We start from the raw sequence: 122,433 nt of genomic DNA on the forward strand, positions 1-122,433 counted from the left end.
CATTGCAAAATTATCAACAAATTTTAAAGAAAAAATCTCCCATAGAGTTGAATGTATAAAAACGCTTTCCTTTTTTTTTTGGAATAAAGATTGAAAAAAAGGTCAGAATTGTTTTTTTTTTCTTTAGTTGAAAATAAGTGCTGCCTGCTCACCTAGAAAAACATTACCCTCTCCTGAAACAAGAAGTCTAGCTACGCGCCTGAATCAAATCGAAAGGTGTGACAACATTAATGGAATTATTCAAGCCCCCTACTTCGCGGCAACCTTCAGGAATTTAATTAATAAATACGTATGTTCAATTTCACGAAAAGTTCCAGCACTGCGTTCAAAGCTTTGAGACATCAAATTGTGAAATGTTACCCATAATTCTCAGGGTCAAGAAATAAGTTGAGAGGTCCGACCCATATACACTCTTAAATACCTCTAGCAATGGGAGCAGTTTCAAAACAAAAAACAGCAAATATCCTTCGGTATACACGTGCATGTGATTTTATGAATTGGTAGGGAGGGCGTTTGTAGTCACGTGTTATGACGTCGTACTAAATCTCATCTGAACTGGGGGGGGGGTGGGCATCTTGAAGGGTTTTCTAACCAGATAGTTCTCGTGTTAAATATTGCTTCGATTTAAGAAGTACTGCAAGTTGAAAGGTTTCTCAATACAATGCCAAAATCAGTGCACATGCGCGTATTGTCTTTTCCGGGTCATGCAAAGTGCAAGACAACAGCGATGACTTCCTGCAGCGATTGTAAATATTATTCTGTAACGCATTGCATTCTAAATGATTCCTGTTCAACTCATAGAAATATTGATAACAAATTGGCCTCACTTATACGTATTTTGGTCTATATAGTGATGGCTTAATGGCAATGGCCCATCTACAAATTGAGAAAGTTCTTTTTTCAGTTTAAGGGCAGAAGACAACCATGCATATTATCTAATCAGTTTTGACGTTTTGAAGGAAGTGACCACTAAAATTGAGTCTCGCCATCAGAGGAACTCACCAACGGTCTTCTATATAAAACAAACACTAACAAAATAACACGATGTATATACACCTATTACCACTGGTCACTAGCCCACCTGTGGCAAAACTACAGATGTGCGTCATGCCGGTGGACGGCGAAGTAAGGACAATTTAATTTAATAAACAATTCAGTTTTACGAATAAACCAAACATATTCGACTGTGCTAGAACTATAAACCGAGCGAGGCTAAGTTATGTGTCCTTACATGATGTGTTTCTAAGGACAGAAGTGTATATCCTTCAACACCTCTCACACACTCATCCCCCCCCCCCGCCCCCTCCCCACCCACCCCACCCCTAATCATCCCAAATAGAAGAGTGGGACTCTTCAATTAGTACAAACTTTCTGGCGGCGTACATATAGGAAGTTTTCGGCACTTCCTGTTTGCCTTAAGGAACTTTATATTTAAACTCCACTGCAAGAAATTTTTTGATTAGTTTTCATTCAATGAATGATACCCACAGATAAAGGTATGACACCTTAAGTCGTAGAATATGTAAGATTTTAATTGAAAATTAATGAACCGCAAAAAAAAAACTGCACCGTGGAAGAAGACAAAATTCAGCTTGTTCCGTGAGCTGTAATCCTTAATCGCACAGTGCCTCCCAACCAATTATTTTGAAAACAGTTTGTCAGAAGAGATGTCCCAAAGGAAGTTATATGTTACACACTCTTTTGATTAAGTATCGCGAGTTGTTAACCACACCGCTAGTAACTAGACAAGCCACGACAAAATTAATTTCCTTTATTTGGTGTGATAGGAGATCCATTTCATCATGCGTTTTATATGTCTACCCCACACACACACACGCCTATCCCCTAAGTATAGCAGCATTGCCCAACATTATTCAGCCGTTAGGTACTATTAGCATGTAAAATCAATGTAAGGATATATATGTAAGTGTTATTTCAATATCCCATGATGCCTGAGAGGAAGCTCTCATCCGCCTTCAGACTAAAAAGAACGGAGTTGAATATTAATAACATAATATTTAAGACATATAACAAAAAAATGTTTTACAACCCCACACCCAAAAACTAAAAATAGTTACAAGCACAACCTTGCGTTAAGACCTAGGTAAAGACCAAATTTATAGCCTAATAAATGCAAAGTGTCACATCTGAATTTCAGATGGTGCCCTCGGGACCCCTAAGTTTCAACATCCCATGCAAGGACCACATCCGGTCCATTTTAAAGTCCTGAACGCGCCCCTGATTTGTTTATACTGTACAATTTGCACAAGTACGCCTTGCATACGAAAATAAGTCTCTTGGGCTTTTCTTGGAAAAGAGTTACCCTCGTGTTACATTTGATGAATTTACTAGCTACATTTTGCTACAACAGATCTCTTTCTAGCCTAGCCATGAGGTGGGGTGTAATGACTTGTTTCGATGCAGATCTTTTGCTATAAGCATATATGCGATTGATTTTGAGTGCCGTCCGGCGGCTTCTACTCCTATGGGAGTATAGGTGCTGTATGCCAATAGGAAAATTGTTATCGGCTGTTTAGATACAGTTATTTATGAACCTATTACCGATTCAGTGAAATACGATAACATCGAATTATATTCAAAAATCACTAAACTCGGTATGCTATTTAACTATACTGTATAGGCTATACTTAATGGAATAGTCTATATATACGCATGCTAAATTATTTCATAACTTGTTTTCTGACGCCAGTTGTATCCAATTTCGACCGGACTGAAACACTGATGATAATCACATCACGCTTTTGTTAGGACAGCTTTTCAATAATTGAACAACCTCCGTGTATAGACGAAAATCGGTTCTTCTCTCTGATTGAATACTGGGTCATATCTCATCAAAGGTTAAATTAGAACTACTGACCGTCAAGTTTATACCCACACGAGTCAGTTTCAGGAATTGTTTTTTTGTGTCATATAAACAAATCAAGCTTAGGCCTAGTAGCCTAACAAAACAACTGGATCATCGACAGCTCAAATCAAAGAGCTAGATATTAGCAACTAATCTAATTGGATACTTGCTAACAAGTCACTCATTCATCTGCATTGTACCCTTTTCAAAGACTGGTAAAACCCCGTGAATCCTAGTACATAGTAGGACCAGTGAAACGCCTTTGTGAGCTCTTAGAGCGTCAATAGGGCTTCGGATGTCAATTACCCCTTTGTGTCCCTTTTTTTTTTTTTTTTTTTGATTGGAATGAAAATGACAGGCAATGATGAGCAACGGACCTACTGGCAACAAATTGAATTGTCACAAAAACCTGTTATATATCGTAGTAAAGAAAAAAGGGGGAGCTGGGATATTAACTTTTGGCAATATGTAAGATTATATGCAACCCTGGTTGACCTATTTTGTGGACCATAAAATCAAGCCATGGAATTTTGCTATGACCCAGAAAAAAAAAAGGTGATGTGGTTTTAAATGGTCTGAAAAAAATCTTCACAGATCAATATACACTCTTGACTTTTTCAAAGTTGCTTCTATGATAAAGCAGTAGTTTTGAAACAAATAAAAATATTCCTTGAAAGGCAAAAAAGCATTGAAGGAGTTTGCTTATAACATACCGATATTTGTGTATTTTGACCTTCTATCTTCCTTGGACAATTTTCAACCTTTGCACACTAGCTTATAGTTTGATATTATAATAGGCCTAATTGTATGTAGCACGTCACAATACGAGAAAAAATGTACTAAATATGTATGTTTTAATTAGTATACAAATATAGTATTTATTCCTTACATAGTGATATGTTTCATTTATCCATTAAGTAGCCATGGTGGTATGTCTTCATTGGTAAATATGGTAATCATAACTTAGATGGTGACACTTGACCACAACGTTGTATTTTGGTTTCATTGGTAAATTTATTAAGTTTCATGTTGGTTGCTGTCATAGGTTTATAAGTAATTATAACTTTCATTGTCATATAAGTAAAATAACCATGCACAACTTGCATGGTAGTATGCTTACATTGGTGAATATAGTAACCATAACTTACATGGTGATATGCTTTCGTTGATATAAGTGAAATAACCATCCACAAAAGCCATGTAAATAAGTTTCATTTTCAATATTTCGAATCAGATGAGTTGTGTGTTACATGTGTTACACTTGTTTTACTGTGCAAATGAACAAAGAAATATTGCATGGCTATATAAAGAACTGTATATTCGAACAATGAACTCAGGGTTAAATGGTCACTATTAGAGTTCGAATCACGTTTTAGGCAAAATACTCTTTTCCATCGTTTATATAACTAGTTATCATCGGGCGGATATTTTAATCGTTTACATGTCGTACAGTTTTATGTCTGTTAAGAAGAAGGATATAATTGTAAACCTCAACATAACACGGTACTTTTTAAATGCATTTATCACTTTGAAAGTATTTTAGCAAAATACGTACGTACAAAGAAAATATACGTACATGTAGCTGCAAATATTCTCCGTGATATATATGGCAGATAATTTCATATCTTTAAATCGCGCGAATTGCATTACTTTGTTACACATTCCTCTAACCGTAAATTAGGAAGATATTGTTCTACATATAGGCCTACATATATTCAAATATGATTCAACATAATTTCTCAACTTTGTTAGAGAACAAAATGTGATGTTCAATCTTTCAACTTATATAACCGGTATGTTTAAACGTTACACGTATATATTAGAAGATTCTTAAGAGGAATTTTTAAATGTCCACATATATTTGTGAATCAACTTTTGAGCATAAATCCTTATGGGGAGACATCAATTGGATTCCCACAGGGTATGCACTTCCTCAATTAGACGACTTCCGAAAACATTACAAATTCTCACACCTCATCGGATGACTATACATTGTAAAACCTATATTACTTCTTATTTTGCCAAGCTTACTTTACGATACGAGTATGTGGTAAACCGAGTTCATAATTAGTTATCAGAAAGTTCAATTCCCTCGTCAAGTATAAGTCTATGCCCTTTTTTGTCATCAACCAAAGACTTTTACAAGAGCAACTTTTTTGAAGAAATAAAAAAAGAGATAGCAGTGATAAGCACTAATACGGCCTACATCACTGTATTGTGCAATTACGATCAGTATATATATACTGGCGACAATCATTTAATGTGCAATAAGTATAATTCATGGTCAAAATATTATATCCAAACATGTCAGACGAATATTTACCTTACAAGTTACAAATCAAGATTACGACTTCGCATGGCTGGTTGATCTATACAATTACCCCAGCCATGAGTTAATCATGGAATCGTGTATATCTCGAGGTTACTGTTAGCATAGCCCAACTTGTAATTTTTATATATCGGTTTATAAAGTAGGGCTCTTTCTATGGTATATATATACATATATATATATATATATATATATATATATTGCATACCAACGTTAACTTTGTGAATGTGGCTTATAATAATCTAACATTGAGTGTGTTTGATTGCATGCGTAGATATAATGGCTGGAATTAATCTTACTGTTTCGTATTATAAAGACAACGTGTCTCCATTACTGACATTTTTATGTATGTAATGTCAATCTAGAATCATTTTACATCAGACACATGTATCAACCGTACTTTGTTTAATACTTCCATTGTTTAACCATTATGTAAATGAACTTTGCTTTATCCCTAAAATAGAATATTCATGTGTGTGTAAGTGGCGTCGAGTTGCTCTCATTGACTGCTGGGCTGATTTGGGCAAAGTTTAGAAATTATACCAGCTGCGTTGATAAGGTAGGCTTGTCTTACAACCTTTGCCCATGTAGTACACATGTTTTCAAACACCAGAGGATACTTTTACTACAACGTACAAGATGTGTAATTAATTACTGAATAAATATTGGCATATAAAGAGTGAGGATCTCAAAAATGAGATAATTAGAAGGTGAATTACAGTGTGCATCATCCAATGTTGACAACATGAAGACTATATTTAATAATCACTTAAGAAATAAACAGATAAACCTATATACACGAGCAGGTGTGACAAGTAATTATTTCGCAATTTTAAGTCACATCGTTTTCAGATTTAAAATTTTTACTCATGGTTCGCAGTAAGGAAAGTTTGCTGCTTTTATATAATACAATGCTTCTAACGACACGAAGAATCGGAAACTAAATAAAATAATGTTGGAATCATAATGCATGTTTAAATCTATCGATAAAAAAAATCTTCAGTAATGTTAAGTCAACTTCGATGGACTGTTAAATAGAGACAAAAATCTGATGGTTTTACATATTCTATAACGGCTTATAACAATTGCAAAGTCTGAGGTAGCTTTATATTTCATTACCCCTACCCCCCCCCCCCCTTCTGACCCTTCTTCCATTATACATCCAGCGGTACTCTCGCGGAAAAAGAAATGTTTAGCCTTATTGTATGTTCACTTTAGGTAGGAGTCATTTAATTGTATTACTTTGAATTTCCCCAATGTCTCGAAATAATGTAACAAAATAAAATCTCCCATAAATATTTTCAGAAAACTTTTTTTTTTAAATTATAAATTTTCAGTATCCTAACATACGGAGGAATTAAAGTGCATATGTGTCCTTTTATGCATTTGCTTAATTTGAGAGATTGTATATCATTCCATATGAGTTGACATCCTATAATCATTAATCCTTCTCTTTCTTTCATTGCTAATCTTACCCGCCCCTCCCCCTCCAACAGATTACGCAACTTATAAAGCAACTGGTGTGTTTTAATATACAATAATATAATTTTAAAGCACTATGTACATATATATGTAGCTTTGGTTAATATGGCTATACATGTTTTCAATTAAAGACATATATAGTTGCAAAAGATGCGATCGTCGAAATACTTACCACACGGTGAGCATATCTGAATCGACTGAGGATATTATTAATTTTTTATGCCAATAAATATTTAAAACCATATTTATGCACAGAGAATATACATTAATGATGTACTGGATCCCTTTTCAATCATCTCAAGGCAAAGGATTATATAATATTATTATTCATATCTGTTTTCAAATTTTCCTGCTTTGGGAAATATTTGACTCCCCCCCCCCCCTGTAATAAGCCGACAGCAAGTTTTGCAACAAGTTCATTTATTTATAGAGGCAACCATATAATTACTAAGATATTAAGTAATTAAATCATGACCTGCAATTAGGCTATTCTTTTCAAGGTCATAAGTGATAGCTGTCATGAGTGGACATTCAGTTAACAGTGTTGTCTAAAAATTGAGGGGAATAATTTTAAAAAAATTGAAAAATCTGAGGCATTCATTTCCAAATTAACAAATTCATGACTCGTACTGTGGGGTTTAATCATGTATAGGATTTTAAAGGAAGATACACATGGCATATGCATGACACAATTGCCGAGCAGAGTGGCCTTAAATAGACCAAAGTTATCGCTGGAGTTGTAACGTTTTGTTCGGTTTGGGGAATCAAATGCAAAGTTTGTACATACCAGAGTTCAAAAACAAACTCACCAAGTACTTTAATTTTAATGAGATCAGTCCAATATATACGTCTACTTATTTTATCACTCGGATGGTTCTAAGTTTAGCATATATCATCAGCCATAAACGGGATTTGTTCAGGTAAAACATCATGTATATACCATTAATGAATTGATAAGCGTGGATTAAAATCAATATGAAAAAAAAGCACAAATTTAAAAAGGAATGTTACCTGTTTCATAAAAGCTGCGTACGGTGTTGGCTAGTAGTGCTCCCGTCCCGTGTACCTCCACTGACCCGTTCTTGGAAAGTTCATGGAAGAGCTCAAGCATGAATGTTGGAGTGACAGAAATTGGGTCATCAGAACCGCTCGGCATTGTTTTAAGTCCGAATGAAGTAAGTAAGTGCCTGGCGGTAACATCTTCTTCTTCTACAACGGGTTCATCCGGCTGAGACCTAGTCAAAATGTCCAGCCCATCTGCCGCAAAATCCCGGACGTTATCGTCCTGTTCCGGCTGTGCAATCGGCGGCATACAAATGGAAATTGGCAAAGTTAATAGGAACATATAAACAGTGCACCACATTGTCAAACTTTTGCAGTTTAATGTATTTCTTGTACGGCAGCATATACGTATAGCGTAACTACTACTATGCCAGTATTCCACTGTGGCCATTTTGAGTTTTAAGATATAATATGAAAGAAGAAAAATATCCACACGTTTTCATACACTCGTTATACTGGACATACATATATCTATATATAAATATATATATACATATGCAATACCCCCAAATCGGTCAATAGGATAAACAATAAACACTGACACGCGACTTGAAGTTTCGTTAACGACACGTTGAGTTCACGAAATACCAAATTCGATGATTTATTCTCTCTGTTTCCTATCGATTGAATTAAAATGTCAAAGTTTAAAAAAAATCTTCAAATTGGATGAAATCTTCGGTTTCCAGTTTCCATAACAATCCCCCAAAAAACCTTTAAAAATGCTGTCTAAAAGTCGCTCCTTTATGGAAGAACTGCAGCTTGTAAATAAGGCGCCCCATGTCTGTGCATATTCACTTTGTACTACCGCCTGCTCACCCTGGCGTGTCATGTCATTGTTGTTTTCACCAAGTGACTATATGTATACGGGGTCTCCAAGCCATGGTATTTCAAAGCTAACAATGCATGCTCCGGTGGAAAGGAGGGGCCAATGGCGATGCCTATATATATATATATATATATATATATATGCTTGTAGGTCGGAAATGCGAGTCACATACCAAATAAAGTTTTTTCATTGCCGATGGCATTTTTTAACTCCTTTCAAGAAATAACTGTCTGGAAGCATTTTTCTATCAATAATGAATAAGGTATAGACACAGAATTTCATATACTTGCCTTTTTTGACTCATCAGGAAGTCATGACGTAGAATCTGCAGTGAGTTTTGTTTTCCTTCTTTAAATTAAATTTAATTAATTCATAATCAAAGAAAACTTGATACTTTCCATTTAATGGCTGCATGTTAAATGTCTCGATAGATAGGCCCGTATGATGTGAACGGTTTTCGTTCAAAGGTTACGGTATACATTGGCACATGTAGATAAACAGATTAATAAAGCCTACAATCGGGATGAGTCTATAAGACTTAACTATAATATCAGATAAGTAACAACTTCCGCCAACACTGAGCTGAATTATACACTTGCAAAGATTCACGGCGGCATGTTACTAAAATGGGGTTAATTAACAGTCTGGGTGAGCCCTGCATGTTCAATGTTACAGGCATGTTACATTACATGCAAATATGTTAGCACTGCCCACGTTTTTTTTTACATAAGATTTATTTGTAAAAATAATTTGAATTACATAATTTATTTCTACGCGAATAATGAAACATTCAACTACAAACTATATCAAAACGAAACCATAAGAAAGTATAAGAAACCGTCTAATAATGAATTGCATTATGTTCACTTAACAAAACACCTCTTGGTGGCAACTGCCGTTAAAAGGGACATTGCGGTGGCAAACAATGTGGCATGGCACTTATCATAAAGGAATCAATATTCCATACTTTTAGTTGAAAACCTTATCTTAATATCTTTTCTCAAACTCGAAATCTATTCAATTGCATGTAACACATCTTGAACAGCTAAATCCTCTCACACTTTAGGAAGTGGTCTGTGACGTCATCATGACTTTATATTGTAATAAACATTCATCTGTTAAAAATATTCTTGCTAATTTATCCTTGAAATGCGATAATTTGAGATAACCGCTCAGCTGTCAATGTTCTCCGTATATAGATATTCATCAAAATAAATTTGTTTGTAGATATAATTTCCCCTTTTATTCAAAATAAATTATCTAATTATTATAAAGAAAAACAGCAACATTTAAAGTTCCATTGTCACGAGGCCACCATACACTCTACTGTTGCCAGATGCATTAATGAAATATCACCAAATTTGAAGAAAAATATAAATATATATGAAACGTTATGAGATTGTAGTCTTTACTTTAAGACAAACATCTCTCTTGGAAAGACCACATTCAGGATATCTCTATTACAATTTCAAATGGTGTTGGAATTATAAATCGCTTTCTCTACCTCTTACCTATTTCTCATTTTGCTTCACAACACTCTGATTTTACCATATATATACCTATCGTATTGTAATATTATATGGGGCAGTATACATAACATTCTGGATCCTCTTCATCCTCCAACCAAAAATAAAATGGGCCATTCGTTCTGTTTTTAATAACGATTATATTCATCATTCAACTCCCCATTTTGTCAAATTTAATACCCTTTCAGTTAATGATATCAATCGCTATCACACTGTGTTTTTGTTTATACTTTCAACTGGTTAATTACAAGCTACTCCTCCTTCCATAGATAATAGTTTCTTAAATTCTAGGCTGTTTCAAAGATGAATTATATTTTCCTTACAGAAACATGTATGTATGTATGTAATTTTAGATCCTCCTGCAAGCAGGAACTCGCGAAGAAGCCATCATTGGCTTATCAAAGCCGCAAGCTGACCGAAGTCAGTCTCTTAGATTCATATTTAACGTCCATGATTATGAATTCTCAATTGTCGACAACTCTGTAACTGGACGACATATACATTAATCTTGGAGTGACTCGAACCGGGACCTTATGATTGAAAGGCATCGGCGTTAACCACTGAGCTAACACTCATGTACGTAATGATATGTATTCGTATGCTACCCGTACAATCATTTCACGATTTCACGCTTTAGACTCACTTCCTACCAACACAGTGTCCGTTTCCAAGGGCCTAAACTCTAGAATTCACTCCCCGATAATGTTATCAAATGTCTCTCAAGTATTACTTTTAATGGTGCCTTTAATCATCATATTATTACCAAACATCTCTGACTAATAGTTTCTTGGTAATTCTGTTTTAGCCCTTTCACTTTAAATAGCTTCCTTCGTATTAATATTTCTCTCTAACTCTCGTTTTATTCTTTCATATTTAGACGTATTTGTATTTTGTAGAGTAGTGTTCACGTTTAAAAGCTACTCCAAGCTTCGTGTGGACACTCCTTGGTCTCTTTCTCTTTAAAGTTATGTGTATTATTATGTTGTTTATTTCAAAAGTTACTGAAATAAAGTTCTTTGAATGAAAAAAGAATACATGAAGATGCAGAAAACATCGGCTACTGGAATACCCCTTTAAGCTTTATATGTTGGATGTTGCATCCAATTTTGCATTAAAATCATATCTACATCGATATCATCTTTCTTTTTTTTACCTCGGATTACATAATTCTATATTTGAAATCATATTTGTATCTGTAACTCAATTTACTTTCAATTCTTTCTCCTGATCTGAAAGGCATTTTGATGCCGTTAAACACTCCAGACTTAACGTAAGACCATTACATTATAATATATGAATGTCTGAACTGCTAAACATTATTTATCTCTCTTGAAAAAAAACAATACCTACAAATCGAGTTGTCGTTTATGAGAAAGGATCACACATTGGGCTTTTTTTGGTCAAAGTTATCCAATTTAGTTTAAACTTTATAACGGGGCCATTATCGGTCATTGATACATCTATAAGATTGATTCATTCAGGTCATTATAATCAAGTTAACAAACACCGTTTTAATGAAGCTTTCCTGTAAGCTTTGTAATGAAGTGTATACTTCGACTTGCTTCATAGGAACTTGATGATCAAGAAAACCGCAAACCTCTTAACAGTATTAAGCTCTGTTGTGTCAACTTTGTAATTAAGTCATTACAGGAATGGTCCCTTTAGTTATACGGTTGACGCCAAGGAGCCCCCCACTTCAAGTCTGGGTTTTGTCTGCGTGTGTCTGTCTTTTTGTCAGCTTACATTTTGGAAACTTGTTTCAACGCGATAATAAAGACCCTTTAAAGAGTTCATACAAATTGACGCATTGTAAAAAAAGATCGCGGTCGATAAATGTATTGTACACAGATAGTTCAAATCCAGATCAGAGATATAGAACTTCGCTAACAATCTACTTTAATTGGCGACGGATAAATGATTGATTTTAACCTATATACTCCTCTTCGTTTCTCTACGTTTCATTTCATTTCATTACAACTTCCTCCTTGTCCTTTTTAGAATAGACCTATACGTAGTTACAAATATATAGTCAATATATACAAACAGGTCTTCCACAACAGAAGCTTTTACAAGTATGTATTGTGATTAGGATACCAATTAGCAGTTTGCCAATTGGTCCGAAGTGATGCTTTCAGGAGATAACCCATTTCACAACCAAATTTAAGTGCAAACAATATCACATGACAATGATTTAACAAAGCGCCCGAAAACTGAGTACATAAGAGATGATTATACAGGAACAATAAAAAGAGGAGGAGAAGGAGGAGAAGGAGGAGAAGGAGGAGAAGGATGAGAAGGAGGAGAAGGAGGAGAAGGAGGAGAAGGATGGGAAGGAGGAGAAGGAGGAGAAGGAGGAGAAGGAGGAGAAGGAGGAGAAGGATGGGAAGGAGGAGAAGGAGGAGAAGGAGGAGAAGGAGGAGAAGGAGGAGAAGGAGGAGAAGGAGGAGAAGGAGGAGAAGGAGGAGAAGGAGGAGAAGGAGGAGAAGGAGGAGAAGGAGGAGAAGGAGGAGAAGGATGGGAAGGAGGAGAAGGAGGAGAAGGAGGAGAAGGAGGAGAAGGAGGAGAAGGAGGAGGAGGAGGAGGAGGAGGAGGAGGAGGAGGAGGAGGAGAAGTAGAAATGAGGAATTATATAATATATATATACTTTTATCACTATATTGTGTTACACCCATAGCTTCAGTGTTTCTATAGTATAATTGAGTATAACGTTAACACATCTCAATTCACCCTTCATCATAAGAAGACGGCTTTGGATTGTCCAAATAATGTGCGGCTCCTAATGTGGGCCCTGCATTTATCCGGCACTGCTCTCGTGGTATAGGTTTACAGTCATTCTGGTCTAGTTGTGTGTAGCAAGTCACGAATAGTGACGAGGTGTTTGACATGCTTACCGTACTATATGACAGTTTCCGTTATTAAATAAACAGGAGACAATGGTTAGAGGATGTTATCAATAAAGTTATCAATCGTTGGCTTACTTGCAATCAACTTTATAAGACTTTGTCATAAAGTATTAAAGAAATTTGTTTTCACAGTCCATTTGTCTGAAAAAAATGAGGCTGTTATTTATGAATTAAGAGATATACCGTTTCAAGTTGTGGTTTTTAATTGCAAAGTTCCATCATATTTATCACATCTGAAGTATCGTAATACGATGACACTTACGCCAGTCTTATGCTCACGGACACACACACACACAGATCCACACATACGCACACAAGCAAGTATACTTACAATTGCTTTCTTAAAAGTGTAGTCAAGTAGCATATTCTATTTGCATAAACAGTTTTTTCAATGAGAGATTATGACGTCATTGTGTGTGTGTGTGTGTGTTTACTCTTTACAGTGACGGCAAAAATGATCCACATGTATCCGTCTTTCACACAATGTTTACTGACTATATAGAAATGGACATGAAAACGTGTTACCTCACTTTGAAAGAGGCCGATTTTTAAAACATGTGTCATGGTTGGTTTTCATTTATTTGTTGTTTATCTTCGTTTATCTTTGCCAGTTTTGCTAGTAAATCGCTTCACAAAAAGTAAAGGAATATTAACAAAAGTATGATGGCTTTGTTTGCATTTTATATATCAAAGATTACACTTCTGTATCAAAATACTTAGCAACGATCATGCTGAAAATTATCTATAGAACTCAAAATACGGATATGTTCTTTCACGTTATAGTTTCAAGTAACAAAGACTTATTTTTTCCACTTAATGTTTAATATTACAATTCATTCGATATTCATTGTGACATATGACCTAGATTCAAATCACCGTAATGTATCTTCAAATGTTTTAATTTTAGTATATTTCCCATTTGATCATATACAGTAGTTGTACTCATCTTCCCCTGTTCGTCGTGGTATCGGTAACTTCGTTCTTTGCATGTTATTAGTATACTGATACGCTCTATACAGTGGAACCATACAGACATCTAAAACTAGGAACCTTTTAAGCAGATATTCAAATCGCCAGCATACATACATACATACATACATACACTCATACATACATATAAATTGAATCATCGTCACAATCCCCTCTTTTGTCTTTAAGGTTATTATTAAATCTCTTTCACCAAAGATTTTGAACGGATGGAAGATCTAGGGAAATTTTGGTGTACAGTGCGACGGTTTGGCTATGCTATTGCAGCTTTGAACATATATACATTGAAAGGCTACTTCCTTCTTCATTGTAACAATCTCAAATTGCTGAATCGGGGTAACGCTGCAGTCATACCGAGGTAAATATGGTTATACAGTTGCGAGAAATCTATAGTATAACAGCCTGTTACGTCACAGTTATTTCCTAACTTACGATTTCGTAATTGCTCCCAACCAGGATGTCCTGTTATGCAAATTACAGGCTTGACAAGTCAATAAACAACAAACAACAAAACAAGAAACGCAAGAAGAAACAACAGAAGGGAAAACAAAGAATTAAATAAAAGGCAGGATATGAAACTAGTACAGTATATCATTTCCTAGAATTTGACCTTCTGTGACCTCTGAAAGTTCAAGTGATCCAAGGATAGGTGCCTATAGTTATGGTTTGGTTACTTTTTGTTGTCCTCGTTCTCAAAAATCTGTGATGATTTTGGACATAATCTAAGTCTTAATATCACATGGCTTAAACCAAAAGGAGACTAATATGAGTGTTATATATTATAAAACTTTTATTGTTCATCTTCTTTTCGAGATATTCAGCTTTAAAATATTCTCAATCCCTTGAATGCTCCTTTAAGACTGACTTGTCGATGACGTCAGCTTCTCAAAACACGTCTAAATGTTCATCTTAATGGAATGTTTTGTAACTTATATTTATTCACTCAAAACATATTCTGTTAACTTTATATAAACCAAAAAGCACATCTGGATGACACTCAACACCATTAGTACTTGACAAATTTCTAAAGCTTTGCAAACATGTTACACGAGGCTAAAAAAGTATTGTTTTCATGTTGAGCGTGTGTGTTGCATGAGGAACAGACCAAATGGTTCCGTGAAAGACTAAGTACGGTAGCCCAGCCACTTCACTTGATGAGCCTAATATGTTTAATTGGTTATTTCTATAAACTATAAATATGTTTAATATGTTATTTCTCTAAAATATCAATATGGAGATACAGAAATACATCCTTGACTATAATAACAGTGATTTTTAACAGTCTCTAATAATATATCGAAATTAATTTTGTACCTAACGTCATCCTTTAAACTAGTACAATTTATAATATTTTATAATTCAATCAGTTATCAGTCGAAAAATAACTATTATTTGAATATTTTCAAATAAACATCTCAACAGACAGACGGCAAACAAAGGCACATACAAATATGCAAACACGCAAATTGATAGACCAATTACTAGAGTATATCGGCATGTTAAAGAACATACGGTAGCCTAGAAGTGACAGATGTAATATATAGAACAGAAATTGTGGCAGTTTTAACCATAGGAGCATATGCTGTAATCCAAAGAGGATACACGTTTACATAGCAAACAAATGAAGTAAGGTATATAATTCTATCCGATATGTTGATGTGAGTTACTCACATTTGTTACAGCAACTAATATTTTTTTTAATAACATGCTATTACGTAATGTTCATCATTCAAAAAACGAACAAGGGAGACGTATAAACGTACTAAGCTAATCCACGAGTATCCTACATGATATTGTGATGTAATAACCGTGAATAATTCCAACAAAATAGAAACTATATAAAATACCAATTTTACAGTTTCCGTTTGTGTGTTGTACCTAATTCTCCTTATAACTTACATTTTGGTATTTTCTACATCTTTCGATACTATATTACTCCCACTTCGTCCGGAACTGAATCTTATGACGTCAGGAATCCCGGTATGTAGTATCCTCAGGGTAAGTTGGGCGACTCTTTATACATTTTTCCATGAAAGTACCAGTCCGTGAGGTACCAGTAACAATGCTTGGGTATGCATGAGTATGTTACACAGTAGAAAGCGGATACTGAGATACGCGTTGGTGGTAACCGGACTTGTTTTTAGTTGAATTCATGAATGGCGTTAAACTACCCAAAGATTCTTGACATATTTGGTCACATTGTGTGCCACAGTGTATCACCATAAAACAATTATTTGTCAATATTCTTTGTTACAAGTGAATACATCATTTATACAAAAGAAAAAAAAAAAAGCTAAATCATTTAAGGTGGTGCTTAAAAAGAAATGATGTCATATACCATTGTCTCCCTATACCACGATTCGTAGGTGTTTGTGCCTCAGTCTATAGTTAGGGTATTGTATTGAAATTTGAACTTCGCTCTATTGGTGAACTTGAACGGGTTGAACAACCGATCAAAGATAATTGCAATTTTTTTTTTAATCATCCCGCGAATGAACTTGTTACCTAAATACCAAGTGTTTATTGTCTGATTACAGTTAACGCATTTGTAAATTCGACAACTGAACTTGTTTTTCAAGTAACTTTGCCTATAGTTACTTTCTGCGGTTGTTAAAGTTAACCAGTTAAATGGGTGAAATCTTTTGAATCGCTTTAATATTAGCAATTAATTTTTCTTTGTTGCTCGATATTTTCCAGCATGTACCACATTACATATTTCATTTCTTAGTCAATATATTGTGTTAAAATACTGTTTCTGATTTTAACGTCCTTATTAAATTGTATATAGGTCACTAATTAACTGTTACGAGAGACCTGATTTCTCTGCCAATTGTGAGTGTATATATTATAAGTATGGGCCTAAATATATTAAAGTACATAATTTGTAAATTTAATTGTAAAATAGCAACAAATTAAAATACCATTTGCAGTCAATGTTCATCACAAAATACACACTTAAAAGTCATGCTAAAGGTCTTAAAACTAAGAATGAAGAGAACTACCTGCTGTACAAAGAAAGTTTTTGCGTAATTATGATTTTTTAAGAAAAACTCTGTTTTCTCATGCATGTTTAAGTGATGGAATCTTGAACAAGCAGGTAATATATAATCATTCATTCATTCGTTCATTCGTTCATTCGTTCATTCGTTCGTTCGTTCGTTCGTTCATTCGTTCACTCACTCACACACTCATTCGCTCATGCACTCATTCATTCATTCATGCATTCACTCATTCAAGCATTCTTGCATTCGTTCATTCCGGCACTCACTCACCCACTAATTCATTCACTCACTCATTCATTCACTCATTTATTAATTCACTCATACACTCATTCACTCATTCATTCATTCATTCATTCATTCATTCACTCACTCACTCATTCATTCATTCATTCATGCATTCATTCATTCACGCATGCATGCATGCATGCATTCGTTCATTCATTCATTCACTCACTCACCCACCCAGCCACTCATTCATTCATTCACTCATTCATTCATTTACTATTCATTCATTCACTCACTCACCCACTCGTTCATACATTCATATATTCATTCATTGACGCATTCATTCACTCACTCACTCACCCACTCATTCAACCACTCATTCCTTTCTTCCTCAGTCATAGTTGATGAATATCTAATCTTACAAATAAACTGACTTCTTTCCATGTTTTCTTTCTACCTTTCAAACAAATGAGAGCCGCATGACGTCATTAATTTCGATAAGTTATAAGACTAGCAGTTAATGATCAACGGTCATATATATATCGAGTCACATCAGCTTGCCGAGTTGGAAAAGGTGTTTGTATCAAAGTGTACCCCACAGAAGTCATGTATTTATCGAAATATGTTTGGGTTTGGTCAAATAATAAGACATCCTTTTGTCTTGGCCTGATGTTGTTTATGTCATTCTAAGATTGCTAACGAGAAGTTAACGAGAAGTTAACTATTTCACTGCGCCCTGACATTTGTTTCGCGGAGACTCTGTTTAACATTCAATTGGCCAGTGTACGATTATATTGTGTAGAAATACTTGATAGATACATAAAACAAGAATTGAGATTTAGGCTTAAGGCCATACTGAATAATATATTTTTTTTTTACCATTACCAAATTACAATCAGTTGATTTCATTTAAATCGTTAACGTGGGAAGGGTCTCGCTAGATATACGGTTACTATAACCTCTTGTCCGTGAACTTGGGCTCATGAAAGGGTTCCACGGTCGTAGGACAAAAAATTACTGAGGCGTGGATAGGAAGTTGGTATATTTTGACATAATTTCTATGTTACTAATGTCCGATCGGACATATGTTCTTGGTAAGTAGTGTCCTGCCGGACATTAAGTACAGGGAGATAAAATTTACTGTTACATTGTACGTTAGTCATGTTAGGATGTTAGTCACGTGGAAACTAAAGTGATAACCGAGCTACAAATGTTAATATCCTTGACTTAAATCATTTTGAAATGGAACGTAGGCACCCAAAATTGGATAAAGGGCTACATGATCACAGGATGAGGTTAAGCTGGAAGAAACCTACAGAATCAAATTCTTGGATCATTTGAAATTGAGCCTACCCCCCCCCCCTCCCCCCCTCCCCACTCACTCAAATCGCGTATTGTTTAACTTCAAGCAAATCTTTCGAATAATACATGGTGTGGGAGAATGTTTTACGGCTAATATTTTATGGCGTATCTTCATGAGCTTAAAATGGTTCGATCCCTCGTACATTTACAAAGGATTCAACTAAATCAGCTGTTTTGGATAAAAGATGGGTGATACCAAACTCTCATGATGATGTATTTCATTGTCTTGACCCTTGAAGTTGTTTTATTTCAAATAATGAAACAAAAGTTTAATATTTTGAACTTTAACCAGTTGGCTTTTGTGCACGTGATTAATTCTAGCTTGTATTAATTACTGTATGTGTGACGAAATTTTGAAAACCGAATGGAATAATTAATTGTTTGCTCATGTTTGAACATCGTCTTGTAAAAGATATCTGTATATAGGAGGGGGTCTTTCTTGATCAATTATATCCTCGGAGTTGAAAGCTATTCGGTATGTTTGGTAAAATCGCCAACTATACTAACAACGAAGTATGTATGCATAGGCGTACGGGACCATTTCTGTTTGGGGGGGGCAGATTTTTTTGTGCCCGAAAGTTCCCGTAACACTATCTAAGCGGAGCGCCACCATCGGTTGGCGCGTAGCGTACACGAAAATTTTTGGCACACAATGCCTCTCAGATTGCCGGAAACGGCACTTCTGAGGCCTTGCAAGTTGCATCTAAACATTCTTTATTTTATAATCTCACGTTTTAAAAATTTACACTTCCCCAAAAATTTGGTAAATTAGAAGAAGAAAAAATGGTAGCATCACTTTGAAGGGGAAAAATGGGACAGTATATTTTTAAGCTCCTATTTAGTTACCTTATTTATTATTTTAACACAGTACTCAGCTACCTCCAGAAAAACATACATTGTTCAAAGACACGTAGGCGGGATAATGTCGCTGTGTCGGGTGAGACTGCAATTTGTCTCACAAAAAGTATAAAATATAACAAAGAATATGATAAACCTGTACCTCTAGGTTTGTAGGCACTCCCCCCAATCCAAGAAAAGAAAATGTTTCTTATATACACTCATGTCGGAGATGTCCAGGCAAGGGCGGCGGAAGCACTTTTAATCTTGGGGGCACCGACATCAAAGGGCACTTTGCAGAAATTTGATTGGACTGATGCAGCCTGATATTTAGTACCCTTTATAGCTCTTATTGTATTATCTTATTTGTGTATACACATCACTCCATCAACGCCCGCCCCCCCCCCCCAAAGGAAAATATTCATACTAGCACTGCAATATCCAATGCGCAAATTGGGAAACAAGGAACAAGTTTTCTTTTGAGACAAAATGAGGTGAAATCATGCTAGTTGCTAATGTAGGAATCTTCTGAATTAGAGTTTTTTTCTTGTTAATATCTAAAACAATTTTTTTTCCATTCGAAATAGCTTTGAGTTTGACCCACAGAAATTCATTAAAAGTCACGGGCTTAGCCAGGATTTGCAAAGTTGTATGCACGACTATCTGAGCGGAGCACCACTATCAGTTGGCGCGGAGCGTACTAGAAAATTTTTGGTTTTACAAACCCCTCAGATGGCCGGAAACGGCCCTTCCCGAGTGTTCATTCTGGTTCCCTGGCCTCTTGCTAACTTGAGGCACCTCAATTTTTATGTAGAAAAAAGGCACATTTTTAACCTGAGGAAAAGTGGGGGGCACGTGCCCCCTGTGCCCCCCCGGTTCCGCTGCCCTTGGTCCAGGTATACAATTGACTAGTTAGAAAAAAAATTGATCGTCAAAAAGCGTGGTAGCCCAGATGAACTGCGCTTACGGTGGTGTTACACGGAAATATTCGGGCATCATGATGCTAAATATAAAAAATCATGGAATTGTCGGGCAAAAATTAAAAAAAAAAGATTCGGGCAAGCTACTGCATATTTATTTATATATTCCAAAGGCCAAGAAATTCGGGCAAAAGTCCTGAAAAATTCGGGCAGCCTTAGAGGAGAAAAAATATATATATATATATATATATATATATTTTTCTCCTCTTAGGCCGCCCGAATTTTTCAGGACTTTTGCCCGAATTTCTTGTCCTCTGGAAATTTGGGGTGGGGGGCAGTCTGCCCCCCTGCCCCCCGCCTCGTACGCCTATGTATGTATGTATATGTGTTTGTATGTATATGTAGGTATGCTTATATAAGTATGTATGTTATCTTGCACTTTGCTCTCATTTGGTGTACCTTCATTTACGTGCCAAAAAAAAAATCTCTCCCGTGACAACTGTTTTTACGTTATCTTGTCTGTTTAGTCAGTATATAAGCCAGCTGCTCTTGGTTCTAAGATTCGACTATCAGGACCAGTAGATTCTGATTGTTGATCAGCTATCATGATTTTATGAGTATGTTTGACCTTGCCCTCATAACCTGCTGCATCTCATGAGTTTTATTGCTGCAGCATTATTCATCACAATTGACCTCAACAAGTTTGATCAACTCTTTTGGTCTTTTTAATCACCTTTCACTTTTCTTTGTACTTTATGAACCTTTGTTCCCAGATGATTTTCGCTCTCCTTATTAGCCCTCAAGTGGTATTGGATGTCGAATTGATTGTTGGACCCCGGCTCAGCCACACCTTCTAAACCACAAACTTGTAGTACCAGGTGTTCGCGTGGATGTATGATAAACAAGTTATGTATCGTAACATATTATTAGATGTACGCGTGCAAATTTGATACATCACAAGACTTTATTAGCCAAGTCTACAGTAATTAACGACTTGATTCGCTTCTACATTAAAAATGAAACCAATTCTAACAAACAAAAACAAACTAACAAACTAACTAACAAACTAACAAAAAAAAAACTAACAAACTAACAAACTAAAAAACAAAACAAAAAATAAGGGAAATATTTGAATTTGCCGTGAATTTACGTAATTTACGTGAATTATTTGTTGCTGTCGTCTGCGATGTGCCCAAGATATAATTATTATACCAAAACTTGCTATAAATTAAATAATTAAGGTATCAATGAGTATTTGTACCGTATGTTCTTATTTTCACCGGGAAGGCCGGTGGCACGGGGATGGCCCCAGTCTATTTTTTTTCTTCAGATTTTCATGCGGGCATGGTGCCGTCAAGGATGAAGCCATAAGATATATGTTCCAAAGCAACATTGACGTAAATGCTCTGGGGGTAAATTTAAAAATACATCGAAACGTTTGGCCAGGCTTTCACACTTTCTTAATCAAAGATACATATCATAACGATAGTACCACAATTCCCGCGTTCGTTAAAGGTCATATTCCCATATATCATTACATGGTTCTTTAACACTTCCGTAGTTGAATCGACTCGCTATACACCTTGACGTGAATTTATATGCAACTCAAAATGATTTAAATATGTAGCACAAAAGTGAAAGGTGTGAGTAGTTTTGTTTAAACTAAATAATCACAACAACTTTCTATCCATGGAGCCGATGAGGTGACCTACCTAGGTGCGTCCACCCTTGACCAAACTTGTACTGGCAATAATAAGTAGCTGTAATATCGATCAGGGAAGTACGTGGTTTCAATTGTAGGATCGATAACTCATGATCGAATACTTTTGATGGACGTAAAGTATCACTCTCAATATTATTTGTTCGGAAATGTGATAGCTTCTCAAGTATTTTCCTCTTCTGATAGTTAGTTGACCAACAAAAGACCAACATTAGCAAAGCAATTACGTGTGAAAGATCGCTTAAGGCTTGTAACCTCAGGCGTTAGCTGTAACCAGACCGTCGCTTCCAATCACAGGTAGGCCTATGCCCAACAAAGGTCACGACGGATGGTGTTGTAGTAGTCATTACAAAATATGAAATCCTTCGATTACTATGAAATACTCAACGGCCAGAGAGCAGTAAAGAGTCTAAACTTAAGTAGGGGGGGGGGTGAAGGGGGAGCAGAGATATGTTGCTGGGAAGGAGAGTGGTGCAAGAATATCATAATATGAAGTTGTATTATTGATTTCAGTTCATCAGTTCCTTGGGAAGACCTAATGTACTCACGTCCCTCACTGCGGCGGGCCACTTAATTGTCCCGTTAAAGGTCTTTGTTATGATCGACGGAGTTGGAAACTGTACTTAGCAGAGGGACATCTCCTACTACTGAACATGAAATAATCTTGTACACTACTATAAAATATTCTGTTTAAAATACTTTTAAAATACGTGTAAGTATTCACAGATTGCCAGGCCTGACGAGGACTGGGAGGGGGGGGGGGTGAGCAATAGGCATACAGCTCCATGGCCCGGGTCAATAATGGGCCCTGCTGCTCTGGGATATATGGTACTATAAAAACACTGTATTATCTTTTTCCTGATACAGTAAAGGAACTTTGAAGACGGATGACTTAAAGAAATGGGTCGGGTGACATAATTGTCTGCAGTATACCGATTTCTGTATTAGTGTATGCAGCCCGGTGGTGGTTATTTACCTCACCTTTTAGTCTAGTGTGGGTGACCTTAAATGCTTACGGTCACACTAGTATAATTACCACTTGTTTACCAAGAAAGCCTACTTTGGAGATTGCTGCCTAATATGGTCATGTGGTCATCATTATCATTATTCATCACAGTGGGGCTATATAGGTTCAATCTGCGTACCAGTGAAGGAGGGTGCACAGATATGTGCTTTTCTTTACAAAATATAGTATCGCCTACTTGTGTAGGCTGCAATTAACATATATTATTGTCGTTTTGCTTCAAAGACTAACAATTATACCGTGCAATTGTGTGTCTAAATTTTTTTTCATTCGAGGTGCGATGAATAATCCAAAGCTTGTTTTATTTCTATTTTGAGTGCATCTTGCGGCAAGTATGTGAATATTATGCAGAAAATCGTAGTCACAGATGTCACATAATACAGAGGTTCGGTTCGAATTTCGGGCAAAAATCTTCAAATCCAAATCTACAAATTCTACTTAACCTCTCAAGTTCGTCTAAGAGTCAGATTTCATAGGGTCATATCAATAATTAAAACTTGTAAATAAATGGAAATTTGACGTTCAAAGTGTTGGTAAATACAAAACACCCCCCCCCCCTCTCACCAAGGCAGAAACATATAGATCCAAGCAGGGTATTTTGATATACATAAACTGATACCAGTTTACATCAGAGGTTTTACAATGTGCAGCAATTGTTCCATTCGTGACATATAACTTTGACCAGTGCAGGCACTAGGCCGGTAGGAGCGGTGCTTACTCACGGGGCCCTGACCCCAAGGCGGGCCCGGTGTCAATGACAGGAAAATATGCCCACCAATCGGCTGAGCAAAAGTTTAAATATCAGAAGATTTTATTGGTTTGCTCTATAAATACTGCTAATAAATACTATTCAGTAATGTTCCACACCGGATACCATCAAATGGGAACTGAAACGAAATTCTGTCCTCAACAGAGGAAGCCTGACAGTGCCATAACTTGCAATTGTCGAGGTGGCAAAATAAATTCTCACTGAACTTCAAACGATGGTTGGGCTTAAGGAGGGGGGGGGGGGGCGTGGACTCTCCTTTAGCTTTGACTAGACTAATTTCGGCATAAATGTGATATATTCCGTGCGAGTATCCTACTATGGTGACGTCATTTGTAAGTTTACGTAAAACGATTAAGGCTCAAGACTGTTAAATATACTCTCTCACTTCTTCAAAGTTAAAAATGCGTTTTACAGACAGACTCATAACGTTTTCTCTTTTCGAGACATGTTATTGTCTTATTTAACATCTACTCAATGAACTGTGCCTTGGGCTTTATCCCACTGTATCCCTCACTCTCGTCAGGCCTGTATACATCCCACTCCCCTGATTCACGCCCTCACCCAACCCCTCTACCCCATCAAATTGATTTCCGCAATGACACCCCCTCTTTATCAATATAGTAAATTTCGGTATCCTTTGTTACCCAGACACATTCAGTAACTTTGTCCACCAATGATAATCTACTGCAATCTCTCCTCCTTTACAGTTACGATCTTTTATGATCGTCAGATAAAACAATATAAATATAATTTTTCTTTGCTATACAGATGAGACGGAAATATTTTCTTTCAACTAACCTTTGACCATGGTTCATTGGACTTTTTTTCACCCTTTTCTTTCCTTTTCTGGTTTTAATTTTAATTATCTCAGACAGCTATTTATAACCGGAAAGAACCCATAACAGATATCTCGTTATTTAAGGGTGCATGGTATGTCAAACAACGCCCTATCTCTATATATTAATAATGGATATTGTTCAGCAATAAAGAGATGTTACATTGCTATCTTGACAAACATCACCAAATTGTTTTATAGTCACATAGTATTATCTAAAGTTGAACATAAACTCGTCTTATGTAAACATAAAATGACAGCAATTGGTTCATGTTATCGCCTAAAGCAACTTTATTATGAAGATAAAAAATATGACAGGTGATATAATTGCTTCGAGACAAAGAAAACACTGTTGACGTTAATGTATACTTCTATATATGATCTGAGATGAACAGATGGATATATGCACGTCCAGGGGCCTTAAACTTTGTGTAAGTCAAAAGGGTTGGTGCATGCTACTATATCATAAAACGGGATGTAGTTTCGGACGACAACGTGTTTAAACAAAGCTGCGTAATTAACTAACCGACTAATTAGTCGAAACACGGTACTTACTAATTTATCAATTCGAAGTTGTTTCTGAAGTAGGTGATTAAACTGCGTTGAAATTCGCTTATGTAAACAAATTGTCAGAAGTGCTATTGCTGTTTGTTTATGGTATATCATATCTCGACAATATCAAACAGGATGGCGCTGAAAGAAGACAATTTTAATATATCGTGTTTCCCAATTCTACCGTGAGTGGGTTGGGTGAGGGTCAGAGGTTAAAGGGTAAATATTGACTGAGAATGAGATTGAGCAGAAATGCGCTTATTTTCAACCGCATTTATTACTGTCCATACCATGGTGATACTGTACCAAGGCATTTTTTTTTTTTAAAATAAAATAAAGTTACGATTGTAAGAATTGTTCGAAGACAATCCATGAAAATAGTCCAAACTGATTAAAGTGTTTACGCGTATATGCCTTTGTCTCGTAACCCCCTCATCCTCACCCCCCCCCCCCCGAATCACAAACTGCATTTAAACACGTCTCCTACGATATAAAATCGAAAATGCAAACGGTCCAGCGAACAAAAATATTGCATCTGGACCAACTCTTACCCAGGAGTCTCCTCCCCATACAGCCATCATCTCCAACGACTCAATATCTTAGGTTTAAACTTGATAGGTCAAAACACGAATACAAATGTTACTGAATTATGTGATTTATTCTTAACTTGTATAGTTATTGGTTAGGCGTTATTACATCTTTTCAAACAGAAACATCAAGGAATTTTAATATTACACTTATGAAACATTAAAAACTTGAAATCCAGCTGGCGGTAAGTATCATGTAAAAGTCATACAATGTGGTGACTTTATCAGTTACTGACCAGATGCTCGGTTCCGGATTTCCGGGCAAATGTCTTCTTGCTGTCCCACCCTTCCCACCCCTCCAAGAACTTTGACGCCCTCTTTGACCATCGATACGCCTTCAGATTTCATACGCATAGGATGGCACATGATATGTAACTATATGAATAAACAGAGTTCATATAGTAACATTAATGTTTATGTACGTATAAGTTCCCTTTCATAAAGAAGGAAATATATAGGCGCTAAATACCGGTATATTTTATTGCCTCAGTTCGTTTTGCACCTCGAAGAATCCCCTCTGGATTTGCCGTATCTATCGTTTCATACCAATCTCCTCAATAGTATAAGACCATCAACGCATCGTGACAGAGTTATATACGCAATTTGCTTTCAAGAATCCAGAGGAACATTGTATTGTCAAACAACAGATGAAAACACATATATTCCTGCGACATCTCTGGGCACGCAAGGAAAGTTACGTAATACTATGAAACATGCATGCTCACATATATAGCAATCGGGAATTTCATCAGGAAAAGTGTCTACCTGCTAAGAACAGTATTGCCGCTAGGATCAGAGAAACCGAAGACGTAGCCAGCTTGAGCTGTTGGGGGCCCCCAACGCGCTAAATGTGGCACATGTTTCAGGGTCCCATGTGCCTTCGGTAAGATCACTGAGCCGGTCGTAATTTATGCCTTAGTCCGCCCTCTGAGTGCTTTCCCGGGCAAGTATTTCTAGTTTAAATATCGAACAATCTCTTTTAATAGACTTGGCATTCTATTATAACATAACATTACATAATAACATAACATATTTTCCCCTTCATTTTTTTTTCTTTTACAAGGGTTACAGATTTTCGTACATCCAGACATAGCTGGACATTGATCTCACAGCTAAATATATCTCTTTTGTCGAGACGTGGTATATAGACAATTGTCTGGTTAATAGATATCTACAAGGCAATTTCATCATGTTTGTATTAGCAGTGGTTTTGTCTACGTCAAAGACTGTCAATGTATTCATCGCCTTCTTCGAACTTGATTTAAAGTCGTCAGGCTTATTATAATTAATAGGCACCCATGCATATTTAAAAAACAAACCAAGTGATATAGCGTTCATATTGGAGACACCCTGAAGAAAATGGTATTCACTCGTGTCAGACGATAGTCAGGAACAAATAATACTAAAGGAACTGAATGTTTGTTATTTGATAAACAGTACAGACAATAGCATCAAACGAATGCCGCTCTTTTAATAAAGCTAGTTTTCGCATAAAGTAAAGTACCACATAAGCACTCTGACATGAATTTCACAACCGTTTGAATCACGGCACAAAGAAATGAAAAATAAAAAATAAAAATAAAAAAACAGAAAAAATGCCTCATTCGTTATGCTATAGGGAGTGATAATGTATTGCAACGGTTCGTTTCGATCTATTGATCACCGATATTACATACGCAGCAAATTAACATCGAAAATTCTTCAAAAATTCTATTTTTCACAAAAAACTCAAACGGCAGGGGAAACTCCTCCCCTAATAACCCCTCCCCTAGCCTACACCCGTCAAACACAGGTGCATGCGCACCTGCTTCACTTTTTAGTTAGCCTATACCCTATTCTGAAGAAATATGCAGATAAATGTGTGCATGTTACCTTGTACTGCCAAAATATTTGGAGTGATTTAACGATGCGATATATATATATATACAATAACATATATATATATATACAAATACAATTATTAGAAATGTTTCATGACCTCATAGTGATTCATATAAGAGTAATGCCTGACGTCATTCTCCCTATACACGTGAAATGCCCCACCCCCTCCCAACTACGTTACTAGTTTCATTTAACCCAGTGACCCTTCCACATCTGGAAATTGAAATTTAAGGTTTGGTAACCTTGAATTGAAAAGAAGAACTTATCAGGGTTTGTAATATCTAAGAATTACAAGCCGTCGTCCCTGTGACGCTATAATAATTACGGTTTGTCACTCTTTATTATATTCCAACTATTTGTTGCCACTTGGACAATTTTTTACCACATAGGATTATATTCCATTCACGCATTTTCAGTGGGTTCATATATCACAGTTTAATGACCTAAATGGTATTTGTGCTCTGGTACTTTTTTTGTGAAGAGGAATTCTAGTTAAATTATATTTATGAAAAGGTTGTTATTAACACACTCGTTGTCCCTGCATACGCAGCTCTTAGAGACCTACAACTAATTTTTAAAGCGGTTTATACCGCCTACATCGTATAGATTTGTCACGGCATATATTGACTAATAAGTCAATTGTCGAGATACACATGTACTGAAAGCATGATAATTAATAGATAGCCTTGTTTAAACTTCATATCTGTCTCAAAAATACAACTGAGGATAGTAGATTATATCGTAGATAATAATTTATCAAATATTTTATGAAATATTGCTCAAAACAATTGTAAAATAGATGCAAACATGACAGTAATATTTACAGCATATTTTGTAGTAAATAAAACTTGCAAACCTTGAAATTATTTGTGATGAAATTAATTGACTTATGTAAGCTTTAAATTCTCCCTTCAACCACATCAAGCTCAAATTATTCATTACATGACTTAAAAGGTATATACATAAATATAGACATAAATATAGAATTTATATAGCTACTGATGAACAAGGAGTTACCTCGGGATTTATTAGGAATATATATATATATATATATATATATATATATATATATATATATATATATATATATGTAATGACGGCTAGATATCACTTTAAACGTGATGCGGCGCCATTCTGACTTGAACACTGACTGAGATATAGAGGGGCTTTTGTTTTTAGTCTACTGTTTACCGTGTGGCCATTTTGTGACAATTGTAGCATGCTAGGAATCCTTCATTTACACTTCTGACAAATATAGGTCTATTTTGAGACATTAATTTCAACCCTGATGCCGCATTGGGTTATCTTTCCGAACTAAGAAGCTGTCGCTATTACTTTACCCATACTGAGGTAACCAAGTTGCACACAACCGTAACCTAAAGACGGAAAAGTTAATGTCAACAATTGGTGAAGTTTCATAAAACATGTAACTTCCAACTTCTGGGTGTTTCATCCGGTTACGTGGGTAGGTGTATATATTTATACATATACACAATATATTCACTTAGACAAAAGCTTCGGCGTCTTGAATGAATCTTTTTCTGTTTACTTAGTAGTATGTAAACGCCCTGTCTTAAATTGTACATAATGTGGGTAAGATTCACCCATGAACTTGTAGTTAGAAAACGGGGTCACAACTACAGGAAAATTACAAAGCAAAAGGTCATAACGAGCTACAATAGACCTGCCATATAAGCAAAATGCAAGTTATGTTCTGCGTTGTAGGTAAATTTGTTCCTTTTTTCGAAGCTGACCAAGTTAAATATTTACTGATTAAGGTTTCCAAGAAACAGCTTGATTCATAGTTAACGTTTCCAGTTTGCCCTACTTACATGTAATTAATAAGTTAAATATATGAAATAGCGTCTGTGATGGGGTTTGGGTGTGGTTTGGGGAGGGCGTTTCGGATCGATTTAGATTCAATAATTAATCGCAGTTTAATATATAGGCCTAAGCTTCATTTGGTGAAAAATAATCTAGGACTTGTCCTCGTTTGTGACGTTCACAAGGTGGGAGGGGGTTCCCTCCTTTATAGTCAGACAGTCGGTAAATTTGTAACATTCAGTCGGGGAAGAATTAGATCACTCCACCGCGCCCAGGACGCCACTTGTCGGGGATCCAGGAGGTGTGAGACGATACACCGCCCTATTAACTTAGACACCCCTCTTTTATAAAATCCTGGATCCACCTCTGGCCCTTCCGTGAAAGGTTCCAGCCCTTAGCGAAATCAATCGAGAGAAATCATCGTCCCACCCTCCTACCCCCCCCCCCCACCTAGAATCTGAATGAGTCAATGATCCTATGCGAGAAACTGTCATTGGTGAGGAAATCATCAGATGCCGATTTCTCTTACATACAACCATTTGGTCCAATGGGTGCACGAGAGATCTATATTTGCCAATTTAATCGACATATGTCAATTTTATGACTTATGGCACGCTTAACGAACCATAAAAGTACTCCATAAACCATCTACTGAGAGCTATCACTGCCGAATAGGCTTTCCGTTTCACCCAGGATTTTTTTTAAGGCCGTGGCTATTCTTACAACTAGTCGTAACAATTATTTATAAACTATTCTTACAACATCGGCGAATTCAAGCGCAGTAAAGTAAATAAAGCAACTGCGCATGTAGTAGGGGTAACACTAACCCTAACCCTAAACTTAACCCTAACCGGAAATTATGGTTACTCCTAGTCGTAAAAATAGTACTCCTTGTCGTAAAAATAGCCACGTTAAAGCAACTGCGCATGCGTATTTATAAATTATTCTTACAACTAGTTGTAAGAATAGCCACTTTGTTTTTTTAAACGCAAGTGTTCAAGTAAGTCGTATATTAGTTGCTTACTACCACTTCCAAAATAAACAAAGGCATTGACAGTTGCAATTAATTTACGTCCAAAATACTACGAGACTGTAGGAAGTGGTACAGTTAGTGTGTAAAAATCACCATATTGGTACTAATTTAGAATCCGTACTAATTACTTAAGATATATTTTTGGTGTTATGTATGTTTATCTTCGCACTTTCTGTGTGAGAACGTCAGGAATGTATTCGCGGAACTAGGCCATATGCTAAACACTTAGCCATTTTTGGTTTGGCGGAGTCGTAAGTTAAACTTACAGAAGCCCTAGGACCACCCAAAAGATTAGGCCTAGGCCTACAGTATGTACACTTACAAATACTGTATTATCAACATCAAGTTTGCTTTAAATTTTCCTTACTTGAAGATGGTAGACGCATAGGCGTACGGGACCATTTCAGTTTGGGGGGGCAGAACTTTTTGTGCCCGAAAGTTCCCGTGACACTATCTAAGCGGAGCGCCACCATCGGTTGGCGCGTAGCGTACAAGAAAAATTTGGGCACACAATGCCTCTCAGATTGCCGGATACGGCACTTCTGAGGCCTTGCAAGTTGCATCTAAACATTCTTTATTTTATAATCTCACGTTTTAGAAATTTACACTTCCCCAAAAATTTGGTATATTAGAAGAAGAAAAACTGGTAACATCACTTTGAAGGGGAAAAATGGGACAGTATATCCATGAAAAAGAAAATGTTTCTTCCATATACACTCATGTTGGGGATGTCCAGGTCACGGGCGGCGGAAGCACTTTTAATCTGGGGGGCACCTACATCAAAGGGCACTTTGCAGAAATTCGATTGGACTGATGCAGCCCTATATTTAGTACCCTTTATAACTCTTATTGTATTATCTTACTTGTGTATACACATCACTCCATCAACGCCCCCCCCCCCCCCTATGCATACTAGCACTGCAATATCCAATACGCAAATTGGGAAACAAGGAACAAGTTTTCTCTTGAGACAAAATGAGGTGAAATCATGCTAGTTGCTAATGTAGGAATCTTCCGAATTAGACTGTTTTTTTTTCTTGTTAATATCTTAACAAATTTTCCATTCGGAATAGTTTTAAGTTTAAAGTTGTATGCACGACTATCTGAGCGGAGCGCCACCATCGGTTGGCGCGGAGCGTACTACAAAAATTATTGGTTTTACAAACCCCTCAGATGGCCGGAAACGGCCCTTCCCGAGTGTTCATTATGGTTCCCTGGCCTCTTGCTAACTTGAGGCACCTCAATTTTTATATAGAAAAAAGGCACATTTTTAACCTGAGGAAAAGTGGGGGGGCACGTGCCCCTGTGCTCCCCGGTTCCGCCGCCCTTGGTCCAGGTAAACAATTGACTAGTTAGAAAAAAAAATTGATCTTGCAAAAAGCGTGGTAGCCCAGATGAACTGCGCTTACAGTGGTGTTACAGGGAAATATTCGGGCATAATGATGCTGAATAAAGAAAATCATGGAATTGTCTGGCAAAAATTTGAAAAAGATTCGGGCAAGCTACTGCATATTTATATTCCAGATGACAAGAAATTCGGGCAAAAGTCCTGAAAAATTCGGGCAGCCTAAAAAAAAAAAAAAAAAAATATATATATATATATTTTTTTTCTCCTCTTAGGCTGCCCGAATTTTTCAGGACTTTTGCCCGAATTTCTTGTCCTCTGGAAATTTGGGGGGGCAGTCTGCCCCCCTGCCCCCCCGCCTCGTACGCCTATGGGTAGACGTGTTGAACGACAGGTGCTGTCAATGAAAATTTTATGATTTACTAAGCCTTATGTCAATTTCCTCATGGTGCAAAATGTCAGAAGACAAATTGAAAGAGAACATATAAATATTGGGGTATTATGCAGGTCCTGCTTAACTCCACTTGCAAAAATATTAGGCCTGTCAAAGTATAAGAAACTTAAGTTACTTAGTAGCAAGAATCTTAATCAGAGCAGTTGTTCAACATGATGTGTAGAAGTGACCAAAACATCTAAAATTGGCAGTAATTTAACAAAAACAAGGATAGAGTAATTTAAGGCTTCATAATTGCCAAGGATACAGCAGGCAACCTAAACTTTTTGCAGCGAAGCAGAGTAACATATTTCATGAGATTGGATCCATTTCAGGTAGGCCTATGATGTGATCAATTGTACATTGCGTAGCTACAGAACAATAAACATTTTGAGATCAGTACATTTCTGAGGAACTATACAGCTATATGAAAAACTCATACAGTTGAGTGATTTGGATTTTTCCTTGATAGACATCGTTGATCAAATCAGTTTGTCAATTATGAGCCAACCATGCTGTATAACATATCATGCAGTATATGAACACTGTGCATGTATCCAAGCTGTAAATATATAGGAACCCATACCTCAGCAACATATAACTGCATCTGTTATACTCACATATATCCAACAATATTTATGGTTTGAAATGGTATGGTGATCCCTGATTCTGATGAATTACAAGGTTAAATGAAATACTTAAGCCTGTGTTAATATAACACAAGATCCTGGGAGTAGATAACAATTAATTGAGCTCCTAGAAATCTTTCACAGCTATTTCCCATAAATTATGTGATTTTCCTTATATTTTTGTTGTTATGATGGAAAATCAAAGTAATGATATAAAATGGAATGCACCCTAGCTACCTACAGTTTTCACTGTTATCTACAATGTTTATTAACATGATTTTAATTGTCTAAATATCTCTAACTTTGCTTGATTTTCAGGTACCAAGTAACCTTCACCCCACAAGCAAAAGTTTGAGAGGAACTTGTAAACTTCCTCTCAGAAAAATTTGTCTTAAGCAGCACCCCCCCCCCCCCCAACAAAAAAAATGTTAGCAATTATACCTGACTATGGTGATTCTGACTCAGAGAACAGTGATGATTCAGAAACTGAGGCAAAAGGACAAGATGGTGATGATTCTAGTCATATGACATCAAAGGACTGTCCCAGGTTAGACGTTTGTCTTCCTCTAGAGAAGAAAGGAGATCTGTCTCTTAGCAAGGCTGATAGTAACTTGAAGAAATCACCAGAAAGGGAGAGGATGGATGCTCAATCTACATCATCATTACCACCTCTCAAACCAGAACAAGCATCTGTCATTGTGAGTTCAATGCCATCTTGTTTCAATTCATCTTTAATCTTGTTCTAGCTTTGTTCCTTATTTGGTCATGTATTTTCAGGACTATATATGTAAGTGCTATTCACTTTCTGTTAGATATAGTGGTCAAGTGTATACTCAACATTGCCAAATATTATCTATTTAACTCTTTTAGTTTGAACCATGAAGTTTCATGACCACCATTATGAATTGTGTGTAGTACAATATACCTGAAACCACTAGAACCATGTCATGTAGGAATGTAGGACAAGGCTTTAAGAAAGCTATAGAAGTGAAGGAAAGTAATGAATTTAGTGCAACAATTCAAAAACTTGTCACAATATACAATGTAGATTCTTACAGCTGAAGATTAATTATATCATATTAAAATTCTCATCAATTGCACAGAACAGATTGATAATAAGCCTGTTCTCTGGTAAACATAAATTTATATGAGTTGCATCAAAGAAGTGATAATCTCTTTAGGACACAGGTTAATACTGGAGACAACATCAATCTAGTGATACATTTCTGAGTAAAGCCTGCGTTCAATCAAAGTGGACACATATCCAACCATCATCTTAAGTTTATATGACAGAGGTCTTTGTAAAGAAAAACAAAACCCATGCAAACAGCTAAGAAATTTCATGTTCCAGTGGGGAGATATCGTAATATATCATTTCTGTGAGCCGTCAGTTACTCATTGTGCAATTATATGGAATCATAGAGTCATAGCAGCCAACAGGATCTGAAACCAATTTTACTATCTCCTTGTTTTTTTTTCATATTTGCAAGGTAGAATGTTAACAATTTATACACTGAAAACCAGTGCCATCATAAGGCCATATTAAGAAGTTAAATATGTTGGAATGAGTGTGCATAATTTGCAAAACCCAGATCTCCATTACAGAAAACAAACTCTGTAATAAATAAGGAAATACATAATACATTGAAGCACATGGGGATCAATAGTACACATTTATGAATAGTAAACTAATGTTCATTAGGGGAACCATCAGAGTACATCGTTGTAGTAAGTTCAAATATAGCACATAATGAAAGATTGAACCATGGCTCATACAAGTTGCTGGTCAAAACAGTTGGATTTAAAATCAACAGAGATTTTCCTTAGCATCGAGGGGTCAAATCGACTTTCCACTTTCGAAACACAAATAATACTGACCAGCGTAATACTGATGTACACTGTTGTATGATACACATTTATATCATTTGGAGTGTTGATATATATAAGACATTTATATAGCGCCATAACTAAAACGTTATTCTAGGAAAAAATTAAAACAAACAAATGAACAAAAACAAGCAACATGACAGAAAATAGAAAAGAGGATTACTTAAAGGCCTCATATGTCATGCCAACAGATAACTGTCTAATATTTATAGAGAATTCAGTGTTGATGCATTGCACTGGTTGCTGAGCTGCATTATTCAGTTGACAGGTTGTTTTGGGGTGCTATATTAAATTGAACAAACCCTTTATTAATGCTGGACATAGATTATTACTGTAGCATTGTAGATAAAAAATATTTGTCTTCATACTTTAACATTTTTGTCAATCACACTAGCTACAGGTTTTACTTTGATTCAGTTAACAGCTGTATGTGTTTGTGCTCTTACTTGATAAAGGATCACCTAAGGGTCTCCTTTATTTGTGCATTTGACATGACACTTATGGAAGTTGATCTGCTAGATTTTCATGTTTGGTATACATGTTTGAATGCTGTTTTGCTATGCTCTGAGTATCTATGCTTAGACAGGTCAATTGTAAAATGCATATAAAGATAAATGTTTAAAAAAAAAAAAATTTGAAGATGCATTTTATTTTTTGATTTCAGTTTTAACTGTTGCTACAGTACTTGGTACTACATTTTGAATGCACGATAATCTTCATCCAGTCAAATTAGACAGTATGCAGTCTTAAAATAATTCTTATTACTGAAACTTGTTCATTAAATTTTGTCAGAGATATCTAGCTCTGAAGAGGAGAAAAGATGAAGAACTGAAGGCCCTGGAAGAGGCAGATGAATTTGAGAGAAGACGAGAAAGTACGAAAAGAAAGAAAAAGAGAGGTAGAAAACAACTTGAAGTGCAACATAAATTAGCTATCGACACACTTAATATAAGACATCAGAAATGATCACAATAATACCAAAGTATATCAACTATAGCAGGCTAGTATGTGTGAATATTCATATCTCAGAAAGAGGTTATATCATCAAGGCCTTGTATGTAGTTAAACATTAGAACTCTTTCCAAAACACCAGAGGGATATGCTGGTGGCAGATGATATGTCAGTCATATGGAGGAGGAAATTATTGTACACTGTTAGTTGACAGATCCATCTCGATACCTTGTCCCTAACTCTACATGTGGTTACTTGAAGATAAACTACTCTTTTGTTTTTGTAGCAGATGAAACCCTTGGTTACTCCAGGAAGTGGGATCAAATTAGATGGTCTGAGATGTCATTACTATATAACAGATGTTCCACATGTTTCCAATTGGAATGTTATTGATTTATCCATAAAATGTGATATATTTAGAATGTTTGTTTTGTAGCTGTCAATATTCTCTAAATCTTAGAATTTCATCAATATCCATCTTTATGTAAAAAAAAAAATTATCCCCCCCCTTATCAATAACAAAGCATTATAGAAATCTATTTCAGCCTACCAGCTGTCAATGGTCAGTAGCATGTACATGATTGATCATATTTTTTTTAATGAAAAGTTTACTTTTGATGTTTGCCCAGGTCAAAGGTCAGGAGATTTACGTGCAAGGGAGAGCTCATCTGGAAGTAGTACAGATCCGTCAGATGGTATGAAGATTCTTTCATCTTACATCGGGATCAATGACCACCTACAGGGATCCAAAGTAGATCATGGTGACCTTGCACCTAAGGTAATTTCATATCATATATTGAGATCAATAACATTGATCTTTAACTAGTTGGCAATGTAGGCCTACTACTAACTAATGTCACCAAATACAGGAATAACCAACGATTGAGTACAGGAATAGCTAGCCTAGTGTATCACAGGGACCTCACACCCTGGAAGTTAATGTCACATCATACGTTGGGTTCAGTGAGCACATAACCTTAACTAGTGGGCAGTGAAGGCCCACTACTAGTGTCACCAAGTATATGAATGACTGATCACTTAATTAGTACAGGCTCATGAGAGGATCATTCGAACACACCTAAGGTAATGTGATTGCTTGCACGCTGATCACTGACCATTGAAACTTTACTAGTGGACATTGAGGGCCAAGCACTGTCTATAAATGTCAACAATACTATAAGAACAGATGACTACCCACAAATGTCATCTAAAGGTGTGAATGTGATATTTTGATCAATAACCACTAAAATGTTATCTAGAAACATTGAGCAAAACTACCCCCAAACTGTGCTGTAAGATATGGCATCTGTTCTATGACTTTGCCTTCAGTTAAAGTAAGTCACAAAAATGGGTCACAAATATTTTTCGGTGGGTCGCAGGGTCTTCCCACAAGTGGGATAATGTATCTGCAGCATGCTTATGGAGATCCATTAAGTTATTTTAGTCCATGTATTGTATGTATTTAAGATCCTCCTGCAAGCAGGAACTCGCGAAGAAGCCTCATTGGCTTATCAAAGCCGCAAGCTGGTCGAAGTCAGTCTCTTAGATTCATATTTAACGTCCATGATTATGAATTGTCAATTGTCAACAACTCTGTAACTGGATGACATACATTAATCTTGGAGTGACGCAAACCGGGGACCTTATGATTGGAAGGCTCCGGCGTTAACCACTGAGCTAACACTCCTATGGATAGTCCAAGCTAGCTTTCATGCCTTCTAGTACAGACCTTGTGGGTCTCAAAACTTAAAAGTGGTAAAATATATGCAACCTGGACTGATATAGCAGTGTTTTGTTAACGGTCTACCACATATCAGAATGAACACTGTACCCAATAAGCTACACATTCAAAGACCTTTCACATTGTTTCAACCAGATGTATCTCTCCGTGGTATCCATGGTAACAACTTGTTTTTCCATTATTCATTTTTAGACTAAGGCAAGCAAACAGTCTGACTGATTTCAACAATTCTTAGAAATCATTTGAGCATAATAAATTCCTTCCTGTTCTTTTAGCCCTTGGTAATAACATTTCTTTTGAGGTACAGATTTACCTTAATTATGGTAGATTGCCCACATTCATCTCTTTAACTTCCTCGCCTTTCTTTCTTTCTGGTGGTTAAAAATCTTTGTTCGATCTGTTGGGATGATAGATGACAGCTTAATTACATATATAAGAGAAATACACTCAAAAGTCATACTTATTTGAAGTTGATCAGTTGCCCTAGTTCAGCTCTCTGTCTATAGAAAGGATTTCAGTCTTGTATGCTGAAAACTCTTGGTCTTTGGAATGTATCATAGGACACAAAATGTAAAACTTAAATTGCAAAGGAAAATTTACAAAGTGTTTTGATCGTTATTTCTGGATCGGAGCAACATGGAGGAATTAAGACCTGTATACATTGGAACTTTAACATTTCCCAGAGGTGAGAAAATTGCCAAAAAATTAAGTATCTTTTATATTCAGTTTGTCCAGTCTTTTATTATATCAGCATTTTTCCTTTCCACAGGTATTTTGTGTTGTATAAAAATTGGAATATTTAAATTTCAAACAGGCAATTGCTGAAAGTATGTTCCAATATTCAAAGCAAAAAGATGAATTAACAGAGTATTTTTGTATTCAATGGAAAGTACTTTCAGGACAGTGGGAGAAAGTGTTGCAGTTTGAAATTTTACCTGTCCATGAAAGCACTATTGGATATCATATCTTCTGATATAGGGTTCCATATCCTCTGATACATGGTTTCATATCCTATGATACATGGTTTCATGTCATATGATACATGGTTTCATATCCTCTGATACATGGTTTTATGTCCTCTGATACATGGTTTCATATCCTATGATACATGGTTTTATGTCCTCTGATACATGGTTTCATGACATATGATACTGGGTCTCATTTCCTATGATACATGGTTGGCATGTCCTCTGATACATGGTCTCATGTCCTCTGATACATGGTTTCATGTCATATGATACATGGGCTCATGTCCTCTGATACATGGTTTCATGTCCTCTGATACATGGTCTCATGTCCTCTGATACATGGTTTCATGTCCTCTGATACATGGTTTCATATCCTATGATACATGGTTTCATGTCCTCTGATACATGGTTTCATATCCTATGATACATGGTTTCATGTCCTCTGATACATGGTTTCATGTCATATGAGACATGGTTTCATGTCATATGATACACGGTCCCTTGACCTCTGATACATGGTTTCATGTCCTCTGATACACGGTCCCTTGACCTCTGATACATGGTTTCATGTCCTCTGATACATGGTTTCATGTCCTCTGATACAGTGTTTCATATCCCTCTGATACATGGTTTCATATCCTATGGTACATGGTCTCATGTCCTCTGATACATGGTTTCATGTCCTCTGATACATGGTCTCATGTCCTCTGATACAGGGTTTCATGTCATATGATACATGGTCTCATGTCCTCTGATACATGGTCTCATGTCCTCTGATACAGGGTTTCATGTCATATGATACATGGTTTCATGTCATATGATACATGGTCTCATGTCCTCTGATACATGGTTTCATGTCCTCTGATACATGGTTTCATGTCATATGATACATGGTCTCATGTCCTCTGATACATGGTTTCATGTCCTCTGATACATGGTTTCATGTCATATGATACATGGTCTCATGTCCTCTGATACATGGTCTCATGTCCTCTGATACAGGTAAAATAATAGCCCGGCAAGCAGAGCCCATGCAGGGGCTTAGTACATTAATACATTTCACCTCACAAATCTGGCGATAACTGAAGTAATGTACCATTCCATCTTATCTCTGTTTGTACAATGTGATGATTGGTTTCGTGTACGTCACACAACAATTTAATGAAATATAACATTTTAAAACTAAATAGGTGTAAAACATTGAAGAAATATGTAAAAAATATGTAAAATATGTAAACATATTAAATTTGATCTGTATATGAGCTGTCACTTTGTTGTACAACAGTAAAGGTAGATGTTCTAATCCTGCACCGTCTAGAGGAAAATATTATGTTACTCTGCTGGAAAAATATTACTTTATACTCTGGAAAAGTCTTGAATTACTTTATAGTGAAACCAAGGATGGGGTGTATTCTATCGCTGTGCAGTTTTGAGTTTGTTTCGATACTTCATATTCTCCTCATCACACCCTGTCCTTCAAGGGGAAGGGGCTAATTATCTCTTGAAATTCAATCTGATACAAATATCATACAGAGTTAACATGAAGCACCATGTCACTATCATTTACAATGTCTGCTATTAAAAATGCCAGGGAGTGCAGAGCTGCAAATTTCTAACCGGATTATATTTTCATTTTCCAGTCAGGGCTGGAGAAAGAGATTGATGAAGCTGTTGCCGCTGGAGATGTTGATAAGGCTGAAGAGTTGAGTAACTATCTAGCCTCAAGGAACTTTGCTGTCCGAGTATCAGAAGCTGCAAATGCGAGGGATTATGCAAAGCGGAAGAAGGTGAGATTATACCCTGGTGTGTTCTTGCATCTCCATGTGGGAAATTCAAAGATTGCTTCAAGGATAAAGCAGCTCGATAAAGCAACTTATACAAAGAACAACAGGATTTCATTGGCTAACAGCTTCAGATGCTCTAGCCCTCCCCCCCCCCCCCATACTTCCTGGCTATATAGATGCTCTAGCATCCCCACTTCCCCCTCCTACCCATACGTTAATCTTTTTCTGTTGGCTTTTATGTAACTTGCTATGCACAGCTTCATTGATAAATAACTTCCAAGGTCCCTCACAATATTGACTCACAGTAATGAGGGATCCTGTCTTTAGCAATCATCAATGTTACTGATGGAGGTCTCTCTCCTTAAATGTCTAGAATGAATAATCAAATCAGAGGCCTTGTGACATTTTATTAAAGGCAAACTGTGTAGGTCTAGTTGCATGAAGAATAAGTTCCCAAGGTAATTGAAGTTGCTGTGTGCACCTTAACTTACGAGTAGAGAAAATGATGCTTTGTGGTAGTTTCTGTTTTGATTTGAGCTTTTTTGCAGACCACTATTTTGCTAAAGTCTGATGATGTTTAAGCCTCGCACAAAAGAAAGAAAAGATTATTGAAGTATTTGTTCGGTCAAATAGAAGTTAAACTTGACCACTCGCAAGCAAAGCAAAATGTTTTGTGTTTGGTGTTGTTAATTTCAAATGTTTCCTTTTCCCTTTTACCACTTTACTGAGGATAGATTCCTAATAGTTTACTCCATCCAGCAAATAGCAAGAGCAATAAGTCTGAAAAGAATCTTTCAAACCATTCATCTCTTTATTATGAACACGATTCATTTCAGTTTAATACTCTGTATATTTGTCCTGGTTGTCGGGACACGGGAAGGGATTCTTTCGTATCTTCTTATAAATTTCACCCAGTGGTTCGTGACCATTCTTGTCGATCTCTCGTGGCTGAAGCAGACAATTTGTAACAAATTCCTTGCTGATAGACAATCTGTTCATAATGTTGGCGTATCCCCTGAAATCAGCTGACTGTATCAGCTGCAGCTTTAATGCTGCATTGGACAATTACGAGAGATTAATGAATTCACCCATGTGAAGGCAAACTAAAAATCAGTATACCAAGAAATGGCATAAAATACGAATATGAGGCTTTCTGTACCTCTCAATAACTGCACAACAATAGAAAGAGCAGAGACCCTTTGCTATGGTGATGCAGAGTGCATTCTGACTTAATTATTCACGCATGATTCTGATGATTTTAACCGAGAAAGACAGCTTCCAACTAATTCAGAATTAACAGAGCATGTATTGTAATCTTCTTAAAGTTAGTGGGTCTATTGGTGATTGTTAAGTACAGAAAGAAAAGGAGAGAGGGGTTTAAACGGTAGATTATTATAACAGTGTTTATTTAAGGAGCTAAGAGCTCTTTGTTGCCTTTTGCATGCAGACTAGTACCATAGAGACAAAATATTTACAGCTGGTTGATGTTTCCAAGGTTTTTAATTCCCTGGGAAGAAGGCAGAAGTAAAAAACCCTGGAAATGATGAGCAGAGAATTAAACAAATTTCCCAAAAAATATTTAAGTATGTGATGAGGAGGATTCTTAGAGATACTGAATGTTGATGAAAAGCATCTGGGTGACAACATTTTGATGATCAAATCAGTTTCATTTATTATACAAGTTACTAATTAACCTCTGTAAACTTGGTGACAATCTTGCAGTGTGCTCAAATTGGCATTTCAACTTGTGCAGTTCGGTATATAAAACATGTGTTATAAGAGGGGAATCAAAGTGTGTAAATCAGTTCCACACATGAAACTTGCAACAAATGTTTCCAAAAATGTCTAATATAATTAGGATCAAACATTTATATAGTTTTAGTGATCAACTCATAGTGCAGCCATCTATGTACTGCTGGTGATTCATTGCTGACAGTACTAAGACTCATAGCAACAGGTAATTAAGTTTCGTGATACTTGCTAGGAAATATATGACAAGTGCCCTCTCTTGATCTTTGTTTGCCGTTGGGGAGCCCCATTGCAATTTTTCTCTGTGTAAAGCTTTGCACTTTTGGCAAAATTACTGATCAATATCTATTCAACACTAATAATTCCCATTTCAATGAATTTTTATTGAAGTTTAATTTCAAATAAACTGATGAAGAAAACAAACTTGACAAAGTACAATCTTCTTTTTGTAAAATTAAAAAACTCTCGTAAAGAAAATAGTTATGTAATGAAACCCTCGAAGTACTCAAAAATTAAATAATTTCATTTAAAGAAAAATGGCAGGGAAACTTCCTTACATGGATTTAAGTCTTAGTTTGAGCAGGACGTAGCAAGCAAAGTAAAATTGTCAAAAGTTGGTAGAGGTGAAGTACAATTCAAATTTTAATTTACCAATGGAGTGAAGTATACTGGTTAAACTGTTTCGAATAATTCTAAATCTTTAACAAGGTTTGGTTTAGATAGTTTCAGTATAGGATTAGTTTCTTTAAAATTACATGATAAAGCAAAGCTTTATTTTTTTAAATAATAATTAGACTTAACAGATAAAGCAAAGCTTTTTTTTTATTAAAATAATAACTAGACTTAACAGAAGCTTGGGGCAGTACAGATAATAAAGAAGGACCCTGTCCTAATAAAGATACATATTTTTCTGTTTTATTGAATAACTATTATCTTTTTTTCACCGAAAGCTATCCCTGACTGAACTTATATTGCCTCATGTAAAGACAGTGTGAAATGAACCTTATCATGCTGACCTTGCAGAAAGTTACAGATGTAACTAAAAGAGCTAAATATCAGAAAATTCCTTAACCTTGTCCTTTTGGTATATGGGTTTCCTTGGAATAAGACCCAATAAACTAATTGCTTTGTTTGATAATGGTTAATAGTCTATACTTTTCCCTATGATCCTTTGAGCAGTTATAATCTTTTTTTTTGCTTAAACATATTTGTTTTATAAAGTTGCAGATAATTTTTTTTATGACATGAGTTTCTTGCTTCCAAGAAACTGGAAACTGCAGCCGATGTAGAAGTTTACTAAGATTAAGGTTTATGTAAAAGCTATATGCTATTAGACAATGGAATGCAGGTTAAAAAATGTTAGCTTACATCAACAAAAGTAAAAAAAAAAATGAAGAAGGCACTGACTTTTTTATAAACTTTCTATTTTCACTTCTTACTTATTAAGGTCGAAGAGGATCAGCGATTGGCAAGGAAGCAATTAAAAAAAGCCAAGCTTGCCTGGGGATTTGAAGTGAAACACCGATGGGAAATGAAGGGTAATATGTGAGGCTCCCCAGTGGAACCTCTTCTAATCCAACGTGGCAGAGGAGTTAGTACCAGGGCGTCCTAGTGAAATGTTGCATATTGGGCAACTGTCGGCATTTATGACCGTTGTACAGACCTCCATTCAACCAGCTGTAAATTGGGTTTATGCATGTGGCAATGAACTGAATTGAATCCCTCTGAAATGATGTTGAAATCTGATAGAGGAGGTGGCGATAGCTGTCGGTTACAACACAATGCCCCTCTATGGAACGCCTTCTTTTATTGTGAATTTCAAAAACTCAAGAAGAACAGCCTCTGCAAGGACATAAAAGGTCATATGATTGGACATATAAACTGGAAAAAATGGTGACTGGATTTCCATGGACAGTCTCTGGCTTTCATTTGCCGTCCGTCCCTAGATTAAAAGTGTTTCCGGAAATGTCCCCAGATTTTATAAACTTGCCCAGGGGTATCTCCAAATTTGTAAAAAAGGGCCCAACATTATTTCCACTTGTTCTGTCGCCCTCCTATTCATAGAGACGGCTTGAACCTAAGCTTTGATAGTTTACAACCACAAACGTAAAGTTCATTCATCGCTCACAGCTTAAGGCAACCTAGATCATTGCATAGTTTCATAGTGTGTAATTCACATGAAAAGTGTCATGTTGCACTAAGTGAGTATAATAAGACTTCCAGGTACCTTCAGGTTTTTTCTGACATTGGATTTTTATCTTGAACAAAATTGTTTCTGGATCAGGTGTTCTAAACTTGGGCATTTGACTATTATCCTTGACACATAGAATTGGCGAAACACTTGAAATGCTACTCCTCCCTTTCAGCATACAAAGTAGGTTCAATTGGGGGTGGGGGAGGGGGGGTCAAATGCAACATTTTCCTGGATTTCCTGGAAAAAATATGTCCACTTAATTGTAGAAGATTCCATGCAAAAATGTATACTTTTTTCTTGTGGTCAGTGCAATAAGCTGCTTAATGGTAAATAATGCAGTTAATTTTTGACCTCATGTTATTGACCAAGAAACCTCCAGAAACAAAACAATGTATTCTATGAATGCAAAGTTGGTTTGAGTCACTGAGAATGTTGTTAAGAGTACTCTTTGCAGTAAGCAGTAATAATATGTCAGAGTGCAGCTCTTGTTGTTTTCCAAACTTTTAAAGAGGTTTACAACTAAGTACAGAATTTTAATTAATAAATAAACATTGGATGAATTTTAATGGGCCTTTGGCCACCACCATGCACCACCATGGTCTGTTGAGACGGTTGTGGTGTTTTTTGCCAAAATGTGTTTTCTCATCCAATACTGCAATTAGATAACACACTTCACATTAAAGTAATCTGTTTCTTCAAAGTCATGAAATAAAAAATAAAATAAAGAAATAACTTTCAAAAACTGACCAATTTGTTGTGTTCATATTATTTTCAGTTAACAGTTTTTATTAATTCATTTTACTTTGGTGGGAGTGGTTGGGGAAACTAACATGAAGTCTTAGTTATAGGTCAATACAACACCAATGGACTGTGATATATAACACAAGAAGAAAATAAATGCAATGATATGGTTGTATAATTGTAACTGATATAATGCCAACAAATAGCTCAAAGAAAGAAAAAAATTAATACCCTTGAAATAACCCTATAAATTCCCAAATGGTGCTTACACTTATAGAATTTATTGAGATCTCGTAGAACACTTACTTATAACAGTAAGATGTTGAGATCCTATAAAACAATTTGTATTCACCATTCACCAACATACAAGAAATCATGAATAAGCAAATTCCATGGTTACAATAATAGCTGTACCTTGCAAAACCAAAAGAATGTCAAGGCAGTTAACAACATGATAAATATGAAAACAGGCATCATCTCTTGGATTGATCTGTTGCTATAAATGTAAGATTATTACAGATTAAAGAAAAGAGTTGATTTACTTCGCTTCCATTTTCAAATCTCAAACGATATTTGCGACTGATTTTAAAGTGCAACGTTTTTGTTTCCAAGGTGATATACAGTGGAAGAGGGACTCTTCAAACACTCTAATGATGACGATTCAAACACACACAACTTTACCGTTTAAGGTCGTGTGTATTTCAATATTGATGAAAGTGTCAACAAAACAGTTGAGTGATCAAACTCCAGTGCAAGAAATAAAAAATTAAAAAGTATAAAAATATGTATTCCTTACAATGTATGTAAAAACTCTTCCCTTCTCTACCAAATTGCAAATTGGTAAAATACTAAACATTAATGTAATGTTTATAATGGTAAGGTACTAAAGTTATGATGCATATTATAATCAAGAAATCATAGGAAATCAAAAAGATCAGAATTCAGCACCAGAAAGCCAAAATGCTTCATATTTACTTGCCCTATTTTACAGTATCTGAGTACATTTCATCTGAATTGTGCACAGACAGTGTAAATACTGAATATAATGGATCACATACCAAGTGAAAAGTTCATCTATTCACCACGTTTTTTTTAGTTAATACCCTGTTTACATTGATTATAAAGACTTTTTAACCAATATTGACAGGTCTCAAAAAACCCTTTTCCTTTCAAGAAGTAGAATATGGATCATGTATCAGTATGGTGCATTCAAATGCAAAGCATGGTATTCATGAAAGCTTTACCCTTGCAGGTACGGTGTTTAAAACTGACTGTTGAATGACCTATGACCTCTGCAGAAAACAATATGGTTCTTGTAATTGACAAGGTGAATCCACATAATAAGTATGAAGATCATGCAAGTTTTATTTTGTATGTTATTGTGATTACAAGGTTTTCAGACTGACCTCCAAATGACCTTTGACCACCATAGAAAACAATAGGGTTTTTCTTCTCAATAATGTGGATCCATTTAGCAAGTATGACGTTCATACAAATTTTAATTTTTGAATTATAGTGTTTACAAGGTATTCACACCTTGACCTCAGTTGACTCTCAAATGACCTTTTGTCTTCACAGAAATGTGGATGCATCACAGCGCAATGACTGCTTTTGCTCCAGCAATAAATAAAAACTTAAAAGAAATTGGGGGAAAATAGCACACAATATGATGGGAAAGAAGATATCATAAAGACTACATGAAATGATAAACTTATCAATCCAGAATCAAAAGAACTACATAGTCATAAGGTTTCTTGTTATCGACCTCTGATCCTAAAAATATTTGCAAACTGGGAGCAAGTTGTGGCAGAAATACTGTACTCAAATTGGCTAAATAAGTTTGTTATCACAACAATTACATGAAATGATAATATTATCAACTTAGAATCATATGAAATCATAAGAACTAGGTTTCCTATTATTGACTTTTGATTCTTATAGTATTTTCAAACTGAAAGCAAGATGTGGCACAAGTACTGTACTACTGTAGTCAAATTGGCTGAACAAATGAGTTTTTACCAAATCCTTAAATTAGAGAAAGAAACATTAACATTTTCAGTTACGTGTGATGTACTTTAAGTTCATGAATTCATTAATGAGCCAGCCCCACTTTAGAGCACAACCATCAATTTTCTTGTTTTTGAAATTTTGTTTGCATGTAAAAGTATTCCTCTACAAGTAGTAACATACAATATTCTACTCTGGGCCAGGGTTAGCACTAGGATGTTAAAAAAGGGGAGAGGTTAATTCCCCCAAGTCAATTAATTTTTTGGGAGGGATCTTCAAATTTTGGAAGGATTTAATTTTTTTTTTAATTCTGGGGGGAAGGGGGTACTTCATGATGATAGTAGTTAGATGCACGTACATATGCCCGTACCGAGATTTAGCGCACATATAGTACATACAGTGCAGTACACATAATCGACCAATACAACATGATGTAGTGCAGCACTAACAAAGAAAGAGTTTTCTTTTTGGAAAGATTTGACCAATCACATCACTTCTTACAAACATCAACAAAACTTTATAATATCCAGCTTGTTATTGGCAAGTTTTGTAACTACAGTGATGGTGCAGGTTGCAGGACATACAAGGAATTGTTGCGTGGAACTATTCGCCCCCCCCCCACCCCAAGAGAAAATATGTTTGCGGCACATCTCTTAATGCAAACACTGCTCCAGGCATCAAATATTGTCTAAATGCAAAGCATGCTAACATTGCTTAAAGTTTTCAAAACACTTTTACAGTAGAGAAACCCTGCAAGTTATTCTCAGACATAAAACATCACCTGAGTAGCTTAGTAAAATTGTCGTAAAAAAAAATGAAAGATATGGGACCGTTCTTGGTCCTTTTAGTTCATTTAAAATTGAAGCAGTTTAAGCATGATAAAATTAAGTATACATATATTCATTTCAAGCTGAATTCAATTCTTATTGTAACTTTTCAGAACACTGAGATGTATAAAATGTAAATATATTGATCAATATGATCCACAACAAAAAGAATAGCAAGAAGAAGCAGATAGAGACCGTGACAAAGAACGAAGAAAAAACGTAGAAATTCACAGCTGATATGTAGACCCACAAAGAGAGCAAGAAAATTGTTGAGAACTTGAAAACAACGATAGTCAAAACTTGAAGACCTTGTATCCCAGATAAACTTGATATTCTTAATCATGTTGGCAAGGAGTGGTCCACCTATTTGGTTCTCTGGTAGTACATGTACCACTTTTAAGCCACCCTTATTAGTCTGTGGACTGACTGTAGCACTTTCTAACAACTGAAGCATTTTGAAATATAGCGTGAAACATTTTATTTTTTACCTACAGGAACAGTTTGTAATAAAGTTATATAGCTGATCTTTATTTTCTATTTCTGTTAGTTTTTTGCCTAATTTTATTGCCTTAGAGAGCTTTAACCCGTGGGGGTATTAACCTTTGACATTTGTTTGTTAAACGGTCAGTGGGATAAAGTCAAGTTCTCATGCTGATTTATGATATTTTCATTGGTGATTTTTAGGTAATGAAGGAATAGTGTCAGCAGTTAGAGTTTTCAACAATCATTAGTTTCCTGATTCAAATGCTCATCGGGAAACATATTCTCTTGATTTTTCAATGGTTTCAAATAAAGCTTTGTTAAACCTTAGCAGCACCTCAGTGGTGATGAATGAGGTGCCTTCACATTTCTCAGTATTTTTTAATTGGTCAGATGCCGAGCTTTAATTTGTCTCTTGGATTGGGACTTTTAAGTGGCATTCTCAATCGCATTCCTGCCAGTAATGAGCGCGACAATTATACCACAAAGCCTAGTAAAAGGTGACAACAATTATTCTTACTGGTACTGTTTCTATATTTGGTATTGACATAGCAAACAATATACCAAAATGCACTAGAACAGTATGTACAAATCAATATCATCTCTTCTGCAGTATCATAATATGATAGCATGAACACAATACAAGCAATAGCATCAACACTATGCAGATGATAGCATCAACACAATGTAAATGATAGCATCAACATAATGCAGTTGATAGCATTAATGCAATTTGGCAAAAGTGTCAACACAATGTGTATTACCACCAAGTCACACTGGGTGATAGCACCAAATATAATGCTGAGTGATTCCACCATGAGTGATAACATCCATATGCAGGTGGCAATAGCATCAACATACAGTAGCAATAGCATCAACACATAATATAGCATCAACACACAGTAGCTATAGCATCAAGATAGCTAAGAAAACTTGGAAAGCCTTTGAAAATATTGAACTATTAATCACATTTCTTTAACTTCTAGCAAAGGAACACTTTTTTCTGCAGAATCTTCTAATGCCCAGGTCCTAGTTCCTTTAGATAGCCGTGAATCTGACATTGTCCGGTGAAATTTTGGCGAGGATTTATGTCTCAGCGGTAGATGACATTCTGGATGGGTGAGTTCTGGGTAATACTGGTAGTAGCTGATGGTAGCACAAAAGATCCCTAGGATTGACCCCACTGAGACATCTATAGCAACAACAATGAGAAGAAGAAGAATACAATAATAAATGAAAAGAGTAAATAGCAACAGACTACATACAAGTATCTTCTCCATGAAAGTAAATCATTTATAAAATCACAAAATTATCAGAGTTACATGATGGGAATGTGATTTTCTTCCTCATCTGACTTGCATGGATACTATGGAAGGCTGTAATGTTCAAATGAATATTATGTTGTGGTTATAAGAGGTACATTCTGGTGGCAGACAATGGAAAACTTAATATTGAAGAGATACAAAAATATCTTCTCCCTAACATGATGTATGCTAGATTGAATGTAAGCTATCATGACTAGCTAAACTCTCTTTTACCTCTCTTCATCTAAATACAACTCTTTTGTACAAATATGATTTTTCTCTGTGGATAAATGATTGAAATATTATCAAGATAAAAACAAAGATATTTTGACCTTTAACTTGCCCTGATGACATCATTCAATCTGCTGTTGCCAGATGCTTATCACAAAATATTATTCAATTTTTTTAAATTTCCTGTCTTTGCCATACAAAATGCTATAAGGATGTGGTTTTATCAGTTTTAGTCACCAGAAGACCATTTAATGAAATGACAAAGTTATAGCTGGCTCTCTCGTTTATTCCCTTTTTACCTTCAGTCTTATTCCACTTGTTTGAACTATTTCATAACACTAGGCAAGATGCCCACCAAAGATAAAAATGAAGATACCATTGAATAAAAAAACCCAACAATATGATATTTGGTCAATTTTAAAAATATTAATCAAGAGGTTAAAGTCATTATCAATGAAGTAACTGCACCTAAGGATCATTATCATTTCATAATGTCTGTGATATTCTACAGATCAATTCAAATATGCCTGATTGCAGCAAATTGTTGTGATATGTTATTTAATCAAATATTAACTTTTCTCTTAACTGATACTTCATTTATAACCTTCTTTAACACAATAAAGAAAGCCTACCTTGCCAGTGATGGTGATAATCCATGGTTCTAGATATGGCACATAATAGGGCAAAGAATAACGGGAAACCTGCAAGAAGGAGCCGAAGTGAATGACCCCTGTGTCGACTTTCAAAGATGTGTAGTTTACCAGCCAGGTACAGAGACAGAAATGTATATGAAGCAAAGATAACTGGAGAGAGAACAAAATGAAAAATTAAAATATCTACAAACAACAACAAAACACCAAAAAGATAATATATACATAGATACATACATATATATATATATATATCTATATATATATCTATATATATATATATCTATATATATATCTATATATATATATATCTATATATATATATATATATATCTATATATATATATATATATATATATATATATATCATTGCCATAAACATTTAGTGAAAGATTCTGACCAGGAAAGCTGATAATATTATTTTATAACAATTTAATCCATCCAATCAGATATTTATGTCAATTTATACTAACTGTGCAATATAATAGTCTATACAACTAAGCAATATAAAGCACTTCTTCTTATCCTTGTGGCTAAAAATTAGATGGTCATTTTCCTGATGAGACAGGCAGCTTTAGTTCCATTTCCTATATATGCAAAGAAGATTAAGTTTATCTGCTGTGATGTTGTAGTGGTATTTAAAGCATTATTTGTTCGTGATTCTCTTTTAAAATAATGTCGTCCCTTTCTCAAGACCTTAATGCAACTTTCCTATGTCGATTTATATTTGTAAGGTGTTTTTAACACTACTGTGCAAAGTGCTGAGGCAAGAAAATATTGGGGGTCAAAACTGAAATTAATATTTCACAGTCCTTAACAGTCAGTTGGTGAAGAAAAGATGGGAGGGTGTGTCTCAGTGTAATCATTTGTAATCTTTAATATCCAAGAAATTCCTTGGAAGATTTGATAAATAGTTGCTTGGTTTGGGAGATATCCAAGTTGAAATGCCATGTCCGGAGGGCTGTCATTTCTGTTAATGCGTGATGTCATAGTGCCTATACTATCTGAAATCATCGACAAATTCTTTGTTCTCTTTTCATATTTTTTTTGCAAATTCGAAATATTGGCAGATGTTGACACCTGATTTTTTTGCCATCTTTAGGTGACATTTAAAGTTTCAATATGTCACATTCAGCACACTTGCAACACCATCTCCAGTACAGAAAATAAACATTGGGATAATGAAGGAAAACTTGATTATGTCATATTTTAGACTTGCTCAAAATCTTCAGCTTTGTGTATGAAGAAACATTAAATCTGATGATGTGTGATATCTCCAAATGAAAAAAGATGTTTTGATTGTCATGGAAACAACACAAAAATAACGTAGTAAACTATCTACTCAAGTTTACTGGTATTTTAGGGATATTCTTGCAAAGTCATAGTGATATGCGGGTTTATTAATTTTTCATAAACTGAGATAATGGTTTAATAGGTACAGCAAATATGACAACTCCAAATATTGGAGAACCCGTTGCTGAGACTTGTAACCAGCAAATCTACGACGTATTCAACAGACCAGCTTCAAATTGATTTGTTGTTGGTTGTGCTGTGTTCTATTTTCTGATTAACCTGCTTCTGTGCACCTTACCTTGTGTTATCAAACAATAGCTGTTTACGCTCCACCAAATAACCATGAGCAGTTCTAACATAATCTCAAACACAAATTTCACACACAAATGGTGACAAAGGTTGGGTTTTCACTGGAGGATATATTGCATAGCATAGTAGATTGTGATTCGGCTGGTATGCAACCCTTGTTACTGACAGAAATGTACATATAGCTGGTATTAACCAAAACAAGATCATCTTTGTGAAAGTAGATTTCACTGAGATAGAGATATCAGTAGACCTTTTCCACCGTATACAGAATACAGAATCTATAGTTTGCTGTTTGTCTATGCATGCTGGAATAAACCTGGTAAACTTTGACTATACGTTATACAGAATCTACAGTTTGCTGTTTGTCTATACACATGACTTCTTGGTATATGTTTCATGGTTACCTTCTATCATAATTACCATCATTTGCACATTGTATTATATAGTGACCAAAGACATACAGAAATTACAGGAAAAAACATTCAGATACCAAACCTCCAGTATGCGACTGTGTAAAGTATATATACCTCCAGTATGAAACTAACTATAATTATAACTTCCATCCTGTAACTAGTGATAATTATGGTACAAGTTTACCCATTTCAGAATGTTTCAAAGTTGGAACCAATATAAATCTGACCTTTAAAGTATACACAATATTTCAGACAAGTATATACATATACATACATGATGAATGCCCACTGGGGAAACTCTTCTGCCCTTCATAAATAACCTCTTCAATTCCATTGCATGAGGTAGCTGCAGTAATAATAGTTGGCACTTTGGGCACACCGTTGGGAAAACATCTCTCTAGAAAGTCCGGTCTTGGTCTGCGAAGAAAAGACAAGGATTTACTTGATGATCAACTGGTGGTATATACAGGAATAACTTTTCAGTCCAAGTTCCCACCACTTGACTTAGCTAGAGATACAGTACATAATTTGGGACACATTAACACGCACTGAGACGCAGACACAACAGACATCAAATCAAGGAAACGAGGACATGTGTAGTCATGGTGACAAATGTAGAGCGAAGAAAAGCAAGGGATGAAAGGTGACCTATGACCTAAAGACTACTGTACAAGTGCTGTTGCTAATGCTCCACAATGGGCTGTGGGATACCTAGTTGAGTACAAATTACAGACTATCAGTATTGGAGATCTAGTTATAAATTTTCAAGAGAACTTTCCTGGAGGTTTGAACTATCCCAATCATTCTGAGATATTGGAGAGAGTACGAATAGACAATGAAATGTGTCAGTGTTATGATGAAAAAGCTTTCAGGGTGGCAATGAAATGACTGTTAAAATTTGAGAATGAGTGAGTGATTATTGTATCTTCTGACACATGTAGTGGCTATACTGATGGCACTTTAAAGCTACAGTTTGGACTGAATTGACCACAATCTAGTGGTAGCATATTCTCACCATAAAGAAAAGAAAAGGTACCTAAATACATAATCTGTTAAGTTTAGCAACTTAAGAAAAGGAAGAGTGAATAACGACACTTTTGCAATGAACCTGTGGAAGGGAACGATTTCTGCTTGGGATTAAACTGTGAATAACAAGTTATAAGGAAGAACAGCCGCATTGCTTTAAAACCATGTGTGGATCAGCTACCAATATTGAGCAGTATCCAGTTGTGTACAAATATTAGGTGACTCGGTCAGAATTACGAACAGTTACAACCTATTACAAACATAAAATCATCTACATTCCCTCCTCCAGCCTGGAGGAAACGTTGAGGAAAGAACAAAAGGAAGGAATGGTGAAATAAAAGCACATTACGATCTTCTCTGCCTATAGTATATACCAAATTTGTCTACACACAGGAAAGTAGTGTTGGCCATTTGAGCACTTGTTCTTACAATCATATGGTGGCTGGTCAATTAATTAGGTGCACTCAAGGATGAAACCTAATGGCAGTACTTGGGGTAGTTTATGCTATCAAGTTACAAATTATACATGCTCGAGTGAATTTGAGGACTTGGCAGGCTTGACCATCATGTACAGCAACACTGAAAGCGACTAAATCATAAAGGAGTCTTTCATAGGGATAATAAGTAAACTTAACTGAGTTACCAAAGCAAAATATACATGTTAAACTTCCGTTTTGCAATATCTGCTTGAAATGGACCAAGCTCTCTATGGGATGAGAGGTTTCCCTGTGAAGTCCTCTAATAGACATCAAGAGTAGGCAGTCTCATGCTTAGAACTATGTAATCAAACACCTAAATATCATCAGGAACATTGAAGACAAAATGGTGATAAATAGTATTCATAACGTTAGAAAAATGTGAGAGAGTCAAGTGCCGTACAGCTTACCTGCCGACTAACAGCTTCATAGCATTAGTGAGGGCACAATTTATACCAAAACCCAAAGAGAGAGCTGTAAAATAAATGAGAAAAAAAAATGGAAACTTTAGATGCTAGAGGTAAGTGGTTATTAGTTCTGGTTTATCTGCTTTAAGAAATTTGCATAAACAGAAGAAAGTCAGATAGCTAAAGGAGCCAAACTTAGGTCAAAGTTTGAGAAAAACCCTTTTAATAATTGTTGAGAGTTACATGAAATTGTGAAATATTTTTTAGAAAATGGCCAATTTTTCCAGCATTTGACACACCTATTTTTTTATTTGTTTTTTCACAACATATATACAACAAATGAAGAGAATACAGAGAGTTATGGAATGTGAAAGGAAGTGTATCAAGAAACCCTTGTGTGCTTATCTAGTGATACACTCCCTGTACATAGAGTACACAATTGGCTTACCAAAAAGAATTAAGAAAAGAACTATCAACAATGATGAAGATGATTTGATAAATGGAAAAATACTTTACCAAGGGTGGCTTGTTTCGCATCAACTAGATGACGTTTTAAACCAGATGTAATAATTATGACAGCCATTGGTACCACTGAAACCAAGACCTATAAGGATAAAACAAGAAGAAAAATTATATAAGTTGAACAATGCATTAACTTGACTTAAAATGGTGATGAACGAGGAGATAATATTGAATCGTAATCGAACACAAAACTCTTGCAAGTGATAAACGACTCAAATCTCCATCAGCCAAATCCAGATTCAGAAGGCAAAAGAGCAATAAGACACCGATGTGTCTTTCCTTCGATCGAAACAAACACTTTTGACACTCACAAGCCTGATCACAGATTGCAGTGTGATTGCGACGAAGATTGAGTGACCTCTGACCTATTTTAGTGGCTTCTTTGGGGTGTGTCATAACTGGCATGTCCATAACAATAAGGTACATCATTAATGGTTTAATTCTGGCATGTGTTTTTCCTCTCCTTCTTGAGGCAAGGGAAGATGATTATTGTACGTGTTATAGATGTCTACCACATTAAGATTTCAGATGATGGTGGGACATCTTTCTTTCACTGTTCTTTTGGAGAATTTTCTTTTGGAGGCTCCAATGAAGCAGCTACTTCTTTACAAAAGCTTTTCGATGACATTGATATTATTATTTAATAATGGCATGGTGTCTCTCCCCTCACATCTGTTTTGGGGAGGGGGTTTAACATTATTATTGCTGTGCCATTATCATATAGCTATATTACAGTAGGGTTATTATGCTGGAGACTTTGATTGGATGTTTGTTCCTGTAACAGCTCTACAAGGGGTATATTTGTGTCTCACAGGATTAAACTGATCATGGTTTAGTGTCTCCTAAACAGTTTGGTGAATACAAGATGTGATGGTCAGAAAATAAGAAAGAAAATAATCATAATCACAGAGAAAACAAAACACTTGTCACTCACATACAGTGAATTTGTAGATACATAGGAATCTGTACGAGGGTTGTTGTAGAGCCACCATTCTTCTGGTTGAATGATTCTTTGAAATGGTTTCATTTTATCTGTAAACCTTCAATGAGAAGCAGAAAATATTTTATAGTCATATTTTTTTTATTCAAAACTCTCATGTACCATTCTTTGCTAATATCCCAAGAAGAACCATTCCCCCAAATTATGGGACACACAATCTAACAGTGCGTGAAAGAAAAAGTATTGGTTGATGGCGAGATATTTCCAGACGTCGTTAATTTTATCCAAATTTAGACCTGATTGCTGCATCCTAGCTATTAAAACACTTAACCTAGCTTGTCATTAACTTTGACATAATCTCCCATCTATGTAAAATATGGATTCATCTTCAAAATATTGCAAAACAGTTTCAAACATGATTCAGGCTATTCTTACATTGAAGTTGCTGGTGTGTATACATATACAGCGGGTCACAGGAGATGGATGTAATGAACGAAATATTTGTATAATGTGTACAATGATTGACGGAATGCGTACAATTATTACAATGATTGGTATAATGTAAACAATTATCAGGATAATGTGCAAAATGAATATGAATGCATAATGAGTACAAATATCAACAAATTGAGTACAATGATTGGTATATGAATACAATTAAGGGTATAATGAGCGAAATGTATCATGAGCACAGGTATTCTATTGTACTGAACAATGGCTTGTATGACTCATTAAATCAAAATATTCCTTACACAAATGCTACAAACAGCAGTATCCTTAAGAGGATTTCCACAGCCATGGAATCAAGGAAGGAAGACTTTCCAAAGGCCATGTTTTGATATCTTGGGTAACTTTCCTCTTCAATGTATCATCCACTATCCAGATTTATCTTGCTCCTGTTATACAAAAAGAAATAAAGATAAAAAAACCCCCATAATCATAGATATATCACCATAATTATACAGAAGGCCAGTTTACTTCTGTGGATTAAATTCAAATTCAAAGTTATTATAGTTCTCATCTTTTGGGTCTATGTAATGTTCCTTGTCTTAAAATCATGAAAATAAAACTGTGCATGGTTTTGTGAACCATACCTGCTTTTTTGCATAGTTTTAATTTTTTCTTTTGACAGTCCCATTAGTCTCCATAAGAGGTTCACAGTAAATTTTGTAAAGTAACATCAACACTTATATGACAGTAGTTATCTCACTGGCCCACCACCATCCAATGTAAACTGTAGGAATGCTGCTCTTTGAGAATGATATATCGGTAATTTTAGCTTTTTATGTCATATGTATATTGTTCGGATACATTAAAAATGTGTATTAGTTTGCCCTCTTAGCGGTCCCTGGAAATTCTCAGAATCAGCTCGCATTCCAAGGACTCTCCAGAATGAGCCCGAAGTTTCTAGAACTTTAACTGCACTGTGTATTAGTAAATCACTCCTGCGGAGATCATGCATGAAACATCCAGACCGTGTGCTTCTTCTATCTATAGAAATCGTTCAACGAGAGAATGCCAGAAATATCCAGAACAAAGGTGAACTGGTATATAGATGCTTGGATCTTCACACAAGCAAGAGAGAGATTAACATAAACCTACAGGAGACTGTCATATTCCTTTTCCTTTACTGTGAAGGTGACTTAAGGAGAATTACATTTGATTGAAACCAAAAAATGACACTACTTTTCCATTTTTGTCTACCTGAGTACTTGAGTTATTTGCATGCTTTTCCTGTTGCTAGTCCGTAACAATATGGTTTGATATACCATACCCGTTCTAAACTCCACAATGTTCCAGTCTGCTGCACATATTGATAGACCAAATATCCATGACAATACCACTTGTATTTGGTATCAGTTTCTCTTTCCAGACAATCACATATTTCAAATTCTCACAAACTTACATTTTCAAGTACATCTACAGTAAAGTTGGTACTGTATACTTGTCACATTCTATTTCACAATGAACTGGTTGGTCAACTTTTACACTGACCAATGAAAAAACTTATCATCGAAGGACTAATATATAAATCTGAGAACAAAATGCAGAGTAAGTTACAAGACACATATTGGTCCAACTCACATCTCTGGTCATTCGTTACAAATTACTGACATACAAATTTGTGTTAGATAAATACGTAAATTTTATTCTGAAAGAATATTACACAGTAATTTGTGGCACAGAACAAATCAACTCAAGTCACTTGTTTACTCTTCACTGTTGTGTTGTTCACTCATGCAAGTAGGACAGCTGTTCAATTTGAAATTATGTTAATTCTGATCAAGCCACATGATCATTCAACTGCCAATCAACAAATGATATCACCGGCCAGCAAGGGGAATAATACATTGTTTAAATTTTGAAGACTGAACTTCATCCTTTATGAGGTACCATATGTGTGGTTTCTGGATAAATTATTCCCTGTGGCAGAACTGTGGTTTTCTAAGCTTATTGTATATATACAGACTAATACAGTATACAATGACTGGAGTTTTAAAGAAAGCTAAAACAACTTGTGGGTTTAGTATTTACAAATTGTGTGGCAGTTTTTTGTAATTAATGATTTCATTTCTCACAAAATAATGAAATAGAGTATTCTTCCATGCACAAAGACTCTGTCAGTTATCGTTGCATTTGCATGCTGGATAAATCATTCCCTGACCATTGCATGAATGACATGATAGGTTTCTGTTGTCCATGTTATGTAAGGATTAAGTGATCTATGACCTGTGACAGCTTTGAGTACTCCAAATGAAGGCAATTAAGTAGTTAAACTGTTGTCGATTTACTCTCTGAATTTGTGGATAAGGAAATAGGGAACAGCATTATCTTATGTATTTCTCTTTTCGGTACACACGTAATAATACACATCTATATACAGATACAACACATGCTCCGTGATCACATATGGCAATTACAGCAATGCTTGTATCAAACAAAAACAACATAGAAACACATACAAATTACCTACTGTAGTGATGCAATTTTCACATCGCCTGAATGGCGTTGAGCAACGTTTTGTCAATGTTTGGATCGCTAACGCTATGCCCATCCTGCTACAATTGGTTAATTTAGGATTAGCCTAGAAGTTAGGCTACGGTCTAGGACTAACTAAGTTAGGGTATAGCTACCCATTTCAAGCTGTCCTAATCCCAGCAATCAAACCACAGTAAAATATTAATTACTTTATTAAAGGCAAGAAAAAACAATTGTGAGATCAGCATAATTATAACTTTTCAGCCATCCACAGAAAAAAATGATGGCAAGTAATTTTGTACTGTAATGTTTATTGTCGATTCGTGAAACCCATCCACATAGCGGTCTACTTAGCTAATAATTCACAGGGTTGAAACCTTAGCCTACCAGTACCACAAAGTAAGCTACTCCTAACGTTGCATGCAATTTTTTATTGTTGACATTAACCTTAAGTACAAAAATATGAGGTGAGAACTGCCTGTGTATTTCACCAGTAATTTTTGGCTTTTCGGAATAGGCCTGCAGGCTGGTGTCCCGTCTGGTCGCAATCGGCAACTTCCACAGGGTACCCCAGGCTCAGATTTTGCTGCAACGACAAGACAGATGTATACATTTCTGTGTATAAATAATATTTCTGTGCTACATACCTGCAATGAGCTCATTTTGAAATTCGCAACAAAATCAAACCGTAACTCGTAAGTGAGAAATGTCATCCAATTTCAGTGACCAGCCCACCATGTTCTCGTCGTTCAGTTGAGCAGAAGAGAGAAGTCTTAAATATTAAGGAAGGTTTTGAATGGGTAAATGTCCAGTGATATTTAACTAAGTTTCATGCGAAGATTAATTTTACAATAGGTGACATCGGAGTCGTTCCTAGTCAGTTACTGTTGTAACCTGTTATGCGAGATACGCACGACAGAGGTACATGATAAGAAAGGCAAAACAATCTCATGTTTACCTCAGTCAATGGTATGTCACCAGCGATGTTTGGTAACCAGATTTACTAAACTGTTGACGAATAAAGTCATCTTTACAGTAGGCTAATAGTTTGGTCGTTCAGACCAACCATTTGATTAGTGTAGAGGCTAATAGTAATACTAATGGGGATATTAAATTTATTTTGTCGATTTGTGAAGCTAGTTAATAGGCAGTTATTACCTCAAGTAGTAAAATGGTAAACTTCATAGCTTTTCAACATTTTCTCTCATCCAAAACATTTATAGATCTTGGGCCTATAGGTATCATCCAAAGGCTATCTGCCATCTGGCTTAAAAGTATTGTCCAAGATTAAAATCTAATTTATGAAAGTAAAAAAATTGAAGGCAACTACCTACTGTAGAACTTGTTTCATATAAATCAGGTCAAAATGATCTTTCCATGTTAAAGGCATTGAAGACTCGCCCCAAGCCGTGTGCGGCCATCTGAAAAAGTAAACTTTCTATTGCTTGCAAGTGACGTTTTGTTTGTGTCACCACAAAATGCAGACAGAAATGAACCCGTAATACCTTGTTATCTTTGGCTGGACCTGAGATGTCCATCGTTATATCGTTTATACACTGTGCTGTGAGTATTGACCGCAGCTGTATGTACTGACTGTACACTAGTGTCTAATTACCGATGGTAGCAAGCTGTGTGTGTATTTTCTGGGATCGATGGTGGTGTCTAACACTTCTGTTACACCTCATTCGAAATAAGGTCAGATTACCGGCATTAGACGTTGTCTTTGCGCGAGTCTTCACACCCTTTAAATACAGAATTATAGTTTGTAGTTGTATACAATCACGTTTTATGTTTAAGCTGTTTCTAGTACAAATGGAAGGCCAAACAGGTAAAATTGAAATTAGTCTGAGCCTTTTAACAAATTTGATGATATTTCCTAGTCGTCTTACATTGAGTGACTAATTGCATAGATGTTAAATAACAGAGTACAGCAGCTCAAAAGGTTTTGTAGACCAGGGCATTCTTATCCTAAGGGATCAGAGCTGAGAGCAACTATACAGTAGTAGAAGACACCCAAAGCCAAGAAAGTGACCTACAACAACAGGTCAAGAAGTATACTTAATTATCTCTGTATTAAGCTTTTATACATGTACAGTGCCATTTCTTTTTGTAGTTGCTTGAGATATTACAGTGGTTATAAAATGACTTCAACTGGAATAAGTCAGAAGGAGTTGGATGAGTATACATCTGGACTACAAGAGATTGGAGAGCAAGCTGTCTGGTCTCTTTCTTCCTGCAAACCTGGCTTTGGGATTAAACAATTACGAGACAATAGCACAGGTGAATTTACATGAGATAACAGTAAAGAACTTAAAAAATTATTTGGTTTGTTCAGAGCTAGTTCCTACAGTATCATTGTAAGTAAATTTAGTTAGTAGAACTACATTGCAACTCTGCATTATGCAAGCAGATAGACAAAGTGCTAGTTCCTCAAGTATCATTGTAATAGTGAATGAATGAATGCTAGAATTCATATCAAATTAGAACGCCATGTAAACAATATAGACTTTTCTGGCTCACTCCACTCACTTCTTGGACAAATTTAACTCACTCGCTATTGGAATTTTGAGCAAATTATATGGCAAGTAATCACTTTCTGGTTTTATTTTTAACGTTGAAACTCTCCAGATGTTTTGTATAGAATCAAATTTATGCAGCCAGCTACTTTAAGCAGTGAGAAATTAATTATGTTGCTTTTTGTATATTCTAGATACTTACTGGCAATCAGATGGGACTCAGCCTCATCTAGTTAACATCCAATTCAGAAGGAAGACCACAATCAACTGCATCGCTATCTACGCCGACTTCAAATCGGACGAAAGTTATACCCCAAACAAGGTCTCCATACGAGCAGGTAACAATTTCCATGACCTGCAGGAAATCGAAACAAGGGAAATAGGGGAACCATGCGGCTGGATCTGCATAGACTTGAAAAATTCCAACGGCAGTACTTTACGGACATTCATGCTGCAGGTTGCTGCCTTGTCTAACCATCAGAATGGCAGAGACACTCACATGCGACAGATTAAAGTGTTTGGCAAAAGGAAAGAACAGTTCTCTGTTACGAAAATGCCAACTTTCACTTCCAAAGAGTTTTCTGTTTTCAGCTCCGTCAGATAATACAACACCCAACAAACTCAACGGATGGTGGATGTCCAGTCCAAGGATGTCACAATAAGACTTGAAAGATGTTAACCACCAATGAAAGGCTCAAATTCAGGACTCTTTATATGGAAGATGGAATCATGCCTCACTGCTAAAGTGAAAAGTCTAAAAAACAGTGTCTTGATGATCTTGAATGGTGCAGGTTATGATTGCAAGGCAAATGTTACAAAGCAATCTTGAATTGACTTGTGAATGACTGAATATGTAAATATACTGCTGTAAAGATTTTTACCTCACCTATGATATTTGGTATGACTGGGTCAGTTCTGCTCGACATCTTAAAGATATGGCTTTCATCATAAGGAAGGTGCAGAGTGGAAACTGTTGTACAGTCGTTATACCACAAGTGGGTAGCCTGAAGCCCAGACTCATGTGGCCCACAAAGTTTTCAAAACCCTACTGATGAGGCCAGTGGCACCCTTAGTTATCCGAGTGATGGTTTCATTAAACCATAAATCAACTGAAACAGTGGTTGTGTGTAGACTCTGTAGAGGAAACCTTTGGAAGGTTTGGACTTTCCTGTGCTAGGAGATTAACATATATATATATATATATATAGATATATATATATATATATATATAAATATATATATATATATATATATATATATATATATATATATATATATATATCCATTCTTGCCACAGGAGTTGGAACATCCTTAAGTGTTGTGGCCTGTAGATTGGATACAAAACTTTACTGTGGTTCAGGTTGCTAACATCAAATTTGTCCCCACCACTGACTTATATTGTAAACAAGTTTATGTCTAGTTGTAATATGAAAATCAAGGGTACATTTTCAAGATTTACAAATATTATCATGTACTATATTAATGGTTTTCAGCTATTTTTGAGATGTCAGGACAAAGTAAGACAAACATGCTCACATCTGAGGTGATGTGTACCAACTCCTGAAATTTTTTATTGCTTTATCTGTTGGGGATGGTTACTAACCTGCTGGAATATGAAACAGTCTCAGGATGTGTGCCTGTTTTGAATCTGTAGTAATGCTCTGATTATTCCTGGGGTAGATATATCTTCATGACTTGAATAACCAGATACTGTATTGTCAAATCAATGTTTATAAACATTACATGATAAAGTTTCAATGAAAGTGACCATATAGAGATGCTGTTTGCTCGTAAGCAAACTGAAAAACATGACATGAAAAGAAAATATCATCTTTTTGTTAAATTTATTTCAGCACATTTTAATTTACCTGCACCGTTTCAAATACTTGCAGCTTTATCTACACAACTTTAACATTACCTCAAGTCCAGACTACTTAGAATCATAAATTCAAAAACCAAATGAAAAACATGTCCTTTGTTCTCCTCCCCACAGCTTTCTTAGTTTTCAATAAGTAATTTCAAAGTGCAAACTTTTTTAACTTGATCATTTTAACAAACAACTAGAAACAATACACTCCGAGGAAGATATTTGTGCCATGTACAAGGTGCAAAACTGGTCAGTTCAAGGACGACTGAATCGCCTGTTCATCTACATGAAGTGTTGATAATACCTTATCCACATTAAATGTGCACCAGATGCTTTCAACAGTTTGTGCGTGTTTAAGAAGTATACAGGAATCATTCTATTGTGCTGGTAAGGTAATTATTATAAAGCAGAGGACCAAAAATGGTGAAAATTACTTTGAGCAAACAGATATTGATTATCAACTAGTGAACTTGGCCTCATAAAGTAAAATAAACATAACAAATTCAACATTCCTGGTATGGAAGAAGCAAGCAGAACATGTTGTGAGAAGAAATACTTCAGTTAAATCCCAGTTTTGGACAACTTGTGCTTCATAAAAATCCTCCAGATGGGGAAGGTTTAAAATTTCTTGAAACAGCCTTTTACGGCCAAATTACATTTGAAGGCTGACGTTCACAAAAACATAAGTGTTTACCACTTGGCTGGAATGAGAAAATTTTACATAACTATATGCATCACCACCTCCCCCACCCCCAAGGAAAGGGAAAATCCAATCCTCGATAGATTTGTGTCCCATTTCTTCTGCTTCACAATTATTTATGCTTATTAATTTATACATTACGTACACAAGAATTAGAATGAGATTATTACAATGTAATACATTGGATACCATTGTACATAACAATAACAAACCATACACAAACAGATCAGTAACTGCTATTTACAGAACCTCAAACGACATGTTATAGAACTTGTTCTATTCATAGCGTAACAACGTTGTATATTTTCCCTCTCAATGCGTTTTAAGTGAACAAGAGCTAACTGTTCATATTCAAATTGTCCAATATTCCACAGCATACCCAGATGAAAGTACTACTTTCTTTCATTCCACTTCTATTATTGCAAGTCTTTGGAAGAAAAACATTTCCTTGTGCAAAGTCTACCTTGCTTGGATATAATATATATATAAACACGACAGGGAGTAATTTTCCTTAGTGATAAATTTATATTTTCACTCCCACTTGAGAAAGTAAAAAGTAGTGTTGTAAATAAGCAGTGACTTGTGCAGTAACAAACAAGCAGTAAAAAGCAGTGTTGTAAACAAGCGAGGTGATTCAAACAGGTCTGTAACTTTTTTCCCCTTGATTTAATACAGTACTTCAGGTCGGGTAAAATCACTGACTACAACACGACTACCATAATAAAATGTAGTGATTTGTTACATTTCTGGTAAAAAGCACCTGGTCATTTAATAACAACATCATGAAAACAACCAAAACTAACCTTCATGCATCCAGAGTTACAGCTGCAGTTATCGATAGGAATTAAACAGCTCTGAAATTGCAAATGGATCAAGTCACAATTTCATACTTCATTGATGATGTAACTTTGAAAGTTTCTCAACGTCTTCAAGACGTATAACACCATGTACAACCAATCGAGTAATAAACAAAAATATTTGTGAGTTTCCTTACAAATTTTCAGAAGCCCTTCCAAAGAAGACTGACAGCCATGATCCAGTTACACTGTAAGATCATGTAGCCTTGGGAGCTATTGGCTGGGCCTCCGATTATGCTAGAGTGTTAAATATAGGCCACACATAATCAACATGAACCACCATTTTTGAAGTATGTACACTCACTTCAGGCATTTCCTCAACTAAATGACCACTCTTCAAAGTCTTAAGAATACTCTGAGAGATCACCCCTTCCTGGAAACCTTTATTGTAGCAAGCTTCCATTGGGTCCAGTGCGGATGACATTTGGAATTTACCATACCTCAAGCAAGATGGAAGCAAATGTGCTCATTTATTAAACTACCTACAAACTCCAGAGAAAGGTAAGGGACAAGAGAGGTGGCCATCACTAACTAGTCAAAGCAGTTGTCTTTGGTTAGGCTTGAAGACAGTTTTAAAGCTTGTTTGAAAAGTTCTTGTAATATCTATGACATTACAAGTTCAGTGGGATCCTACCTTGAATTGGACTTTAACAAATCCTGTGTTTCTCCATTTTTGATTTGATGACATTTCTCCATCAAGTGGGTATAAACTAAGCATCAACCTCATACACCAAGAGCCTCAAGCTATTGCTTGTTGGATTACCAGAATCTATCCCTCTGACCCTATCCCCACCTCAACTCCCCCCCCCCAATCACCCTATCTTAAGTAAAATCAAATATGCTATTAGGGTTACCAATCTAACAAAGAAGATAATGAGATAAGTGTCTAAGGCAACCATATTGCCCGTTTGACACAAAACATAAATGGCATGAAACTGACAATATTGCAGTTTTTGGCAAAGCTGCTAATATACTGAAAAACATTCATAAAGCATCGTACCCAGGAACTAAACCATCAACATTGCTTCAACAACATAAATCAAATAAAAAAAACACTACTAAAAGTGAAGAAAACAAATAAATAAGACTAACATAATGCCAGCATTGTTTACTATGACACAAACAATAAATATCATATTGGTTAAGTTTGTACCAGCATTGCACCTTACAACCCACTGCACAGAGACATCCAGTTGGTCACTACTAGTTGACAAAACTATGAGTTTAGCTGACTCTCGCAGTTGAAAATGGGGGTGTTCAGTTCCTCCATACCTCCTGGATACAAACCTGAATATCAATTCTTCCATTTGTAAAAGTCTCCATATTTTTGACAACAAAGTTGTCTTTTTGCGAAAGCAATGTATATACCCTGCTCTAAATTATGTTCGCTGAGAGACTAACAAAGTAATTTCTCTGCTCTGTTTCCAAACTCACTATCAAATTGCGGAGTACCCATCAAACTAAGGTCAGATTTGCAACCAGGAAACTAATGGCGAAGACTGACAATATATAATTTGTAACAACAGTAAAAATAAGAAGGGTTACTTCAGCTTCCAAGAATCACTCTTCTAGGCATACACCACGTTGATGATGCCAAACAAGAACACAGACTACTTCATTGATGGAATCTCAAAAAAAAAAAAAAAAAAAAAAAATTAAATATAAACCAAACCACACACATTATGATTATTTTCCTAAATGGACAATGCATGGATGGCCATCGAGAAATCAAACTTTTCATTTTCTCAGTTTAATCACAAATGATATTATTGTGACATAACAACAGACATCAATACTTAGTACTATGTTACCTCAACGAAAACATGAAGGAAACTACAAAGTCTTTGGAACCAGGGGATCACACACTAAATGTTACTTTTCTATTAAGGTAGTGTTTCATTCATTTGAAACTCTTGCAACTTTCTGATGAAGATATTTTCCCAAATGCCCACACATATGACAATATACTAAGTATTATAACTGACAAAATTAACTTTAAGATGAAGTCGTTGTTCCTTCTCCTTCTTCTTCTGCCTCTACTTCAGCGTGCAACGGTAATTTCTGATGGAGATACGTTTTACCTCCAACTTGGGAGAAATCCTGGACGCATTCTCCTGTCCCTTCCAGAATCCATTTTGTGGTCAAGAGACCTTCGACGCCGACAGGACCTCTGGCGTGAATTCGAGTAGTACTGATGCCGACTTCTGCACCTGTAGGTTGACCCGAACCAAATCAAGAAACCGGTTAAAAATAGCCGCTTCATTGAGGTTTAGTTTTTGTCAAAACTATTTATTCAAGGATAATCTAACAATTATAGAAGCTTGCATGTATTGCTGATATATTAAACTTCCATGACAAGAATGTGAGCAATAGATGCTGAATTAAAATTGAAGTAATTATGGCTGGAATGAGATGGTAAAGAATAAACCCTTTAAAAGCAGTGTTTCTTAACCTTTTCCCACTGCTCCCACCTATTAGCAATTGAAAACAAAACATTTGCACCTCTTTACCAGCTCTGTAAAATGGGGCTAATTCTTTCAGGAAATAAATTGTTTATGCCTGTAGCTTCGGACCCCCTGGAGTCCTACCTAACATCCCAGGAGGGTGCCTTAAATGGGATATGCTGGGGGCTGACAATGATTGCTCAACAAAATAACTGAAGTTTTCAAAATGGTGATATTTTGTGCATGCATCTGGCAACAACAAAGTGAGTGATGTAACCATGGCAATTGAGATAAATATGCCTTTGTTTCTTTACTTTATATAACATTTTCCCGCATTTAGAGGAAAGTAATATTTCTACAGAAAAGTTGCATTATTGATGGACTACACATTAACAGCTAAAACAACATTCCGAATATAATGTATCAGGGTTCAAGGATAAATGAATGAGAAGATTTTACTGGGAAAGTAAAGTGTTCTGAAGACCATCTACAGTAATGACACCACAGACTGCATACTGTGATCCACCTCCTTGAGGAAAGCATGGTTTAACCAGTCAGAATAGGTCACATGCAATCGACCATACCTCTCAAGTTAGGGACAAGATATCGAAATGGCATTTTCAAATAACGGTGTGGAATATCATTTCTTTACTATATGTGTGACATTATTTGCCGTGAGAATTTCAGTTCAAATTAATGGGGCAATCCCAGAATTACGACTGATTCTAGCCAGACCGTGTTTGGCTTACCGAGACCAAATCTGTACCCATCAGCAAACCTTGAGCTGGCATTATGGAAAACACAAGCACTGTCAACAGATTCCAGGAAATGGTTAGCAACTGATTCTGTTAAAAGGAAAAGGAAATTGTTCAATATGATCGTGTCACATGTTTTCAACACTGCAATAATACCAGGCAAACCTAACTACTGTAACCGTACCAACCTATAAACCGCAACAATCTTTTTAAGTCCCACACCTAGCCTAACAGCTTAAATGATCTCTCTCAATTCCCCTTGGTAGCCGGCAGTCTCATTATCATGACGAGGAAGTCTTTTTCCTATAGTTGATCACAGCCTCAAAGAATGGGCACATCAAAACTTTAAGGCCCAAATACTGATATTTACACAAGCTTGTATGTAAACACATACACTGTAACATTTCTAATTTGTCAAAACTTGTGTTACAAGATCATTCTTTCATGGATGGTTTCCTCTTCACCCAGCTATGAGGTAATAACTTCACAATGCTCTTTTAAATATGGGAGGGGTGGTTACTATAGCAACATTTTCACTGTAACACATCTTCCATTGTGTGATACTATACACACACTTATGGATGGATGTTTGTTTACACATGGGGTATAGGTCTCCCTCGATGAGGGTGTGTAATTGTCTGCTTGACTGACTAAGGTTCTTCCAAAGTCACTAATTGGGATGTATACCAAGTGTGATAACAAAACACATGCACCCAGTACATCCAAAATAACACTGTTTCAGAGTGACTATCATCAGACAGCAGCAAGAAAAAAATAAATGGATGGGCTATAAATGTCATAAGACTCCCATTCTGTGTTTGAATGGCCACAGTTATGACAATGTTTGGCATACCCACCCCCTGTTGTAACTACAGTATACTTAAGGCTATAAGAACAAACTGTTTGAACACTAACTTTAATCTTCTGTGACAATCACAGCTGGGTGTGGACTGTGGACTGCCACACTCACTTATGATTTATGATAAATGATATTGAGTGACATATCCACACCCTGTCATAAGTAGAGACTGCTTAAAGGGAATTAGAAAAGCATATTTTAAGACTAGCTTACCATCTTCTGTGACTATCACATCTGTGTGTGAGCTGCCATATTTATGGATGTGGTCAACAGCACTGTTCACTCCATCTACAACCTCTACAGCACACTCCAGTCCACTGTACTCAACCTTCAGAGATTTGGCCTCAGCTGGACCAAACTTCAAGGAACATGCCAACCTTGGGCCTGGATGAATTTTGACCTAACAAAATTAGAACAAGAATAGTCAAAATGGCAAGGTCACATTATTTGTAATTGATTGTAATGTCTTATAGTGTCCATCATTGCCTGAATTTTTATCAAAACTATTAAGATATATGCTGGAATTGTTTTACCAAAACTATTCAAATATATGCTGGGATAGTCTCCCAAACTTTGAAAAGACCATAATGAGCTGGAAAACTACATTGGATAGCTACCCAATGTGAAGTGTAAGTTAACAAGCCATTCTGATTCTCCCCCATACACATACACATGGGGCTGATCAACATCCTAAAGTAACTGTCTTCTTGGTCAATTATTATTTTAAGATTCTGTTAGTTTTTGAATAGCATTCAAGACTGGGTTAATCTATTCAACAACATAATCCCACATGAGTAAGACATCAATATGGAGAAAGTCAAGCAACAAAAAATTTCTGAAAGATTGCATCATCAAATACGATGGAAGCTTTAACAACTAAAATTTGTATAGAGGGTTAGATCATCACAACCTGTTATTACATATCCTGTATTTAACAATGTTGCACATAGCATGACACACAGCATTAATCAGACAACATACTTGGGGTGAATATTGCTTGGAATTATTTACCTTTTCGGCTCGTAACATATCCAAAAGTTCATCAAAGAGAGGGGTATCTTGAAGATTCTTGTGAATTAAGAGCGTCTCCATGGCATTGCATGCAGCAGGGTAGTCACATTTAGAATCACGCACTGTAAGATGAGTCCAATATAAAAACAATGAGTCTTGACACTCTGGTAGTCAAACTATTCAACTTGGTGACCCTAATTTTCATCATTGTTTGCTGGATGTTGTCTCCTGAGGATGGGAGTCTATCGGAAGGAGGCCTTTTTGTATGATTATGGGAGAGTAGTCCCAAAATGGTGTTACACTTAGCAACTTTTGAAGTACTTTATGTTCAAGTATTTCCCACATTTTTTGCCACAAGTATAAAAAAATTGTTGTTTCTTCTGAATTTTCCGGCTTTTTTTTTGACCTCCATAAATTTTGGCGACTCTGAACAGGGTTACACCCGAAAGTTTGCATATCAAGGTTTTAACAGACATTATAGGAGTAGGATATTCTACATTCGTCTTTCTCGAGAGGTTCAATATATAGGTTAACTTAAAGCCATAATCTTAATCTCCATCAGCACGCCAGGGAATGATAAATTTTTCTAAAAACCTGACAAAAAATCCTTCGACCTGCCGAACGGTTTTTGCAACCCACGTTTGGTTCACAGCACATAGTTTGCGGACCATCGCTTTGACATTTGAAAATGCGCTCTTTAACACCACTGCCATAACAGTTTACTTGCCTCGGGATTGAATAGGCTCTCGCAGTAGATTGGGGGAAATTTGAGCTGAGGAAGTGACTTTTCCATGCTCGTTCCCTTTGCTAGGCTTGGCGAATTGATTACGTAACACACAGGCTAATGTTCCAGACTAATAACCTTGAAAGGTGCAGAAGTGGCCAGTGGCGAATAATGAACGGCAGTCTTACTAAAGGGTGGATTTTAGAACGACATTTGTGGGTCAACATAGTGACTGATTACTGACTGATTGATAATCTCACCAATTTTAACCGCCATGTCTGGATCAGCCTTCTTGTCGATGTAAACATGGCAGATGCCATCAGCATGGCCTAGGACTGGGATGGCTTTGCTCTCCTTCTTGATCCGAGAGACCATTTCGTTGGATCCTCTAGGGATGACCAGGTCTATGAGTCCTTCCAATTGAAGTAAATCTCCAATCTGTTCTCTCGTGTTGATCTTTGATATCAAGAATTTAAAGAGTTACCATGACCACCAATCATTTCGTTTTAACTTTTTTACTCCCTTTTATCTCTCATTCAAAATCAAGCAAACAGTTTTGTATTTTTTTCCTTGGTGTATTTAACTTGAATGTTATCCCTAACTTTTGCACCTATTACAGGTATTTGTAGTAGATGGATAGATGTAGCAGAAAATATATTGAAAACTATGATAGTGTAAGAAACATGATTGTGAGTTGGAATAGTTCATTTGCCTGAGCATCCTCGCTACATTCCCCAACAAATAGATTAAATTTATGTAATAATCAGGCAACAATGTACTGTGTATAGAACGAAACATCTTAAAAATTATTCCTCTCAGAGCAGCTTTGCAATCTTTTGTGCCAGACGATATTGGTCGTACTCGTATCTATGTATTTCTGTGCCAACCACTTCCTATCTCACTCCATGAACAAAACAGCCAATTGACACTATAAATGTATGAGAGCAAACTAATGATTACTATAAACTTTGAGAACATTTTGTTATTTACCAATTGCACCGCATCCTTGGCACCGTGTAAATCAAGGGCTTCTTCTACTAGTGAATGGAGCACCTTGTTACTCTCTGTGGCTTCCTTTCCACCTTTCAGGAGGATACCGTTCGCGCTACTGATAGCCAGGGAGGCAACCTAAATGGGTAATAAAATAAATGTGTGGTATCAAGACAAAGATTCAACGTTAGATGGATGAAGACATTTTTATAATACACAGAAAACTTAAAAGGCTGACCGTATGCAGAATTTTAGCCTTGATATATCACAGTATATGCCACGAGAAAGGAAAAATTTCAGTGCTAGAGATGTTCTTATTTTCAAGATATTCAGCTTCCAAATATTAAAAACTCTCTGGTATGCTCCTTCAAGGCTAAATTGTTGATGATGTGCAGGCCTAAAATATTACTGTTAATCTATTGATTTTAAATCCATTGTTCTTTTTTTAAATTTTAACAACTGAATCACTGCATGTTCTTTTAAAGTTCATATGAGCAAAAGAACCCTGCATGGATATAATTCAATACCATGTGTCTTTACAAATTATATGTAACGCATTATAAAACTTATATTTGAGGCCACAACATTGTCATGATCTCCGATCCAGTTCTGTGTTGCATCCGAGGAAGTGACCTACAGGTCTGGATACAAAAATATTTTCAAACTCATTTGAAAAGGGAAAAATATGTTGGCTTCATCAATAAAAAACAGTACATTTTGAACAACATTGAAAAGAAATATTCAACTTGAACTATTTGGAGAAAAAAAACCGTCTTTTAGGGGGAATTCTTTACCTGAGGGAGACAGTCCGGACGAGATTCGAATATGACAATGAGGACGCCGATCGGAACCGTAATCTTCCGCAACACCATTCCCTCGGCAACCAACGTCCTACTTATTACTCTTCCAACTGTGTCACTAGAGGAAGCAGCAATCTGCTTCAGACCCTCTGCTAGACTCAACAACTTGTGTTCGTTTAATGATAACCTGGCTACCATTGGTGGAGCCATAGAAGCTGTTTGAATATAAAAGAAGAAAAATGAAGAGAATCAAAGAACAAGGACATTTTTGGCCAGAATGGGAATTTAGCAAGTGAATTCAAGAATACAAAGGCCTGTCTGCTCTACTTACTACGATAAATGGTTTAAAAAGGTTAAAGTTCAAGGTTTTCAGTCTTGTATTGATTGAGGCAAGGGCATTCTGACACAACTTTGTAACAGTTAACCCCTGGTCACTGGTAACTTGTCAAACCCACACACCCCCCAACTATGTACAATTCAAGCAGTTGTTTTCAATGGCACAACTTTGCTTTTGCTCTGTAAGGCTTAAACAGTCCAGACCTGTACAACATATGGACCGGGAGGCTTAAACAGTCCAGAACTGTACAACATATGGACTGTGAGGCTTAAACAGTCCAGACCTGTACAACATATGGACTCTGAGGCTTAAACAGTCCAAACCTGTACAACATATGGACTGTGAGGCTTAAATAGTCCAGACCTGTACAACATATGGACTGTGAGGCTTAAACAGTCCAAACCTGTACAAAATATGGACTATGAGGCTTACATAGTCCAGACCTGTACAGCATATGGACTGTGAGGCTTAAACAGTCCAAAAATGTACAACATATGGACTGTGAGGCTGAAGCAGTCCAGACCTATACAACATATGGACTGTGAGGCTGAAACAGTCCAGACCTATACAACATATGGACTGTGAGGCTTAAACAGTCCAGACCTACACAACATATGGTCAAATGTATGACATTGTCTCTGTTAAGCCTACCATCACATTGACATAAATGCTTCAATGGCGGAACACATCAATGTTCGAGATATTAAATTCCTTAAATTTGCTTTATACTCTAATTCTGTTGATTCTGCATGCTACTTCTGTTTGTAAAATGAATGGCAATGAGGATCACAGTGTAAAGACATACTCATTCGAGCTCTGTTCAAATCACGCTTGTTAGCAGTCAGGATCACTTCTTTCCTCTCAATGAGTAGATCTGCCAGACGATTAATTATTTCAGCTCTCTGTCGAGAAACAGGAAAAGAAAACACACAATGATAAATATTCTGCTTTTGTGATGTCATGATGAAGGTACCAACAACATAACAAAGCTCATAAACTTGTCAACATGCCAGTTCTCTGCATATGAGCAAATGAAGCTGAAGCAATAACAAATTATGAAAGATGCAGAGGAAATTACAACAGTACAAGTGGAGACTTTTTGTCTAATATTTTTGTATTTTACCTTTTCAGGAGTCAAACTTTGCAAAAGTCTACCACCATCTCTCGCTCTGGTAGCTTGGATGTCTGGAGCAAGGCCCGCAGGCTTTGTCTCGGTGAAAAACGTTCCCACATTGCGGCCGTTAACGATGTTTAGGACGACGTCATCTTTCTTCATGCCGTTAGCAATGACGACCGAACAGCCTCTCTCTAGGGTCCAGACCGCAGACTTAACCTGACACACAGTAAAATAAATATGTGTAACTTAGAAGGTTGAACATCTTTCATTTTTATGAACAATCTTTGAGATGGTTTTTAAATTCTGAAGAATTTTTTAAGGGAGTCTAGATAACTCTACTACCTTTAATTTAAATATGTCAATACAAGTATCATACCAAGGTTACACTGAGTTTTGTCTGATTATTTATTCATCAATTTCATGTAGTATAGCACATAGCTAGAGTAAAGGTTACTTGCCATACATTTCTATAAGTAATTTCCTTCATTTTGGTGATGCTAGGTATCACCGACCAGATGGTACGACTCCAGATTTAAAGTCATGTCACTAATACCATAACCTATACTGTTAAGTAAAGGATATTAGTCAAATTTGGTCATAAAAAATTCATTACACATCACCATCAGTTTTAAAACCTCACAACAAATGAGATCAATTTTAGGACTGAAGAAAAATAGACATGATCACTCCCTCGTCAGATATTTGCCAAATTAAATCCCAAATTTTCATCTACACGTCTAATCCCTTTTGAGAGCATGCTAATATTATTTCACCACTGCCAAGTATAATACCTTTGATTCCATGCCTCCGAGTCCGACCCTCGATTTGCCTCCAAATTTGATGCCAACAACGTCACCGGGATACATGACATCATGTAGCCGGGATCCTTCCTCCTCCGGTGGGCCGCTGTAAATACCATCCACATCAGACAAGAGGATGAGCAGGTCGGAGTTCACCTCGACGGCCAATCGAGCGGCAAGGCTATCGTTATCTTTGATGCTTATGACCTATCATATGGATAAATAATGTTAATATGATCACTTTAAAGCAAAAACGTTGATTTTCATATACAAAATAGTTCACCAAAGTAGAAATATGAATGAGGAAATACTTTAAAATACATCAACCACATGTCAGACATAATTATTTAAAATTAATCTATAAGTCTAACAATTAGAAAGAACTTATTCCCAAATATAGTTCTGCTTTAAATGAAAAAAAAAAAAAAAACACCAAACCAAATTTGTGTTTGGTATTTGAAAAGGTTGTCCAATACTGTAACTGTTAATTTTGTTGAAACAATAATCATGTAACTTAAAGGGAATAATAATGGCATTGCAATGAAAATTGACTTATGAATGTTACTTTTCAGGTTTTGCAGTTTTTATGTTCAAATGAAGTCATTTTCTATCTTTACATGATCTCCTTTAAAAATTCCTACATAAAGCTGCTCATATTATGCATCAGTACTAGTCTTAAAACTAGAGGTGCGTGTCAGTAAATAACATCATCATATTAGTCTATAATGAAAAATATCATCAGTTACAATGAGCGACTCTTTCCTTACAGATCTCAGGCTTCCAGACAAGCTACATTAGATTAACATCCGATACAATGGATACATAATTATGTTAAATGACCTCTGGAGAGCATAGATTTGTGATGATGGAATTAAAATGAGCGAGAAAACACTCAGTGGTCAGTTGGCTACCATGAACCACAATCTGAAGAAAAACAACAAAACAGATACACTGATACAAGAAATAGTGTATGTCTTAGCTACAACAAACTTCAATGTTAAAAGACTTTAATATGGTAGGCAGAGAAGTAGGCATGAATATGAGCTCCATGATAACAATGCACCAAATAAAAACTGACTTAGTGTTTTTGACTTTTTGACCCAACCAGTCATTGAACTTGAGTGTATCAAACTAGTTGCACTTAAAATCTTGATCTCCTGTGAAGTAAACAAAACCAATTTTACAAACTATATTCTGGCACATGTTCATGCAACGCTTCCCACCTATAGATCCCACAAAGAGTGTTTCCCTTCTGCTTCTTAAGCAATGTAGCTCTTTCATTTTAACCTTGCCTGAGGTGATGTTAACTTGAAGTCAACTAGAGCAAGTAATTATTGACGTTTGATAAGAAATTTGTACAATATGCTAGAGCCATCTTCGGGATCAATCACACAAAATATGGCAGTCTGATGTGTTTAATGCAGAGAAATTATTATTACTATTATTAAATCCTATAAAGGACAGGGTAGTTAAAAACCATTTCCTTCCCCAAATAAGCACCCAGTGATTCTTTAAATGTATTAAGCCAGCCATCATCATATTAGATCACATAAGAGTTTGTTCAAATGCATCAAAAAAACTAAAGAAAACTGCACTTATATCTTTTGTCATATTATATGCTTGTGAACAATGATCTTGTGTACAGTGGCAATGACACTAGGCTTCAACTGTAACCCTTAGCTAGTATAGCAGGACCCTTCTGACTTTTATATTCAACAGATCATTTGAATGACTTCATTTTCATTTTCTGTTTACACTCTTTTGGATTATATCACCATAATTGTCTCCTAACTTCAAGTTGTTAAGTCACAAACTAAGTTTTCTTAAATATTTATTATTAATTTGTTACAGTTATATTATGATGACAAAGACATTATCAATATTGCTTGCCTGCATGGAGTTTTTGTTGCAATACATGATGCATGAATGTGTAGGAGGTACGTTAAAGGTCTTTGCCTTACCCCAGGGCTCCTTACCCCATGGAGATCCATATCTGCCTCTGGGGGTGGAGCAATCACATCGTTGGCGTTCACAATTGGAATGATCTTCATCCGTAACAGTTCAGTTAGGGTAGCCCGCAGATTACTCCTAGTGTAATCGTGTTGGAAGTCTGCCTTGGTGACTAACACCTTGAGAGTTTCGAACAGGGAAGTGTCAAAGTTACATAGACAGTCAAGGCATTTTCAAATTGCTATCAACAGTGACGTTTACCACTGGCATTGCCAAAGGGCCAAATGTCTGTATGATATAATATATATCATATTCATATGTCCCTATAAAGGTTAACCATGAAACCAATTCTGGGAAAAATTCTCTTAATCCTACGTTCACCGTGCTTTGATGTGTTATCCACTGTCTATTTGCAGTACGATAATTGTAACTCTTTATGCTAGTGCTCGACAACAAATGGTAAGTGATAAATTGGAATGGAGCTTCACAGCTTAACCTCATTATTTCTACAAGGCTCTATTAGCTTCCCAGTAGGACACCAAAGCATGCAGCCAAAGAACACATGATAGTATACACACCAAAAAAGAAAAGACAGAAAAAGGTATTTTTGGTTACTTCTCGTAGCTATAAAATATTACTATATTGTTCAGGCTCATGTGGTATCTTTATCCTCTATATCCCTTTTGTGTTAGGTGACCCCAATGTAAAAACTGTCATCATCTTGGTGACATTCCATTTGGGGGATGTGGTGGTCTGATCTGGGGTCTATTGAGAGGAGGTATCCCCCCCCCCCCCCCGGATGAGAGATTTTATTTGATTCAGGGTACTAAATTCCAAAATGATGAACATCTTGCGACATAAGTATTTAATATTCACGATTGTCTCCCTTCTTGTCTTACTAACTTTTTGTGGCGACCATCAAACATGTTTTCGGGTCACCCCCCCCCCCCCTCCAGTTTGAATCCAGGGCTCTATGTGACATTGGACTAAAACAGTTTGAAACTATGAGGGTTTGTTTAAAGAAAGCCCCCAGCATTCCTGTCAAAGGGTGAAGAGTCACTTAAAATAGAGCATATGCTTATGAGACGGACTGACTGGTTGTTCATTAATTACCTGTGCAGTAGTCAAGCCATACTGGGAGAACATTGACTGGTACATGGACATAAGTCCACTCTGCCCTGCGGCTGCACAAGCTCTGGGATCCAGCAGAGACTGGAACTGTAATCAAAGGTCAGAAGTCTATTCATTAGTTCTGTAATAAGTAATATACAGCACTAGTAGCAGTTTGCCATCACTGACCCTATCACTTGCTCAGATATTTACCAATGGCAATAATTGCCACAGGTGCCATCATAATCATCTCAATCAAAAAACTGTGACTTGTCGATGCTAAATCAAAAGTGTCCAGAAAGAACAAAAAGTGTCATCTTCCTGTTTTCTGTTATTCCTGTAGTTTCCTAACACTTTGGATAAAGTACCATGGTTTCCTTTCAAAAACTAGAAAAATTGCTGTGGGACTCTGCCGTTTCAAAATCCAAGACCTGTCGATCCTTCATTTTAGTCCTGGAGCTATGTTAAAGTGCCAAAGGAGCTGGATACACCAACTCTACTTGAAATGAGAATGGCACTGTAAAATGTTTGTGATTTATTATTTTTTTCCATCCATGCAAAACTTTGTCCCATGCACATGCAATATTTTAACAGTGATATCTCAATGTGGTCAATTTCAATATCTCTGCATGAAGTTTGTAATGTTTTCTTAAGGTTTATTTTTATCCACTTGTATCTATTCAATTGCAACTACCTACAATACTAATAGCCATTAACACTGGAGCTTACATCCGATATACCTAAATTTCTGTCTGATTGTGTACTTAAATATGCGCTGGCACCAACATCTGATATATATAAACTTCTGACTGATTGTGTACTTAAATATGTACTAGGGCCAACATCTGATAAACATCAACTTCTGTCTGATTGTGTACTTAAATATGCCGGCAAGTACCTCTTTGAGAACAACTACCCGAAAAAGCAATTTCAAGAATCACAAATATTTGCATCTGGCATGCACACTCTATTACATTTTGTCATTGTCATTACAGTACATATCTTAACCAGTATTTTTACTGCTATTTGTGATTAAATATTGAACTTCAAACATTTCCACTGGGAATGAAAATTAAAGAGGGCAAAATTGCACAACATTATTAATTTAACACAAAGATGATATATGCTTCACACTTATTACTAAAATTGAAATAGTAAATTAATGAGGACTTTCTAAAACTACACTCAATGTACATTCAAAATTCATTGTCAGAAATTAGGGGTTGCCAATAAAAGTTTTCAGTAAAGAAACATGTTCTGTTGAGGGCAATTAGAAAGAAACAGAATGATAACAAGCTCATTGATTCTTTGCTAATTTTTTCTGGGAACATTAACTGTAAACTGCACACTAGGCTCTTATACCTAAAGTACTACAGACTCTTCTGAATTTACGATATGCACTCAATCCACCTAGTAACATAAAACTTTAAATTGGTAAGATTTATCACTGCAGCCCATTAACCCACTTTCCCATCACTGTCCACTGCCTTATTACTCAGAGTCTACAAGTTTGTAGCCTTACAAACTGTAATAAAAGACATTTCTTCATTTGCTCAGATATAGAAGGGATTTAACAACTTTTGAAGTTCCAGTAATCATATTCAAGTATTCTTCCTTTCATAGTGTTTCATTAAAAGTGTTTCATAATTTGCAATCCTGATTTAAATTATGACCTAATTTCATTCTTTATGGTAAAATTTTAATGGACACGAAGTGGTCTTGAATTCCGACTCTAGATGTCTTGCTGACCTTATCCTAAACGTGGACACTGTGGCTGTTAATTTATACCAGGACTTACTCTTTCATTGGATGGAATAAGAGTTTCCCTCATACTCTGAGATAACATGACTTCTTGCTGTAGCCTCTGTTTGCCAAAGGCTACTGCACCACTTGTGACCACCAGCATCTGTCGGTCAGCCTGCTGCAGTTCGGACACCTATCAGAGAAAGACATGAGATCACCAACTTTAGCCAAGTATATGCAGTATTTACCAAGTGTTCTACGACCAACTGACTTACAACATACAGTATGTATGTACATTACATATAATATATCTATATAGGGAGTGGCTGGGTGAGCTGCCATTTTGTCACATATGTGATGACGATGATAAGACAATGAAGGAAACAACTAATGCCGTTGGTTTTACAAACAAGTTTCTTGCAAAGGCATTTCTATTGATCAAAATAATCCATGTAACGCATGAAGCGAACCATACTTAAAATAAAAGCACAGATGACTCTCTTTTTGATTTTTTAGATTTGACATCATTGTCCCAATTTTTAGTCTTGCATATGAAGAACATTGGAAACATTCTACCCTAAAAATGAATAAAAGTTTGGCTGGCTATATCAATGAGTTCCTCTTTAGCAATAAAAGAAAGGTATAAGTTTATTATGATCTTTGGCTTTTTTATGTCTGGATTAAATACTTCAGAAAATATAAGAGCACCAAATCATCACTTTGAAAGAGAAGTTTTCATAATGGTTCAAACAGAAACTGCTCTGAGTTACATCTTAGTACAATCAGTATCTGCATAATCAGTATCTGAATATTCAGTTTAAAATGCTAATAGATAATTGACTATTCAATAAGGATAATCTCTGATTATTCGACTAATCTAAGAATCAAGAAAGTTTAAAATCCCCAACTTCTCACCTTTTTTGTCAAATACGAAGGTCATAATTTACAAACTATGCTCATAAGTGCCACGGTTAATGTTATGAATGGAACAAATTTGTGCAGTTTCATAGCATTACGAGAGCCTTCCTTTACCAATACTGTTTTCCTTGTTTAGGAACATGTTTCATGTTCTGGTACTTTCTTAATACCTGTTCAACGATGGATGCTAATCTCCCAAGTGCAACACCGCATTCATCGTCCCGGGTTATTACTGCACTGCCAAGCTTTACCACAATCTTCTGACAGTGTTTCAGATCAGATCGAAAGGCAGCTGCTCTTGTTCTCGGAGTGCTGGTGGAAATGTTCCTTATTTGAGAGCTTTCACATGACCTCAATGGAGTGTTTCTTGGCAGAATGGAACGTTGATGGTGTGATGATATATTGCAACTGCTGAATGTAGTACAGTTACGCCAACCATGGGATTTGGTCAAAATCACATTTTTCTGAAGTAGGGGAACTTGTCCACATCGAAAAGTGAAATTGTTCTTTCCTTGGTAGCACCTGGACAACTTAGTCTGAAAATACTGCACTTTATGACAAAAAGCCATCCTTCAAAAGAAGTACTGCTGGTCTTCAGATGATAGAAACTTTAGGAACCAAACCTTGACAACAAATCTGTATGAACAATAAGAATTATGAAAAGATATCAGTGAAAAACTATCCCAATTATTCTGTCTGTCTGGGCCAAAGCCTTTCTTGTTGCACTTGTCATATTTGCTTTATACTAACATAGCCTGAAGAATGTATTTGTAACTCCTGTAAGAATGAACATGTGAAGTTTAGACAAATTCCACTCATTAAAGAAAAGTTAGACTGTCATGTACTACAACTGCATCAATACTGGCGATGATATAGATCTACATAAATTGCCTAGCCTTTCGTAATTTTATAATAAGAAGATGTAGCATACAACTAGGTAATACATTGCAAAAGTTAGTTAGAGGGCCCAATGTTTGGCATTTTGGCTTGAGAAATAGCATGATATTGTTGTGTAACGTTACTGTAATTTAGGCCATAGCTTTCGATACGAAGGTCTAGTCTAGGCCTATGCTAACCTTGATTTTGTCAAAGTAAGTTCTAGTGGTATACTATGCTGTCCCAAATATAAATAGTATAGCCAGCCTAGGCCTAGCCTGAGCACTAATATAGCAAAGCAACGTACCTGACGCCTGTGCTACTACCACTACAAGTTGTACAACTGCTAGTATCAATTAGCATAGTCAGTATTGCGAAGTTCGGAACACTGCGAAGTTCGGACACCCCTAAGAAATACACGATTTCACCATGACAACCTACGGCAAGAGCCAATTTCACGAACAAATACGAAGCTACAGTTATTTTCTCTCCAAAATGACCCGTGTGCAAGCAATTGGTACTTAAATATTTGTCAATAAAAGAAAGTTATAGGTTTGGGGTGTTTTAAGGCTTAGGTGTCCGAACTTCGCAGTGTCCATGCTACGTGCAGTACTATTTACTGCTTGCTACAGTAGTATAAGCCTAGCCTTGGCCCAGGCTAGTTGCGACTCTGATTTTTTTCTTATTTACTTTCTACTCTGTTGACCGACATGAGCTTCCATATTATGAAAATTTGTGGTGAAAAATTAGATACCATTCACAGTTCCGTTTTCATGTTTCAATTTGGTTGATCTTGCATGAGCAGGACGGAGACAGCTTCGTGCCAAATAACTTGTAAGGCTACCACTACAAATACCAGTAACACGATTTTCCCTGTGTCAAAGCATGACATATACTGTAAGAAACAGATAGTCAGAGTTGACCTTGTTGTCTTGTGAATTACTTTTCATTTACTTTTCCACTAAGTGCTATTTCCATTGCGAGCGGATACATTACAAAAGGTCGCTACTTCTATATAGGTTGATTAATACTTCCTTTGCAGCCAAACTATAATGAAGTTTCCATGGAAGAGATATTTAGACAATGAGACGCAGATTCTATAGAAAGAGAACTCAAATTACTTCTTATAATGGCGGCTGTACTCTGACTAAGAGACGTAAAACAAATCGGACAAAAAACGGCATGATCAACCCTTGCTATTTTTTCACGCTGCATCGTCAGCAAGCTACATCGGTATGATGCAATACTATGGAGAGCCAAATATGGAAAGTTAAGAGGACAACAGGTGGCGCTGCTACAATACCAGGATCAGAGCCGTATATAAGGCTCTGACCAGGATCAGAGCCTTATATAGAGATATAAGGCTCTGACCAGGATCAGAGCCGTCTAAATATACGGCTCTGACCAGGATCAGAGCCTTGGCTCTGACCAGGATAGACTTCCTTTATAGAGGAACTCTAAACCAGGACAGATCCGTATATAGAGTGATATAGGCCTACGGCTCTGAACCAGGATATAGCCGTATATACCGCTCTGAACAAGGATAGAGTTCTCTATAAAAGGAACTCTACAATAGGACCATCCGAGACGCCCTCTAATTTTCATTGCGCGAAAGCGCTATCTCTGTTGCAAAAATACAGCAAAATCCCTTATAATCTTCTTAAGTTAGATAATTTGCCGACGAAATCCCCAGATAACATCAAACTTCAATGAAGAAACTGTTTCTCTAGGAATAAACGGTGGATTTATCAGTTTCTACATCATTTCTGTCATATTTTTTTAATAGGGTTAAGGTAATTATAGTCCCCATTTTTGTATGAATGACCAATATTTGGCAGAAGATTGGGATTAATGATGTAGAAGAACGTCCCCGTTACATTATATGTTTAAATTTACCATTTCATTCCGTTTTGGATTACTAGACAGCTCTTTAATGTAGCACTAATCGCCAAAGGGACTACACAAAGCACTTCCAAATTTTAGAAAAATTGACATCACGGAAACATACTTCATTGTAAGTGTATTGGGTTTGAAACCATCATGGATTAGAAGGAAAAAATACTAACAGTACCAAATTTAACACATTTGCACGATGATATAAAAAGTTGAATATATATATATTGGGTGGGGGAAGCTGATATGGGGAGGGTTTCCCCTCGCCCCTGGGAGTTGTTCACAGGTAAAATGACTGTGCACCAAAAGGTGCTATCATTTGACAATAATTTCACATGAATACATTGGAAATTGTTTCTAATACAAATGATTAGCCTAGCTCTATATATTTTGGATATGTACCAGCTCTGGTGGGAGAGAGGGAAACAGGCTGGGGGAAAGGAAAATTCTGAGGGTAGCCCTCGTGTTCACCCCCCCCCCCCACCCGTATTGCGCCGCCACTGTTCGTATGTTATCCGTTTTGACATGGAGCCTGGGACGAAGGTGGGGAAGGGAGATGGGGAGAGGAGAGAGCAAGAAGGGGAGGACGGCGGATGACGAGCTAGATGGCGGTTGGAAGGGGCGGGAGCCAAAGGAAAATGGGAGATAGATTGGGATTTTATTAGTGTTCTGCCAATTGACATATGGTGATAACTTCGCGTGTCCTGGAAATATGTGTTTCACACATGTATATCTGCACTGATAGACACTGTTGTTGCTGTGTTCGTTTCATTACATAAAGGTTCGTGCCCCTACTATACATCTGCAATGTACGCCATTGGCACAATGTTACATAGATCTTTATTTACTTCTATACATGTGCATGTCATAGAATCTGACCAGGAGCGACGTTTGTGTTTTCTAATCTAAGCATACTAAATATAGAGGTCGTGCATTTAAAACTAAGCGCGACTAATTCAGCGTGGATGCATTGACGCAAATGCTTTCCTCTATGGCTTGAACAGATGAAGAAACCGTGTACTGTAAATACACAGCTCTGAAAAACCGACGATCGGGTAATAAACTGCAACCTGGTACAATGGCATCTTATGAGGAAGTGAAGTCGACATAATAATACCCTGAATATGACCTTCAGTTTAACGTAAGTTAAGACAAGTCATTGCTTCGCATTCCTCGTAGTAAGTCTTGGATAGGCTGTGCTCCTTGGCGAGGCCTAGCTTACACTAAGTTACAGTTGCATTAATATGTGTATGTATAACTGCAGCCTAGCCTGCAACAGTTAAATGTTGTTTATTTGCAGGCTGAAGTAGTGCTAGGCTAGGCCTACATGGTAACAAGGTACGCATTAAAAGCCCATTGAGATTTATTGCTATGAGACACCAAAGTTTTCGTCACTTGAAAACAAACCTCTTTACTCAGTAGTAAGCAATTTCGTACACTGCTCCTGAGCCCTGGCAGTGGTAGGCCTGAAGGGTCTAAAATTGCCTCATTTGACCTATTTTTTTCACCATGCTCTCCATTCATGCTCTACAGCATGCAAGCCACTATAAAACCAGATCCTGGGTTGATAACATATCAAAACAGATGTCCTCCTGCTGCTCTTTAGCATTTACCTGGAGGAGAACACTCTCGTGGATTGATACACTCGTGGGGATTGATATAGACTCTAGTAATAGGAGTATGCCACCTTAAGTAACACTAGATGAACTTGTTTATTAATTCCAAAATGTTCCTTTTTGTAATCGTCACAATATATAAACAAGAATAGAATTCTATGCAATTACCACTTTAGTTCCTTAACGATGTATTTTCAGGGATTTCATAGCGTGTAATCCACATGTGGGCAATACTGTGTATGCAGTAATCAGGTATAAGTTTGCAACAACACTTCCAGTTACCCATGCTCTTCAACTTGCAAGCCACAAAAAACAAAAACATACTGATTGATAACATATCAAAAGAGATGTTCTCCTGCTGCTTTCTGGCACTTTTCCTAAAGGAGAACACTCGGGTGGATTGAAATAGACTCTAATAGGAGTGTGCCACCAAATAGGTTAACTTGTGCTGTTCTTGTAAACGTGTTCACTGCTTGCTACCCGAGTTAGTCAAGGTTGATTTCCATGTGAATGATAAATTTAAAGTGTGCATCATACTTCCAAAAACTATCCTGGCTGATGGACACCTACTCCAATACCTTAACTTCAGCCTTAGGTCTCTCAAAAGCCTAATATAACAAAGAATGTTCTTAAATATTGTGGCAAGGGATCACTTAATTAAAGGGGACACAATACCTGACACACATCTTAAGCTAAGGTATTTGTGTTTTGCTCTACATAGAAGAGATAGTGAAGTTTAAAATTTATGTCTGAGAGCTGTCACTTCGATGAGATGTGCCATATCTAAGGCCTACCTATCTTATTCTTTTCTTATTCTTTTGATTGCAGTTGTACTACACACAGTACAGATGGCAGACCCTCAAGGTGTTGGAACTGATGATCAGTCAGTCAACATTCTAAAATCACCGATTGTGGATGTTAGCGAAATGAATAATGTGACAAAATGATATGCCCTGTGTGTCATTTAGAACTGAGTAAGGCAAGCTTGAGGTCACATTTGTCGGTAGACCATTCTGAACGCCAACTTCAATTGACGCTGCAAGCTGACGCTGTTCCAGTCTCGAATGCTAACAGAGAGAAACCTGTTGTATTCACACCCGAAGCCAAGGAATTGCTTTCGCAATTAGACCATGCCAGACGTCTCCACAACCAGAACTTGCTGTCTCAAAGAAAAGCCCTCAGTACATTGTCAAGGACGTTAATGCCAGCGTCACCTCTGAAAGGGTCCATCACCAAGGAAGATGTAAAAGGATATCCCCAACGATTACAAAATGGATCATACAGCCCACGAGAATCCATCGACCAAATGTTGGTACAATCAGCACAGGGAAAGCACGCAGGAACCAATTTTGCTGCAGATGTAACAGCATGTAGTTGCAGAATGCACCAGCGAACCATAAGCAGTCTTGAAGTGAGTCTGAGGGAGAAGAAGAAACAGGTCGTTGAACTGACCCAGAAGCTGAAACAAGAAATGGAGAAACTCGAAGATAAAGATATGTAAGTATGCAAAGTATGGCTGTCAAATGTCAGTTATAAAGATTTCTTTCATTTTTAAGGTCAAAGTCACTAGGTAAATATTTAATCTTCGACACCTCTTCATCAATAAAAAAATTAATATTGGAATTAAAAGCCTGTATTTTATATTTATCATGTATTAAGCCATAGCATATCTTGTCTTCTTAAAGAGTCCTCATCTCCGTTTCCCTCCAGGGTCATTTCTGATCTCAACACATTCCTACAAGAAACCGCCGAGAAGCAGTCTATCGCCAGAGCTCAACTGGAAGGTTACATGGATAATCTGATCACAAGGACAGTACAGGCGGAGAACGAAGTCAAGAATCTACAGATGCTATCATCCCCATCCTCATCAATGAATAGGTCAAGGTGATTTGTTGATATTGTCATGTCTTCCTTGAAGTTCAAAGCTGCGTTTGTTGTGCTGTTTTGTATCAAACTTTGTATTATTCTGACCAAGCCATGTACTATTCATACGTAATTAAAAAATTTGTAAATCTACCCATGAAATTTACATGATTGCAACCCTTCGACTGAGCATATCAAGTCACAGCAATCGACCTTTAGGCTAATTCAGAAAAGTTTGTGTCCCACACATATAAGCATATCATCAGTACCCATTGCTTGGATTTTATAGTTTGTAATGACTCCTTAATAATTTGTTTTCCAAAGATGAGGGTATGCAAACATCCCAGTAAAGAAATAGCAAGTAATAAAGAGCCCCCTAAATGTAGAAAGAATATAAGAAAAAATGTTTTCAAATGAGGCCACTGTACAAAGCTGGAAGAAGGATTGGCTTGATGGTAAAAGAATCCATGGACAACAAGCTGTTTATTTTCTGTCAAGCATGTAAAGATTCTTTGCGCACACAAGTTGTGAAAGTTAAACATGGTGCCATGAGAGTTCATCCATATCTCGAGGGAGCATTCAATGTAAAGAGGTTTGCAGTTGATCGGAACGAGGAAAATTCATGGTTTAAAGAGCACATTTCATACATTTTGATGATTGATTTCCAGTAATTATTATTTTTTAAACATTTAACTCATAATATAGATCCCACAGTCCCCAAATTAGCTCCCTAATATGTGACATGGGGGGCTTTTGAGGGGGGGGGGGGTGAATAGCCTCAAATAATATATATTTTAGATTTCACCCTGGATCTTCATGGTATTGTTTTACACAGTTAAGTTTCAATTTAGTTTATTCTATGCTACCCTTCAATGTATGTATTTGTTGTGTGTTTCTACATCAAGGGCAACAATAGGTTGATTAATATGCTACACTATCACTTGAATGATGACTTGAAGATATTCTACTTCTTGTTTCAATATCTTTGTACTTCTGTCTTTATCTCTGGACAGTATGTCTGTCTGTCTAATGTACAGTAAAATGAAAAGCTGAATATGAAAAACAGAAGCTTATGATGTTGTTTTGTGCTGCATTGATCATGATGCTTTTGAACATGACAAGATTAATTAATCAAAGTTAATGGGGCTAAAAGTTTCTAGCTGATGACAATCAGTTAATGAATTTACAACCTGTAAACAGTAGATTTTGTTGCCAAGTCTCTGAGAGGTTAGGAATGTTACTTTACAAAGTGAAGATGCAGTAGCAAACTTCTGTAAAGAAGCTACCATAGCAAACCTCTGTAAAGAAGCTACCATAGTAAAACAGGCACCAGAAAGAAAACAGAAATGTATTCTTAGCTTCATGCATTATTGTCAGAAGCTTATGCAATGTGACAATTTATTGTCACAAGTTTTGGGCACAACATTTTGGGAAGATGTTGCTATTGAAATTGAGAAGCTAACTGGCAGCTAACCACTTTGCTTTAAAGGGGAATGGGGGTGGGGGGGACGGGTCGGTGAGAGGATGGGGTTTAGTGAAAATATACTTCATTGTGTTTGTATGTGTGGTTGTGCTTTCTGAGCTGTTAGTCTGTAGAGTGAAGCTGGTCTAATTATTTGTATTATTCTCAATTGAAATGAAACAATATCAAATTGTTTTATGCATTAATTGTAACTTTTGTTGTAAGTGATGTATAATGGAGTCTTGATCCATAACGTTTATCATACCTATGATCCTCTAATCAATTTTGTTCTCAATTTATATTTCCTAGTGGTTCTTTTAGTCCTCGTGGAACACCAGGGGTAGCTCACCGTGTAGAAAGAAGGCAGAAAAGAAGCCCATCCATGGAACTGAAGAGAACTCTGCAAGAGATTAGATGGAAAGATGGCAAGGGTACACCGTCTTCTTCATCACCAGAGAGGACTAGTTCTCCCCCGTCCATCACCAAAAGTCCATTTCACATTTCTTTATACCAAGCTCCAAAAATATATCAACCAGAGGTGGTGAAGAATCAGAAGAGTCATACCTCTAGTGGTAGGTTGCAGTTATTACGAAGCTTGACAGGTGAAGTAAGCCATCCTCAGGAGAGACCAGCAACTGTTAGAGGTTCGTCAGGCTTGAATTCTCTGAGAGGGAGCTCGTCAGCTCGTCTTGAGAGGCTGTTGTATCAGCAAGAGTTATCCAAAGGAGAAGAAGAAACTAAACTGGCAAGGATTTCTCTGTTCTTTGTTTTTTATTTATTGTTAATCCATTATAACAGATGGCTGGCTAGCTTCTGTGATATCACATGAAGCAGACATATCCCTAGTGTGTCTATGTCAGTCATGCCATCCTTTCATGGATACTGACCTACTGACAACACACTTGACCATGCTAATGTGACAGTGATAACACTAGCCTAAAGATGACTGACAGATTTCTTACCCACCAAAAAAGTGAAGATTTGCTGGCTTACACAGCCGTACCCAATTTTTTAAGACTTGATATTTTTATTTTTTTGTAAAACAAAACTAGAAGTAGAATGACATCACTGTTATAATGACAGGTGAAGGTGTAGTACGTTGTGCATCTCTGTAATCAGTAAACACTAGGCCAGCATAGGGATGCACTGGATTTGGAAATTTAAATCTGGGCAGTTTTAGCAAAAATGCAAAGATCTCTAGGATGCTTAATATGTGTTCTTCTTTTATCACTCAGTAGAACATATTTAGAACACATATTCTGAAGGTTGACACTAACGTAAGGGACATGACTTAAAAGGACAGACCACACTACTTTTGCCAAGTACTCATTGTGCCTTTAACATGGTTGTGTCATGTTTAGTTTGATACACTTTATTCTTGAAAAGGGTAATGAGTTCTAATGACTTTCTGTGAAACGATGACCTGCCTTTACCGAGTCTCAGACTTGACACAGCCTAAGTGTCCATATTTCAGTGGGTTAGGATACTTGCATATAGAACAGTAGGCCAGCGTTACAGGTGGATGCTGGGAATTATTTCTAGACTGTTCTAGATTTTCCAAAGTTCAATGTTCAAAAAGTAATTGTAATATATATAATAGTTATAAATATATGATATCATAACATATATACTATATATTTTCATTAGAAACATAATAATTTATGTATGTCTTTGTATAAATTATTTACTGTGACCTTTAACCCAGACCTTTTGTTTCAGCATAGACGTGACAACTGAAGCAATTCCGTTTATTAGTCACATGTATCAGTGACTGCCTAGGCATTGCAAAATAAACAAATTTCTAAACCTACATTGATTGTGTTGCATGTGTATTATCTTAATATGTAACTAAATCAATATTCCTTGTTTAATTATTTACAGTGGCGCACTCAGACACCCAGGTTTTCATTAACTGGATCTGTTAGTAGCAATGAAGATAGCAGCAGCATCTCAGTGTCATCTCTGTCTGGTGTGTCATCCAGTTTGCTGGAAACAGGGACAATTCCATCAGGTGAGCTGTGACCTATTTTGGAGCTTTTAGACATTTTAGTGTTAGACTTGAAACATTCATTGCATAAAAAAACAGAATAATAGAAATATAATAACAGAAAATTTGATCTCTAATTTTTGAAAACATCTTGGTTACTTTGCGACCAGTCTTATTGAAATTCTAAGATTCTAGTTGCATTAATTTGATGAGGTGAGTAGGCTCAGTTTCAATGAGGCAAAATTGTATCCCAAATTATCTTTATGTGCGATATAATTATGAAAATTAGGAAAGGTTGATGATCTGGGCAAGTTGTTTGTGCAAAAAGCCTTGCTTGAATGATGGTAACTATGTTGGAATAGAGGGCAATGTGGACTGACCTCCCCGATCCAATACAGGGCTGGTAATTCAAACGCTGATACGTTTGTCCAAAACAACTTCCTTCAAGTTCGTCTGACTGATGACTGCTGTACTGTAGCTTTCAAAATTTTAGCAAATGGCCTCAGTTGATAGAAAAATGCCAAATTGAATTATTTCAGCACTTACATACAATAACTTTATACCAGTTATGAGTTTTGTAATTTCCTGAGATCTTCTTTCAGCTGTGAAAGTTGACAAAAATTTGGGAATTGATTTGAATATTGTTGCCCATTTTCAGGTCACTGTCATCTTGACAGACTTTCTGCTTCACAACGTCACTTCATATTACACTCCGTGATGGAATTCCTGGATATCGATTCCAAGCTAGGCTGTGCAGTCGTCTGCAAAGAATGGAGAACCCTCAGTCGTCAGCCCTCCCTGTGGAGACACATAATCTTGGATAAACGAAGGATCTCATCAAAAGTAAGTACTACTTTGGCTAGATGTGACTTTTAGGAAAGTAATAAACAAGCTAATTGATAAATTGAACAATAACAGTGTTACAATTTGCTAGGAGAATTAATTCTTGCTTGCGTTTCCTGCTTTTCAGAGAGTGGTCCAGTCAGAAATTTTTAAGCAGGAGAATACAGAAGGGGGCACCAAAAATCATATATTACAGTGGTCTGCATACTCTTAAGCCCACGACCTGGGATCTTAATGATGAAAACCCTCAGTATTTGTCTTTATATTGTGGGATGGTATTTTAATACTTTAATAAGTTTCTTGATTGTAGTTTTTGGTAGATAAGGAAAGGTACAGACACTGACAGAAATGTCTTTTATCTGTTTATAGTTCCTGAGGACAGTCTCATCTTGGTGTCTAGAGTTACAAACCTTGAAACTTTCCAGAATCAAGCCGCCGACAAAAAGAAGGCCAGGAGAAACGAAAGAAGTCTACCAGAAGAGAACCAGGTAAATGTGCGAGATCTCATTCATGTTATTTTAGCTTTCATCTTCTCACTGGACAGTCTTTTACTGTATGGCTGGTTCATTGGTTTCCTGTGCCTACAGCTGCTCAGAAGTAGCAAGTTGTCTGTCTGAGAGACAAATATTACCTGTGGAACAATCTTCTACATCTTTCATCAAATTTTTGAACCAGTTGACTTCAAAATTCCATATCTGCATATATTCTATGAAGCTTGATTTTTTTGTAAATTTCTCGTAAATGACAACAAAAGTGGAATTTTTTCTTAAGCTGACAGGGTTGCTTATGATTAATTACTAAATGTATTTGAAAGCAGCAATTGTCATTAATTTTTCTATTGTTGACATTTAACTTCATTTTAACGAGCATAGTGTGATAAACGATAACAAGATATGAATGACTAGAGCATTTATGTTATGCATTAGTAAGTTTGTATAGTGTAAAAGAGCAGGAAATAATTTATCTGGTATCGAACAGCAATATGCTCTGCAAATTGGACAAGTGTAAACATCTAAAGCAGTCTTTGCACGCAGGGACCATAGTATTATTTTCAGTACCTTATTTATTTATTATTTAGGTTTACAGTCTTGTTCAGGGCCAAGGCCCTCTCACACAACTTTACAACCCTGGTCATTGGTAACTTGACACACCTACTCACCAAAGTGTGCACAATTCAATCAATCACTCCTGGGCACCACAGTGCACCACAACCACGTGTCCCCGGGGGACTTCCCATAGGGTGCAGCCACAAACCGGCGCACGCAACTATATTTACAAGTTACCTCGCAAGTCCCCATTTATACACCTGGGTGAAGAGAGGCAATGGAGATAAAGCGCCTTGCCCAAGGACACATGGCAATGATCTGGCTAGGGCTCGAACCTGTAATCCTTAGATCACAAGTCCACTGCCTTAACCACTTGACCACAACGCCCTCCCTTCAAACCGCAATACAAAGTTTGAATACTAAATTTGTCCCTGCAGAGTGGACATTGTGACGTGTCGATTAGAATCCGAGAGTTACACATACATTACGTACAGGAATACATGTTTAATCACTCTCCTTCTTACCTTTGACACCTCGCAGGGTGTTTGAAATCTTACCTTGAGTAATGCTTGGGTATGAATGACAAAAGCCCTGTGTGTTTGTAAATAATTCCATGAAACAAAATGCAATTTACTGCATTTGTGTTTGGTGTTACTCATCAAACGGAAATCTCACTTTTAACTGGAGAAGAGGGTATCAATGAAGAAGAGAAGTTGTGAATTCTATCAGTTTGGAAAATTTCCTGATATTGAGTTTCATTATCTCTTTTTTTGTTAATTTCAGAGGAATTCTTGATGATGGGATTGAGTCCTTGTTAGCTGCATCCCAGAACAATTTAATGATTGTCAAAATAACAAGTTGTCAACAATTGTTGACAAAAAAGTGAGTATTTTTATTTCAATAAACTTTCCTCATAAAATGTTTTTCTACCTATGCCTAGATATTCAGGCTATTTACTGGCTGTGCCGGTGGATTTTTCTGTTGCCAGTAGGAAAAAAAAGCTACCTGTACTTGCAATTTTCTGCCATTAATGATGAAAACAGAAATACATGAAAAGTTGGATTTCTGTACCTAACATCAGCCCCCTTATTACTGCATATTATCAGCAAAATATTATCGGGCTGCTCCCGTAACTAACGACTGCTGTAATTCCAGAAAAGTACCAGCTGGAAATGGCCAGAATTGTGAAAGTCTAGGCGTGCCAGAATAGCATTTATTTTGTGTACATCTTATACCAAACTATTTCTTCTATTTAGAGGTTTGAGAAATTGTGCAATGTTGCAGGTTAAACCCTCCAAACAGACACTACTCTCATTCTGTCTAATATCACTTACAGTGTGCAAAAGAACTTTGATCAGAAATGGAGCATTTGCATTCCGACCTTTTATTGGTTTTGTAAACTGTGAGCATCTATCTTAAGACTATAGAAAAGTGTATTTAGTTTTCTCAGATATTCATTCTTCATTTTTGTAAAATTAAAGAGACAATTTATGAACTTTATGGTAGCTATGTATGGTTTGTATTTTACATGACTTGTCTCTTGTGCAGTTTAGTTAGCATCTTTAGGATATGAATTGAAATGGGCAAAACACTATAATTATCATCAAAATGAAATGTCACTTGAACAGAAAATTGTGAAATCAGGATTAAATTTGTCAAAGTTCAGTGTATGGTGTAAACACATCAAAAACAGAGGTACATGATTTCTCTATGCAAGCTTATTGCATTTAAGTGAATATTTAATATCATCAGAATATTTTTTGTAGAAGTTGTAAGGTAATCATTTCTCAGAAGTAAAGTTCATTTTTAATAGCATTCATTTTATTTTACTTTTCAGGAGTTACCTCAAAATTGCTCAATACTGTCCTTGCTTGAACATTTTGAAGTTAGATTATTGTGCAATAAGGACAGAGGTCATAAGGTCATTAGCCAAAGGGTGTAAACAACTAACATCTCTACAGATAGTTCCAGATGCTAAAAGGTACGATCATTTTATATTACAGTCTGTTGACTGAGGGAGTAGCTTTAATGCTGCCAGTTACCTTTCATTATTAAATTTACATGTTGTTTATTTGCTTCATTTGCCCTAAAAAAGTTTATGTAAATGAGCAAGCATTAAGATATCAACTCTTATCATCATTGGTTATTCTACCATGACCCTTACAAATGTCCATTGCTTTCCTAGGTTTGATCCTTGTTTACTCTTTTAGAACGTTCTGCTTCATCTGCAATGTTAATTAGAGAGATTGAAGTATTTGTGTCAATAACTAGATAAATCAAGGTATTTGAATGGCCTATGTTCTATCTATGCTGAGATAACATAGATAATGCACAGATAGGGTGGTGAGAAACAAAACTTAATCTTAAACTAATTTGAAAATTCAAGGCCATTGGGTGAGAATATGTGATTAAGGTAACCTTTGATTTCTTGTAGATAGGGATTGGAAGGGAGTTTCAACATTTTGGTTCACAAAAGGTGACAATGACTCTAGTACCAAATGTACCAATAGGGTACAGTGGACTGTTAAATAGTCACGTGTAGGAAACAAATATCTGACAAATAAATGAATTTAAATTCTTGTTTGTTGAGAAAGCTAGTTGTAGATATGCCAATTTTTATAAGTTTATAATTCGACCTACATTAGGCTAAATGTTGATATTTGCTTTCAATAGTGAAGGCATCAAGATTTCAGAGATCTGCTTACTAGTTAATTAAACAATCATAGTTTACAAAGCTGAACGAAAACATATTTTAAATATCTGATGTGTTTGCCAATTGAAGACAGTCTGCTCCTTAAGTTAGACCTTTGACATCAAGATATCAACTGTTAACGTCATTGCTCATTTTACATGCGCCTAATACAAGATCTACTTTTGTCACATATTTTAACTTTCCAAGTCCCTTGTAAGACCTTTTTCCTGTGAAATATTAAAGAGGAAATGATCGACACTGAGTTCATCATTCCAAACATGGCATGCACATCAGTCTCGGGATCCCCACTTCACTGTATCCAAATATTCCCAGTGTCTGAAAATAAACATTTATCATTAATTAAAAAAAGTTGTATAATCGATAATGAAAAGATTTGATCATAGCTCTCAACTTTTTACAAATTACTATCGACGGATAGTCGTAAAGTTGTTTTGCTTCTCTTTCCTGTCGAGATTTACTTTCACTTTGAATATGCAATTCTGCTGATGATGAGCTCGTCAGTTGCTAAGTTTAGAATCCAACGTTTACTGGGACTCCACCGAAGTCAATCCCGTCAGCTGTTTTGCTTTCACCGTGTACGTAGCGTGACGTATGACCGTGAGAAAAGTCTCGGTCATGTTATATTATGTATACAAAGTGACAATGACAAGAAGGTACATTAAAGAGTAGTGGAAACCAGTGATTCAAATTAACACAGTTATATATAGGTAACTAAGGGCTTCAGTGTTTCACTTTGTTGTAATATTAATAGACTGTCATGTCAGTAAGTCTTTGTGATGATTAGAATTCTTTAATGCAGTTTTTTTCCCTTTTTTTTTTTTCCTTTGTTCTGATCTTTTTTTATTGGGGGTGTGGTGGGGGGGGAGGGGGTGTGCAGGATTGATGAGACCATCTGTGTAGGATCCTGTGAACTGTGTCAATGTTGAATTATGACCTCAGAAAAGTCCAATATTTATTGTGATAAATGCAGCAAAACTTCAAAACTCTTAGGGCCAAATTGTCTGGGAAGCCATTTTGCAGGATGGGGGAACTTTCATGAAATATTCCTCAAAACTGTGACCATGTAATACTTTTTTGTCTTAGTACCTGATCAGTTTAAAGGAATTCTAATTACCTTGGTGCAAATTTAAGAGAGTTACAAAAACATGTACAACAATAATAAATAGTATACATGTACAAAATGAAATGAATGAACTTCCTGCAAGAGTGTAGATAGTTATATGATTTATGGAGGAAAAAAATGATCCAAATTCAGAAAGAAGATAGACATCATATCTTAAAGGCAAACACACATGATCCTGACAACAGCTCACTGAATGCTATGGACTGTTCTTGCAGTGCAGTTTCTCTCTGTTAGTGCCTCAGTTATATTGTTGTTAAATGTGTTGAGAGTAAACAACATGCCAAGCTACTTTATTTCTGCAAGTTGTAAGAAATTGTTGAATTATGTGTGCCATAACTCCAGTATTTCACGTGATAATTGCGACACAACTTCGTTCAAACTCTTCAGCCAAAATGTCTGAAACACCATTTTGCAGAGTGGGAAATCCAACATGCAATATTCCTTAACACATTTGGTTAAATATTCACTGTGGCAGTGAAAGAAAAAATTGTTTTGTATTCTGTACTTTATTTAATTTCTTGTTGTCTTGTTTTTTGACAGGGACGGGAATAAAAATATGACTAACAGCAACCTCCATTTTATCGGAAGTACTTGGTACCAGCTGCAAGCTTTGAGTATCGGTGGCAAGAACTTTAGCAAGTCTGGATTGCTTTCAGTTGGTGAGTTATCTGAAGCCATCTCTCATATGTGGCTGTTGTAAAGGACGACGTAAAGTAACTTTTTATCATAGTAAGGGCAAACATTATTAACGACAAATTCCTAACCAACCATGCAGACAATTTAGTCTGTCTTGGAATAAGATCCTGGTACAATCAAATAGTTGTGCTGTGCGTGAGAATGAATCTTGGGAGAGAATGTTGAAGTATTTCAAAAATACCATAGAATATCTGTACATTCTTACTTTAATTGCAATGAACATCAAATTCATTCATTCAGTCAGTCAATTCAGTTAACCAGCGAGTTGTTTTGTTTGAACTTTTTGTTGTTGTCTGAGTAAATCAAGAATGGAAGCTTACTGAGAAAACTAACAAACAAAACTGAAAGAAAATTTTCTCTAGTGAAATTTGATTTGCTTCAAGTTCTTCTTCTTTGTTTCTTTATTGTTAGATGACAAAATTCAAAAGCAGCATGTAGGAATTAATGAAAATTTGACATTTAAGCCATCGTTATGGTCAGACAGTTTTAAGTGAACATTAGATGAAATAGATATGGCAATTGGAGGGATTTGTTTTCAACAATTTGTTTGGACATGAAGTAACGCTCATGAGAGTGCAGTCATGTTTATGTGTGATCAAATCATTCAAACTCATGAGTTTTACAATGAAGACCTGAACAATGGATATCTCTTTGTTACACTGACCAAACAATATCTTGGATAAAAGCAAGGAAATTTATGGCTAGAACTGGACTCAAACAGGTGCCCTCTTGTTTGTAACTCAGAGGTCACTGGCTCGAATCCCATTCTGGCTATAATTTTTTTTGCTGTTTTCAATTGTTTAGAATTTCCCAGTCATTTTTCCATGATTCATTTACTTATATAAAACAATATCTTATTAATGAATTAATGCTTTTGGTGTAACAAATGTCATTATTTGCTATAAAGTGCATCGTGGTGTTGTTCTCTCATAATGTAGGTCAGGTGGTGTTACAACGTAGATCTTGCGGTGAAATGTTATATTACCCAATCTGTGGGTGGCAAGTTGGCAACGCTTAAGGATTTACCTTCCTCCTGTGAAGTGGGAAACTTACAACTTATGGTCTAATAAAAAATCAGAAACACAAACATTGTCTGTCTTTCATGTTGATGTATCCTACCACAAGAAGGCCCTTAGCCTCTAAATAAATTCCCCCAAAGAGTACTTATTTTATGTTATTCTTTGCCATAAGTGTCTGTGGGCAGCTTTAATAGGGTATCTGAAAGCTTCTTGTGGGCCACAAAAGATTTGCCTGTGGGCTGCATGCGACCCCAGCTGTGAATGTAGGAAATAACACAGATCAGGAAGATCTGTATAGTATTTGTTTTCAATCATTTATTTTTATACTCTTCAGTGGAGAATTGCCAGCTGTTACAAATCTTAGAATTATCAAGAGCACAGAAAGTAAACGAAGATGCAGCCAAGAAGATGTGTAGGGTGGGCCTTAAAGAACTCCATACATTCTTATTTACAAACACAATAGTCACACCTCAAGCCATTTTACATTTATATGGTAAGTTGCTGCACAATTAATTGGTTTCCATTCAAGATAACAATATTAAAACATCACAGACAACAATATGTGTCAATGAAATCCGACCTTAGATATTGTCAGAGCTTAACCAAGAAACGGTAACCAGAGAGTCAAATCTGACCCCTCAGGAGGGGTGCATGGTAGTGTTGTAATCCTCGAAATGTATTTGGTAATCAAGTAGTACTTGAGTAAGGGCAGTTGGTCTGAAGTATTTGCAGTATTCATACTATGGTACTAAGTACTCGAATGAAAGTACTTGACTGCAACACTGGTTCATTGGAGAAGGGATTTAGAGCATTTATATTCAAGCTGGTGACATCTTATATTTTTATTTTGTTTTCGTATTTTGTTTTTTTTATTTTCTTTGCATTTGCATGGGTGTAGAACTGCTCAGTATTGGGCGGCAAGTTTTACATGAGTATTTCCGTGTAGTGCATAACCTGATGTTGTAATTTGTTTGTTTTGTTATATGAAGTTGCCTTCCTACAGACATAGCATTGGTTTTGGTAGGGCCGAACAAGTCACATTTGTTTACTGAAATTTGAAGCACTAGTGATACATGAGCAGTATTTTACCCTTATGAATGGTTTGAAAATTGTCTTTCTCTTCGACTATGACATATCAATGCTAAAATTCTACCTAATATCATCTCATGAATATGCATGTAATTAACATGCGTAGTCCAGTTTCATTTCAAACAATGAAATAACAGTCAAATATGTCGAGAACTTACAGTTTGCTTTTAATATAATTTATATTAACATTAAGAGTGATGATGTGTTTATCTACAGTTTGGTCTTTATATTTTTGATATCTTGATATGTTTTTCTTTATATTTTATTTTGTTATTTTCCTGGTTTCAGTTTCTTGCCCGCAACTTAAATCCATCCGTGTCTACCTCCACCTGTCAGATGTTTTTCCTGGTCGAGATAACGCCAACCAGTACAGAGTAAAGTTTGATGATGCTGTATCTGAGCTGCAGGTGAATTTTTCAGAAATTGTCTTGAAAATCTGGCCTATGTTTAATTGTGTTGTAACGTTAGGGGAGGGAGGGGGTGGGAGAGGGTTATGGGCTCTTTAAACTTTAACAGGGTATTGGTATGTTAATATATGTTCCTTGCAGATACTAGTTAATAGTGTATTGCTGTTCTCATTGGTGTTTGTGGGTACCCTCAAAGTTAACTAAAAAAGAGATTTAGTACCTGGCCAAAGGACACAAGGTAATTGATCTGGCTTCGGCTCTCAAACCTGTAATACTTTGATCGCCAGTCCATTGCCCTAACCATTTGACCATTAATCTGTGTTCTTTAGGATGGCATAGCTGAGTAGGGCTTTGTAATGTGATGGTGCACCAATGGTATATTCTTTATTTAAATTTTATTTAACGTCGTATTTACGAGCCTGTGTCTGTTTGTTCCGTCAGAGTTAAACTATTTACATTGAATTTAGTTTCAAATGTCAGAAGTTTGAAACACAATCACATGTCATGAAGATATGCAGGTGTATGTGACCAAACACACAAACATAATAAATAGGGCAGTAAGAATGTGATAACTTAAGGATATTTCTTTCTTTTTTTCCTTCTTCTCAGAGGCTAAAGGAACACCCTGGTCTTGGAGCCGTACTTCAGGTCAGGGCTGATATAGATTGAGTGTTCCCGCTCTGAATCATGTGACTTGGGCTGAGGTGGGCTGAGGAGACCTTAACTGCACATACATTGCCAAGAAGGCTCATGTTTATATTTTAGGAAAATGTCTCAGTGTGTAGTTAGAGCTTCAATTTAAGAAGGTATGTTGATGGTAGCTAGAAGCACCTTAAGAGGTTGTAAGAGTTATGGAAGAACTATTTCACTTTTAGAATTTGGTATGTGGACATGTGGGTTGTGATTGCCCTCACTGAAATATATAAATTAATGCAATATAGCGTAACATGTTTTACACTTTCGTAAGTTCAGCTATTGTGGCTGTAAAACTGTTTTTTTCTATCTTTTTATAGTAAAAGTAACAAATGATTTTATTTAGAGATAAATATATCACCTATTCAAGAAAATTGAACTTGTATCTGAGCTTAGCAGACTCCAGAAAGTATGAGACATCAGACATAGTAATATGGATGCTACACTGTATTAGTTTATGCTATCGTGGGCTAAAGTAGATCATTTATACTAACAGTATCACCTGTAACAGTTTTGAGGGTTTGCTTATGGTAGGTTTATACTGTATTAATTTATGATATTGTGGGCTAAAACTCCTTTTAATTGGTAGTGATTAAATAATCATATGTTTTTGTTGTCTTGGTGATGTCAGACCGTTGATAGGCCTAACTGGAAATTCTTTTACTAGGTTATAGCTTATAATTTATAGGATTGTGTTTAAAACTCAGGAATGAAAGATGCCTTACTAGATTATACAATTCTTCTCTCAAAATAGTTAATGGATTTTTGATATATGTGTATATATTTTGGTCAATCAGACTTTTTAGAAACAAGTGGAAGGGCTGATGATCGAACCCTATTAATGTGTGCTAGCTTACTGAGTGTCAAAGGAGAGAAACCTATATCCACTTATCCACAATTAAAGATCATTAATCACAGGTCATCAGCATTAATCACTGGTAATCAGCATTAAACACAAGTAAACAGCATTAATCACAAGTAAACAGCATTAATCACAAGTAAACAGCATTAATCACAAGTAATCAGAATTAATCACAAATAATCAGCATTAATCACAAGTAATCAGAATTAATCAGCAATTATCACCACTAATACATGTGATTAGGACTGCTATCCATGAGGAACTACTCCATTTGGCTAAGCAATATTGTTGTCTATTCAGAAGTTTTTTAATCTCTTCATTTTTAATTTAGACATATTCATTTCCTCTGTAGATAAATGATTGAATTATTATAAAGAAAACCAAAGACATTTTTAGTTGAATTGCCTACATACAGCATTTATTCTGATGTTGTCAGATGCATTTACAAAAAGGGCACAGAGCTTGCAAAATTCATATCTTCGCGATACAAAATGCTACGAGCATGTGATTTTGGCCTAACTTTTCAACGATTTTGAAGTTATGAAACGATAGCCACCAGAAAATTCCTTTCCTTACAATTGTTTCAAATAAAGGAAGGTAAATCAGTCGTATAGTATATACGTTTTAATATCTTTATTTTACAAAATTTGTCATATAGTACTAAAAAAAAAAAAAAAATAGATGAAGTCAATCACATATTTATCTTTCATACAAATTGTTCTAGCTTACACAGTACTGTAGATATATAGCTCACTTAGAACAAAAGCCCGGATGGAAGGTGTTAGGTTTTATATTTTTTCACAAATAAGATAGTTGTCATAGACTCTTAGGGCAGTTTGAAGACTTCACTTTTACTTTTTTGTACAAGTGTAAGGGAATAATGCAAATGTATGAATAAGAATGAATATATTAACAGTAATAGAGATGGTGGGTAGTAGTTGACATTTTCCCTTCCCTACCAACTCCACAATTGACCCCTGCAACAACAAAAAACAAAAACAAAAAACTTAATACCAAAAGCCTACATTTTTTCTTCATGGTTGGGTTGGATTGGATTGGATTGGATTTAGTCATTTTGTACTCAAATACTCAACAAGTCCCAGTAGCACCAGAAATGTAAACAACAAATAATTTCTAAGTAAAATGGAGTTAGTTGCTCTGTTTATTTCTCATACTTGAAGGAAGCGTTGAATTTAGGATACGAACCAACAACTTTCTCTAACATATGTTAATTCGAACTAGCTTCTTACTGGATTTCCAATGAAGTGAAAACATGTGTTCCTCTTTACCCAACATGTATATTACATTTTGGGTATGTGTGTGTCTTTTAATTCAAATGTAATAAAGTTCTTGTCTTTTATTAGTTTCCTTTAGTTTTACAATTATCTATAGCTATCAGAAATGATATATTTACTTATTCACAGGGACTGTATAATTATTTTTATTGTAGAAACTTTTTCAGGGAAAGGGAGAAGAAATCTAAAGAAAGTCACCTGTGATACTATAATCAAGGTTTAATTGTTTTATCATTTCATATGATGAATCTGAAATGTTATTCTCTTTGTTTTTTTTCTTTTCAACAGTTTCAATCTTTTTCATGCGAAAGTACTATTCAGTGAAATCACTAACCATGTATTACGTATATGTATGTATGTATATATATATATTATATATGTAATACATGGTTATTAACCTTGTACTAACTTGTATTATATGTATATATATATAATATATACATATATATGTATATATACATATAAATATATACATATATATATATATATATATACACATATGTATACATATATATATATACATATATATATATATATAGATATATATATATATATATATATATATGTATATATATATATATGTATATATATATATGTATATATATATATACATATATATATATATGTGATATATGTTCTCAGTTTCAATGAACCCATCTTATAACATGATTTGTAATTTGCGTCGTCTTTTTCCGTAAAATAAGTATTTGTGTCACTTTTATTATTATTCTTTCTCAAAGTTTTCAATACAATTAAGCTGTGTGTGCATCATTTTTTTATTCATTGAAAATATTGCAAAGTTCTATTATTTTACTTATTTTATTCACTTGAATACTATTTGAGGTTCCTTGAAGGCTTTTGTTTTGTTTTAACTTTCTGTTCTTTCTTCTAGATATTGAGTATTCAGTTTTCATATTTAAATGCAATACAGTTAAAAATATTCCAGTAACATTTTCAGCTGGGATGGGGGTGGGGGTGTAGGGGAGGAGGGGGAGGTGGTATTAATGTTTAAACCTTTATGTTAGGCTTTATGTACGTGAATATCAACATTTTCATCGACGCAAGCCAACAAATTCTGTTAAATTTGGGGGCTTCATATGCAGCTTTCATTGTACAAGCCTCCAAACTTCATCTATGCCAGCATGTTACTTTATTGGTAATACGGGGGGGGGGGGGGCATGGATGAATGTGCCAATTGTGTGGAGGCAGTGGGAATGGGGGTAGGAAAAGTGTTTCCATCTCTTGAAGTGGTCTTTGGTCAATATGAATAGGGACCTAAAGTCTGTAACAAACACACCTGTGTACTATAACAGCACTCCAATACTGTTTAGTATTTCGAATCTGTTTTTTTTTTATTTATTATGTATAGATATATATATACTTGTTTGATAGTAGTGGCCAAGGAGAAGAACGCAGTACTTAATATCCATCATAGCATGCAAAAGCAAATGTAACCTAGGTAGTTGCAGGCTCCTAATAAATATATAAAACAGATAACATGGGTAAATTTGAAAGCATATCACAGAATAACCTCAATGATACAATTATTAATAAAGAGAAATGCTTAATTCCACTTATGTATTTTAGTATTTTAAGTCTTGTCAGCTCCCTATAACAGCTGAATGGAATAAGACATTGATAAAATTGAATTAATATTTGCTTTTGAAAATTTGCAGAAAGTCCTTACAATTTGTTGGCGCAGTTAACCTTTTCAATGCAAGTATTCTGGCATGGAAAAGTTCTGAATATTCGGAGGGGGTGGGAGGGTTGGGTAGGGAGATGAGAGTTATAGGCAATTTCCATTTCGCTTTCTTTTTGATATGCAGGGAGCAGATGTATTGAATTCCAATTTTGTTTGTTTCGTCATATAGGTTTATATTCACTGGTTTACCTTGTTTTTATTTTAAAAGTTTAAATGAAACTAGCAGCACGTACTATTTTTATTTTTCAAAATATGATTTAAACCTTGTTTAATTAATTTATTACGCATCAAATATATTGCTGTAGATATTATTTAGATATTATTTAGATATTATTTCTTGTATTTAGTACCGCTGCTTGTTATTAATGCGAGATGTTATTCTTGTTATAAATAAGAGAGCCATTATATCATTTCACCAAAGGTTATTTCCTTATTCTTCTTTGTATTGATTTATCTTGTTCTTTCTCTCGTTCCTCTCTCGTGCCACGAACACTTCTACGATGATCACTGGAATTTAAATTTTATTCCAACCATGCTACAATTCAACAGCAAGATGTATGACAAACCATCCACTAAGAAACTAATGGATGCTATCAAGAATGAAACTAGCCAAGAAAAGGGTCTGGTATGATGGAAGGGGCTAGGGAGAGAGAGAGGGAGGGAGGGATGGTGGACTTGTAGTTGCGTCCAGCGTAGATGAGAGGGGAGGGGAGGGTCGACTTCAAGTTGCGTCCAGCATATATGAGAGAGGAGGTGGTTGGGAGGGTCGGGTCGACTTCAAGTTGCATCCAGCGTAGGGAGAGGGAAGGGGCTTGGGAGGGAGGCTCGGGCAGGCGCGGCGGAACGGAAAAATTATTGGGGGGGCTAATGTGTGGAAACTATCTAAGCGGAGCGCCACCATCGGTTGGCGCGGAGCGTACACGAAAAAAAAATTGTTTTTTTTCAAACCCCCAGATGGCCGGAAACGGCACTTCCCGAGTGTTTTATGCTGCGAATACCTAGCCCTAAAATATGGGTCTCAAGCCTGCAATTTCTCAGATTGCACGTAAAAGTCTGTAAAAACATTGTAATTTGTATATTCGATGGTGTTTTAAGAGAGTAGCTATTACTCGTAGTGTACTCGCAAAGACGTTTTTGAGCGTAGTAAGGGCAGTGGCGGAGCTAGGGGTATTGGTCAGGGGGGGCAAGAATGGAGTCTGTAGGGGCGCTTTCGACACTATCTAAGCGGAGCGCCACCACAGGTTGGCGCGGAGCGTACAGAAAATTTTTGAGTAAAGTTACTCCCTAGATTGCAGGAAATGACCCTTTCCGGGCCTTGCTAATTTGCAGATAAACGGAGAATAAATAGGTGTCGTCGCCATTTTGTCGGAAAATTACACCAACAGAATATGACAAATGTCAATAGGTACTGTATATGAGAGCGCAATAAAATAGTCAATAATCGCGGATAAGTTAAAAGTAGTGAAAAGCTGAAAAGGGCGCCAGCAGTCCATTTGAGTCCGTCAGGAGGGGGGGGGATCCGCCCCTGACTGTATATATGGACGCTCCGCCACCAAGTAAGGGGATGTTGGAGAACTGGCTGAAATGAGGCAAGTCATTGGCCTAAGACGAAGTTGTGTTACGCTTACCGGTACTCACACTCACTGCTTCCACCTTTCACGGGGCGTGAAGACGCGGTTGGGGTGACAATGTGGTCCATAGCCAGGGGACGGGCTGAGGGACCAGGGTCCCCCAGCAATTACTAAAATTATTACACCTATAAAGTATACGTGTGCATCGGACAGATCGACAAGTATGCATTGAAAAATGGGCAGATGCACGTTTCGGAGCCTTGGTAAATATTGGGGGGGCTTATCATGCATTTGCCCCCTCAACTTTTTCATTGGGGGGGCTGAGCCCCCCAAGCCCCCCCCGGTTCCGCCGCCACTGGGCTCGGGTGGACTTCAGTTGCGTCCAGCATAGGTGAGAGGGAAGGGGTTTGGGAGGGTCAGTGGACTTCAAGTTGCGTCCAGCGTAGGTGAGAGGGAAGGGGCTTGGGAGGGTCAGGTGGACTTCAAGTTGAGTCCAGCGTAGGTTAGAGGGAAGGGGCTTGGGGGGAGGATCGGGTGGACTTCAGTTGCGTCCAGCATAGGTGAGAGGGAAGGGGCTTGGGTGGGTCAGGTGGACTTCAAGTTGAGTCCAGCGTAGGTTAGAGGGAAGGGGCTTGGTAGGGAGGATCGGGTGGACTTCAGTTGCGTCCAGCATAGGTGAGAGGGAAGGGGCTTGGGTGGGTCAGGTGGACTTCAAGTTGTGTCCAGCATAGGTGAGAGGGAAGGGGTTTGGGAGGGTCGGTGGACTTCAAGTTGCGTCCAGCGTAGGTGAGAGGGAAGGGGCTTGGGGGGGGGGGGTCAGTGGACTTCAAGTTGCATCCAGCGTAGGTGAGAGGGAAGTTGCTTGGGAGGGTCAGGTGGACTTCAAGTTGAGTCCAGCGTAGTTGAGAGGGAAGGGGCTTGGGAGAGATGGTCGGGTTTACTTTAAGTTGAATCCAGCGTAAGTTTCAGTTCGTCATTTGTATCAACTTCTCTCACAGTCTTTTCACTGTCTGTTTGTTTTTTTTTCTGATTAACATCATACAGCTGTTCCATTTTCGAATTTTACAACAACAACAAAAAACCCTAGTAAGTCCGTAAGAGATTATTTCATAATTCAGTCTCCCAAATGAAGTGGTCACCTTTCAGTAATTACAATTTTCAAGAACGGAAAAAGCTTTGAACTTTGGACTGTACCAACGTGTCTCGGTTTTCACATTTGACTATATATTTACGCATCTCAACTTTAGACTATATTTATTCCATAAGCTAGATAAACAGGAAAGTCTACTTTCAATACGTTATTTCGCAAACTGATGCCCAAGGTGAAAAGTAAATGCAAATAACACTGACAAATTCGGTAACTAAATAGCAGTTCTCTTCGTGACATTTTGCAAGGGCGTAGGAACCGGTGGGCTGGGGGCGCCAGCCCCCCCCCCAGTGAAAAATATGGTGGGCGGAAGTATCATTCCGCCCCCCCCCCCCCCCCGCTTCGCAAGTCAGAAAACCCCTTTTTCATTTCCAATTGAGAAAAAAATCTCATTTGGAGCACCAAATTGCATCTTAGGCCAGGTGAAAATGCAAAATTCTTACAATAAGTTCATACAATAAATATGGGGGACACCCCTCCCCTTAGACCCCTCCCCCAGGCCGGCCATCAGTCTTCAGCCCCCCACTCAAAAGTACCTTCCTACGCCACTGACACTTTGAGACTATTTACGGCAACACAATTTAGCGGGTGATTAATCTAAGAAAAATCTAAACCATTTAACCTCATTTAACCTGTTTTTTTTTCAACTTCACATATATGTCCTGCTTTCAAAAGTCATTCTGATGTAATTAAAATTCACTGAAACCCGTCCTTGACAAAATGTCACGTGTTTTCTAAACAGAGACTTTTTTGGCTGGAATAGTATAGAACTCAGTATGTTTGTTAATACCGAAACTTAACCATTCGTTCTCCTTTATATAGGATATTTTATTCAAGATTCTGAACCGATATTGGCGCGTAAGGAGGGATCCTTGGCATCCATCCAATATCGGAAAAATTCAATATAATGCATGAATTAAGCATCGGAAGTTATGTCTGTCACTAGGTGGAAAATCGGAAGGTAGTATCTTCCGTGGAAAGAACCTGCATACACTAAATACCACAGCCGTTTGTTATCTCTGTGACGTCACACAGTGTGACGTCAAACAGTCGTTGCACGCTATTGTTATAAGCGCAATATTTTGCACAGTGTTGTGACAACACGTCACACTGCAGTGCGCCACGATCTTTGTTGAACAAAGGTCGTATCATATCGGTATAAGGCCGTGCACGTTTGTTGTTATGTCTTGTGATCATCGGATCGTTTTAACTTCCGAGTATAGTGCTTGACATTGTCACGTTCAGGCTCATGAACAGAGACTATCTTGGAAGGAATAATATGAAACTGAGTGCGTTTTGTTGATACCGAAACTTTCCATTCTTCTATATATATATATATATATGGCGAAACCAAAACCACCCTCAAGAAGCGATTCTATGGTCACAGATCCACAGTCAACACCATGAAGACTGAGCCCCCCCCCCCCCCTATCACTCCTCTTCTCATAGCTCTCTTTACCTTTTTTTTTTTCTCCACACCCTTCTGTCTTTGTCCTTCTCCATTTTATTCCCTACCCCCTTCCCTTAATCCTCTCTTTGTCCCTCCACTGTTTATCTCCTACCTCTCCTCTTCCCCTGTTGGTTTCTTTCTTCTCTCCATCCCTTGTCTACTAATCCCCTTACATATATCTCTTAGTGTTCACCATGCTCATGAACCTGTCTGTATTCTGTGCGTGTATTTGTCCCTTCTGTAACTGTTACTTGTCATTCAGCCTTTGAAGAAGATTTTGCTAGGATCGAAACGTCAGGCCAACTTACTTTTACACATTACCTTACCCGGGCTCTATAGTGTAAGCAGTTTGCTAACAGTTTTATTTATTTTGATATATATATATGTTAAGCTTCTGAACCGATGGTGGCGCGTAAGCTGGGACTCTTGGCATCCATCCGTCAATACCGAACAATTCAATATAATGCAGGAATTAAGCATCGGAAGTAATAGTAGTTTAAGGGTCATACAAATAATTGCATGCATGCTATTGTTTGTATAAGCATAATATTTGTTCCAGTGTTGTGACAACACGTCACACTGCAGTGGGTATGTACCGTGTAGAGAGTGCACCTCGACCTTAATGTTGAGCAAAGGCCATGTACGTTTGTAGATCTGTCTGGTGATCTATCTGAGTCAATTTAACTTCCGAGTGAAGCAAAATCTTAAGGTTATTTTCTGCAGTCGTGTTGCACTTAGTAGAATATTTCCATGTTAGCCTTACACAGTTAAACCATAACATCAAGTAGGGACTATAATCACACAAAAATGCTGATAGATATGCTAAAATGGAGACAAAATTTCCATAACGACTATTCTTTACGCACAGTTTGTAAAGGTTATTCGGCCAGGGAGTATAAACATAAATATATACGAAGGACACCATTAGGGGTTGGTTATGAAGTCTAGAGGATTCCAGGAAAGGCGGTTCAAATAGATTTGAAATTTTGAAATTTTCGTGGATCGTTTTACTGAGAATACATCAATACATCCGAGGTAAACGCATCTCACATCATATTCTGATATACACAAAACTAGTGCTATAGGCGTGGACTTGATGTAGACACAAGTACAGTATAACGCCTATGTTTCATGTAACCCGATAGAATTTCTAAAAGAAATATTTAAGTCACGGTCAATCCTCCCTATATATATATATGTTTTATATATTATCCGTTCTTTGATTTATGCCAATTGAGCACACGAACAGAAGAAAGAATTGTGATATTATATCAAAATAATCAGCACGTAAGGTAAGTATATATAATAGGCACGTTTCCCGAAAATGGATTTATGAGTGGATATACATTATTATGATTGTGGTATTGGACCTTAAAGATCATCAGTATATTGGTTCCCAAATTGAAGCACACTAAAAAAATGCTGATAGCTTTCAAAAGTCTAGATGTCCCTTCAGCCTTGAAACAATTTCCGCCAGCCATTAACGGATTACTTAAATTTCCCAATTAATTATTAGAATTAAAAATATCTCATTCTGTGGATAGCTAATGTGAGAGTGTGAGTATAATGCTACTTGAACTATTCAGCAAAGCTGACCATCCACCGCACATTCTAGCATATTTTGGGCAATCCTTCTGACCTTGAAGTCGGGTTTTCAACATCCGACGTATACTCTGAGATTAACACGCCGTTTCTCGGTCCCCAAACATATGCATGTATGCGAGGCATGATTCTCGGGGGTCTGTGGGTCACGTGATATGCAAATGCAAGCTTTAACTTCACAATATTCTGCATCAGTGCATGTATTCATCCCACACTCGAATCTTTCATGATTGTAACCAGTATTATCATGACCAAATATGCTAGATATTGACAATAATAGTCACTTGTGTGCTCTTTATGAAGTGTAAGAAGAAATATATGTTCTGTGCACCAATTCAAAGCATTTCCCCTCACTTATAAAATGTAATTACCTATATACGTATCCAGTATTCCTTAATTTCTGGGAAAACCTCAAAGATAAAACTCATAATAAAAGAATCCATTCATTTAATATCCCAAGTTTGGGGCCAATATTGATGATTTTATGGTTTCAAGTGTTTGCTATACCCCCCCTGCGTGGCTAACAATCGTGTAAAACGTGCACGTTATCAATGAGAAATGCTGACATAGTGCCAATATTGATCAATTGTGATTATTAAGGTGGTATAACTTCCCTGCTTCATAATGGTTTGTTTAATAACCGGGTTTTTTCCCCGCGGCACCTTACGTAAATATCACTAACCGTAACGGGTTCACTGCTTATTATCACACCGTCAATGTAATTGATATCTTTTTTACGTATGTGTAAATGTCTTATCCTGAGTTTAGTAGAATTCATTGACCTTTATATATACAATCGGCCACATTTTGTGGTATCATTTTTATCAGCTACTCAATAATCTTAGATGATAACTAAACACAATTAGGCCCCTTCGAACGGATACAATGAAGTAGTAAGCCGTAGTTGCGGGTCGACTATATCATTTATTTTCTTTATTTATTTTATTACTATTATTTATTTTTAATTAGTTTATTTTGTCAGCCAGGTAGACTTCCTCACAAGTTTTATGAACAAACTGGTAAATATTTAATCGTTTGCTAGACATGAATGTGCCTATAACTATAGTACATATGGGCCTATTACCATGCTAGGTGAACTACATTGGTATGAGGTTTAGTCTGCTTTTTAATTATTACTTTTTTTAACAATTAATCTACAGTTTCCATTAATTGATTACTTTTTACTTTCTAATCACCAATTTAGTTGATCAAGTACGGAATGTTTAAGCCTACATGAACGATAAACTCTGTACACACAGTAACTCTCTTATCGAATGTTATGTGTTTAATGATAAAGACAAACATCAACTATACTTGTCGTTTTGTTGGGCAAAAAATCGAATACTGGAATTTGTAGTACAGAATGCATTTAAGGTCCATCTTGTCGGGGAGCCAGTTTTTAAGCTGATTTTGCGGTTTGCCTCCGCAAATCAAATCAAATCAATACAGTCCCATGTCCCACTGCCCTTCGGGTTGTTTGCCTCTTCCCCACCCCCGAGTTTGATCCGCCTTCCCACCCCTGAGAATGAACCTCCATCCCACCCCTGAGACTGCACCTCCATCCCACCCCTGAGAATGAACCTCCTTCCCACCCCTAGGACTACACCTCCTCCCCACCCCTGAGATGGAACCTCCTTCACACCCATGAGATTGAACCCCTCCTTCCCACCCCTGAGATGGAACCTCCTTCCCACCTATGAGATTGAACCCCTCCTTCCCACCCCTGACATTGAACCCCTCCTTCCCACCCCTGAGAATGAACCTCCTTGCCACCCCTGAGATTGAACCACCTTCCCGCCCCTGAGATTGAACACCTCCTTCCCACCCTGAGACTGCACCTCCTTCCCACCCCTGAGAATGAACCTCCTTCCCACCCCTGAGATGGAACCTCCTCCCACCTATGAGATTGAACCCCTCCTTCCCACCCCTGAGACTGCACCTCCTTCCCACCCCTGAGATGGAACCTCCTTCCCACCTATTAGATTGAACCCCTCCTTCCCACCCCTGAAACTGCACCTCCTTCCCACCCCTGAGATTGAACCCCTCGTTCCCACCCCTGTGATTGAACCTCTTCCCACCCCTGTGATGGAACCTCCTTCCTCAGTCCACTCTGACAATTTTTAGACTAGTTATCACATGGTATCGATCATTTGACTTTTGATCATTTCCCGATTCCAGTTCCTGGTCATTGACCCATGATACAAGTTAGCCATCAATGACTCGGCGAAAGCGATAGTAACATGTTAATAGATTAACCCCTTCCCCAACCACAGTGCCTCAACTCGCCGTTTCAAGAGATCATTGACCTTTCGTAACCATACATTGGACCGTTCTGGTCATATGTTATTTATACGCAATACTACGGAAGCTTAAAACTGCCATCAACATAAGAAAACTTTGCCCCAATAAGTCAACATTTTTCAGTAAATTGTTAGATAACAAGATAATATCTTATCAAAAATCAGAAAAATGTTGGATTGCTCTGTTGCTTTAACTGAGCAATTGAACATTTTTGTTTGCAAAATGTTTAATTGACAACTTATCAGAACTCGTCAATTCAACATTTTCTGAAAAATGTTCAATTGTTCATTTCATTCCAACTGAGTAATTGAAAAGAGGCGAAATATATATAAATATATCGAGTATTTGTTCAGTTGTCTGATGATCGCCACCTTAAGGGCGTGAAACTCCGAGTAACAACTGAACTTACCAAGGCATATATATTTAGGCTATGCTATTATAGCATAGAGCACTTTCCTTGCAGTCCTGAATCTTTATCATGATATATATATATATATATATATATATATATATATATATATATATATATATATATATATATATATATATATATATCTTTATATCAGGGTACTGGAACTCTTTGTAAACTCATGCTGTTCCACAAGTTTAGGATGCAACATATTACTTAAAACCCTCTGAATTATATTAGAACCAGGAAACTAAAACTAACGGTCATCGACGTAAGAAAGGGTCACTACAGTCCTTTGAGTCCTATCCTGTTTCGTGGCTAATATCAATGCTAGAGGTAATTCCCCTCGTTGTGCCACAAACCTTGCTCGTGATTTTCAGAAATTCAGTTTCTTCGTTAAGGTAGTATTAACTTCTTTTCTTTTTTTCCCTATTAAACATGACTGCTATTTTAGTTAATTGATGTTTGCTTTTTATATAGTTGACTCGGACTAACTATTTAACTTTATATCTATAAGGGATTTATAAAAAAGTATACCCTAACTGATTATCGCACGATGTTGGTTCACAAGGAAGCGTTACCATATTAAATCTCGGGCGATCGTTTACGTCTAGTTATACCGAAGCCCAATGCCAAGAAAAAATTAACCGCATCCCAGTGGCGTAACCATAGGGGGTGGGGAGGGGATGGGGAAGGGGGATCCCCCAGTCAAATGTCAATCCGTACTTGACGGGAATTCTCGAATTAATACCAGCCAATTGCATGTCAAGTTAAGTATTATCCTATCTTTTTTCTTTCTGTCATCTCTACGAGGTCCCCCGTCCCTCTCCCATTGCCAACCACGCTACCCAATGAGATAACCTGCTACTGACGCTTATTATATCATGTGTATGTTTATAAGTTTGTACCATCGTTGTATCGACCGTCCGAAGTTATTCCGATATTGTTACTTGGAAGCTGCAGCATGAAATATATTAAATAATTTCACCATCGCACTTTTGAACTCACACAGACTGATATAAATATGGGACCATGAGCTGGGAGAATTTGGAGAACAACGCAGAGAGATCTCACACAATGTTTCAGAAGTGTGGAAATTGGAATATCTCATACGTACCCATTTATGACTAAAACTAGATTTCATAGGCATTGCGGTATATTTAAGCCTTTTGTCCTCCACCCGTTTTAAAAGCAATCTATACACCGGCAGCCTACAAAGAGTCACCCAATCGAAAATGAATGCAAACTATCAGATTGTAGGCTACGTATACAGGGGCAGAAATCGAACCAAAATGTTTGGACTAATTCACTCGTTTTGGCTAGTAAAGTCTCTAAATTTGCGTTACAGAAAAACTGGCAACCCTGCTGTGTAGGCTGTAAACTTTAAACTGGTATCACACCGTGACACCCTCGTACGTATTGTTGTTTGTTGTCTTACTGGTTACTGTCACAGTACCTTGGATTTGAATAGCTAGGTCACCCTAGAAGACGCTTCTATTTTGAGTGAGTTATTACCTACTTGAATAATTTCTACCCAACGAATCATTGTTAGGCTAATTAGATGCAGGATTTTATAAAATTCCGCCATATATTATGTTTACATGGCTAAACTCTCCGCCGATTGGATCAAATTTGAAGCTCTGAAGCCTCTACAGTCCACCATATCGTATAGCTTCCAGGGGCTTCAACCCTGGGCCTAGCCAGGGACCCCACTCAGGTAACGCAAAGCGTTCTCGTTGAGTAGTAAATAAATTGAACCCCCCCACCTGAAATGAAATCCTGGCTACGCGCTTGACTTTCTCTCCAACATATCAAGTTCATATTTATTTATTTTTATTTTTGGTTAGACGAGACCTTCAACATTTTAGTGTGGAACTCAGGAATAAGTTGTTCAATTTGGGTAAAGAAACATTCATAACAATACCGTTACCATGGTTTCAAGTGTTGGGAATGGGCATATTGCAAAAGTACCTGTAATGAATTGCTTAAGTACCTAATATGATGGTCGAGCGAAACTTGCCCCACCACTCGAACTATTTACACCCCCACCCTAGCCCCCCCCCCCTCCCCGATGAAAAAGTCTGGTTCACGCCGCTGCCGCAAACAAAACTTTAGTGCAGGAAATATCATTTTACACACTGTAACTTGTATTATCGTGTGAAGCACTAACTTGTCAGTCTACAGTAAATTGCCTTTGGTTTAATGAATTATGATTATTCGTGCACTTAATTACTGATTTCCCTTCTATTTTCTTTTGGTCCACCCCCCCCCCCTCATATTACACAATCCAACTCAGGCCTGGCGAGAGCCGGGGGTCCGATAACTTATAGACATGATGGCATATGCACCTGTTAGGACTAATTATCACTATACAGAGCTCGCAAGGAAAACGTGTCCCTTGGACTATGGTTAGACGTGAAATGATTTACAAGTTTATAACCAACTGTTACGGAGATGGCATATATTATGTAGCCGGGATATGATACTTCCCACAGGTCCGGAAAACCAGCCTTTATACTCACCCTTGTTAGAGGTACATATAACACCCACAACCACCGAGAGAACACAAAGGCCGTGGGTAGACATATAATCTGTACCAGACAAGCCCCGGTAGACACCAGGATGTGTGGGCTTTCCGAACCCACACCCACGTAACGTCTTTACCAATATAACAATGCTATATAGCTGGCGTATCAGGACTGCATGGTACGGGCGTATCATGTAGGATCTATAATACGGTGTAAGACTAAGTTGACCTTGAAACGACCGTCGTTAAACTTTTGACTTCCCCAATCCTACATTACGGTACCAATGTAATATAGAATTCCCAACGATGAGTGGGCCGATATACAAACCATGTTAAGATCAATATGTACTGTTGTTCCACTCCCACGCATTATTGTTCCTATAAGGGGTGTGTACAGGATAACTTGAAGGACACAATCCCGTGCTTTAAACTACTAAGTTTCATATTTTCTGACTAACGCGGACGGTCCGCATGATGGTATGGAAAGAATTTAGATATTAACCATCGGTTTTCTGAGTATATGACCCTTACCTTAGTGCACTGCAGGGCTATCAGGTGTTCATATTAGGTGTTCATACTTAAATGTACAGTGATATCGTTGCGTTATGTAGGATGTTATACTTTCATAACGACACTCTCAATAACCTGTGGGGCAAGCCCCCGCCCCCACCCCCGCCCAGCCCCCAAAAATGCCGGTGTGTCGCGGGATTTTTCCAGACGTCGGGAAATTTATCTACAGTTTTCGGAGTTATATCGGAGTTATATCGGAGTTAATATATTTTACGTTGTAATGGATTATGTGTGACACTATGTGTAAGTTTATTTTATTATGTTTCTTCTCTAAAATATAGCTTTAACATCGCCGTATACTCCTCATACGGTAACTTCATACAATACGTACAAATTATTTATTTAAAACTGTATTTTATAACTATTTTATCTACAGGAATTATTCACAGGAATGCAGTACTTGACAATTCATCAATGTAGTTATTTTTATCAACGGAAATAGAAAGAAAGCTAATCATATGGAAACTTTGCCTGTGCACTTTAAAACAAGTATCTAGAAAGACATCCATCAAACAGCTCTAAACTGTAATTTGGATTAAGCTTCTCTTTAGAGAGGAAAATGTCCCTCAAAGAAACTGTCACGCGAAACAATGTCCTGCTTCTCTTGGATATGATCTCATACTTGTCATTCATGTTGTCTCGATTATCAAAACAAATGGCTCATAGAAAGATAATTAAAACAGTATATGTATTGAAGTTACATTGTTTTGATATCAAACGGATGCTCATACTTGCAATGCAAGCAAACTGTTATCATATATTGCGCAATCGATAAGAGGGTAATCCCCTTTTACAGACTGCAACAGCGCATGGTCACGTTTGTACGGAAGCGTAGAATGGACATTGCATTGACGCGTTACCAACTTGACAAAACGACAATTATCTGCAAATTGACGAGTTGACGAGATGGTAACGTGACAAAATTCAGAAAATTGACGTTTTGACGAGATAACGGATCTCGTCAATGCATCAATTTTCTGAATTTTGTCAACTTGTCGAGATGATAGTAAGTGTGCAACTCGTCAATTTGCAGAAAATTGATGCATTGACGAGATCCGTTATCTCGTCCAAACGTCAATTTTCTGAATTTTGTCAACTTGTCGAGATGGTAGTAAGTGTGCAACTCGTCAATTTGCAGAAAATTGATGCATTGACGAGATCCGATATCTCGTCAAAACGACAATTTTCTGAATTTTGTCGTTTTGTCGAGATGGTAGTAAGTGTGCAACTCGTCAATTTGCAGAAAATTGTTGCATTGAAGAGATCCGTTATCTCGTCAAAACGTCAATTTTCTGAATTTTGTCACGTTACCATCTCGACAACTCATCAATTTGCAGAAAATTTTCGTTTTGTCAAGTTGGTAACTCGTCAATGCAATGTCCCTTCTACGCTTCCGTACATTTGTATTCGATAAGTGACACACGTTTTGCAAACACAAAACAGATGTCAAAATGACAATGTAATGTTTATTATATTGTTCGCCCATATCGTGATTAAGCCATACAGAGTAATAGGCGGCTTAAATTTCTTTTATTTATTTATTTACTAGATCAATTATTTCGATGAATCGTTTCGTGAATCAGCTGCGATGACACATAAGTATTTCATCATCTTTAATTTATGCTGAAAACGGAGAGATATTTCAGAATGGCTGTTATTAGGTATTACTATTACTATTAGGTATTAAAGAATATAGTCATAGCTAGCATAAATTGTCTATTAATTTCTTAGATCAGACTTTTCAAAATCTTGTAAAATCGGTTAAACTTAGACTAAGACTCTGCACTACTTTTTATCTGAAAATGAACGTATATTTATTAAATATAGTGACTTGTTAATGATTTCATTATTGCTCTTGAGATTTGCGTCGCCCGGAGAACTATTTAAAGTATTAATGTTATCAATCACACACACACACACACACACACACACAAGAAAGTAATAATAAAGTTTTCCATTAATTTCTGTTTCTATATCACAAAAAGTTCCGGCAAATGTTTAGGTTATTTTCATTTTTGGTAATAAAGTAAATCGCTATCGTTTTGACTACTTACTTTGACAACGAATCGAATTCAATCGAAATTTAGCTACTCTTATTTGTCATAAAATTGAGCTGTAAATTAATAAATTCAACACGCGACAAATTAAGAAGAGGAAAACAACTATGCTTTTACATACGAAGTAATAATTTTAGCACCAAAATTTTTTCTATGCTTTCGGCATCAATTTACTCTTTTTTAGTGCAGTTGTCTTTCCGAACATCGAAATCGATGTACTCAATTTGTTTTGTCATAATATCGCAAAAAAAAAATCTTCTCAAGTTAGTATCATAACATATGAGTATTTTTTTTTGGGGGGGGGGGGGGGTAACTGTTGATTGACAGCTAGACGTAGGATGTGATCTCCATTCGGTCGGGTCATAAATGCAAAGTGCGCATAGCAATCTATCACTTCAATAAGAACAGGTGCTGATGCAGGAGGTTGAGGTGGGGCTTGGTGTGTAACCCCTCCCCCTACAACCCCTTTCCACACACAAAATACACACAAGTAGCTGAGTTATGTGCATAACCTTACGCGCTATAGACCTCATTATATAAATAGTATAGGCCCACGTTATAGCCTAATTATTCTTCAGAATGAATGTATACCGTTTCTTGTCTAAAATGTTAATTGTTTCTGTAAATTAAATTACCCTCATACAAGTTTTATTCGACATTTACGGAGTATTGACCGGGAATTCTTGATCAGATATGGTTAAGAAATGTAGGCCACGAATTGAAAACATCAAGAAACGTATAAGTGGGGGTATATTACTGTCAATTTTCTTTCCACATGTAGTTGCGCGATTCTTATTATTATTATTTGTTAAAGGCTTCCGTACAAATTAATGGCGCCATGTCAAATGACGTCACATGGAGATACTGCCAAATTCTGAGAAATTTGCAAGCACTAAACAGACAAAGTTCATTTAGTTGCAAAAGTTCAAACAGCAGATGACAGGCGGTGACTGTTGAGTTCATCGAAAGGTTTTCTCAACCCGTCACACACCCCCTTTGTTCCAATCGTTTCATAGTACCTTATTCAGTACCTTATTCCGAAAAGTAAAGATAAACATTTGAGCTTTTTTTCTCTCGAATTTTGTCCATGCTCTTCAATACTAATATCCTGCATCCAGCAAAATAGGTTATTATCACGAATTTTACTTTATATCAAAGAATGAAATAAGTCTCCAAAAAGGTGATTTTGATTTTTATCTTTTCATTTAATTTGGAATTTTTGAGAAGTGATTATTATTAGTGTCTAAGCCTAAGTGACGACAAAATGCTGAGGATTAAAACACATTCATTTAATTTCCTTGCTCATTTAACATTCATTCGACAAAATCGTAAGGAATGGCAATTATAACTTGATCAATGTTAACATTTATTTAAGTAAAACTCATCAGGCTCGGTGAACATTCTCGATGAGATTGAAGGGGGGGGGGGGGCGTGGGGAATTATCATAATTACTATTTTGAAAGGGGGGCATACTCCATGAAATATCAACCAAGACACTGATATCTCATGATTATGCAAAAATGAATTCACTTCCAGTCTCGTAATGCCAAATTATATTTGGTTCCGTTTTCTTTTATTGTGATTCCATTTATAAACAATACATGTACTATGCGAAAATCCCCTTTATCCATCAAATTCTTTCAAAGTTACAAGCTAATAGTAACATATATATATATATATATATATATATACATATATATATATTCCCTTGCTTTGTTAATATTCAAATACCATTGTCATTCTATCTCATGTGACAACGAACTATAGAGTAACTGATTATTTGATTTTCAAATCCTACTAAACGGCGGTCAACTATCTTTGTTTATTATATATATATATATATATATATATATATATATATATATATATATATATATATATATATATATATATATATATATATATATATATAAACAAGGATATCGCATTCACGATTATTACGCTCTCCACTTAACAGTTTCTGAAACTCGTTGCGGAAATAGAAAGCAAAGAAAATAAGAAACAGGCACGCACATAATAGAGAGCTGATCTTTAATGTCGGAAGTATATCGTATATAACGTAACGTAGGTGGTTTCACAGAAAGAGATGTGTAATTCATCCGCATGACATGCTTCCTGTATATATAGTGAGGTCCATATAACCCTAAGTATATGTGAATGCGCAGTATATTGGCCTATATCATCATTATATGGAAATGATTTGTGCGCAGTGTAGATTGCCTCTTTAACCTTTTGACTCAGAGATCACGTGTAGTTTCTGTTTTCTTTTCTAAGGAATCGTGATACTGGACTTTTTTGCTATAACACCGCCATCATCATTACAAAGTCACATGTCTCAAAGTTACTGAACTAGGGGTTATTACAGTACAGAATCAATATCTTAGGACTTTTCTTACACAACGTAGCATATATGCCATTTACCTATATATGCTCATAAGTAGTATACTCTGTAGTATTGTGTAGTACTGTGTGTGATAGATATATATGGCATATTGCTTATACGGGATATATTCAGTCTGGATGAACAATGTACCATCATCTTGTAGTAAAGAATCTTGGTAAATTTCTTGTTGCTGTTGCGTATATTATATGCCACTTATGTAGGTCTGTCGAGATGACATGGTCAGGCGGTTGGAGCTGGGTATACAACACCTGGACCAGGAGTCAACTATAGGTGGCTCAGGGAATATTGGATGAAGAATAGTGTATTCGCGGTTTTATAATGGGAAAGATGAAGGGTGAACTAGGGGGCAGTGATATACTTGTCCCCGGGACTGGACTTGCAGGGCTGCTGACACCTGATTCTCTTTCTACTTGGCAATGTTATCGTTATGCGATCGTGTAAGTGATACATAGAGGTATGGGTACAATTGAAAAAAAGAAAGCGGTTGAGTGGTTGCAAGGGAATCGGCCCCTTGGAAAGGAGGAAGGAAGGAAGGAATGAAGAAATACCTTCCGTCTTTTTTATGATTCTTACTTACAAATACGATCCCCTTAAAACTTAGAAGTTATCATTGCAAGAACTCCAATTATCAGGGAGTTTTTAAAGTTATTTAGAAAGGCGATTACATAGTATTAAGTAAACACCGGCGCCAACGTCTGTCTTCAAAGTTGTTATCTTGCCGAGGTGTAAATTTACGGACGGAATTTTATTCATATTTTATTGCCAGTACATTGTGCAATAACTCGTCATGTATGTCCCGCAGTCTATAAGACAACACTGACATCCATTGGAACTTCCCTTCGTGCTTTTGTCGTTATGTATGCCAATATGCGGGGGTGAGGTGTGGTGGTGCGTCGTATCGGGGTTTGCATGCACTTTTGCAACTTACGCTCGTTATGCAAACTAATATGAAATCCCATCTTAAGGGAAGTTTTTAGCGAGCATCATATCTTATCAATTATGCAAACTGACATTCAACCACGCATTTAATTGCATGATTTTGTAAGATTATTAATGAAGATATAAACATTTCAAATTTAACAGAAAACAAAAGCAAGCATTGGTGTAAAATTCGTTTTTACGGTATATATCTTCCACTCAGTTATCTTTTATAAATCTTATAGTGTTCTAAATCGAAGGCGTAGTAATCACATGCTTATACCTGCCCAATATCCCGCACTGTGGGGCCCCCAAGCTCAGGTGGCCATTGGGTTTTGCCATATACGAAATGTTCACAGGGCAACCTGGAGGAGAAAACGACTCAGATGGGGAAAATAGGAGGCATTTCATATTATGAAGTGAAAGAAAAAAGTACCAGATATATTTCATATATACTTCATTTAAATGGTATGGAGTTTGGGAGTATTTTTGGTTCATTGTCGTTTTTTAATCCTTAAATTCAAAGATGTATGACGTTATGTTAAATGATATATGTTGAAGAGTGTTTACCGGGGCATCAGGGGGAAATCGTAAATGCGTAATTGTAGTTCGGGATGGGGGGGGGGGGGGGGGTAGGTGAAGTGTATTGACTGTATGTGAGGAGGTAGACAATGGTTGTTTTATGTTCTAACATATATTATGTGTAGTCACATATCTAGGGTGCGGGGGGGGGGGGGGGCATATAACACGAATCGGGTTTTAACCAAATAATAAACCAAACCACAATTGTTTTACAATCATTGTTCTATGTTTTAGCTGTAACGGTATTCCCCTGGCATATCGTCAGACTATGTAAGTTCGGAATCCCCTAAGTTGACTCGGAAAATCCATGAGTTCAAATACACTGTCAGTGAGTTTAAAGTTCAAACTGAAATTATGATATGGATATAGATAGGACAGTTCGATGTCATGTGGACTTCCGTAAATAATTTACATGGCAGGAATCTAGTATTGTGCAACCAAATTCAATAAAACTACGGATTACAACATCTCATCGGGTAGAACAAAGTTAATTTCTTCGTCAAACTGGTATACCTGCCGCTGAGCACCTATAGTATCAATTGAAACGTATAAATGTTCTGTCAGTTCAGGCAGTTACAGTAGGGTGTTGTTCTATACTGGCCCAAAGAAAGTCTTATTACGGGCAGCAATGGTTCGAGTGTCGAGGGGGGGGGGGGGGGGACTTTAGCTACATGCATTAACAGTGGCATTAGCAGAATTTGAGTGTTTAGTACTGCCGCATGCAGCATACATAGGCCTACATAATCAGGCTACTATCACCTGATTATGGTCACGTGTACACCATCTTGTTTTCAACAGGCTATACGTATGAATGAACCACGGCGTTTTTTTTTTGTGATGTGGAGGATGTGGACTGAGCATAAATGATATTAGACACAGATATTTTGGGGGTTGTCTCATGATATGGGGGTCATAACTCATATTGATGATTATCGAGGCTCATATGTTCCACCCTGGAGCGAGATCAAGGTATTGATCACTGTAACTGTATATTCAGTTTGAAAAAAAGTTGACACCCATTCGGCCCTTATCCCTGAGTGACGTGACAAACCAGGCTAATCTGACCATCGACTTTTGATCCAGTATAGGTCACTGCTCCTCCCCTGTATCCAATATATCTCATTTATGGAGACATCAACTTGCTACCCTTACTACTGCAGATTTTCAGTAGAATCATAAAAAATGGTACATAAATGGAAACTCAGCTGGTGCAGCTAGTGTATTCAAGTCACAACAGCTAGTTCAGAATGGATCCACAGAACTTAGGCCCTATACAAATTTAACTAAGCCCTATATGTAAAACAACTTCGGCTACGGACAGTGAGCATGGTCAAGCCCGTTTCACGCATTGCAACAACAAATTTAATGAGTAGT

The 122,433-nt window shown here is 36.6% G+C and overlaps 6 protein-coding genes across 19 annotated transcripts in view; 3 read left to right on the forward strand and 3 right to left on the reverse strand.

Moving 5' to 3' along the window:
* The window catches only part of LOC139967571 (bone morphogenetic protein 2-like), a 26,472-nt gene extending 17,904 nt beyond the window's left edge, over positions 1–8,568 (reverse strand). For all 4 annotated transcript variants that reach the window (XR_011793044.1, XR_011793043.1, XR_011793042.1 and 1 more), the window contains exon 1: positions 7,689–8,568. Coding sequence is in view for 1 of the 4 variants with exons in the window: in XM_071971516.1 (XP_071827617.1) it covers positions 7,689–8,130 (442 nt within the window). In the remaining 3 variants the exon portion in view is untranslated. The remainder of the gene's footprint in view (positions 1–7,688) is intronic.
* Positions 8,569–30,503: 21,935 nt separating this feature from the next.
* Positions 30,504–43,729, forward strand: LOC139967566 (uncharacterized). 4 transcript variants are annotated; one of them, XM_071971499.1, is made up of 6 exons: positions 30,504–30,652; positions 33,278–33,657; positions 35,639–35,744; positions 36,427–36,575; positions 40,147–40,293; positions 43,487–43,729. In XM_071971499.1, exons 2-6 carry the CDS (start codon positions 33,385–33,387, stop codon positions 43,586–43,588), a joined length of 777 nt encoding a protein of 258 aa, XP_071827600.1. In that variant the 5' UTR covers positions 30,504–30,652; positions 33,278–33,384; the 3' UTR covers positions 43,589–43,729. The 4 variants fall into 4 exon arrangements, with proteins under 4 accessions (XP_071827600.1, XP_071827602.1, XP_071827603.1 ...); XM_071971501.1 differs by having other exon boundaries at positions 30,507–30,621; XM_071971502.1 differs by having other exon boundaries at positions 30,538–30,626.
* Positions 43,730–44,549: 820 nt separating this feature from the next.
* On the reverse strand, positions 44,550–59,617 carry LOC139967564 (phospholipid phosphatase 5-like). Of its 6 annotated transcripts, none has more exons than XM_071971496.1 (8): positions 59,486–59,617; positions 56,612–56,755; positions 55,854–55,959; positions 54,914–55,001; positions 54,401–54,464; positions 52,763–52,905; positions 50,456–50,626; positions 44,550–49,480 (listed from the first exon to the last, which is right to left on the reverse strand). In XM_071971496.1, exons 2-8 carry the CDS (start codon positions 56,689–56,691, stop codon positions 49,254–49,256), a joined length of 879 nt encoding a protein of 292 aa, XP_071827597.1. In that variant the 5' UTR covers positions 56,692–56,755; positions 59,486–59,617; the 3' UTR covers positions 44,550–49,253. The 6 variants fall into 6 exon arrangements, with proteins under 6 accessions (XP_071827597.1, XP_071827594.1, XP_071827595.1 ...); XM_071971493.1 differs by lacking the exon at positions 59,486–59,617 and adding an exon at positions 59,330–59,476; XM_071971494.1 differs by lacking the exon at positions 59,486–59,617 and adding an exon at positions 59,286–59,439.
* On the forward strand, positions 59,498–66,459 carry LOC139967567 (anaphase-promoting complex subunit 10-like). The gene is made up of 3 exons (XM_071971504.1): positions 59,498–59,638; positions 60,952–61,118; positions 61,549–66,459. Exons 2-3 carry the CDS (start codon positions 60,980–60,982, stop codon positions 61,956–61,958), a joined length of 549 nt encoding a protein of 182 aa, XP_071827605.1. The 5' UTR covers positions 59,498–59,638; positions 60,952–60,979; the 3' UTR covers positions 61,959–66,459.
* Positions 63,182–82,437, reverse strand: LOC139967562 (delta-1-pyrroline-5-carboxylate synthase-like). 3 transcript variants are annotated; one of them, XM_071971491.1, is made up of 15 exons: positions 82,334–82,437; positions 80,507–80,972; positions 79,474–79,611; positions 77,679–77,783; positions 76,592–76,744; positions 74,607–74,822; positions 73,822–74,031; positions 73,504–73,600; positions 72,356–72,576; positions 71,562–71,699; positions 70,832–71,027; positions 69,848–69,969; positions 69,050–69,236; positions 67,972–68,067; positions 63,182–66,988 (listed from the first exon to the last, which is right to left on the reverse strand). In XM_071971491.1, exons 2-15 carry the CDS (start codon positions 80,903–80,905, stop codon positions 66,774–66,776), a joined length of 2,493 nt encoding a protein of 830 aa, XP_071827592.1. In that variant the 5' UTR covers positions 80,906–80,972; positions 82,334–82,437; the 3' UTR covers positions 63,182–66,773. The 3 variants fall into 3 exon arrangements, with proteins under 3 accessions (XP_071827592.1, XP_071827590.1, XP_071827591.1); XM_071971489.1 differs by having other exon boundaries at positions 76,577–76,744; XM_071971490.1 differs by lacking the exon at positions 82,334–82,437 and adding an exon at positions 81,967–81,987 and having other exon boundaries at positions 76,577–76,744.
* A 1,654-nt stretch (positions 82,438–84,091) lies between these two features.
* Positions 84,092–102,236, forward strand: LOC139967563 (F-box only protein 41-like). Its single transcript, XM_071971492.1, has 13 exons — positions 84,092–84,246; positions 85,550–86,218; positions 86,432–86,605; positions 88,356–88,791; positions 89,928–90,057; positions 90,692–90,876; positions 91,246–91,364; positions 92,706–92,804; positions 93,760–93,903; positions 96,299–96,417; positions 97,808–97,966; positions 98,851–98,969; positions 99,579–102,236. Exons 2-13 carry the CDS (start codon positions 85,665–85,667, stop codon positions 99,636–99,638), a joined length of 2,298 nt encoding a protein of 765 aa, XP_071827593.1. The 5' UTR covers positions 84,092–84,246; positions 85,550–85,664; the 3' UTR covers positions 99,639–102,236.
* The last annotated feature ends 20,197 nt before the right edge of the window (positions 102,237–122,433 follow it).

Source organism: Apostichopus japonicus, chromosome 5 (genome assembly GCF_037975245.1).
Source record: "Apostichopus japonicus isolate 1M-3 chromosome 5, ASM3797524v1, whole genome shotgun sequence".
Lineage (NCBI taxonomy): Eukaryota > Metazoa > Echinodermata > Holothuroidea > Aspidochirotida > Stichopodidae > Apostichopus > Apostichopus japonicus.

Bases quoted from the DNA above. Each gene is read 5' to 3' on its own strand.
- LOC139967566 (XM_071971499.1), top strand. From the start codon at position 33,385: ATGTTAGCAATTATACCTGACTATGGTGATTCTGACTCAGAGAACAGT. The intron at 35,745-36,426 runs GTAGAAAACAAC...ATGTTTGCCCAG, and splicing joins GAAAAGAAAGAAAAAGAGAG to GTCAAAGGTCAGGAGATTTA. The intron at 40,294-43,486 runs GTGAGATTATAC...TTACTTATTAAG, and splicing joins ATTATGCAAAGCGGAAGAAG to GTCGAAGAGGATCAGCGATT.
- LOC139967564 (XM_071971496.1), bottom strand. From the start codon at position 56,691: ATGGCCTTTGGAAAGTCTTCCTTCCTTGATTCCATGGCTGTGGAAATC. The intron at 55,960-56,611 runs GTAAGGAATATT...TTCTCATTGAAG, and splicing joins CTGCTGTTTGTAGCATTTGT to GTTTACAGATAAAATGAAAC. The intron at 49,481-50,455 runs GTAGGCTTTCTT...TTGTTGCTATAG, and splicing joins TTATCACCATCACTGGCAAG to ATGTCTCAGTGGGGTCAATC.
- LOC139967567 (XM_071971504.1), top strand. From the start codon at position 60,980: ATGACTTCAACTGGAATAAGTCAGAAGGAGTTGGATGAGTATACATCT. The intron at 61,119-61,548 runs GTGAATTTACAT...TGTATATTCTAG, and splicing joins ATTACGAGACAATAGCACAG to ATACTTACTGGCAATCAGAT.
- LOC139967562 (XM_071971489.1), bottom strand. From the start codon at position 80,905: ATGGCTTTTTGTCATAAAGTGCAGTATTTTCAGACTAAGTTGTCCAGG. The intron at 77,784-79,473 runs GTAAGTCCTGGT...CTTTGATTACAG, and splicing joins TTATTCCATCCAATGAAAGA to TTCCAGTCTCTGCTGGATCC. The intron at 76,745-77,678 runs GTAATTAATGAA...GAAACTCTCAAG, and splicing joins ATGGCTTGACTACTGCACAG to GTGTTAGTCACCAAGGCAGA.
- LOC139967563 (XM_071971492.1), top strand. From the start codon at position 85,665: ATGATATGCCCTGTGTGTCATTTAGAACTGAGTAAGGCAAGCTTGAGG. The intron at 90,058-90,691 runs GTGAGCTGTGAC...GCCCATTTTCAG, and splicing joins AACAGGGACAATTCCATCAG to GTCACTGTCATCTTGACAGA. The intron at 97,967-98,850 runs GTAAGTTGCTGC...TCCTGGTTTCAG, and splicing joins AGCCATTTTACATTTATATG to TTTCTTGCCCGCAACTTAAA.